We start from the raw sequence: 143,314 nt of genomic DNA, 5'->3' as shown, positions 1-143,314 counted from the left end.
CGACAGGCAAAAAAAAATTCAATGCAAATGCAACAGTTTAGAGATATAGTTTCTACTTTTTATCAACTGTCATCAGTCTCCAATTTGCATACATTGAAAGGATGGTTTTATTTCTAGGCATATGTTATAGATTAACAGCAGTTTGACTCTTTTAACATTAATATTTCCAGAGAAGGAAGGTCCGGAGAAAAAGAAAGTGAAGAAGGATGCTGGAAATAAGAAATCAACACCTGTTAGCATTCTTTTTGGTTATCCTCTGTCAGAGCGCAAACAGATGGCACTTCTTATGCAGATGACAGCAAGAGACAACAGTCCAGGTGATCCTACAAAGCTAACACTTCTTCTTTCTCTTTGTTTAATTCTGACCCCATTAGAATACTATGAACCCAGCAGTTTTTCTACAATGCTTGATTTTTTATTGGAAGACTTTTGAATTATTATTAATTCTGGTAAAACTTTGTCTTCTGTAGAAGAGTAATCTGGTAAAAAAAAAAAAAAATTCCTGACCTTCTGTATTTGTTGTGTGTAATTGTTCGCATTATGATATCTGTAGAAGATGAAAATCAGTTTTCCTTCTTTGATTATTTACCTGGATACTGTACCATACATTTATTTAAACTGAAATGATATCTACTTCTGTTTTCATTTGGGAGGAAGCTGAATAATCCCCTTAGGATTTAATGGTGGAGGAAGATGCTTTGTTTTTTGACTTGGAATTTCAGACTATCCGTGGTTCAGTTGTATATATTAAATAATAATAATAATAATAATAATAATAATAATAATAATAATAATAATAATAATAATAATAATAATAATAATAAATCTTTATGTATGATGATATTGTACAGGTGTTTTTACAAAATCTGCATTTAAAAGTGAGATTTTTTTTTTTTAAAAAGAGCCAAGTAGCTGTGTTCCACTGCATTTAAAACTGTTTATATGTAGAGAAGAGCAAGATGGTTTCATGGCAAGAGGAGGTATCTTTATAAGGCTCTTCTGGAATACTGCAGGGGACAAAGGCATATTCTTTTTTCTCTCATGCTGGGAAATTCTGTTTGTATATAAAATACTGGTGATGTTTTGTCTTGCTTTAGAAAAATAAATTAAGCCAGAGTATGTGAACTTTCCTAGTTTGGATAGGATTCATCTGTTCTTGAAACCTATATTTAAAACAGAAAAACTTTGCAAGGCATCCTTTTTCACATTGCAAGTATCCATTGTGTTGATACATATGAAGTGTCAATCACATCCCAAATTATTCGCTAGTAATTATCATCTTCAAATACAAGCATTAAAATGAAGCAAAAATACTGTTAAGTGAGTATAAATGACGGTTTAAAAACTTATTTTGTAGATTCCAACCTAAATCATCCTCTGCAAACAACACCAGCACAAAAGAAAACTGCAAGCTCCTCTTCAAGACAAAAAGACAAAGTTAACAAGAGAAATGAACGAGGGGAAACTCCTTTACATATGGCAGCAATTAGAGGGGATGTTAAACAAGTTAAGGAGCTTATCAGTTTAGGTGCAAATGTGAATGTGAAAGATTTTGCAGGTAAGTTGATATATGTTTGCCTACCTGTACAAATTCAAAATTACTGCTGAAGTTATTAACAGAGGTTTAAGTTGACATGCTGTATGCAAATGAAAAAAAGTTTCAGTTTATTTTTTTCTGTTCGCAGTGGTGATACTTGGATGCTACTATATAGTATCTTACTGGTGTGGTGTATTAATATGTGGAAATTTCAGTTGTGGGTTGGACCTTTCCGTATAAGAATGTGTGCGTGCTTGCTGAATTTTGAAGAAGGGAATTCTGTAACTAGTAATGGGATTATAGAACGTGTGAAGACAAGCAAAGGCTAACAGTAGCATTATAATATATGTTGTCTTACTGGAACAGCTATTATGCACCAAAGCAGAACCAATGTGGGGTAGATTACGGTTGTCATCTGTAGTTAGAGTTCACTAATTGCCAGCTGTTGATTGGTCAGATACAAAGACAAGTACTGAGATAAGTACTTGCTGTTTTACCTTGAACAGTATGAATGGATGTAAGAAGCAGCTGAGATATTGGATAGAGATTTATAGCTTTGAAGCGGGTTGAGGTTAGGAGGGGTGAAACAGTAAAGGAGAAGGATAAATCAGGGGATGTAGGTTTGGGTGAGATATGAGGGTTATTGTGGAGGTGGGATCTAGGAGGCGTCTATAAAAGGTAAGATTCAGTAGATGCTGTTCTCTTAAATGCAAGGACAACTCCTAAAATAAATAGAAATGGTAAGTGCACATTATGAACTGCCTGCTTCTCATCATTAGCCATTAAGCATTGGGTTTGGGTTTTTTTACATTCACAGTAGGGGTAAGTGAATTGTGGGAAGATAGGGAAACAAGAAAAAGAGCAATGTCTTTGGTCGTTTTGTTGCATTTTTTTTCAAAAAGGCTGTGCTCACAATATGAAGCTTGAAGAGAATTTGACAAAGTTCATGGCATCCCAAGGGAATAAAGAAAGTACTGAGAGTACTTGTTGGTATTGTTAACTGGCAGAGCTAGCAGAATAACCAGTTCAGAGTTTTTATAGTCATTGCATAATGGAAGCAAAAATGTAATGAAAGTTTGGATGAGAATTTTGACTGAATCTATGAAGCAGCCTGCTATGGATGCTCAGATTGCAAGTCTGAATGGTTCTTACGAGAGCTATATTCTGTGGGAATGATGAGATGAGTTGAAGTCGCAGGTCTCAGTGAATTTAAGAATGATGTGGTATGATTAGCTAACATCAAGAGAAGATGTTATTGAGATGGACTGAAGTTCTGATTGTAGTTAAGAAATAGATCAGTGATTTCTTGGGGTAACTGAATTGGTATTTCAAGATGAGGCTGCCCAGGACTGCTTTGTAGAGAAAGAGAAAGGAAGCAGAAGCAGAATCCAGTGAGGTCTTTGGAGAAGCTGAGGGGGGAGATGAGGATATTCAGAAGGCAGACCCATAGAATCACAAGGAGAATAGAAACAGTTCCAAAGGAGATGTCATGTGTTAACCTTGACCAACTGCCTGATGCCCACCCTGCCACTTTCTCACTGCCCTTTTCTCACTGAACAATGGAGAAAGATGTGGAAAAAGCATCTTGAATCAAGAAGAAGATCAGTAGGAAAAACAGTTTAATAGGAAGAGCAAAAGCTGCAAGTGCAAGCGAAGGAAAAAGGAATTCCTTCACTACTTTGTGCAGTCCTACAACATCCTGAGAATCTGGTCCTCATCATATACAATGGTTGCTTTGGATGACAACTGCTATAACCTCAAATATCCCCAATTTCTTACTCCTTTTGTTGAGGTTTTTATTGCTGTCCATTACTTCATAAATACAGAATATTTCTTTTGTCCAGTTGGGTCAGCTGTCTTGGCTGTGTCCCCTCCCAGTTTCTTACCCACTTCCAGTTTATTTATCTGGGGGAGAAGGGCAAAAGAAAGAGAAAGCCTTAATACTGCAAGTACTGGTCAGCAGTAGTCAAACAACTGGTGTATAACCAACATTGTTTACCCACAAATGCAAAGCACAGCACCGTATGGGCTGCTATCAGTTAACTTTATAACTTCATTCCAGACAGACCCTGTACAGACATAAAACTAATTTTAGAAGTCGGTGAAAAGATGAGAACACTAGAGAGCTTGTTCTGGAAATCAGTTGGGAGCAAGTCATTGAGGAGTTTGATTCAGAGCACTGGAATAGATACAGATGGGTAATAGAATAGATCGAGGAATCATAGGAATAGATCAAGTGATATCATATCCATTCGTAATCCAATGTGAGTAGAAAAGGTGGCTGAGCTTCAAATTCCTGTGTAAAGGAAGAAGTCAAGAAGAAGGAGAATATTTGAGGAGTGAGTCATTAGTGGAGAAAAATAAGAATTTAGGGTGCAGTGAAGTTTAGAGAATTAAGAGTTTTTTACCTAAGAAGTTGGTGGAACTAAAGGAGGAGAAAATGAATTAGTAATGGAGGAAGTACCCTGCTCATGGAGTATTTGCCAGAACAGTACTGCTGTGTGAGAACAGGAGTAAAGGAAACAGATGTTAAGAGAGAGCCTCAGAGACCACCAGTGTTGACTAGTGAGATATTTTGATAGGATTGAAAGGCAAAGCAGTAAAACATTGAGAAGTATGAACTGTGGAGAGAATTAAGTATGTCATTGTTAGGAGGAAGAAGACAGACATCAAAAGATGGGGAGCAGGATAGTGTTTTTGTTGTGGATGAGTGGAAAAAAGGCAAATGTCAAGAAAATGGAAAGAAAAAGGTTGCAGCCAGGCAGTGCTAGAAGTGAACGAGCCAAGTGGTGATGGAAAAAAAATAGTTTTTGAAGTTCAAGAATATGTGTTTTACTACAGAATAAGTTAGAAGCATTATTTGTTGGTGGTGGTTGATTTTCTTTTGTTGTTTGGTTGGTGGTTGGTTTTATTTTTATTTTTTATTAAGTATAATGTCAGAAGTTGAGTGAGAGATGTAGATGAGGAATTTCCTTAATGAAGGAGTAGATAAATCACGAGTTTCTGAACAGAGGTATGAGACCATTGCTTGCAAAATGCAGAGCTGAAGTGAATAAACTCTTCCAGGCTTGCACTGGCTATGTTATAAAGTGGAACTGGAATCCCCTTCCAGAATCAGACTTTGAAAAGATACTGAAGAACAGCCTGGAAGCTCAGAGTATCAATGAAATGGGAGAAATCAAGTAGGGGAGAGGAGATTGAGGTATGGAGTGTAGAAAATACAGATTTGTCATCTTCGGCTGAGGTCTGCTGCAGAAAATGAGAAGCACCTAAATTTAAGATTATTGATATGGAAATAAAATTGTATAGTTAATTGTGAGGGCTGGAGTTGCTAAAGCATGTGCTCACTAGATGGATGGTGTTACCCTTTCCTGAACTATTCTGAGTATAATTTGAAGTGTTTCAAGCATGTAGAGTTTTGTAGTGCACGAGAAAGCAAAACCAAACTAACCCCTAAATTTCCAACTTATGTTTACCACTCTTTATTATAGGTTGGACACCACTGCATGAAGCTTGTAATGTTGGTTACTATGATGTTGCTAAAGTCCTGATTGCAGCAGGAGCTGACGTGAACACACAGGGTTTGGATGATGATACGCCACTTCATGATTCTGCTAGTAGTGGGCATAGAAATGTGAGTGTGCTGTGAGAGTAAGGGAAGCAATTAAGTGGTTTGAAATGCTCAATCATTAGAACAAGTCCTAACTATACTGACTGGTCCTGTGGGGTTTTGTGATACTGTTTCTGCTGTTTTGGGGACATCTTAAAGCTTTTTTTTGGTTTTCTTTTCCATCCTGCTTTCATCATAACTGTATAGTGAGCTATTCTCTACCAGTATCTGCTTTTTAAAATGCTTTAAATTTAACTTTTACTTTTAAAATAGGTATCTTAATGATTTTTGAGAGATTTATATCATGTTGAGTTCTCAGTAGTAAAACATCTCCAAACCATATACGGAGGGTTTAAAGAAATATATTTTATTTCAATTCATACAGGAATGTAGGACATGTGTTTCTGATGTTTCTGTATCCATATAATTATGGACAACTTTCTTTAATCTTCTCCATTAGCTCTTCTAACGAGCAGATTATGGATATTTGGTCTTTGCATTTTAGTTGTTATTTTGTGTTACCAACTTTACAGATAGAAGTTTGGAATTGAGTTACATGTTATTCACCTTTCATGTCCAATGGAGGGTTTTTATGTTGGTGAATTAATACTTTTGGAAAACCTAAAGGTTCCTTTCTTTAATGCTGCAGATTGTGAAGTTGTTGCTTCGACATGGTGGAAATCCATTTCAGGCCAATAAGCACGGAGAGAGGCCTGTTGATGTAGCTGAAACTGAAGAGCTGGAAATGCTGCTGAAAAGGGAGGTACCTATCTCTGATGATGAGGACAGTTGCTCAGGTAACAGTAGCCATTTCACTGCATACTTCCTGAAGTGATTCAATTAATCTGAAATTTGATGGTTTTAAGCTTTTGTATAGTGTTAGTTAGGAAGACTTGCTGCAGTTAGCAAGTGCAATTTTTAAGATTGTTTTCTACTTTTAGAACTAATTTTCAAATCTTTATATTGAATTGAATTGAATTATCCGAAATGTATTTGCTTTTTTTTCTCTCCATTAATCTCTTTCCACCCTCCTAATCAACTCTACCTTAGTATGATTTTATTGGAGAAAAATATGAGATAACACTGTATTTATTAGTTTTACTTATTAAGTTACTTATTTGGAGTACAAAGATGTTTTCAAGAGGTCTTCTTGGGAAGAATATCTCCAAGGCCACTTTGGGGATATTCCTCAGTAGAGGAACTGGGAGCAAGAGTTTCACATGTGCAGAACTTGGTAATGCTTGCTCAGTAAACAAGTTACTGTCCATGGAGGAGCAGAACTTTCTCTGCAGCTTCCTGAGGAGTCAGGATTAAGAGTAGAGGTGATCTATCTCCTGTACTCCCACTGCTTTACCTTTTGTCATTCATGAGGAACAAGTAAGCTGTCTGATGTGTTTGAAATGGGAAAATACTGTTTAGAACAAAGTAAAGAAGGACAGGGAAAGGAGAAGCAGCAGCCACCTTATAGGAAAAGGTGAAGGGAAGGGCACAGTCAAGCTGCAAGGATTGATTATAGTTGAGCAGATGATGCCATGTACATAACAGAGATAAATAAAAAACAGAGGGAATAAAAAACTGATAGCACAAACAAGTGACATGTTCTGAATGCTGCAGATAATGCAGAAGATAATGGGAGCTCCTGAGTTCTGTTTTATTGATGTTGTGATTCTCTTCCTTTAAGAAAATGATGAACAAAATGATAGATTCAGCTGGAAAGACTTAAGTTAGAAGAATCTTATTTGGAGGGAACAGTACATCCAGAAATATTTCTGAAAGATTTTTTAGTACTAGTTTTGTCATGATCAAGTGGTGATAATGCTACATATGTTGTGTAAAATCCAACTTCACCAACAGCTGAGAGATTTCCATTGTTCAGTTGAACAATTCAACTGAATTCAAGTTCAGCTTGAACTGCAAGTTCAGCTTGCAGTTTTGAACTTGCAAATCAGGACTCTCATTACAGCATACTTGCTTCACACGGTGCACTTACATCCTAGAGACCAGTTGCAGTGAATTAAAGCAGCAGTAGCAGACTTCAGACTGTCTACATCAGGTGCTTAAAATTCATAGGAGAATTTCTGTACAGTAGCAGCTCTTTGTCTTTTAAGAATTAAAGCTCACCTACTGTTGAAACGAGGTACTTTGACTAAACAGTTCATGTGGAGGAGAACATGATTTAGATGTTGGAAAGCATAAAAGTTGATGAATTCCTACAGAAATTCACCATCAGCAGAAAGACACCCTTGAGAAATAGGCTATGCAGGTACCACACATTATAGACAAGGTTTACTAAGCTTGAAGAGTGTTACTTCTATTAGATTGGGATATAAATGGTAATCCATATGCTTATGCACCTGAGTGACACCTGTAAATTGTGAGGAGATAGTTGGTTTCACTTTTGATTTTTCTTAAAAAGCTTAATTCTAGAGAGAACATGTGTGAAATGTGTTTCGAGGATTTTTCTTTATAGCTGTATAGCAGCATAACTGATGTCTTGTTTAATGGCCCTTATGTGGTAAACATGTTATGGATGCAATTGAAGATTAAAGGAAGGGTAATGTTTTTATAAAGTGTACAGGAGCTCATGAATTCAAAGCCTGACATGACTTCTGTTGCCTAAATTTTCATATCATCTGTGTCAATCTTAATTGTTTGCAGTTATTTTGAAAAATTCATAATCCCAATTTATAAAAACTAAGAATCTTGCTGCATGCAACGAGTGTTAATGGATTTAAGAATGTATGTTTAAAGATATTTGAGTATATTGGTAGGAATTGTACGTTATGAAATCCTTGTATTTGTTTGGTTTAGCTTCTGTCAGGGCAACCTGTTATGCGGTGGAGACTAAAGTAGTGCTGCTCGCTTTTGTGAATAGCCCACATTCCTAATTATATTCTGTTATTTGGTATTTTCTGTGAGTTTGCCAGTTTTGTCCTGAACTTAACAAGAGAGAATGTTCCTTTGACGTTCGCCTGATTTCTGTTTTTTTCCATGTAGATTCTGAAGAAGCTCCATCTGTAAATCCTTCCAGTGTAGAGGGGAATGCGGATTCAGAAGTGGAAAAAGACTCTGTAGCCAACGGCAGCAAGCAGATTGTTCACAGTAAGGCACCACATCCACCTGCACTTGATGAATATGAGTTCAAAGATGATGATGAAGATGAAATGAAGAAAATGATTGATGACAGACATATTCTTAGAAAAGATGTAAAGAAAGAGGATGAAACAGAAGTTGAAAAGAGCAGCTTATTTGTGAAACAAGAAAAAGTTACCTTTTCAAAATCACTGAAAAGCAAGAAACAGAAGCCATCTAGAGTTTTGTATTCAAGTTCCGAAAGCTCAGATGAAGAAATACTCCAGGACAAGAAGGTAGTCTCTCCTTGCTCTGTTTCAGAGACCTCAAGTTCTGATGTAAGAGCGAAGAAAGAATGTGTTGTTACAAATGAACACAAACAAAAAGGCAAAGTTAAAAAGAAAGTGAAAAATCAAAGTAAAAACAAAGAGAATCAAGAATTAAAACAAGAAAAAGAAAATGCTAGAGTAACAAATATAGCTGCTTCTGGGTTAGATTCTTTAGATAAAACTAGAGATGAAGAAACATTTAAGAAGTCTTTCAGCCAAAAAGATGATTCTTCTTTACAACTGTTTCATATTGCTGCTGGCAAATCTCCTAAGCATCCCTGTGGATTAAGTGAAAAGCAAGCAACAGCATTAAAGCAAGAAAACACCAAGACTTGCTTATCACCAGGAGGCTCTGAAATAACGTTACAGCCTGAATTAGTTCGGTGCGATCACAGTGTGGATTCTGAGTATCTCGTAGAAAGCTCTAGTGGCAAATCTTGTAAGCATAAAGAAAAAAGCAAGCATCATCAGAAAGATTTTCAGTTAGAATTTGGTGAAAAATCGAGCCCTAAAACTAAAGATGAAGACAGTAGCCCAGCGTTTGAGAATTCAGAGTATACTCTGAGAAAGATTGACAAGGAAGGTAAAGCACTTAAAAAGCATAAATTAAAGCACAAAGAAAGGGAAAAAGATAAGGACAGGAAGGAACAGGATGGGGAAAAGGAAAAACATAAACATAATATTAAAGAGTCCCAAAGAAGTATTGAGTTTGACAGAGAATTTTGGAAAGAAAATTTTTTCAAAAGTGATGAAAGTGAGGATACGCTGGTAAATGTAGACCATGAAGCTCTTCCTTCAGACAGAAAATCAAAGTTGGAAAAAGCTGTGGCAAAAGAGGACAGGTTGGCTAAGGAGAGACAGTTCCACAAGGAGAGAAATGCGAGAGAGGAGAGAGAGAAGAACAAAAAAGAAAACGAGAAGTTCCTTAAGGATGAAAAACTGAAAGATTCGAAGGAAGAAAAAGAAACTATACTCGCGGATAAAGAAATGGAATTGTTCTGCTTAAGTGTTAAAGATGAGGTAATCAGCATGCACTTAATAGAAAAAGAAACAGATTCTGAAAAGCATGAAAAGAACTTAAAGGAAAATAAAGAAAAACGATCCTCAGGCAAAGAAAAAGATGCTGAAAAGATGGAGAGAAAAAGTGGCGAAAAGGAGAAAAAAATAAAACACGAATGTAAGACAGAGAAAGCAGAAGTAAATGAAAATATAGAGAAAGTAAAGGAAAAGACCAATTTCCAGCAATCTGAAAGATGCCATAAGGAAAATGATAAAATAAAAAACGCAGGTACTCTTAAGAAACTTGATGAAAAAGAAAAAAATAAAGAAAAGATGGAAAAGAAGCATGACAGAGAAAAGGTTGATAAAGACAGACATTTGTCTGACAGCAAAGAAAAACACTGCATTGAAAGGAAAGTCAAACAGTCTGAAAAAGAATCTGAAAATACTAAGTCAGAAAAGAGTAGAACAAAAGACAAGGAAAAGGAACCTGAAAGAAGAGACAAATCCAAAGACAAAGAGACTTCAACAGCGGTGAACTCAAAACACGTGCAAGAAGAAAGAAGATGCAACATTACGGACAGTAACAAATCAATGCATGACAAACTGACATCTATGAAAGAAAAGCAAAAAGATGATTTCTTGAAAACTCCAGATGGTAGAGAGAAGGATAAAAAGGATAAAGATATAGACAGATACAAAGAGAGAGACAAACATAAACAGCATCAAAGTAGTTTACTTAAACTAAAACTCGAACATGAGAAACTTAAGCCTAAAACATCTCCCGCACCAAAGGATGCTCGACCTAAAGAAAAAAGATTAGTCAATGATGATTTGATGCAAACTAGTTTTGAAAGAATGCTTAGCCTCAAAGATCTGGAAATTGAGCAGTGGCATAGAAAACACAAAGAAAAAATAAAACAGAAAGAGAAGGAGCGTTTACGAAATCGCACTTGCTTAGAACTGAGCAAGGGAAAAGAGAAACAGAGACAGTCAATACCTGAAGTGAAAAACAAAGAACTTACTCGTTCAAAAAGCTCAGAGTTGCCAGATTTTTGCATGAAGGAGAAACAGCAGAAAGAAGCTACGAGTAGTAGATCTCAATCGGTAGATACGAGGAATGTAAATGTTATAAAGTCTTTATTGGTTTTGGATAATGCAAATAAATCCCCCAAATCAGAAGGTGAAAAGATGGGTCTGAGCTCCAGATCTGTGTCCATCATTTCAGTTGCAAGTTCTGAGGATTCCTGCCATACCACAGTAACTACTCCAAGACCTGCAATGGAATATGACTCAGATTTTGTGCTAGAAGGTGCTGATTCCCAGATGTCTTTCTCACAGTCACCATTTTTGCCAACTGCCAAATCACCAGCCCTTCATGAAAGAGAGCCTGAGGGTGTTGTCGAACTGCCTGATCGGATGAAGCCACCTTTTTCAAACAGGCTTCCACCAGCATACATCAGATCAGCATCTTTTGAAGACTTCAAACTGGTTTTAAGTGAGTGTAGACCTGTTGTAGAGGTTCGAAGATGCAGTATGCCTGCTTCTGTTTCTGAACATAGCAAACCGCCTCGAATATCAGAGGAAAACAGCCAGAATGCTCAGATGTCTGTTCAGACTTATCCCAGCACTTCTCCTAAACCAGAACTGCCGTGTAGCATGGTTGAAAGAGATATCCAAAGCAGTTTTTCTGGTTTGCAGACATCTCCAGCTGGAGCTGTTAGCAACAAGCAGGTAACAATGGGTACAAGTACCATTAAAAACAGCGCTCAGATGAGTCCATCAGGAGAATGCAATATTCATTTAGAAGCATGTAGTCAAAGTGGAGTGACTCAGCAAACCAAACATTGGGATGTGCCTTTTGACAGACTTAATTCAATAAACAGCGAGTGTAGCAGCTCAGGTTATGATGTATCAGAGCAAGATACTAATAATTTTGTAGCAGTGCATAATTCTGAAAACAGGGCATTAAAAGAGCAAAAAGTAGCTGAATATTTGCCTCAGCCTATTGAGATCAAGGGAAATTCCAGTTCTCAAGAATCTGCATCGTTTTTGCCTTTGCAGTCACCTTGTTCCTTACCCATCCAGCCACTTCCAGATGGATCTAAACACATTTCTTTACCAGGCATTAGCAATCAAGATTCATCACCTGTACAACAAAATCTGGTTCAGACTGTAAGTTCTGCCTTCAGTACAGATGTTAGTAGCACCAGAGAGACAGAAAATGTTTTCATCCCTGCCAACATTAAGAAGGCTGATGCACCCCATGCTGTATATTCTGAGAGCTCTGTGAAGGATATTTCACAGGCCTGTGAAAGGATGAATGATTTACCTGTGGTGTTGCTAGAAAAAGATATTCCTGAATCTGATAGCAGTTCACAATTAAATGTAAATTCATATGTGTTCAATAAACTTGTTTGCAAGAATACTCAGATTGAAGTGGATGGTAGCACAGTGGATACTTCAAACATCAGAAATGAAAAAGACCAGCAAGAAAATATGATTTCAGTGCATGTTGTTAACAGTAAAACTGACACTGATCTTTGCGATCTACGTTCAGCAATGTCAAAGGGAATTATGAACGATTCATCTAATAAAAAGCCCTGCGCTGCCGACAGAGAGGATGTGTTGACAGATGAAGCACCGCAGTACTCTTTATCTAATTCAGAAAGTAGTTCACAAGAGATTATACAAGAAGAGGTGCATAAATACAGTCAACTAGTTAAACTAGAAGAAGAAATTGCTGAGGATCAGAAGATGGAACAGCAAGAAGTACCTCAAAGAATCACAAGAAATAGAGCAAATGTGCTGGCAAACCAAGGAAAGCAGAATCCTGTTGGCTGCATGCAGACATTAGAAAAGGAGTCAGAATTGTTAGCATCTATGAAAGGAAGGATTAGATTAACTGAAGATGATGATGGTCAGGTACATCATCCACGTAAAAGAAAGGTGTCTCGTGTACCTCAGCCTGTGCAAGTGAACCCTTCTTTACTGCAAGCTAAAGAGAAAACCCAGCAGTCACTGGCAGCTGTCGTTGATTCTTTGAAACTGGAAGAGATCCAGCCATACTGTTCTGAGAGAGCAAATCCGTATTTTGAATACTTGCACATTCGGAAAAAAATAGAAGAGAAGCGTAAATTACTGTGCAGCGTTATTCCTCAGGCACCTCAGTATTATGACGAATATGTGACCTTCAACGGGTCGTATCTGCTGGATGGCAATCCCTTGAGCAAGATATGCATTCCAACTGTAAGTAACATGTTCTTTAAATGAGCCGTTCGAGAAAAGATGCAGATTTTTTGTTTGTTTTTGTGACTTTCATATTCTTCCAAACTTGCTTCTGAATACCAGAACTTAAGTTGAAATATGTCAAATTAACGCTCACTAGTAACGCCGTGTTTAAAAGCACCATTTGATGGACATAGAAGCAATGGTGTCAAAATCATTACAAGACAAACCATGTATAAAACCTGTAGAAGACACACAAATATTTCAAAGTGTTTGCTACTATAATGCCCACCCTTTTAAAACTGAAGGAGCTGTTAGAGCTTCTCCAAATTTCTACCAGCAATAGTGTGGTTAAAGCTAATTATTCAAAGCCGTTTTATTTGGAGAGTGGTGGAAGCACAGTGCTTTGAGATATTAAGTCTATTACTAATGTTTTAAGCAGGAGCAGTGCCTGCTAGCTGTTGCAGTCTCTCCTTAATACTCACCAAAGTGGTGAATATAATATGCTGTGTCCCAGCTGTTGTCGTCCATCAATTTAGAATGTTCTGAGTTTTACTTAATGTGAAGTCCTTTCTGCTGAAGACCATCTGTAGTTTGGGGACACTTGTTTAGTTCTAAGCTCTCTATAGTACTGCTGGGCATATTCCTGTTATTTGGGAGCCCTCTGTGCACTATAGCACAGAATTGGATGAAGTGCAGTTAATATCACTCTTTACTGTGGCAGTACACCTCAAAGTGTGTAATTTGTTTACTGCTGGCCTCTGTTTTGAAGTCTGAGCAATCAGGGTAGCACTTGAATAGCTCCTTCATTTGTTCCTCTGCACATCTGTGCTTGTTGTTCTAGGTGGGGGAGAAGGAGAAGACCCAAGACATTGTGCATTGGGTTGTTGTTTGTTTTTTTGCTAGACACCTTGAAGTATTGTTGCTCCTGGGAATAGAAGGTGGTTTTCTGGTTTTTATCTCATGTACTTTAATTGGTTGGGCACCACAAGAGTTAGCCTTGTCTAGTTCTGAGGTAAAAAGAGCTTGAACCTGTTTGAATGGTTTCAGTCAATACACTTAATAGCTGAAGTAGTGTGAGATCATGTACTTGATTACCTAAAGCAGTTGTTTGGCTGACATACAGTAGCTTGATAATGTCAGAATTCAATAGTATTTGATTGTATGTACATTACTTACGATATGTCACGTTAAGGAGAAGTCCATATTTAGGAGGAGTAGGGAGAATATCGTAATCCCTTGATAGCAGAAATGCCTGTTAAGCTGAACTCTTTGTGCATGTGAAATCACTCTCTAAGCGCCCTGTCTTTGATCTCTGTACTTCTGAATGGACTCGCTACTCCATTGATTGACTGAAGATACCTTCCTCCTACTTGAGAAGCAGTACAGCTTTTTTCCAGTAGAGCTGAAGATTCTGTTTGATTAAGCAATGAGCACAAATTTAACGTATAAAAGTGTATTTTAAAATCTGTGCTTGCTTCATTCCAGAGGTAGTTGTTGTTACTGTGGAAGCTCTTTCCTCTCATTTTTTCCCACTACATACACCCCCATGCACTGGCGCTGGGCAGCACTGGTAAGAGCGTAGCTCTGTCCTCTCTGCACCCTCCCTGCAAGTATTGCTGAGATTCCCCTTAGCTGTTTCTTCTCCAGGCTGAATAGCTCCATCTTTCTCAGCCTTTCCTCATAGCGGAGATGCTCCAGTCTCTTCATCATCATCATGACCATTGTACAACTGACTCTAGAATGTCCACATCCCTCCTGAACTGGGTAACCCAGAACTGTACCCCGTACTCCAAATGTGGCCCTATTAGTAAATTAGTAAAGCTGGCAGCACTTGCCCTCATGTAGCCCAGGACACCATTAGGTGTAGGACTCTGCACTTTTCCTTGCTGAATTTCATGAGGTTTCTGCCGGTCTGTTTCTCCAGCCTCTCCCTTTGGATAGCAGCAATGAACCTTCTGGCACATCAGCCACCCCTCACAGTTTTAAGTCATTTGAGTGCAAGTGACTCGATGCATAATGTAATGTGCAATGATAAAATGACCTTTCTATTGGGATTGCTTTTATGTTTTTCCTTAAGCAGTTCTTTAATGATTCTCTGTTAAGCTGATTTTTGCTTCACCCATGGGTAGGAAGGTAGATATTTGTTCTTAAGTTATTACTGTATCACAGTGTGAATGTCTACAAGAAGGAAATGTGTATCTCTGAGACTCAGAGTAGTTCATGTAACGTGCTGTTCTTTGCATTGAGATTTTAATGATAAGCTGCTGTTTGTCAGATGAACCTCAAACATCCTGTAGGTGGGAAACAGGAGATGGTGCTTTCAGGTTTGATTTTATTTCACTACTCTGTTTATATACTTTAACATATGACCCATATCACCTGAGGTTGCAGTAGTGATAGTTGCATATGGATTGTGGCTTCCCTTTGCCAGTGTGAATATAAGGCAGTTGATTTGGACAGCAAGAGGGACTCATGGAAATGTTGTGTCTGTGTGAATCTGAGTGAGTGCTCTTGTAACAGTCACAAATGAGAATTACAGGTTTACAGCTTGAAGGGTTGGTATTCTAGTTGATCCAAAGGATGGCAAACATGCAGGGAACTTGTAATTGATTTTCACATGCTGGAGATGTTGCAGATATGTCTTGATCCATAGCTATTACCAAACAAAGGTGTTCAGGAGGCTGCCTCCTCATGCGGTGGAGCAGAGAGTTGAAAGGCTGGACACCACTGAATTTTTCTTGGTAATTTGCTCAGGATTAGAGTACACATGAGAAGGCAGAGGTCACCTGTCCACTCATGTCCTGTATGGAGCCTCAACCCCTTAAGAAACTTGTTTGATAACTTGCTCTGGTTGTACAGGAAACTGAGGCCATTTTTTCCTTGTGGCGTCCAGTTCCGTGCTCTGTTCTTGTGTTTCCAGCATACAGGTTCATCTTTTCCCTACACGTTCTTTGTTGACTCATTCCTAACAGTCTCTGTGACTCAGTGATGAGTGAGACTCATCCCTCTGTTTCCCTCAAAGCCTTTTACTTCAGTTTCTCTTCAGGCTACGAAGGTTATTTCTTTTGTCCAAATCCAGCATTGGTCCCCACTCTGGGATTTCCAGTAGGTGGTGTCACACAGAATCACAGAATCACACACAGAATCACAGAATCACACACAGAATCACAGAATGACCCGGGTTGGAGGGGACCTCAAGGATCATGTAGTTCCAACCCCCCTGCCTGGCAGGGCCACCAGACATACACATTTACTAGATCAGGTTGCCCAGGGCCCCGTCCAACCTGGCCTTGAACACCTCCAAGGACGGGGCATCCACAACCTCCCTGGGCAGCCTGTTCCAGGGCCTAACCACTCTCCTAGTGAAGAATTTCCCCCTAACATCCAACCTAAATCTTCCCCCTTTTAACTTAAAACCATTTCCCCGTGTCCTCCTATTGTCAGCGACTGGGTGTCAGACTGCTGGGATTCACTTTGCAGAGCTGGGTAGCTGAGGCTCTTCCAGTCTTTCCAAGAAGAGAGAAAAACTGCAGTAAACAAATTCAGTCCTGTTTTTAGTTTAATGTTTTTGAAGACAGCAATAGGACTTAGTAAAGTCAAGTTTATAGATTTATACAGAGGCTGTAATAATGTCTGAGGTCAGAAGAACTTTCTGTTGCTTTTCATACTGCTAATAGTGTTTGCAGAGAGTAGCTCTGAAGTATTTTGGGGTTCAGCCCTTGCTGGAAGGCCTCAACTAGTCTCAGTGCAGGGTTGTTTCTTCTAGCATGGCTGGATCTCTAGAACATACACTGAATTCCTGAAGGCAAGAAACTAAATTCTGTTTTGAAACAGAATTAAGGCATGGTTAATCAGTACTGGGAGTTCTTCAAAAGAAATCTCAGTCAGCAAGAGCTCAACTAAAATACATTTTGATTTACAGTTTTAGGCTGCCACCTGCTGCTTGAAACAAATCTCTATTTCTGGATAACTCTATAGGCAGAGAGCTTATGTTGCTTAAGCCGCGTGTTTCTCTGTTAGCCAAAGCACTGAGTTTTCTGAACGATCAATTCACTTTTAGTAATATTAGCTACATAAAAGCTTGGTGTAATTACAACCGTCTTATTTTACTGAAGAAGTGAGATAACAGCAAGGTAGTTTGTCGTGAAAACAAAGTTTCATGGCAAATCTAGGCTGCAAAATACCTCAGACTGAACTTAAACATACTGAAATCGACTACAGCTGAGGCAGGTTATTGCAGTCAGCGTGGGGTTTGCCGTGCTTTATGAAACTGGGAGCAAGTTGTATCTTCTAACGCATAAACCTTTTATAGAATAGCTGCGCTATGTTGGCAGTGACTGGTTAAAAGCATTAACAGTTTGAAATGCCATTGTGAGCAGGCAAGTTTATAAACTTTGTGGTAAAGAAACGTTAAAATTTAACATTGCAAGTGGTTTAAAGTCATATAATTAAAATGGTGTGCAAAACTCCTATTTTTCCCTAGGATCCCGCCCTTCTTTTTCTTAAATAAATGCTCAGATCATTCAGGCAATGTTAAACATACGTTAAAGTCATATTCATTATACTATTTATAACGCTTCTTCCATAGATCACACCTCCTCCCTCGCTGTCAGACCCACTTAAGGAACTATTTAAACAACAGGAGGTTGTAAGGATGAAACTACGTTTGCAGCACAGTATTGAAAGGGTAAGAGTGAAGTTGTTTGTTTTTTTTTTATTATTTCTCAATCTCAGATTTTTATTTCTCATTGAACAGGCAGTTCTTTGCTCAGTTGAACGGTGTTTTAGAACTAAACTGCCTTTGAACTAAACTTCTGAATTGGAAAGGCTTGTAAATGTGAAAAAAATAGAGAGAAAGGAAAAAAAAGGCAACAATAAATTCAGTATTATGTAATATGACTTTAAACTGAATACTTGTGCCAGTAAGACAGCAGCTTTTTCTTCTTAATTGCTCTAAGATGTGGCTTAGATTTTTTTTTGTAGGGGCAGCAGCATGGGGAGAAAGCTGTAGACTCTAGTTCTGAAGGTTAGGCAAAGTGTCAGCAACCTCAGAACCAAAGCATCTGAATTGAAAGAACTTAAGCAACTATAAATACTGTATCAGTAGGAGACAGGTAGTTAAAATCATAGAATGGTTTGGGTTGGAAAGGACCTTAAAGATCATCTAGCTCCAGTCATCGTGCCATGGGAAGGAACACCTCATACTAGACCAGGTCACATAGAGCCCTGTCCAGCCTTGAACACTTCTGTGGATGGGGTGTCTACACCTTCTCTGGGTGACCTGTTTCAGCATCTTGCCACCCTAACAGTGACAAGTTTACTCCAAATATTTAACCTAAATCTACCCTTTTTTAGCTTAAAGCCATTACTTCTTGTCCTATTATCACACTCCCTGCTCACTGTAGGTCCCCATTAACTACAGGAAGCCCTCAGTGAGTTTATATGCACAGGTGTTTTTATGAATCAAACTGAAATGCTTATACATTGATATATTTGATAAATTATCTGTTTTAAATTAGGAAAAGCTTATTGTTTCCAATGAGCAAGAAGTCCTCCGCGTTCATTACCGAGCAGCAAGAACTCTAGCTAATCAAACACTACCATTCAGTGCCTGCACTGTTCTGCTGGATGCCGAGGTTTACAACGTGCCCCTGGATGCTCAGGTAAAGAGGTGCATTTCAGAGCTTCAGACCAACATACCTTTCTAGTCTGACTTAAAATGAGTGTTTGGAGAGAATTCCATCCCCATACCAAAATCATCATTGATTTGCTTGAGATTAAGGTTCTGTGCATCGTAGATTGTTATTTTGCTTAGGCCTCATTTTGCTCAATGTTGCACACCACGTTAGGAGCGCAATAACAAAAGGACACAGGTACTTACACTGGTTTTATGTTTTGTACCCTGACTGCTTTTCCTTCATCTCCACAAATAATGTGAAAGATAAAACCAGGACTCTGTTGTTTTTCATGAAATCAAACAGAGTATATTTTTAATGTGTCATTTGTGGGCTGTCACTCTGAAGTTTCCTGTAGCCATGTCTCTAAAAGGAAGATTTCATGGCATCAGTATTTTGTGAACAGGTTTACTAAGAGGAGTAGAAACCACTCAGAACCTGTTTTGGTAATTGAGGAGCATTTCACACAAGGAAGAAATTTGTTATTACAGCTGTACTAAACATTTTGATACATAGCTGAGCATTTTACAAAGAAACACCTACGTGTCAGATGTATGTGGAATTCTGCTTTAGTGCTGTAACTCTTCATGTGTTAATTACAGCCCCCAGTGTTTCCTCTACCTGTGCCATTACTATTTCCCTACCTTTAAAGACCCACACAGAACAAAGCAACTCAGTAGGAAATACCAGTTTTATGAAGACTGTGTTTTTTGCCCATTTAAAGCTTTGTACTGCCAAATTTTTAAGTCAACATCTTCAAAAGAGATTTGCTCTTTTGTTAACTGGCAAAATATTATTGGTTCTGAAGTTTAGTGTGTCCTTGGGTTTATTTTGTCCCTTTTTGGAGGCTCTTAAGAACTTCAGGGTGGATCTGCATTTTTTTGTAGTTATCATTTTGCAGTTGATTTTGAAGAAGTTGATTTTCATGTTTGAATTCTGCAAAACAAAAGGGATCTTTATGGGAGGAGAGGTGATTTTTCTTTCACCAGTTTTGGCCATTTTTGTACACTGCAGTAGTAGTATTAAAATGCCTGTCCTTACCTCTCGCTACCTCTTAATCATGTTCTGTGGTGAAGAAACATTCCTGATTTCAGTTTTCTTTTACTTGAGCAAATAGCTGGCAAAGGTTTGTAAGCAGAAATGTGGTTTATTTTGAAAATGACCCTCTCAGAACTGCTTCTGAGGGATTTCTTGGTGTTTCAAGGCTCTCCTTTATAGCTGCTAATGTCACACAGACCTTAAGAACCATCCCCTGTGGTCATACACAGCAGAGCAGAGATGGGGAAGAAAAAGGCCCCTATTTCAGGCGAGCAGGCTGGTTACAGCCCAGCAAAACACCTGCAGTTCAGGGTCACAAAACATGTGTTGCTGAGGGCTCCTTCTATTCAGATTTCCTCTGGGGAATATCTGAAATCTCAGCCAGCTGTTTTCTAGAGACCTCAGCGTCTGCAGGTTATTCCCCCCCGTTCTTTCTCCCTGTTGCAGTAATGCGTTCCTGCAGCGTGCAAAAGGGGTGGCTTTAGTGCTGGTTATTGAAGTATGACATGGACGTGTTCTGGCTATGCAGAATCTATACAGAATTAGTTTCTCACAATGGGCAAATGTGATATTCTGGGCTCATTAAGTAGCTTTTCCAAAAATACTAATGGATTGAATTGGTCAGGACGAGTCAGATCTGCCTTCTTGCTTTTTAAAATCCCTTTTGCAGATTTTAGTGGTAATTTCTGTTGAAATTGCTTTTGAATACTTGTGTGGCCAGTTAACTCAGACTGCTCGAGGTTGCCTTGATGAGTGTTTTACTTTTTCTCTGCAGGGATGCTGGTTTGATTCGTTACTGAGTTTTAACAGAAACAAAAAGAGCACGTTGTGGAAGCTCTGCCTTGTGCTGATTAAGATTTTAAGGCATAAATCTTGAAGCCTCCTACTCCAGTTTTAAAAGTAGAGGACGGCAAATAGCTTTAGCCTGAGGGAATCTGGGAACAACCAATTCTAGAGAGCAGCTGGCTGAGAGAAAAGGAAGAGCAAGACATATGCTCACATGTACCTCGATACATTGACTTGGAGTTTAGTTTTCCATCTGAAGCACTGTTTATAGAAGTGCCACAAAGTATGTTTTTGTGTTTTAAGGCACATCTGATATGAATTATCAAATAACTTCCAGGTGTTATTTCTTTGTTTGGTTCATTGGTGGTTGTTCTTGCAGGCCGATGACAGCAAAACATCAGTGAGGGATCGGTTCAACGCGCGGCAGTTTATGTCATGGTTACAGGACGTCGATGATAAGTTTGACAAATTAAAGGTATTCTTCTTGGTCTCTGTCTTTAGGGGAAACAGCGCCTCTGGTGTCACTGCAAAGATGGCAGGAGTAAACATGAATTAATATGTGAATAAGCACATCTGTTTGCAGTACCACAAGTTATTGCAGATATCCCTGTGCGTTGCAGGGGGGTTGGACTAGACGACCTTTAAAGGTCCCTTCCAACTCAAATGATTCTGTGATTCCATGTTGTGAAGGCAACATGAAGAAAGATCTGCTCATATTAAAAACAAAAACAAAACAAAAAACAACTTTTGTAATTAAATAATCTAATTATTTCAATAGGGAGTTGGGGGGGCTATTGCTGTTACCACCAAAGAGGCTGATAGATGTCTTTTCTGTTGTGAAGCTGGTGATGTAGTGTTTTCTCAGGTATTGAAATAACTTCTTTCTACATTCCAAAACAGACATGCCTTTTGATGAGGCAACAGCACGAAGCAGCAGCTTTAAATGCAGTACAAAGACTGGAGTGGCAGCTTAAACTACAAGAACTTGATCCTGCTACATACAAATCCATCAGCATTTATGAAATTCAGGAGTTCTACGTTCCTCTTGTTGATGTTAACGACGACTTTGAATTGACACCGATATGACAAGCAGTACCTACTGGCTCTTGCCTTTGAGCAGCTAGAGGCTGAGGTGCGGTGATTCACAAAGGTATTTTGCTTTTAAGACAGAACACTTTATTAATGAACACTTAATGTAGAATACTGCCTTTCTCAGTTATTATTCAGAAGAACGTGGCGTGTTGTTCACAGCGCAGAGATGGATGCTTGTTTTGAAGTCAGTTTCCCAGCAAATAGCATTACCTGTATTTCAAAATTGGCTTCAGGGCTCATTGCTGACAGGGATGATAAAACGTGGCGAGTTAACAGCGCTGGCAGCTGTTAGTAACAAAAACAGCCACCAAAACAAAATGATACCTAAAATCTACTAGGAGGATTTGCGTTATGGAACTTGGGTAACAGCCAGACTCCCACAGCGGGAGGGGAAAATAGGGTGAAAAGTCTGTAGAAGAAAAATCAGACTTGGAGGAAAATAATTCTATTAACCTTATTGTATTTTGTAAATTGCTGTACAGTTTTTTTCTTTTTGGAAAAAGATGTAATATTGTCTTCATTTTTAAATAATTTATTTTATACATATTGTGCAAATGTAAATAGTCTTGTAATTAATGTTCAGACCTGTACAAAATAGATATTTTAACTGTAAAACTGTTTTTGTCTAATGTTTCATTGGACCAAAGTTGTCGTTTTTATTAAGTGTGGTGTGTTCCTGGTTGGCAATTCTTTTCCTATGGCACGTGTTTGATTTAGCTGCTTGTTTCATCGCCATCGCTGTGAAAGAGTTGAAACGGAACCGTTCTGTATTGCATGCTTCACAGAGCCCCCAGCTCCTCGACTTCAGTAACCGAAACCCCAACAACTGTAGCATTTACAGAGCCATGTTTCATGTTAGTCTGCTGTTGTAATGCCATACCTATGACTTACTATGCCCAGAATATTTTTGTGTAAGACAAAAACCAAGCAAACAAAGAAAAAAAAAAAAAACAAAAAAACAACACAAGCAACAACTTTTTTTCTCTTCTGTGGTGGTCTCGTAATAGAGCCTATATTTTCCAACAAAATGCCTTTGAATGAAAATTCTTAAATTGTATATTGTCTATTTTAATATTAATCTATGGAAGGATATGTAAATAGTTGTAAATACAATGTTTAATAAATTTTATTGGTCATGTTCCTGGCTGCAATTTGTTCATGTTGTAACATTTGGCGCTGTCAAGAAATCTCCCCACTCCAGTGATGGGAAATTAGTAGAGAGAATCAATTAAGAACTAAAAAAATGGAAAGCTTTTGTCCTAACATTTCTGTATCCCCCCCGGTGTTGTTAATGAGCTGTTAATTATTTATTGGCACAAGGTTATAGATATTCATGAAAAAGATTTGTTACAGCCTAGGCCATCCATTATTCAAGAGTGCTTGGGATCTGATGGCTGTGATATTACTTTGGAAAGAAATGGGGCTTATGCAAGAGGGGTGGCTGCCTGCAAAAGAGATTAAAGTACTTGCTTTGAACTGATTTTTAAACACCAGGTGAACTGCTGCTCCCTGTGCTTATGTGATCGCCCAGGACTCCTTCATTGTGATGCTGAGCTACTGTGTGAGCTACAGGCTGTGGACAACAGGCTCCTTCCAGCTGCACGTCACCGCGGGCTGCAATCGAGAATAAAGTGATAGTAACACGAGCACAGTAATACTGGAGTAAGCACAAATTCACAGGTAGCTCCTGTCCTGTAGCTGTTTTTTGCCCCCACTTTAAATTTGCTGGGTACTCGAGGAAGGGGGAAGCTCTTGCTTTTATGCAAGACCGCATTACTGGTGCTGCAGAACCAACCACAGAGTAAGGGAAATGCAGATAGAAGCATTGGGGTTGGCTGGAGTAAGACAGTTCACAGCACGACTAACAAAAGGATTACACAGCTTTTTGTTAATTAAAATTATTTTGACAGTATACCCTATGAGGAAGTCTGGATCTGGTTATTTGTCAGGCTTTACCCGTGTTTCCTCAACAAAGAGAGATAACTTCCCGTTAACAGTTTCACACAGGTTGTTTTCAGTTGATGCTGATTACTGAACGTCCCTCTGCTCCCACACTGTGTTCCCATACACTACACGCTCTCCTGCTCTCTGCAACCTGGATCCAAGCTGTGTCCCAGTTGTGCTTTTCCAGGTTTGTCCTGCAGTGTATTCCCATTACTTCCATCAAGCAATGCAGGTTGGGGTTGAGTGTGAGGGATGGGTGCCACATGGCATTGCTTCTCCCCCCTGGGAAGCCTGGTGCTGCTGAGTTCCTCCTGGGTTTTCTTTCAGAGATGAAACTCATCACTTTGGTCTTGTTGCACTTGGGTAGGTGCAGTCACAGCTATGTATACACACTGGGAGAAGAGCTCAGTGAAAGCAGCCCTGCAGGGAAGTATCTGGGGGTCCTGGGAGATGAAAAGCTGGATGTGAACCAGCACTGTTCCTGCAGTCCAGATGGCCAACAGTATCTTGGGCTGCATCAGAAGAGGGGTGGCCAGCAGGGACAGGGAGGGGATGTGGCCTTCCAGTACTTAAAGAGAGCTTATAAAAGGAAGAGGTCTGACTTTTCACACACTCCGATAGCAATAGCAGAAGGGAAGGTTTAGATTAGATTTCAGGAGGAAACTCTTCACTCAAAGGGCAGTGAGGTGCTGGCACAGCTGCCCACAGAAGCTGTGGTGCCCCATCCCCGGAGGTGCTCAAGGCCAGGTTGGATGGGGCCCTGGGCAGCTGAGCTGCTGGGGGGCAGCCCTGCCCATGGCACGGGGTGGCACTGGGTGGGCTGTGAGGTCCCTTCTAGGGTACCGCCAATCGAGGGCTCCTCCTGCATCTTCCTAGCACGAGGATACCGCTCAAGAGCCCTCACACCCCACCCTCCCGCCGTGGCCTCGCTCGTCCTCCCCTGAGCGGCGGTGGCGGATCGAGGGGCGGTCCCGGCGGCGGCCCGAGGCGGGGCCCTGCGCCGTGTGCGCGCTGCGAGCCCGCGCTACCGCCGCCTGCGCTGCCCGCGGCCGAGCTGAGGCGCGCGGTGGCCGGAGCCGTCCGCGGAGCAGCCGGAGCCGCCGGCGAAGCGGGGGCAGCCGCCGCCCGGCCGGTGAGGGGGGCGAGGGGCGGAGGCGCGATGCCGGAGGATGGAGCCCGGCGGGGAGGCGGCGGCTTTGTGAGGAGCGTCCCGCTGCCCGCCGGAGGAGGCCGGGAGGGGCGGCGCAGGGCCCCGCGGGTGCCCCGGAGCCGGGCGGCGCTGCCGGGGCGCTCCTGACAGCGGGGCCGGGGCCGGGCGGCCGCCGCGTGCTGCCCTGTGGGGCCAAGGGCTGCACCTGAGGCCGGGGGGCGCCGGCGGCGGCGGGGTGTGGGGCCGCGGCTCCGGGCGCTGCGCGGCGGCCGCCCCGTCCCGTCTGGCTTTCCCTCCTGTGAGAACAATGCGGGCTCGCCGCGAGCCGTGCAACAACGGGCGCTGCGTGCCGGGCTGATGGGGCACGAGAGAGCGGTGGACGGGGCTGCGCCGTGCCTTCCAGGTTAGGGCTTCGCTGCTGCGTTTTATTTGTCGCCGCTCATAAGCCGTCAGAGCTGATGTTACAAACCTGACCTCGTTCACCTGAAGCTCAGTGCAGTTCTAACGTAGTGCAGCAGCAGAAAGCTTCAGTCGGAGCGGTTTGCCGGTAGAGAAGCAGCGGGTGGGTTTGTTGTGGTGCCTCTTTAATGTTTGACTTCTTTTTGTTTCTCTTTTTGTTCTTTCTGGTGGTCAAAAATTGCCTCAGTGCTGGTCGAGCTCCGTCTGCAAACCGCTGGAACGATGAAGTCTCCGTGTGCGGCACTGCGCGCATCCCTGCTGCTGCTGCTGCTGCTGCTGTGGGCCCGCTCCTCACTGGGCTGCAACAAGGCACTGTGCGCCAGCGACGTCAGCAAGTGCCTCATCCAGGTATAGCGACAGCACTGCCTCTGCTTACCTTTAGTTTGGAAGCTGTTTGGAAGCCCACCCGGTCCTACCCCATGCTGTGGGGCAGGGCTGCCCCCCAGCAGCTCAGCTGCCCGGGGCCCCATCCAACCTGGCCTTGAGCAGCTCCTTGCATGGCACTCCCCGTGACAGAAGGTTGTAAAGCTGAAAATGGCTGGAAACCCTCTGAGAGGACAAACACTGGTGTAGCTCCAACATGCCTCACAACCCTGAAGTACCTCGGGCTACTAATGGGGGTGAGCAAGCTCCCAAAGTGTGTGAGTTCACTTAAAATGGGCTCTTGAGTTGCGCTTGTGGGCAGTGGATGTCCAGCTTGAGCCCAGCTGCTGCTTTTGGCTCACTGTGTGCTGTCCATAGGGCTGAAGGAATGGCTGAGCCCCAGCTGCTCTTCCAGCAGCGGTTGGGAGCAGAGTGAGAGGTTCTTTTAGAGGAGCTGTGAGCAGATCCACTGCCTACTGGCCAGGAATTGATGGGCAATGAACTGTGCACGCTTTCTGACACTGGAAGAAAAGGAGACTTCCTGTGGTCAGTTCCAGCTTCCTGCTGCCTCTATGCAGGTTGGAAATGGAAAAGCAGAGAGCGCAAATATCAAATGCCAGTAAATATCCTTCCGACTTCTGCACTGCCATTGCTTTAAATGGAAAAAATAATTGAAAACAGTGCTGCTTCTCAGCCATTGTCTACAGAGTTGTTAAATGAGGGAGACAGGCTTTTGACTTATGTACCCAGTGACTACGGCACTGTTTTTCAGTGATAGTGCTGTGTTTTGCTTAAGCATTGGTATCTCCTTAGCAGCACAGCCCTAGGGGTGTGCTCTCTTACTTTGTATCGGTGATGTGGGACCCATTCTTAAAGCATTTCTCCAAAATCAAGGACCGCACATTGCTCTTTGAGACACTACAGTGTTGGGGTTGTGTGTGGTCACAGGTCAATGAGCAACGGAGGCAGATAGGTCAGAAAGCAGGTGGGGAGACTCCTGGAGCTCTGACCAAGCTGTTGCTATCTCTCATCTCGGCTTTTTCATTCTTTATTCTTAAATCTTCAAGTGTTGTTGCAGCAGAAGCATTGCGCTGCTCTCTGAAGTATGTCATACTTCTTGGGTGGGTGTGTACTACGGTATATCTGAGTGTTCCTGTTTCCCTCTAAACCCTAAAAGTACTAAAAAGTACTTTGCTAACAGTGAGTTTGCTGGACTATCCCATCATGCAGTTCCCTATTCTGTTTCTATCATCTCTCTAGTTTGGCTCGCTACATGGCTTGAAGCCAAATCAGTGTGGCTCTGAGGTTACTGGGGTGCAGGCAAGACGTGGTGTTGGCCATCTGGATCTGTGGGAGCAGTGGGGCTCTCAAAAACCATATGGTTAACACAAATATTTGTGCCAGCCTCAGTACAGTCATTACTGCCACTCCTTAGGAGCTGCTCAGCTCAAGGGTGGTCCTTGCATAAATATTATTTCTTTAATCCAGGACAGAGCGTGAGACCAACAACTTGTACGCGTTCAGCTTTCCTCTTAGGTCTTGATGGCTGTAGCTTTTCTGGTGCCTTTGTGTTGGGATTTTATGTTGTTTTCCATGAGCAAATAGCTTGAGGAACCTCTCCCTTTTGGCTTCACCACTGCAGAAACTTGGTGTATTCTGCACTTTTGGAGGAGCTGTGGGTGAGACCCAGGAGCAGAGAGGGGCCACAAGCTCAGCTCCCTTCCTGGCTTTGGGCACAGCTCATCCTTGAGTCCCAGCGGCGCTGTTGTCCCACTCCTTGGGCAGGCTGCTGGCCTTAGTGGTGCCTGGCACCCCTCCTCCTCCAGCATTTCTTCTGCTTCGGGGTTCCCATGCACAGAGATGAGAACACTGAGTGGGCACACCGTGACTTACATCATTTATGCCACTGTCGGTGATGCCTGCTGCAGGTTTATCTTCCCCTCTTGTTAATGTTGGGCATGAGCTTCCCACCTTGCAAGTATTTCCAAGACATTCTTTTGCCCTGTGATATGAAATAGCTCTCACATTTTAACTTCGAGGCTTGCGTATCCAATTCTACCAAAGTGTGTTTTGTAGCTGTAGAACGTAACGCGGTCGGGTTAGCAAAATAATCCCGTCTGGTTTGCTTCCAGGAGATTTTCTGTTATTAAACTGTTCTAGGAAAAAAACACGAGCTATTTTCTTTCATTCCCTCCTCCAGTTTGCAGAGAGGTTGCCAATGCCTCCAGGTCCTGTTTCTCGCCACGCTGAGAAAACAGTCTCCGTCACTTCAAGAAAGTTTGGAAAAAAAAATGCAGATGTTAAATACCTTGTAAAAGGCTTTATTTGCTCTGTGGAGCAGAAATACCTTTATTGTACAAACATGCCTGCTTCCTGCTTTCATGCTGTATTTTTAGACGAGGGAGGCTCGCTTCTTGCCTAGCAGAATACTGGTGCACCTTCAGTAGTTCAGCCTGGGCAGCTGCCAGGCTCACTTATGAGTAATATTTTCTTCCACTGACGCCTCGCCACCCCCAGCCATCAACAGGGAGCGTTTCTCTTTCTGCTTCACTTCACCCACGTCCCATGGAAGCATTCTTTTAAGGAGATGTATCCTGTACAAGTGTCCGGTCCGGGTGAGTCAGTAGGAGGAACTTGAGTGTGGTTAAGGAAACAGTGGACATGCAAACGCATGGATGGAAAAACATACGATTACTGCCCTGCAGGGACAGCCCTGGGGAGGAGGGGTTGAAGAGCTGTGCATAAGACCAACCACTTGCTCTTTCTTCTCCTTTCTTCCTCCAAGTTTTTTCTTTTTTCTTTTTTTTTTAGGAAAATAGATGTTCCTAACCCTTATCTGTAAAAATAAACTTGTTAAAGTACCAGTAGGTATAGCGATGTGATCCCTAGGTAATCCTTGTGCATATAGACACTAAGAATACAGACATGCACTTGCTCAGAGGGCAGTGAGGCGCTGTCACAGCTGCCCATGGAAGCTGTGGTGCCCCATCCCTGGAGGTGCTCAAGGCCAGGCTGGATGGGGCCCTGGGCAACTGAGCTGCTGGGGGACAGCCCTGCCCCACGGCACAGGGTGGGACTGGGTGGGCTCTGAGGTCCCTTCCAACCTAACCCATTCTATGACAATATTTTTGTATTGCAAGTGTGGAAGTTAAGACTACTTTTAATTCCGTGAGAATACTCCTAAACAGCATAATACAAGCTATGAAATTGCAATAACTCGAATTCAGTGAATTTTCTGGCTTTGATTCACACGTTGCATTTAATATTTTATGGAGAGTCGCCTCCTCCCACATACTGGCTCGCTGGCGTTGCAATGTCTTTAATAGGTGTGAAGTTGTCTGCCCAGTTTTACTATTGAAGAGCAAACATGTAGGGTATGTTTCATGTGAACTCATCCCGATGGGGCTCATCCGCCAACACAGCAGTGCTGTACTCGTGGTTGTTTTGAAGAATTGTTTTATTCAGGCTTTTGCTCCTGGAGTCTGACACAATCTGTTTATTGAACAGAAAGATAAATATTTGAGAAATGCGTCATTCATTCACATAAGTCATCCTCCTAAGTTTGTGGTGTCTCCTCTTGTGGAAAACTTGGTATTTCTCGGTGACGGGCCTGTTTTTCATCCTTCCCTTGGAAACGGCATAGTAATAGGTGACACGAGTAAACTTTGAGAGTGAAAAAGTTGAAAATCTTGGTGGATTTCCAGCCTGTAAATAAAAATTGAAGCCTTACTAAGTCTGTGTATGGCAAAAATGCACGCGGAGAGTGGGAGTTGATGCTCAACCCCTCGTAAGTGCAAACAATTTACATTAAGTTGCACAGGCAATGGCGGTATCTCAGCGCTGTGCGGAACACAATAGTTTCTGGATTGTGTGGCTTTTTTTGCTGGCTTCGAGAAGACTTTTAATTCTTAATCTGGGACAAAGCAAATGGAAGGATAATGGATTGATGAACTGTGTTAGTACAGTGTGGCCCCTCTGAGGTGGATTTGGGGGTTGGTGCTGTGTCAGTCCCCTGAAAGGGGGATGTGGCTCTGGCCTCGCTCTCCCGGATGCATTGAGGACTAGGCACTAGGCTGCCATCTGGGAGCTGAGCTCCTTTGGAGCAGCTCGTAGGCGTCTGTGAGCTGCAGGGAGGCGGCCCACCTGGTTTTTACATTTCCTTTGTATGTGCAGCCTGTTCTCATGCTTCAGGATCCTCAACTGTACGGTTTCGGGAGGACTGCCAAACAAACCGGAGCCTTCATGTTTAGGAAGCAGGAAGCAAAAAGGGTTATCTTTGTGCTTCCATGTCTTTTCTGGTTTTCCGTCTTAATAACAGTTAGAGAAAAGAGTGTATGCTTGCCATTTTACTTTCAAGAGACCACTGAAATCTTTGAAGTATCTGGGGTGTCGTTTTGGGGATAGAGGAAGAGCAGAAATGAATCAGCTGGACCTCAGATAAATACATATATATTCACATACAGTTACCAATGCTGCAAATAGAGAGCAATGTGTAGCAGGCATTCAGAGATGTGCAAAAGAAGCATGTTCCAATGGCTAAACCAAATACATTCCTTTCAAGATCCACAAATAGGTGTGATCGTAGGCACTGCACATCTTCAGAGCTTCCTTTTTTTAGCTAAATTATATCTCGTCTGCACTATTTATACAAAAAGGAACATCCTTCTTTGAATTTGTTTTGTGACGGGGAAAAGCACTCAGGGAACATGGAGGTGAACAAAGCTTTCCCACAAATGGGACTTTTTTGAATGCTTGTTAGAAGGCTTCAGATTTGTGTTCAGAATTTCAGCTTAAAAAAAACCAGCCAGTCTGAAAAGATCCATTTGTGAAGTCAGCTTGTTTCTTTGGCTACAACTTTTAACCGTTTTCTCATTCAGTTCGTGTAGAAAGCTGTTCTAAAACCATAACTGCAGCTGTGTCCAGAGGAAGAATTGCTGTGCCCTGCTGGCATTTCATGTCTGTGGATTGCTGGGTGTAACACGTTCATGTTGTTTTCAGGAGCTGTGTCAGTGCCGCCCAGGGGAAGGAAACTGTTCCTGCTGCAAGGAGTGCATGCTCTGCCTTGGCACGCTTTGGGATGAGTGCTGTGACTGTGTTGGTAAGTTTGCAATTGTTGGGGATTTCTTTTTATTTATAGAAACTTCTTCCCCCTGCTGTGTGTTCAAGTCACAGCCCTACTGTAGAAGTTAAGCATCAGGACAAAATGTGTTCTTTAATTATCTTACAGCTTCTTGTGTGGGTATTGTGTGAGTTAGCATGGGGATCAACGTGCCAGAAAGCTGCGTCTGCTTTATGAGGTACACAGTAGTGGTCCAGGTTTTGCTTGGGTAGTGTCAGCATCACTAAATCACAGTTTTGCTATCTGTTTGTGGGCTTCTTTTTCAATTGTCTTCTCAGTGAAACTACACAGCACCTTCCTTATGAGGTTGGAGTCCACGTAGGGACAACTGGAGGAGTAAGTTCCCCTGTGAGTCCTTGGGACTAGTTGTAATTATGCATGGTCCCAAGTTTTTCATCACTCTTTTCATTTGCAAAAAGATCTGTTTCTGGAGCGTGAGAAGGAGGTATGCAAGTTCTTGCTGTAAGATGAGATGACAGCCCTAACAAGGACAGCATTATTACCAACAGATCATGTTCACAGTGCCAAGATTTCTGTTAGTGAATGCTGCCTCTGCAGAAGGAGGGATATGTTCTTGTTCCTTCTCGTGTTATGTTTTGAAAGCTTCATCATCCTAGGGTTGCTGGGCCCTCCACTGCCATTCAGATCCATCTGGTTCCCATAAATAGGAGGCATGTTGATCACTGTACCTTCTCACAGCTTCAGGCTGGTTGATTGTTTTCTGAGTTCATGAGGATGTGTGCTTCGAAGTGCTCCTTTTCACTGCATTTCATCGCTTCTCACATTCCATCATGAAGTGAATATGCTTTCTGACAACTTGCTTCTTGCTTGGTTCTCAGCAGCTTACCTTTGTTTAGCTGTCCTTCAGTAATTTAGGAGTGGAACGAAATACTCAAGTGCACGTGAGATTCTTCCCAATGGCATAAAGTATTTTCAGCCCCTCCACCTGTGCTAGCTATTAATTTTGAAAGAGGCATTATGGTTTGATTTTCCTATTTGAGCTGAAATACTTTAATGGACTCACTGAAGAGTGAAATAGGTTTGTGTATATTTCCCCCCCATCCCCTTTGCCTTCCCCACATGTTCTTGCTTTTTCTAACGCAGTACTGAAGTGTATTGTGGTCTCATTCAGCCAAAGGGGTAGGGAACAGGAGAGCAGGCTACTTGGCTTTTCCATATGCGCTGTCTGCTTCAGAAAGCAGCAGGGCTTTGTGCACATATATTCTGTAGGAAGAAGAACCTAACTATTGTGATTATAAAGAGAAGTCTCCACAGTTTATTTTCTAAATTTGAACGTTACTCCCTGTTCTGTTGGTGATTCCCCTAGTGCTATCCAGGAAAGCAGTTAGCAGGGTTTTAGTTTCAGTTTCCCAGTACCAGGGGTTCTGCCAGTGCCTCAGACCTTGGCTGTATGGCATCGTCCTGTTCTGAAATAATTACTCGTTAATGTAGATTTGGAGTGGGAGATTTCGCTGTCATTTTGATGGCTAAGCCTATAAACTGATCAAGTCTAACATAAAAGCAAATAGATTATGCCATCTTCCAGGTCATGTCTGCTCCGAGGTCAGGAGTTACTTCTACCGTCTAGCACTTAATTTGAAAAGATTCTCTTTTACTATAGTTAAAAATGATTTCTGAAACTGGACTCCTAATGCATTGATGGGGCAGGAGATGCTTTTCTGAGTGTGTAGGGCAGGTGGACTTCAAACAAATGTGCTTTGTATTGCTTTGGAAGAAGAGGATTGATTTGCTTTGCAGCTGTATCTGTCTAAAAGGGTAATTGTGAAACTACCCAAAATGATAACCAGATGTACATCAGGGAAATCAATTCATCTGTCTCTTGCCAGGTGACTTCTGATAGTGTTTTGTGGCATCTGGTTCTAAATACCTATGTATGTGCTTTCAGTCTTGGTGGTTTCAATCTTTTCATTAAAAGAAGGTAATTGCAGGTAATAAATGGTTGCGTTTAAATGGTTAATGAAAGACTGGCACCTGCATTGCCTGTTACAGAAACAAAGAGACAAAGAGGATTACAGTAGTGGACAACAGATTTCAGAAAAAGATTCCCCAGAAGATATTAAAAAAACATGTAGGGGGTAGGTGTGTAAATAAATGCTTTTGCCTGTAGTGACCTCTCCAACTAAGCAGAAAATCTCGGTTCATCTCAGCCGTGTCTAAGCAGGTAAGAGAACAGACTCATGCTCTCTCCTGGTGCTGATCTTTGCACCTCTGGCAGGTGCCTGGTAAGATCTAATGTGCTGCCGAGGCAGGTGAGATCAAATACTTGAATCGTGATCAAAGGTTTGACAGAGCTCAGGACTTGTTGAGATGCTATCTTTGTACAGTCGTGGGCTCCCCTTCCGGATTCATGCCAGTGTCGGTCATGCCGTGCTTTGTCACGTTTCCCAGGGGAAACAAACCTTTAGTTGAACTCTGTGTTCTGAAGTGTAATGCTATAGCATAGGAAGGGAAGTGAAAAAGAGGTTTTTCTTTTCACATGGATCTCAGAAGTTGCGGATGGGTCTTGTGGAATTCTGCAGAGATCTGAAACCTACTACTAGCGAAAGTTAGCGCTGCTGGCTTTGGCGGCACTTCTGGTATTGAGTTAAGAGCAGGAATTGTATCAATAGAAGGGTTCTGTATATATACATACATATATAGGCACATATATATATATATACACACCCACAGGTTCCAAGAAGAAAGGATTTTTGTGTAACTTATCTTCCCATTCCTGTGCAGGTATGTGCAACCCTCGCAATTACAGTGACACGCCTCCAACATCCAAGAGCACTGTAGAGGAGTTGCATGAACCAATTCCTTCACTTTTCCGAGCGCTCACAGAAGGGGATACTCAGCTGAACTGGAATATTGTTTCCTTCCCTGTTGCAGAAGAACTGTCGCATCACGAGAACTTAGTTTCCTTTTTAGAAACAGTGAACCAGCCGCAGCATCAGAACGTCTCCGTTCCAAGCAACAACATCCACGCACCTTACTCTAGTGACAAAGGTAATAAATACAGTGTCTGAATTCCTCGCGTCTCTTCTGGTCTCTTCCAGCAGCTTTCTCAGTGCATCTTCTATGCTTGTCTGCGCTACCTTCTTCTGTTTAAAAATGGGGAGCTAAAATGGGTTCAGTCTACTTCGGAGCATGACATAACAGTGTATGAACTTATTGCCCTTATTTTATTTATACATGGTTTTTTCCACCTTGAGTTTAGAGTTTTGTATTTTTTTTTATGCTGAGTGGTAGGGTAAAAGATAAGTTTGGTGTAGTGACAACAGTGGCTCAAGAAAAACTCTTTGCTTCCCAGTTTCCACGCTAAACCTGAAATGCTTTTCTCTGCAAATCATTTCAAAGCCTTAAAAGAATATCATAAATAGTTCTTAGTAAAGTAGCTGCTTAAAAGGGGAAAAGAGCATCTGATTAGTTTTACTGTAGTGTGATTAATGCTTTGCTTCCTTCCCAGCACTTGCTTTAAGTGTTAGTAACCACATATGTTGTTGTGATGGTTCTTTTATCTTATCAAGGCAAGATACCCAAACTGATGGGCATGCTGCTTTTCCATCCCATCGTGAACCTTTGACCTAGTAATGTTTCTGAGTAGGGCTGCTATTGATTACATGGAACTGTAATGGTAACTTTTCTGACTTCCTTTGGTTAAGGCACACTAGAAAAAGAAATTAACTCCAGAACTGGGAAACCAGATGGGCAGAAAACATTTCATTCATATGTCTTTGACATTAATAAAATGCTTGCTTACCATCACGAGAGAGATGCAGAAAGCCATGTTAAATGGCAAGCCACAAAAAGCCATGTGTGCAAACACTACAGTATTTAAAGACGTAAATTATACTTGGAAAGAAAACATATGCTCAGAACAACCTTGAATATATCCCACTGTACTTAGGTACTACAGCCGGACTGGCTGTTCCCTGACAGTCCTTTACTACCATGCCAACAGGATGGGCTAATGATAGCTTTGGATTAAACTTGGAATTGGAATTGCATCTCGAGGGTGTGGAGGAGTTCTGAGTATAACAACACAGATACATAGCTACAGTTTTTTCTTAGTCAAATGTCTCCTTCGTTTCATTCGCTAAGACCGAATTAGAGATTAGGCTGAGAGGGCTTTCACTGGAAGGATGACATTCCAAAAATAAGTTTTATTTGGAAATACTTACCAAATGCCACTGGATTTTGGATTTCAGTAGATGCTTAGAAATAAATGTCAGAGCTTTTCTTGTTATCATTGTCTATTCCTCCTCCATCTTATTGGCCAGCAAAGAGCTGGAAAAAGTAGAAAAAGGCTTTCAGTTTCCTATACTTTAAAATATTAAAATATGTAACACCAGTGAGGTGTCTTTTCTTGGCCAGAGTAGCTGGAGACCTGATTTAGCAGAACATCACGTTAAGATTCTCTTATAAAAACACCAGTGAATCCATCTGTGAGAACAGTAAATGGAAAGGAAACAACTGTGTGCTGGCCTTGGTCAGTCGGTGTTGATTATGGTGGAAGTTAGGGCACATGGGGAGCTGCAGCTCTTGTGTTGGATGCTTTGTGACCTGAGCTGTAGCAGTGTTTCTGTACAGACAGTAGTTTGCTTATTGTCGTATGGAATACTTGCCAAAATTTGGATAGGCTCTGCCTATGGATTTATCTCACCACGTCCTGTAACACAATTCTGATTGTAATTTCAACGTGTGTCCAGGCACAGATCAACGTGAAGCCATTTAGGGTGCCAGACTTGCTATGTGCAGTCCTGGGTGGGTGCCAGGAAAAGCAACGCTTGCCCCAGGAACCCAAGGGCCTTGTGCCTGACAGCAGGACAGAGCCAGAACGCCAGTTAGTGTGGAGGTGGAATGCAGAGAGACGCAAAGCCTTCCTGTCCTGCCCCTGCCGACTGCAGCCACCAGACCTTGAATTATTGTTGTCTTAGTGCATGCCTTCCTTTTTCTCCTGTGAGTGGTCTTCTCTTGTGGCCGAAGCACAACCAGCTGCTGGATCGAGCTCTTTGTAAAGCTTGGTGGTTTCTGGTGTTTAAGCCACTGCTTCAAATGACTTTTGCTACTTGCAGTGATTATTGACCTAGAGTTACATTTGTACTTTATTCTTATTTTTTGCTTTGTTTTTGGCTGATACCCTCAGAGCTCTGAACTGCAAGTTCAAATGTATAAATAAGCTTAAGTGCTACAGATGATGACAGGATGTTGGCAAGAGAGAGAGGGGGGAAGTGGATAATCTTTTGGCAGCTGATGAAACAAAATCTCTGCTATAGCTGAGGGATTCTGACTTAAACCTCTCAGTGACACAATAGATGGTGTCAGCTCTGCACTTATGCTTCCACTAAGTGCTGGCTGGGTAGAGAAGATGGAGCAGTGCAGCCAAGGGCACCTATTTCTGTAGGTATGCCAGGAACACGTGTTAAAATATGCCTTTTTTTCCCCCCAATAACTTCTGAGTGACTAACATCAGATGATATGGCTGCTGGGCAGACAGTTACCTCCTCTTCTACCATGAAACAGACCAACAGGCAACTTACCTTATAAAGGTGCTACCTTATAGCACCTTTAATTTTCAAGGTAGCACACGGGGATTTGTAATTAACTAGGAAGGTTCCTTCATCTTGCAGATAAGTGTTTTTTCTTAACTTACAACAACAGAGCTGTTTTCTCTTCTTGGATTTGCCAAATCCATCAAGTACCACTATGGATCTCACTTGAAGCACTAAGAGTACTGTTGCAAAGTCTGACAGAAATACGAGCCTGCTTCTTGTCATCTGAATTTAAATTTGATTCTACATTGTTGTTTCTCCCACACAACCTTCATGTGTTATGAATTGGGGGGAAAAGGAGAAAAATTAATGTTCTGAAAAGCTGTGTAGCTGTCAGTCCCCTGCTGCTCGCTTTCTCCTCCCTACCCCATCTGTATTTGATAGTCCTTTCTGTGTGAAAACAGGCAAAATGCTAATGAAAGAGCTGTTAATGCAGCAAGTAGCATCCTTTTATCTACACTGAGGGAGTCAGCAATGCCTGCACAATTAGGTTTGTGAAACAATTTAAATACTCTCCCAGATCCCTACTGAGCCTGTAGGATATTTTTTTCCTTTGTGACTCTTTTTGTAGCCCATAAAGAGGGATTTAGTGCTTGATGTGAGTGACTTTCCTGCTTTCAAAAATTCTTTATCTGTGTAGAAACACCAACCCTACTGAGCAAGGGACAAGGGGAGCCTGTGGTGAGCAAGATACATAGTGAAGAAAGAACCAGACTAGCTGGCTGGCATGGCTCTGAATGAGCAAGACTTCAAAATGTGTTTGGTAGCTTAGTCTTCTGCACATGAAATGTGTCCTCTAGTTTCTTACAAGTGCTACTGGGAACCAGCCAGATGGACCATTAGCTCTGGCCTGGTGTGTACAAGCTGCCTTCCTCACTTTGCAGCATTTTTGTATTGGCCATCTAGGTCCAAACCTTTTAGCTTCCATGTGCATGTGAAAATAAACTTTCTTCTCCAGTCAGCCAAGATTAGAGGTCTTGGTTGTTGCTGCTTCCTTAATATGGCTGAGATCTTGCTTCTGTCTCCACTTTGGTGCCGGGAGGTTAATTTCCTGCGCCGGTATCACAAGGCCTCACTGCTCTTACCTGCTTCTACCTGGATTATGGTGCCCATGGACCTCCTTCCCACTGACAGAAGTATTCACTCCTGTGGAAGGGCATTTCAGCATCACTGGTAGAGAAGAGTTGATGTACCTCCAGCCAAGGCCTCATTTACAGAAGACTTCCAGAGATGGAGCAACTCTGGGTGGTTCAGGCCTCTGGGGAGATGATACTTGAAGCAGCTGCTTTCAGGATGTATTTCAGTACCCTGAAGTGGTCAGATAGTTGAACTCGACGATCTTGTTTGGTCACTTCTAACTCTGCTGATCCAGAAAGATTTAGGATTGCTTGTTTTGGGACAGAGGCCCTCCTGTGCCTGCAGTCAACACCTGAATGCCTACTGTGAGAAGAAAGGGAGGCAAAAACCCTGGGACTATCTGGGCATTCTGGGACTAGAGGGTGTGTGTATGCTCCTTCTTGGCAGCTTTTTGTTGCTGGTGCCAAAATGTTGCGCAGTGCTTGCATGTTCTCTGAAGCAAGGCAGAGTTGCTGAATGCTGTGAGCCAGAAGTGTGCCCTTGTAGCCAAGAAGGCCAGTTGTATCCTGGGTTGCATCAGAAGAGTGTGGCCAGCAGGTCAAGGGAGATGATCCTACCCTCTGCTTTGCCCTAGTGAGTCCACATTTAGACTGCTGTGTCCAGTTCTGGGCTCCCCATGTCAAGAAAGACAGGGAACTTCTAGAGAGTCTAGCAGAGGGTGATGAAGATGATCATTCATGCCTGAGCATCTCCTTATGAGAAAAGGCTGAGAGACTTGGGTTGGAAAATAGAAGACTGGGGTGGGGCTGGTGTCTGATCAACGCTTATAAGTATTCGAAGGGTGAGACTCAGTGGATGGGACCAGGCTTATTTCAGTGGTTCCCAGCAAGGGGCAATGGGCACAAACTGGAATACAGGAAGTTCCGTATAAGCATGAGGAAGAACTTCTTTACTTTGAGGATGACAGAACACTTCAACAAGCTGCCCAGGGAGGTTGTGGAGTCAACTTCTCTGGAACTAATACAAAATCCACCTGGATTCTTTCCTCTGCAGCCAGTCTCCCTTACAACCCTCACAGTTCTGTATGGCCCCTGGGTGGATTCTCACCTGTGTGGTTTGGTGGATGCAGCAGTCGCTGCCAGTACCATCTCCCTACCACGTTTTTGCTTTAACTGAGCCCTTTAGGTGCATATTAGGAAGGTCACTCTTTCTGCATGCTGCCTTAGAATGTATGCATCCGTTTTGCTCTTCCTTTTCCCCTCCAACCTGTAAAGAAAGCATCCTCACTGATGCTGTGGATGTGTTGGTGGATTTCAGGTAGAGGTTTTGTTCCGTGAGAACTCTCTCTGGTTACTGGGCCTTAGGCTTTAATTTGAAGTGTTATAGAAACAGAAGTGCCAAGAATGGGACAGGACTTGCACAACCACTGCGTGTTTTGTTGACGTTGTCAGCAGTACTTCAGGTACTCCAAGATTTCTTAGATGACTGTGGCGTTACTCACAGCGTAGCTTTCCTGGAAGCAGAAAAATGCTTTGGCGTTGGACCTGCACTTCCTTTTCAAGATCCTTAATGCCTTTTGCATTGGATGTGGTGTCTACAAGAAGTGTATGTCAGCCCACAGCCTGAACGAAGAATATGGTCTTGTGTTCAGTGAGCTGGCAGCGTGTCTTGTGACTATCTTGCAATTGTTAAGGCAGAAGTAAAATAATTTGGAGTTATCAGGTTTCCTTCATCAGCATTTTGACAGATTTTAGTTCTTACACAGGGTAGGCAGAGTTTCCAGCTGCTGAGGAGGAGGAAGCATCCATGGAAAAGCTAGCAGCTGCATTGTGCTCTCTCATTTATATCCCTTGCCGTGTGCCCAGCAGCATGGGCAGCGCAAAGATCATCTACTGTTGGTACTGGGGAAACTGACTGCATAGATCCGATGCCTTGTAGGGTGATGGAGCCCCTTGCTGACCTCAGCTTACCTCTGAACGTCACCTTAGGGACTTGCCAAGAGACCTGTGTGCTGCTGAGATTGCTAATCTATGAGGTACCCATACTTTGAAGAGAGGGGTTATGCTGTATTTCAGCATAAGGCTTACATACAAGAGACTGGATAAGTGCTGTGGTTAACACTTGCATTGCTCCGTGTCCTTTGGTCACTCATCCTTCTCCGTATCTCCATAATCATTAAAAAAATGAAAAATAAACTCTGTCTGACTTACCATCTATGTTTGGATTACATTTTTCTAATCCTCCTTGGAATGTAGGTCAGTACGTTTCCTTTGGATCCACGCAGTTTAAGCAGAAATAGGGTAGAAAGTCTCTTGACATTTGCAGCTCACAAATCTGTCTGATGTGCGTTAGTGAGGTGTTCATGTTTGTAGACAGCTTTCAGTCGTGCTTTCCCCCCACAGCGTGCCAAGTTGTGCTGAGGGCAAGTGCGGTGCAGAGATCCTGTAAAGGACAAACTGTGGTGTAATCACTTGGTTGGCAGACAAAAAAGATGGTGGGATCTATCAGCTTGGGGAATTAGAAGTAGGCAGGGGAGGGATGTTTTAGTTTTATGGATATGGTGAATGCCTCAATTCCAGCTTGGGTTGGTTACAGTGCCAAACTTCGCGGCGTTTCAAGTAATTGCATGATGGTTACAACAGCAAAAAGGCAGAAAGAATTTCTTAATCTTAGCAGTACAACTGGTGTTGCTTAAAATAACAATTAAAAGCGTGCTGTGCTGTTCTCATGCTGAGGGAAATGGGATTCTCCGGCTCTAGCAACATGTGGTTTTAATGCGGTTTAAGAGTACTGTTGGGGATGAGGAGAAAACGTTTATACTTAAATATTTAAGTGTTTAAAATAACTGATCTAAAAATGTTGTTTTTCTTGATAGCATGTAATAACTGCTAGCAATTGTAGCAGTGGAATCTTAGTGCTAAGGCTTTGTACCTTCACAGGACGCCTGCTTGTTCTTTCGGCATAGCCCATCTTTATACTTCAAAAAGTATCCCTCGTAACTTTGCAGAGGATTAAATAAAATAGACAAAATATAGTTAAAAAGAAATAAATCATCCAGAGGGAGCGCAGATAGTAAGAACTGGAAGTTGATAGATCTCAGCTTGGCTCTCTGTCTCTTTTTTTCTGCTACTCTATCACCCTTTTTTTCCTTATGCCTCACGGTCTTAATGAACTCCTACTTCAAAAGCTGCATGTGTAATTAATTTCTAAGTAACCTTTTAAATACTTTGAGACCTTTTAAACCGTTTTCCCCCTCTTGGTTTAGAACACATGTGTACTGTGGTGTATTTTGATGACTGCATGTCAATACATCAGTGCAAGATCTCTTGCGAGTCCATGGGAGCATCCAAATACCGATGGTTTCACAACGCCTGCTGCGAGTGCATCGGGCCAGAGTGCATCGACTATGGCAGTAAAACTGTTAAATGTATGAACTGTATGTTTTGAAGCAGGAAAATTGTCATACGGTTAAACGGAGGCCAAAGCGATCGCTCTCAGTTAAAGAGAAGCGGATGATTGGAAGTACTGCATTTTGTGGAGTGCCTAATGGTTGCTATTAAACGGAGCTGGTAAAGATGTATACAATTTGAAACTTGTTTTTTTTTTACGTTCACGCAAGCAAGGCTAACTTGTAGAATTTTCAACGTTATGTTTTATTTTTCTTTACCTTCTGCTCAAATGGTACAGCCACGCTCATCCTTGCTGTTCTGATCATTTTCCTTTGATTTGATACTATTGACTATATTGGTTTTCAGAATATAATGCAATATCTTGTAGTTTAGAGTAGGGAAAACTTAAGAATATGGTAATGAGATTCTCACCGTCACAGTTCAACAACTAAATAAATGGATACTGAGTTGCAGGGAGAGAGTTCTTGAAGTGCCTGGTCTTGGTTGGTTGGTTGTTTTTTTGACTTTATTGCCCTCAAGTTTCTGAGCTTGGCCTTCTATTGTGAAAATGTCATTTGGGGAAAAAGAATCATTAAAGCTTTCTCTTCAGGTTCAGACTGTGGGCCGTCATGGATAAAATCCTGACTTCTTAGAAGGGCTGCCCTACAAAACACTGAGCGGGATGCTTCTCCTACCAGTTTTATTTGCCGCCTTCTCTTACGTACATTGAGAACTGAGAAACTCTTTTCATTCTTCTCTGAGAGAGCAAAGCAAGGCTGTTAGGTGCAGCTGCATCTCCTCCCTTTTGCACTGTTCTCTAGGGTCACTTAATCTTTGAACATTCAGTGCAGTCAAGGGAACATGACATTTTATTTTGAATATAGTGAATAAATGAAAAAACAAAACAGTACAAACTAGCGCTAAAGTGCTGCGGGGTTATCAGCTGAGCGGTTGGCAGCAGATGCGTTTGCATTTAGTAGTTTGCTGTGAATATTTATTCCAAAACAGGAGTCGTACTTTAATTTTCCCATGAGATGTCATCACTAAAGAAGGGAAGATGTGCCCCCAAAGGCAAAAATTGGATGTTCTGAGCATAGAACGCTGTCCATTTTTCTAAGAAAGAATTTTAGTATGTTGACAGTTGCATGGCAATTTTATGCCCCAGTAAAGACCCCATTGATAATGGTACTAAGTGCAAAAATGAAGTGTATGAGTAGTTAATGATCAGCTTTTGGTATTTATAATGATGTGTTTTTTTAACGCCTTGACTTTTTAATGCATATATGCATATATCTGTATGCACACACAAAGAATTTGCCTCTTCATGTTTCTGTCACTGCCCTCAGTCTAGAGGGATTAAACTGTTTTCTAGTCACATCTGAATATCTGTACCATGTACAAATGAAAGCAGTCATTTTAAATATATTTTCTTGAAAAGGTTGCCTGAATGCTTTTTGTTTTTTTTAATCTTCCCTCTTTTTACAGCTCTTTCAACAAGACAAAATAAACATACAGATTAAATGTACTGTCGTGAAATAATGCTACTTTCTTCAATCTCTTTTTACGGCTGTAGAGAAGTACTTGAAAGATGAATGTTTCTTGTTTTGAGCTAGTGGATAATGGAGTACCTGCATACTTTAAACTTGCAATTAAGCGATGAATCGTGGATGTGAACAGAAGAACTTAGCTTTAATGAAGGAGCTGATCTTTGAATATTTGATGATTCATATTATCTTTTTCTTGGTTTTCTTAAAATGAACGGAGGGGGAGAGTTTGTTAAAAGTAGCTGCGACTGATTCTGGTTGGAGGATGATGCGTTGTTCTTCACCAAGATAGGAAGTAGGCAGTAAGTATTGCTACAGGCCAATAGCACGGTTAGGATCTTGCAGTGTTAAATTATTTGAAACACTGTCTGAATCTTCTCAGAGTGGAAGATGGGCCTGATGTTCCTGGTTAGGTGCCCGCTGTTCCACATTTGTGACATAGAATTTCAATGGGAGGTCAAGCCAAAGGAGCAGCACAGGTGGAGAGGACTCGTCTGAAACGTGCCTGGGGAACAGCATAATAATGTGAATACACTTGTCTGTGTAATGGCCTGAGGGTAGGTAGCAAGGATGCACACTTTCTGGGGCTTGCCTTAACTTTGTAATCCTTGATGCTGTCTAGAGTTTGCTGTAAGCGTTGTATGTATGCAAATGTCATACAGCAACAGCAAATGTATTTTATTATGATGAGTGTTTTAAGAAGTATTTTAATAAAAAGACATTACTGTTTCATGTGTTTTTTGTTCTCGTGATTTTCCCAGGGCAAATGTTACCAGGAAACACAGTTATAAAAGTTACTCATTTAAACAGCTGGAATAATACAGAGAATTAACTCTTCAACACTGTTCTTCCAAATCTAAAATAGTAGTTTCCTTTTAAGCCTTCTCTTGATACAAACTAATAAAATGTAATTTTCTCAATAGCCAGAATGTACATTCTGATAGAAAACTAACTGTTTTGAGAGGTTGCATCCTTTGTCCTATTCCATTTTGCATGAAAAGACATTGCACGTTTATTTTTGGGGCTTTCGTTTAGCTCTAAATATCAGCAAAGCATCACCTATATATGCTTAGGAATATTTCAGAATATGTTTCAAGTCTTTTCTGTGTTAACTTTGGTCCTTCTACAGATCTCATAGTAAGTCTTCTGTGATCTCAAAGCGCATTTCCTATATGTTCCTTACGGAGTCTTGAACCCCTGCAGGCATCCAACCACAGTCTCAGTTTGGTATCATACAGCTCTTTTGGTTGCCTTTTCTCTGGCTGTGGGGCACTTGTGATATATAAGTGATGCCTTTTTACTGAAGACATTAACTAAAATATTTCTTCTGGGTGTTCTGTTGCATGTTCTGGAACAGTACAGCCCATGTAGATTCCCCTCCCTTCAAGGGTTTTGAGTGAGTATTTTTCACTACCCCCTTTGAACAGAGTGCTCTTCTTTCAAGTTCTGCCACAGCCTTTCTTCACCTTTAAAGGAACAGGTGTTTCATTATGATTTTTCAAATTCAGCTTTCAGTTCAAGTATGTGGTTAGTCAAGGAAAGAAGATTGATGGTTTCTGTGCTAACATGAGCGTGCTTGCTTCGGCCTTTGGTCATGAAAAGGAATTGACTGCTGGAAGATACCTGCTAGTTTCCGCTGTATGCACAGCTCTTTTAACTATATAAGCAAAAAGGACTTCACAGTGCTTCACTGCCTATGGAGTTCATCCATGGAACCAGCAGATCTGATCATACAGACCGAGTGCCAGTGAAATACTGAACTTGCTTTGCCTATTGACCTGCTAATATTTGGCATTTTTAATTGTTCAAAGGAGCAGTTTTTTTCTAACAATGGGCAAACGTAGAACATGAGATACTAAAATAGCTTCCGAGGCACTATTTTAGGCTGCCAGCCATAAGATGTAGTCATTAATAAAAAGACAGTCTCTGCCTCTCTTGAGAAAATGGCAGGGAATTATTCATTGACACAGCTCTGCTTTTTTCCCCACCTATTTTCTAATAAAAAGTATTTCTAAACATCTAGTGTTCTCCTTAGTACATTTAAGAGGGTCAGGCAGAGCATAGAGCTTATCATCTTTTCTCGACTTTGTCCTTAAAACAGTAAGAATGAAGTAAACGCAGGGTGTGTAAGTAAGAATGTGCCCTCATCTGTGTAAGTAAGCTTCAGACCACAATGAGCTTTGTGAAGTCAGAAGTCATCCAAATGTGTTTCACATGGCAGTAAACTGGTATACTAAGCTCTATGCACAATCACTCGTTTGTCTTTATCCAAAAATGGGAGAAGATTCATTCTGTGCTCGTTAGCTGATGGGCCCATTGTGTGTGAACTTGTGTTGGCAGCAGCCTTGATAATGCTCATTCTTCAGAGCCGAGAGCCTCTGGCGACTGTTGTTTCAAGTGGAGATCCTTACAGGCAATCATCTCAAATTACTAAGGATGTTTCTGAAGTAACCTTCCTCTCTTCTTTTGCCAGAAGTAACACAGCCTTTGTACAGCAAAAAACCCCAAGACATTAGCTGTGATGTTAAGTTAAATACACCAGCAAGTACTTGCTGTTAAACTGCTTCGTCTGGAAGGGAGGAAGTAAATTGGAAGTCGTGTGGTTATGTAATACGCCGCGGAGACAATATCTCTGTGCTCCAACACTAATCAGAGTGTTTACAACCCTCCCCTTTGTATTTCCTACTGAATAGCGCAAATTCCTGTGGGGGACCTCTTACATTACCACAGAAGGTTGCACAAAGAGCCCATTTGACAGGGACTAAGAAGCATTGAATCTCAAGTGAATAAATGAAGCAGGTGGCACGCTGCCACTGTATTAATGTGTCCAAAAGCTCAGGGATTATATCCGAGGCTGTGGGAACGAATCGGGCTGCTTCTGACTGAAACAAATGCCCCCGTTGGTTAGGAATCCTGAAAAGGATTCAAGATACGCAGGTGCTTAACGTAACAGAAAAGACGAGGGATACAACATTCTTTTGACTATCTGTGTAAACAGGATGCTTGTGGAGATGGAGATGTGTCTCTTGGCACAGGTCTCCTCACGCTGCATCCAGCATTTCTCCGTTTTCTTACCCTTCACAGAACGGCAATCCGGAGCCGGTGACAATTCCAGTTCAAAGCGGTTATAGGAGGATGAAGCTGAGCAGATGGCTGCTGCCTTCCGAGCTGTCAATGTCAAACTCAGCAGCTATAGGGAACTATAACTATAGGGAAGGCAGGCTGGATGTAAACATCCATACAGCTGCACCAGCTGTTGTATTCATATGCCGTGTTCCTCGCTGGTTGTGTCACACATTCTAAGGCCTGTAGCTCACCGAGCCTTCAGTCAGACACCGCTAATACTTACGTTTCCATGTCAACCTGCTCAATTGGGGTTGCGGCCCTCGCCTGCCCCGGGGGGTTTCAGTGAACATGACCCAACTTTATGAGTTTACCCCAGCCGAGAAGCCGCTGGAACACCATGGGTACACTACCTCACACAGCACCAGCCGCCGCCCCCAGCACAGCCGTTAGGGGCGTTACAAACCAGACGAGGCACAGAATAACACAGAATCACAGAATGACCCGGGTTGGAAGGGACCTCAGGGATCATGTAGTTCCAACCCCCTGCCTGGCAGGGCCACCAAACATACACATTTACTAGATCAGGTTGCCCAGGGCCCCGTCCAACTTGGTCTTGAACACCTCCAAGGACGGGGCATCCACAACCTCCCTGGGCAGCCTGTTCCAGGGCCTAACCACTCTCCTAGTGAAGAACTTCCCCCTAACATCCAACCTAAATCTTCTCTGTTTTAACTTAAAACCATTTCCCCGTGTCCTGCTATTGTCAGCCCTTTTGAAGAGTTTACTCCCCTCCTGGGAATAAGTTCCCTTCAGGTATTGAAAGGCTGCAATGAGGTCACCCCGCAGCCTTCTCTAGGCTGAACAAGCCCAACTCCCTCAGCCTGTCCTCATAGGGGAGGTGCTCCAGCCCCCTGATCATCTTCGTGGCCCTCCTCTGGACCCTTTCCAAAATCTCCATGTCTTTCTTGTACTGAGGGCTCCACACCTGGACACAGTACTCCAGATGGGGCCTCACAAAAGCAGAGTAGAGAGGGACAATCACCTCCCTATCCCTGCTGACCACCCCTCTCCTGATGGAGCCCAGGATCCTATTTGCTTTCCGGAGCCAACAACTACCGCACCAGCCACCTCCCCCTGAGGTACTGCCGCTCCCCTTTCCCCGCCGCTGGGAGTTGTAGTCCGTCGGCAGGAAGCCGGCCCATCCCACTTCCGGTAGGAGTCCCCTAGAAAACTACACTACCCATCGTGCTTTGCGCGCGGGAGGCTTCTTCCCCTTCCCGCCTCTCTCTCGCGTCACCGCGCATGCGCAGAGTGCCTCCCTCCCTCACCCCGAGCGGAGGTGCGAGCGAGGGCGGCAGCGCGTGCGCGGTGCGTAGTGCGCGGCTGTTCCTCAGCCGTCCTTGCGGGCCGGGCGGCGGAGGCGGCGGGATGGGGAGCGAGGCGGAGCCGCGTGTGTGAGCCCGAGGCGGAGCCGCTGCGCCGGCGAGCGGGACCACGACGGTTAGTGCGAGCGGCTCCGCTCACCATCCCTTCATCGCCTGTGTGTGTGAAGGGCGAGGGAGCCGCTTCCGGGGCTGGCACGGGGGAGGGGGGAGGGATGAGGGATGAGGGGCGGGGGAGGGGCTGACCCGGGGCCTAACCCCTCGCTTAGCCCGGCGGCCGGCTGCTTGTTTCAGGGCCCTCCCGCTCACCTTGCCCGGCCCGTTGGCTGAGGGCACAGTGTGGGGTGGCCGGCCGTCTGCCTGCCTTCACCTGGAGGTACCGTCTGAGCAGCCCTTACCGCTGTCGGTGTTTGTCCGTGTGTTTGGCGAGTTGTCTGCCTGCAGTTTATGAGGACAGGCTGAGGGAGTTGGGTTTGTTCAGCCTGGAGAAGAGAAGGCTGCGGAGTGACCTCATTGCAGCCTTTCAATACCTGAAGGGAACTTACTCCCAGGAGGGGAGTAAACTCTTCAAAAGGGCTGACAGTAGCAGGACAAGGGGAAATGGATTTAAGTTGAAAGAGGGAAGATTTAGGTTGGATGTTAGGGGGAAGTTCTTCACTAGGAGAGTGGTTAGGCCCTGGAACAGGCTGCCCAAGGGGAGGTTGTGGATGCCCCGTCCTTTGGAGGTGTTCAAAGACCAGGTTGGAGGGGCCCTGGCACCTGATCTTAGTAAATGTGTATGTTTGGTGGCCCTGCCAGGCAGGGGGGTTTGGAACTACATGATCCTTGAGGTCCCTTCCAACCCGGGTCATTCTGTGATTCTGTGATTCAGTTTGTTGTGTGTTAGCTGCTCAGCATGTTGTGGGCTGCTTCGGGGTGTGTGTTGAAAACGTGTCTCTGCAGGCAGAGAGTATCAGCGTGAGGTGCGGGAGGAATAGAGCTGAGCTGACTGAAGGTGCTTGTGTTTGTTAGAGTACGAGCACAGCTATCTAATGAAAGCATCCCTTCGGGACAGTACCGTGCTCATCCCCCATCCTCAATTCACGGAATATCGTGGCCATCCTTAATGAAAAATAATAAAAAATAATAAGGTAGGGCCATTTTCTTGGTTGCGTAAAGCGAGTTTGTGTAAATGTCCTGCTTCCATTGCAGCAAGGTAGCAGCAATTGTGTTCTTATACCCACTAATCGTCTGGAAAGCCAGGTTGGAACTGGATGAGCATTAAGGTCCCTTCCAACCCAAACTGCTCTGCGGTGATCTGAACTGCAAACTTAAGCTATAATACAACCCTTTGGGCATAATAGCATTGAGGTTCTGTTGGATATGACCCAGGATTGTAATGGATGTGACTTCATTAGCAAGCTTAAACAACAGAAATAGAAAGATGTCCCTTTTAGTTTGTTTTTTATGTCATTTGAAATGTCATTGACAGGGTGTGCTGTTTGTTCGGTTCATATCAGTCCTGTACAGTCAGTGTGACATGTACTCTATAGGGGCTTTTCTCTACTGAGAAGAAAAAGAGAAGAATAGGCTGCTTATAAGGGATAAGCAGGGAACTTTGGGTTATCTGTTCCAGGGCTCTTATTTCTAACTGAGAAAATCAAGTTGATTTTTCAGTCTTCCCATGCATGCAATAGAAATAGCTGCCTCGAAGTTGGAATACAGTGCAATTCTGGCATTGTTCTGTCTTAGTGAAGGTCTGCTGGGGGAGTGGAGGTGTTATCTTCCTTAGAAAGTAACTTTTAGGCCCTTCCCTGATATGTTCTGGCCATGTTTTCTACCTGCAAGACTTTGAATGCTTTTGGACAGTCAGAGTTAGATGAAGAAATGCTGTTGGTTAGTAATAAATACCTGCAAATGCAGATGTTGTTTCCTTCTGCAAAGCTTGGTGTCAGGTAGCTGGCCTCAAAATGTCAAAATAAAGTATAGTATGACACTTATCTTCATTAATTGTATGCCTGGAGTAACGTACTAAGCCTTAATCTGAACTAACATGTCTGATTATTTTGAATCAGTGAGTGACTCACCACCCTTAAAAATAGGCACAGTTTGCCATATCACAGAATCACAGAATGAACCCGAGTTGGAAGGGACCTCAAGATCATGTAGTTCCAAACCCCCTGCCTGGCAGAGGCCACCAACATAACAATTTACTAGATCAGGTTGCCCAGGGCCCCATCCAACCTGGTCTTGAACACCTCCAGGACGGGGATCCACAACCTCCCTGGGCAGCCTGTTCCAGGGCCTACCACTCTCCGGATTTAAGAACTTCCCCTAACATCCAACCTAAATCTTCCCTCTTTCAACTTGGATCCATTTCCATATGCCAGCCTTATATTTTCACCTAAGAATCTATCAGCTTGCTCTTCTGTTCACCAGGGCCTTGTGGACGCACCTCAACAAAGAGACAACAAAGTGAGGAGGCAGGTCGATCTGTAGCAAAGGGAAGGCTGTTTGCCCATCCCAACCTATCACGGAATCATTAAGATGGAAAAGACCTCTGAGATCATCTAGTCAACCAACCGACCCATCCCTCCGTGCCACCAAACCAACGTCCTCAGTTGCCACTTCCACACAGTTCTTGAGAATCTTGGGGGATGTGATTTCCACCCAGCTCCCTGGGCAGCCTGTGCCACTGCCCAAAGAACTTAAAGGGCTTGAAATCCTGCCAAGCCCGCAAACTGCTCACAGTTTAGAGCCATAGACGGTGGTTCTATCTCACCTTTATGTACTTAGAATGACGCAATATACAAAGTTGGGTGAAGCTGTGAGGTGCTTCTGCAGAAAAAGAAATCACAGAATCACAGAATTGTAGGGGTTGGAGGGACCTCTTAGAGATCATCGCGTCCAACCCCCTGCCAAACAGCTCCCTACACCACGTCACACAGGTAGGCGTCCAGGCGTGAACCCGTGATATTGGCAGCAGCAAGGAGTCTCCCTTCTGAGGCTCAGTAGCATCAGGGATCCTGGGCTCCCCCCTTGCCAGTGCTTTTCAGGCTGTGTTGTAAGGGCAGCGGCTGCTCATGGGGTGTCACCTGAGTAAGGGTGGTGACCCACTGATTCCATTCATTTGGAACAGGTCAAAAAGAAAACAGGGCTTGTTCCATTTTGTTATGAGAAGGTAACATACCAGGAGCAATCACGTACTGTTTGACCAAACTGAGGGATCTGAATGCAGCTTATTACTTGTGAATTAAAAAAAAAAGAAAGAAAAAAACAAAAAGGCTGCTTGTTTCTCCTTATCTAATCTGTGAATTCCAAGCATGTATGAGAGACTGAGATCTGCCAGTTCAAAAACATGAGATCACAATGTTCAGTGAATGGCAGAGCAGCCAGCATTTCCTGTGCTGAGTAAATAAATGTATTTAAGCAGAGCATACAGTTTGATATTAGAAGTGATGCTGTTCTTCTAAGGCAACATAGAGCACTTCTCATATTCAGTGGAGGCTTGCTTTTTTTCTTTTCATTGATGGGACGGACTGAAAGCGTAAGACTCTGGGGAACAAACAGCTGATGAAGAGAGTTAGCCATGAACTTCCTGGATTATTTCAGCCTAATGGTTTAACCTTTTCTTATTCTTCACACACTTTAATCCCAGTGCTCTGCGTGTTAAGCACTTGTAAGCTCACCTTAAATGATCTTTCCCAGGTCACGCTTCTGAAGTTTTGAACCTGAAACTTAGGATTGTAGTTCTCCAGAATCTATACAGCTTGTGTGATCGAGTTTTGGATATATATAACGTGCAACCATATGTCAGTGAAGTCAGTGATTGGTATGTGTCATTAAAGCAGTTACACAGACCTATTTCACATGTACTTTCCATGAGGCGGTTATTAGCACTTAATAGCAAGGATTTCACCACTTTAATCACAGAATCACAGAATGACCTGGGTTGGCCCAGGGCCCTGTCCAACCTGTCCTTGAACACCTCCAAGGACGGGGCATCCACAACCTCCCTGGGCAGCCTGTTCCAGGACCTAACCACTCTCCTAGTGAAGAACTTCCCCCTTAATGCTTTAAAATGCTTTATATTAACTGAGTCTCTATGCTTTTTGGGGAGAGTACGATGACATTATTCTGGCCTGTGTATACCAGGCTTCCATTAAATTACATGCACTGTTTTAATTTGAAGTAGCATGACTCTTACTGTATATGCAACAGACTTGGGAATGGCAGCCAGAGCTTGTGTGGTCCTGTTCTGTGTGATAATCAGCTTCTTAGTTGGAGGTGGAGACTCACTAGATTTGAGCCTGAGGCAGCGTAGCCCAGCAGAAGTACATCTATAGTGATGTACACAACACGGGCATCAAACAGGGAGTTAGAGGCCATTGTGTGGCAGGAAAACTATGACTTAGTCACCATCACTGAAGCATGGTAGGATCACTCTTAAGACTGTAGTTCTGCAGTGGATGGCTCTAAGCTCTTCAGAAGGGGTAGTGAAGGAAGGAGAGGTGGTGGAAGCCCCCCACTAGACCTGCTGTTTCTGAACAGAGACTGGTGGGAGATGTGGTTGAGAGAGTGCCGCTCTGCTACACAGGAGCCTCGAATCCCGGGGGTTGGACTCGATGATCTCTAAGGTCCCTTCCAACCCACATGAGACTGTGATACTGTGATACTGTGAGAGCTATCTTGGGCACAGCAACCATGACATGATAGAGTTTTCTGTTACTAGTGAAGTCAGGAGGGGATCAGCAAAGCCCCCATCTTGGCCTTCAGGAGGGCAGACTTGGGGCTGCTGGGGACATTGACTGGGGGAGCCCCTTGGGTGGCAGCTGGCTGTGGGGGGCAGTTCCTGCCTTCCAGCCTCCTTGCCCTGTATGTGCGTGTGGGTGTTTCAGTACTCACGTGTGTGGCATTTTGCAACATCTCAGCCCTGGAGGTGCTGATGTTGATCATAATAGTCCGCTTAGTTTATACATGTTTACACCGACTTTCCCCTTGGGTGTTGAGAGAATCTAGGGCAGAGATGGCAAACTCCCAGCTCCATATATCACAGAATCACAGAATTATCAAGGTTGGAAAAGACCTAGAAGTTCATCTAGTCCAACTGTTACCAATACTTCCCAGCTAAATCATATTCATCAACACAACATCCAAACGTTTCTTGAACACTCCCATGGTCGGTGACTCCACCACCTCCCTGGGCAGTGCATTCCAATGCCTGACTACCCTTTCTGAGAAGTAATACTTCCTAATGTTCAGCCTGAATCTCCCCTGGTGCAGCTTAAAACCATTCCCTCTAGTTCTGTCACTGATTACATGAGAGAAGAGGCCAACCCCCAGCTCACTACAACCTCCCTTCAGGAAGTTATAGAGAGCTAGAAGGTCTCCCATGAGCTATAAGGTCTCTTAGGTTTTGGCTGAGGCAGAATTAGTAAATAATCATTAAAAATGGTCAGAGAAGCTGTTACATAAGCAGTTTCTCTAGATCAAAGTCTTCCTTTGCTTTCCCTTCTGCTGTCTGTGCAGAATGAGCTCTGTCTCAGCCACAGCACTTCCATTCTGGTGTTCACCATTGGTGTGATTTACCTGCATTTCATTGCATTGTGCAGGGTTTGAAACTTGAAAGAAATCACCCATAGAAACTGATCGTCTGTGTCATGTGTCACACTCTAAAGACGTCCGAGTAAAGCTGTTCTTAGTTTCTCCTTTACGTTATAGGGTTGTCAGTTCAAGCAACAGCTTGTAATTTGTAGAACTTCTTGTCTGTTTAGTACGTGGTGGCAAAAAAGGAACACAAAACTCATGAATCTTAATTTTCACGATCTTAACCATAGCAGTTTGTATGGCATTATTTTTACTTCCATGTATTATTTCTTGCTTCCATGCTTATTTCTGGGAACTGTAGGCCTTAGAGTTGAATAGCCCATATAGAATCATGGAATCCTTAGAGTTAGGGACCTCCGAAGGCCATCTAGTCCAACTGCACTGCAGTGAAAAGGGACACCACAGCTACATCAGGTTGCCCAGAGCCTGATCCAGCCTCACCTTAAGAGTCTCCAGGGGCAGAACATCAACTTATGTCTGTGGGCAACCTGCTCCAAGTGAGTAGGGGAGCGTAGCTGTTCTGGTTTCCTTGTAGTTGGCCAGGATAAAGAGGATGCAGGTGATGGGGTGGCTGTATGGTCTGCCTGTACATTAGGTTGAGTACATTCCCAGGCTTCTCTGGAGGTGCTATTGCATCTCTATTGCTGGCAAGTTACTATCGTCACAGCTATGCCAGCCAGATTGCTGGTGTACAGGCATGTTTAAAATGTGTTATCAGGGTTAAAGCCAAAGCTGTAATGCTTCCTGGTTAGATGTGTCACATGGAGCATTTTAGTATGTGCTTGTTAATGCACACTTTAAAATGAAAACAAGGAAAAAAAAACTCAGACTCTTGGCACTTACAGTAGAATCAGTTCAACCACTCGGTGGTTTTGCCTTTGTTTTTTCTTTAAACTGATTCCACTGAGTGTGCTGCTGGCTGAGTTGGGGAAGCAGAGTGTGAGTGAGTGAGTGGGTTCACTAGCTGAAATCTCTCTAATAAAAGGGATTTGTCATCTTGGTCCAGCACCTAATGGAAGTAAAAAAAATTAGCTCGTATTCTCTAGATCATACTGTATGATGGGCTGAGGTCCTTTGGTAACCAGAGATTAGACAGCTCTTCAAAAGAGGTGAGATGAGAAATGCATAAAAATTGTATATAGTCCTGAAGTCAAACAAAACCTGAAGTAATCCCATATTTGTTGAAACTGTTTAAATTCCAGCGTGGTGACACACTGGAACATGTTACCCAAGGAGGCTGTGGATGCCTCATCCCTGGAGGCATTCAGTGCCAGGCTGGATGTGGCACTGGGCAGCCTGGTCTGCTGGTTGGTGACCCTGCACATAGCAGGGGGTCGAAACTGGATGATCAATTCTTTGCATATGGGTAGACTGTACTTCTCAGAAGCTGTAGTTGGAATTGAATGTGGGAGAAATAGAAGGTTGCAAGGGAAGACCTGGGAAACAGTGAGCAGCCAGGAGCTGAGATTAGGTGAGGCACTGGGTGTGGAGAAGTGGAATGGGGAAACTGAAGTTGCATGGCTCTCACTGCTGAACACCTGGGTGGTGAGAAGGAGGTTGTGAGAGACACAAGGTGCAGCTCAGCCTGGGAAGCGGAGGCACAAAAGCATGGAATGGGCAATTAGTGTGCTGGGTTTGAGCAAGACGAGGGGAGGTGCTGGGACTGGGTTACTTTGTGGCAGCAACACATGGGAACTGAGAGTGGGATGTGCAGAAGGATTGGAAAATCACAGAATGACAGAATCACAGAATGACCCGGGTTGGAAGGGACCTCAAGGATCATGTAGTTCCAACCCCCCTGCCTGGCAGGGCCACCAAACATAACACATTTACTAAGATCAGGTTGCAAGGGCCCCGTCCAACCTGGTCTTGAACACCTCCAAGGACGGGGCATCCACAACCTCCCTGGGCAGCCTGTTTCCAGGGCCTAACCACTCTCCTAGTAAAGAAACTTCCCCCTAACATCCAACCTAAATCTTCCCTCTTTTAACTTAAAACCATTTCCCCGAGTCCTGCTATTATCAGCCCTTTTGAAGAGTTTACTCCCCTTCTGGGTGTAGGTTCCCTTCAGGTATTGAAAGGCTGCAATGAGGTCACCCCACAGCCTTCTCTAGGCTGAACAAACCCAACTCCCTCAGCCTGTCCTCATAGGGGAGGTGCTCCAGCTCCCAAACATCCCAAACATTGAAGCAGCTGTCTTCCAAGAAGTTTGAAAAGTGAGGAATTATTCTCTTTGTGGGCAGCAGCAGTTGTGATGCAGGTATCCAGCTAATCAACAACAGTGCCTGTCTGCCTCATGAGGCTGAGTCCTGACCTTCTGCTTGTAACTTCAAGGAAACACGCTGTGCAGGAAAATGAAACAGCAGCAATTCCTCGTGTTAGCTGCCCAGTTATTTCCAAGGGTGCCTCTGACATGTGGCTTTGATTATAACATTCCACTTTGAAACCGTTTTCATGACGATAGATTCAGCTGGGGGAGAACGTGGGGAAGGACCTGCCAAAAGTGGACTGGGGGGTAGTGGTGGATGGGAAGGGGAACATGAACCAGCAGTGTCCCCTCACAGCACAGAAAGCCAGTCATACCCTGGGCTGCATCCAAGGACATGGGTCCAGCAGGTCTAGGGAGCTGATCCTGCCCCTCCACTTGCTGCTGGTGAGGCCTCGCTCACCTGGAGTACGGCATCCAGATGTGGAGCCCTCAGTACAAGAGAGATATGGACCTGTTGGAGGGCATCCATAGGAGGGCCTCAAAAATGATCCAAGGGATGGAACACCTCTCCTACAAGAACAAGCTGAGAGAGCTACCGCTGTTCAGCCTGGAGAGGAGAAGGCTCTGAGGAGGCCTGATTGTGGCCTTCCATTGTCTAAAGGAAGGCTGCAAGAGAAAGGAACAGACTGTTCATCAGTCTGTTGTGATAGGACAAAGACAAATGGTTTCGAGCTAAAAGTGAGGAGGTTTAGATTGGATGTAAGGAAGAAATTGTTTACAGTAAGGATGATGAAGAACTGGAACAGGTTGTCCAGAGACGTGGTGGATGCTCCAACCCTGGAGACTTGCAAGGTCAGGCTGGATGGGGCTCTGAGCAGCCTATCTGCTGTAGTTACCACTGTTCATTGCAGGGGAGCTGGACTGCATGTGACCTTTAGAGGTCCCTTCGCACTCATACAATTCTGTTTCTATAAGGGACCCATGAAGTGTGGAAATGATCAAGTGAGTTTCTTGTGGTTCATGTCGTTTCATGTCAAGATAGATATTAAAAATAACCTGTAAATTGCATCCTGATGAGGGCTACAGAATTAGTAGGCTACAGGCTATCATGCTGCCTTTCCTGAAGTGAACTAAACCAAAGGGTTTATGTTACCACATATCTGGAGATTTAATCATCATGTGATGAGAAACCACGTTTCTGATGTTTCTGAAATGTGTAGGATATTGCTTTATTTACTTTAGTATTTATTTTAGGGTTGGCTCTTTAATGAATGGAGTAAAGAAGGACTGGAACGCTCTCAGTTAAAGGGAGTAACTAAGATACTGCTATATATATATTTGGAATGTGAGCTGGTCCTGCAGCAGTCCATTCAAATCATAGAATCACCCAGGTTGGAAAAGACCTTGAAGATCATCAAGTCCAACCGCAGCGTAACCAGAACCCTAACTCTAAAAACCCTCCACTAAGTCATATCCCTGAGCACCACATCCAAACGGCTCTTCAACACAACCAGGGATGGCGATTCAACCACCTCCCTGGGAGCCTATTCCAGTACTTAACTACCCTTTCTGTAAAGAAGTGTTTCCTAACATCCAACCTAAACTTGCCCTGGTGCAACTTGAGGCCATTTCCCCTCGTCCTGTCACTTGTCACTAGTGAGAAGAGACCTGCCCCACTCTCACTGTAAGCACCTTTCAGGTACAAGTAGATGTGTTGTAGCTCTCTGGGACAGCTTGTGTGTTTCTGTATCACTGCCTTTGAGCTGGTGTGGACTCTCAGAGCAGAATTTGGAATGCCTTGCATGGTGCAGTGATGGCAGCAGAATTCATCCACCTACAGCTGAATGAGAAAATGCATACATCTATTTATATTGCTTTCAGAGCTGTTCTGATGCTGGTGTTGGCTTTGGTAAAAAATAGTTTGCTGTTGTGTAACTTGAATTATGTGATTACAGACTCTTAAATTACATTTTTAATCGTTCTTACAGTACCACATATCCTGTAAAGTACTTGTAGGTTTAGGAGCTGGATGCTGTTCTCAGAAACAACAACCCAATGAACTAAAGGTCCTTCTTGAAGCTCTAATTAATCCCAATCATGGAAAGTGAATGACTCATGAGGGAGTTGCTTAATGCTGTTTGTGTGCTTACTCCAACTTGTGAAGTGTTCAACTTTCTTTGCCATTCTACATGAAGCATTTCCTTCTCTCTACGTGTGGCCACGTTGCCCTGTTTAGCAAAGAAGAGATAAAATAGATGTCCCTGCTGTCAGCTTGCTATACAACAGCATGAACTTACAGTAACTTACTTTGTACTCTGTCATCTCGTCTCTAAGTCATCTTTGTTTCTGAAGTGCTTTGACCACAACTGGTCGTTTTTTCTCTCCTTTTCTGGCTCACTGCTTTCCAAAATGGAACAGTGCTTATTTCTAGCGTAATTTTGGCTCTGGCTCAGCATAGCATCACCTTGTCACATATGGCCGGGTCTTTTGGGCTGAAGACGGATAATGATGAGGCACTGCCGTGTTGTGGATCTTGCTTTTGTGTGTCTGTGATGGTGTGTTTTGACAGCCAAGTGAGTGTTCACTTCACTCTTGACCTCCCTCCTCTGATCACTGACTTCTCTGGACTATTTTCAGTGCATCATCCAGATCTCTCCGCGTAGCTGTGTGTGGTGACATGGGATGACCTGAGGAACACACACCATGCTTCAGATGCTGTCTTACGTAATTCTTATTGCAGCAGGATTCCCAGCAGCCTTTATTATACTCGGTAATCTTACAGAACAGCCTCTGTGCATGAAATCACCTGCTTTCATTTACTTCAGCTATTGGAATTGGCACGAAGTCTCAATGTAGACTTGGTGAAAAATTGGGGAAATGGCCTCAAGTTGCACCAGGGCAAGTTTAGGTTGGATATTAGGAAGAACTTCTTTACAGAAAGGGTAGTTGGGTACTGGAATAGGCTCCCCAGGGATGTGGTTGAATCGCCATCCCTGGTTGTGTTTAAGAGCTGTTTGGATGTGGTGCTCAGGGATATGATTTAGTGTAGGGTTGTAGAGTTAGGGTTCTGGTTAGGCTGCAGTTGGACTTGATGATCTTCAAGGTCTTTTCCAACCTGGGTAATTCTATGATTCTATAATGGCACCTTTTATACAGTGTAAAAGAGCTGAGAGTTTTGTCTTCCAACTGTGTTTATCTTAATGCCTTAATGCCATTTTTTAATGACACAATGTAACAAGTGAGATTGTATTAAAGTTGACTGATGTGTCTCTATTTGGTTTTTTTCCTATTGATTTCCCAAACATCACCAGTATAACATTATGTTTTTCTTCCTAGGTACATAGCTCAGGCTGATTATTATTATTATTATCATTATTATTTTGAAGAGAATTGAACTATTTTCAAGGGCATGGCTGACTTAACTCTATGGGCATCTCTCCTTTTCTCCCTAACCCACATTCTTGTCTTTGTGGTCTGGAAAGATGGTGGAGTCCTTATGTTAAGGATGTACCTTTCGCCTCCTAGGTTCGAAAGCCTTTTTAATTTGGATTTGATACTTCTTTGGAGAACAGAAAAAAGGCCACGGTTCTGTGTGTGTTCATTAACAGCTTTTGTTTTCACATGCAGCGATGAATATTCAGGCTTGTGCTAAGCAGGAAGATGCTTCCTGAAACTTCATTTTAGGAGTGTTGAGAAGAGAAGCTGTGTCTGAGCTGGCACTGGGACTGGAAGTTCTCTGCTGTTGTTGTATAACAATTTTCTTGGCTTCCTCAGGAAGAAGAATCAAATACTGAGTGAGCAGGAACTGGTGGGAGTCTGCTGTGGGTAGGGAGGTAGGGAAAATGGTAATTTCTTGCATTACCTGGGAGAGAGACTGAAGGCTGGTGGGAGGAATGAGGACGAGGTGAGAAGAGAAGAGCAGTAGTTAGGAGGAAACAAATGACTGCAGCAGAGAAGGAGATAGGAGGAAATGGGAACCAGTAGCTAATGAGCAAAGGAGGAAGAATAGGAAGAGCTGTATCTGCAAGCAAGCAGCCTGAACTGCCAGTGAAGATCAAGGGAGAGGAGCGGGTGAGACTGTGCAAGAAGTGTGGGTCACAGAGGCCAAAGCACGCTGTGTTATGACGTGCTGAGGATGAAAAGGAAATCAGACTAGAACTGTGGGAGTACTAGCGCTGAGTGGTAAAGAAATCGAAGCTTGTAGTTATGAGGAAAAAAGTAAGAATGAGGTGAAATTGGGTCATGAAGCTGTACCCACAGCATCACAAACATGAGCTGTGCAGAGAGGGGAGGTTGCCTTTCTGACACTGGTTCTGCTGCTCCTCTGCTTCCTGTCTATAGTGCTTGTTTTGAGCTCTTCCACCAGCCAGCTCAGCAGAAGGAACCTGCTGGAGCAGGCAGCGGAGCTGAACTATGCTACAGAGGGGTCTTGTGACACTGACCTACTGCAGTTGGGGTGGGGGAAGGAGAAGGGGTGTTAAAATCCCGGGGGCTGGACTCGATGATCTCTAAGGTCCCTTCCAACCCGCATGAAACTATGAAACTATGAAATGTGTCAGCAGTGAGCTGTTAAACTTTGTGACTGGCTGAGGAAAGAAGCAACTGGAAGCAAAGAGCAGCAGGGCTGGACTGGAACAGTCACGGACTGGGAAGAAGGGGTCAGGTGTGAGAGGGAGCTTGGCAGGATACTCAGCCCATTAGGAGCATTCCTATTCAAAGTGCGGAGAGGACCCGTGGTTTTTCAAGCACACCAGGTCTTGCTGTCAGCAAATATTTGTAAAAGCCAGAGGAGAGGCACAGATTTGTGTGGTAATAGTACATGAACATCCATTAGTAAGGGAGGAAGAGACGTTTGTGGTAGGCCTAAGGCTCTGCTTCTGATAAACTGATCTGCCAATCTGTAAGTAAGCCCCCATGAGCAGAGTAACTGAGGAAAACACAAGTGCTGAGTGCTGTGTATCAGATGCACTAATTCTGATGTGTTTTGCAGGTTGCTGTTGTTCCTTTACAGGGGTGTTGTCCTCGCCCTCAGTCACAGAATCATGTAAGTTGGAAAGGGCCTTTACAGATGGCCTCATCCAACTCTCCTGCACGGATCAGGGACTCTTTGTACCCCTCTTGCCCAGGTTGAGCACAGGGCTTTTTGTTTTGTATTGTTCTGCTTAAAACAGGTGATGGAAACAGATTTAACAGATCTGATACTCAGATGAGATGCAGCAGTATTGCCCGTCTGTGATGCTGGTAGTACTGAATGTGTAGTGTAGTGTGTTTGTCCAGTGTGTTTGATGGTAATGTGTCAGGAGTTCCTGCTTAGCCAGTAGGTGTCCTGTTTCCCTAAATAGGGGTTTTAAAAAATACTGGGTATCTGTGATCAAAGGGCTGACAATAGCAGGACAAGGGGAAATGGTTTTAAGTTGAAAGAGGGAAGATTTAGGTTGGATGTCAGGGGGAAGTTCTTCACTAGGAGAGTGGTCAGGTCCTGGAACAGGCTGCCCAGGGAGGTTGTGGATGCCCCGTCCTTGGAGGTGTTCAAGGCCAGTTTGGACGGGGCCCTGGGCAACCTGATCTAGTAAATGTGTATGTTTGGTGGCCCTGCCAGGCAGGGGGGTTGGAACTACATGATCCTTGAGGTCCCTTCCAACCCGGGTCATTCTGTGATTCTGTGTGTGTGTGATTGTTTGTCTTTCTTAGCTAAGTGTTCACTGTTGTTTGCTCAGCATGTCTGCAGGAATAGGAGGGATGACTGCGGAGTCTAATGGCTACTGTAGAAGCCTGAGCCCTTTGTGTCTGTATACATTGTTACAGTGATCCGGTTCTCATGGAGATAGGTCTGATGTGGCGTTTCTGTGCAATCTTAACATGTTTTAATTCTGTTTTTTGAGGCAATGGCTACACAGTCACCTTGATCCCTTTGTCTGCAGAGCAGCTCCTTCTGAATTTGTCTTCTTTGTGGTTGCCGTGATACTTTGTATGGCTGCACAGACAAGGAGGTTATGGAGCTGGCAGCTTTAAAAATGGTTGCTTTCCCTTCTATTTGTCTTACAGTAGATTTGGCAGGCTTTTAAGCTGCAGCAAGGCAGCAGACTTAAGTTGGATTAAAGTTCAAATTAGCATGGAACTATGATGTGATCCTGTCATCCAAGTATTAGCAGGTATTTCTTTACAGTGAGGGTGACAGAGCACTGGAACAGGCTGCCCAGGGAGGTGGTGGAGTCTCCTTCTCTGGAGATATTCAAGACCCGCCTGGACACCTACCTGTGTGACGTGGTGTAGGGAGCCTGCTTTGGCAGGGGGGTTGGACTCGATGATCTCTAGAGGTCCCTTCCAACCCCTACAATTCTGTGATTCTGTGATTCTGTGGTATAGGAAATGGCTGTTTTCTGTCCTTGGGATTTACTCTCTTTTTCACAGAACTGTAAGACACTCTGGCACCCACAATGATCATGGGACTGCAGCTCCTTGCTCCAAATAGAGTTCTATGGGTGTTCACATACAAAAGACCAAATTCAGAAAGCTGACATTCCATATGGCATAGCTTGTCCCATGGAATTCCTGAAATTCACCTACATTAGGAGTTGCTCTTTACTTATGAGTTCCATTACTGGGAATTTACATATTGGCTTCTGTCAGTAATTTTCATCTTAGTTTTAATTTTACCAGGGCTCCCTATGAAACAGCACGGAAGGATCTGGGTGCAGAGGATCTGGTGTAGCCTCTTCAAAAGTGAACTCGTGATTGCTGCACACCAGGAAAAAAACAATTATACTTGTTCTATCTTCTTTACTTTACATTAACATAATTAGAAGATAGATTTGACTTCAGAACTCTATTTTTTTCCTCCCTTTCTTACTGCAGCAGGTTAGGCAGGTTCTTATTTGCATCTATAAAATATGCTTGAGAAAGATGAAAGTGGTCTTGGTGCAAATGCAGTCCTCACAGACACTCTGAGCTTCCAAACAATCCTATTTTATTTCAGTGATGTAAAGTTAGCTGGTTCACAGTGAGCAGCAGTATGAATAACATGTAAACTGCCTCTGAATTTTGTAAGAATTGCTTTGAACGTAAAACATATATTCTGATACTTAATGTGTAGTGTTTGGTGTGGTGTAAAGCAAAGCTGGCTGAAATAACAGCTCTCCTATTGTGTTAGCATGGCTCGGCAGCTAACTGCATGCCCAGATTCTACAAGCACTAAGCTTAGGGCCTGCTCTGTTTTATTATCACCTCATGACATCAGGTGGAGCATTCCTTGTAAAAGGCATCGATGTTTGTTTCATTTTCAAGGTAGAGCTCTAAACAAAATGCTTTGAAAATGACTTCACATTCTTTTTTATCATTTTTTCCCCCCTGCTCCAGGTGTGATGGACAGGTAGCAGAAGATTTCACTTTGATAGCAGGGAATCAGAATGACCGAGTGCTTCCTGCCTCCCACCAGCAGCCCCAGTGAACACCGTCGGGTAGAGCACAGTGGGGGTCTCGCTCGTACTCCCAGCTCTGAAGAGATCAGCCCTACAAAATTCCCTGGGTTGTACCGTACTGGTGAGCCTTCGCCGCCTCATGACAGCTTGCATGAGCCTCCAGATATAATATCAGATGATGAAAAGGAGCATGGGAAGAAGAAAGGAAAATTTAAAAAGAAAGAAAAAAGAAGTGAGTGGGCAACTTCTTATTTCATGTTCAAATCCTTTTTCTGTTTTGCTTTCTCAAAATTGCCTGGTATTCCCAGTGTTGGTTTTTCTGTTTTTGTTGTGTTTTCTTTCTCTTTAAACCTGTTTAGGTGTGAAGGAAGTGAACTTACACAAACACACTTTGTGCAATACCTGTTTATCTTCATGGAAAAGACCTTTTTGTTTTGTTGCACAGGCACCGAGCTCATGCCCAGAATTGCTGATAAACATATTAATGTAAAGCCTTTAGCAGAGTGTTGGTAATCACTTGGCATGATAGTCTTATATCATTATCAGTTCAGATCCTGAGTGGAGATTTCCATGTGTATTTCCAAATAGACGCTATTTGAAATCTTAGCTGAAACACTAGCTAAAGTGAAGCTCGAAGTTTGACCTGAATTGTACATTCTGAAATATGAAAGAGTTGGTTTAAACAACATTTAACTTTTCTTTTCCGTGCCCTGTGTATTCAATGTTTGATAGTACTTACCATTTCAAGCTTTCGTATGCACACTCTACCACTCATTGAGGACTAATAAGCTGCATCCTTTTTTCATTAGCTGCTTAGTTTATTCTAATCCTGCAGTTTTCTCCAATCCAATTCCAACCCTCTAAAACCTGAGTATCACAGCCCACCCAATTGAGTTGTTTGGTTTTTTGACAAAGCTTCGCGATACTTTTCCATGTTTTACATCACCTTTTTTACATGGCCCAAATGCTGGATGTTGTGGATGCCCTTGTTCCTCACTAATTGCTAGAAGTGGAGCTTGGAATACCAGAGCCGATGAGACAGCCCACAATTAGTACTATTATTGCTATGGCATTTTGAAAGAATATGGTGACCATTTGTAATAAGCATGCACACATTCAAATAATTTCTTGTTAAGAATTTGCAGCTGCTGCATGACTTTTAATCAAGCCAATTTCCTGGATTGAAGGAATTGTTGCTTCTACCGCAGTTTAGAAGGCCTGTGCCTTCTAAAAGGTACAGAAACTCAAAACCATGTTGTCCTTCAGTTAAAACTAACAACCAAAGTTTCTACGTGTTTTAAGAAAGCTGGTACCTTGTTTTTTCTCTTGTAAATACTATTAGCCTAATACTAATACTGAATTACTCTGGGCAGCCTGGTTGGTGACCCTGCCCATGGTAGGGGGGTTGAAACTACATGATTTTTAAGGTCCTTTTCAACCCAGGCCATTCCATGATTCTATGGTAAATTCTGTATTAGTTGGGTCTAAAATAAAGCCATTGTCTTTTGGGCTTTTTTCCTCTTCGCATATCAGCCTTTGCAGTGCAGTGCTGCAGTTCTGCCCTCTGAACTTATGCCTCTGAATTAAGAACTGTGAGAGATCAGCGTTATATACAGTGTGGCTTTCTTTGTGGTGTAGTCTGTGTGTCTCATGGCAGTAGTCAGACTGAAGGCTGAAGAGGGAAAATGCTACTCCAGCAAGTACATGCAGATCTGTACACTGCTAGCAATGTAACTGCTCTCTTCCACAAGAGATTATAACACATTGTACAGCTGATGCAAAGCAGTTTTTGTTAGAGAAGTTTAAAGATGAAGCATCATGGAAGCAACAAAAATGCACAATGTAGGAAGAGTCACATCTTATCTTGCAGCTGTAACATAAAAAGCATTCAGCACATCCTAACCCTATTGTACGTGTGCCATATAATTACTAGTCAGATGTAGGACTGAGTTGAATACAAAGCTTCTGGTATCTCTCGTACAATCCAAACATGGTAATTACTGCAAATACACCCAGAACATTCTACTTACATAACTGAACAGGACTATCTGGTAGCTTTTCTGACGACCCGTTTTGGTTTTTTTGGACAGTACACGACCTGCTACAGTTATGGAATTTGGCATTTAAATAAATACAATTGATCGCTTCAGTGAGAAACATTTAACACCTTCACTTGTCTTAAACACTAATGACAAGACTCTGTGGGACCCCCAGAGCCCTGAGCTGGAGGACATTTAAAATTATCTGATTTATCAAGTGCTTTCAATTGTTCTGTATGAATTTGGGTTGCTTGTATTTTAATATATTTTGTCCCTGGTGAAAGAGATACTGTAATATTATTATCAGAAGTACAGTTACTTCTAAGTAAAATTAGCCTGCTCTGGAAGACATAGGAACTCCCTTGTGGTATGGGTAAGAGATTCTCTGTGAATCTCTAATTAGTACACAGTTATAAACTTGTGTTGCTGAGACAAAGTAGGCTGGTTTTGTCTGTGACTTGCTGCTTCATGTCTTCTCATGAAGTCAAGAAATACCAGTTTCAATAACATGCTGCTGCTGGTGTTACTGAAGGCCTTGAAGAGCATTAAGAATTTGTTTTGCAACATCGAGTGTTGAAATGTGACATAGGTACTTTGCTTATTGCTGGAATCAGCCTCCAAGTGCAGGCTCCTTGTACTGACTGGCACTGTGTGTGTTGACACTGGGCATGGTACGTGTGTTGGGAGGAGCCCTGCTCTGTTAGTGGGGAACTGTGACAGCCACCCAGTTGGAAGTGTTGAGGACAGATTGTTCTGGGCTCTGTTTAGTGAAGATTTAGCTTTCTGCTCAGGAATGACATCTAAGAACCCCATCTTAAATCTGTGCCAACCCCATCTCATTCTGACAGATAGTGGTGCTGAGGTGTCTTGCTTTGTCCTGCAGCTAATACATCAGTGCTGTCTTTATCTCAGAACTGAATCCTTAGCTTATACATTGCAGATTTCCCTACCCATTCTCATTTCTAGTTTGCAAGAAGAGTGAGCAATGATACAGGCAATAAACAGGGAGGATAAGAGCTGGTTGCTGGTCACTCTCGAGTTGGTCTTTCTCCATTCTTCCATGGAATATGCGTTTGGTAGCCCTGAGGAAGAGTCCACAATGGGAAAAGCTGGTCAAATGATTGTAGTTATTTGGTTGTAGTCTTGCATTTTAATAAATTTCATATTTTTAACTATTATATGCTACGTACAGAGCAGACAAGAAAGCTTCAAAATATAGACGGCTCTTTGGATGTACTGAAATTCAGTTGAGAAACTGCAGCTTTTAGAACAGGAGAATAAAGACCATTTTGAATATCTTCAGGTTCTTTTGCACAAAAGGTGTCTCACCTGCAGACATACAACCTCTCATTTTTCCATTAGGCTTTCTCCTGTCACTTAAGGAAGACAGTCATTTTCCACCAACTATAGGTCTGTTCACTCAGAAACAGCACTTGGCTTTGTTCAGACAGAGGCATGGTCTACAGGTGGTGCAAGAGTGTCAAGGCATCTGTATGACAAGGGTATCACACTGAAGCAAGAGCTTGTCTTCCACTGTGTTGGGGGACCTAAGTGGTGCAAATGACAGGAGAAATGCCTTCTTTGTTGAGCAAGTTTCAGGCTTGCTTTCTTTGGGCCACAGTGCATGTAAAATCTCAATGAATTGACTTGGAAGTTGCATTGGTTTTTGTGTTGTTGGTTTTGGTTGTGGGTTTTTGGTTTAGTTAGTGGAGTTTTTTGTTGTTTGGTTGTTCTTTTGTAATCTACCTTGTTGTTGCCTGAAGGATAGGCAGGGCTGCTGTGGAGGCGTAGCTAAATGAAAGTGCTGGTGCAGATGCTTTAAAGGACACTTGGTGTGTTGGTGCTGAAACGGCGCACTGTGCCATGGACTCGTTTGAAGGTCTCCCATACATGTTTTAAGGCAAAAATAGAATTTCACTGACAGGTATAGTGGTAGTGTTACTAGAGTTGTTTGATTCTTCCAATGGAAAAGTAAGTTTGCTTGGACCTTTTTTTGACACTTCGTTTGGGACTGTAATTTTACTAACTTCATACTCATCTTAAAATTGGCAACATTTTGGATTGGGGTCGGAGAGTTCAGTGGCTGAAGTTTTGTTTGTTTTTCATTAGGGTTTTTTAAGGTTTATGTGTATGTAGCAGATGATCCTTAACGACTCTTATACTGTTGATTGCAGGAACATAGAGAAGTTGCGAGATGGTTCTTTTTATTTTGCATTTCCTTGACTATTAAATGGGAAACTAGCACATAAGATGGACATTGCAATTATGAGTAAGTATGTAAAGTATTAATTGTTTAGATCACGCAGGAGCAGAGTGGCTTATCTTTGATGTGACTATTACTACCTCGATTTAGTCTTTGTCCACTTCTTTGTGTAACAACTATAATAAGCCTTCAGGAGAGTGAGGCAGGCAATATGTTTTACCCATGTAACTTTTCTCTCCTCCTTAGATATTATCCTTTCTCTCCTAATTGATTGTCTACCAAGCAAACCATCTTACAGTTATCCTCTTGCTTTTCCCTCCTTTGCCTCCTAGCGGAAGGTTATGCTGCCTTCCAAGAGGACAGTTCCGGCGATGAAGCTGAAAGCCCTTCCAAGTTGAAGCGGTCCAAGGGAATACATGTCTTCAAGAAACCCAGCTTTTCCAAAAAAAAGGAAAAGGATTTTAAAATAAAAGAGAAACCCAAAGATGAAAAACACAAGGAAGACAAGCATAAGGAGGACAAACACAAAGAGAAGAAGTCAAAAGACTTAACTGCGGCAGATGTTGTAAAACAGTGGAAAGAGAAGAAGAAAAAGAAAAAGCCAATTCAAGAGCCAGAGATACCTCAAGTGGATGTTCCAAGTCACAGACCCGTGTTTGGCATTCCGTTGTCTGACGCCGTGGACAGGACCATGATGTACGATGGCATCCGCCTGCCTGCAGTTTTCCGTGAATGTATAGATTACGTAGAGAAGTATGGCATGAAGTGTGAAGGCATCTACAGAGTTTCAGGTATTCTGAGTGTACTGACGGACAGGTTCTTTATTTTGCACTTGTCGTATTGACTTACCTCTTTAAACACCTAGAGATGCTATTTAGAGCTACTTTGATTTTAATTATTGGAAAGATAATCAGGTGGCTAAAGCTAAGCAAACCCTGAAATACCAGAAAAGTAGCTCATGTCATGGTACTGCTTAAAGGAGGTAAAAATATATCTAATTAGACCTGTTGTGATGGGGTGATGGTAAGTATGAATAAAATGTGCTGCATTGGCAAGCTTGTATTCTTTTTATTTGTATTACTTCTGCATGAGAAATGCTATTCTAGTTGATGGGAAAAGCAAGGATGAGAAATAACCATTTTACGACTTAAGCTTCTCACTGTTGCTTTTTACTGTGTATAATTTTCTTCTTTAAAAGCTTCTTTTGTTTGGGCAAAGTCACTAATAAGCAGAAAATGCAAGTTTCGCATTTAAGCTTAGCCACAGCAGGATAATTAACCACAGGAGTTGTGTAACACCTGCTTACATAAAGCAGCGTGGTTTGTAGCTGTGTTAAACAAAACAATCCCTTTGTGAACTCTTTGCAGTGAAACCCAAGCAAGTGTTTCAGTGTGCACGTTCAAGGGAGCAGAAACAAGTGAGAAAAGGAACTTGGGGGAAAGCACTCGGAACAAGTTATTAGCAGTGCTGCAGAGCAGTGATCAAACAATTGCTAACGTCTTCATTCAGCTGTCCTTATGCTGATGGTCTGCATGGTACTTGGTAGGGATGCTCAGCAGTTTCTTAGTCTCACCCGTGAGACCATTCTGGCAGTACATTATTTTCAGGGCAGGCTGAGTTGGGATGTTCACGGGAGGTTTGTTTTCCATAAGGTGTTTTTGATGTTTGTACCATCCAGGTGTTCTCCAGTGCAATAGCACCCTCTGGTGTGTGCGAGAGTACTTAAATTGAGGGCTCTGAATGACAACGGCCTAGCACTGTACCAGCACTTGTGATGAGTAACTTATTGGGACATGAAATAGAGCACATTTTAGCTGGCATTTACCGTGGGCTGGGTGCACCCAGCTTTGTTTATTGTACCAGAGCCAACATATGGCAGTGCAGTAAGTCACTGAAAGCCAAATGGGTGTTTGAGCTTTAAGAAAGAAACTTTTCTGACTTGAGGAAGATTTGAATGTCACTGAGTTGTAAAAACACTGTGCAAAAATACTGGCAAGTCTGAATAATTACATGAACACCTGTTTCACACACAGAATCACAGAATGACCCGGGTTGGAAGAGACCTCAAGGATCATGTAGTTCCAACCCCCCTGCCTGGCAGGGCCACCAAACATACACATTTACTAGATCAGGTTGCCCAGAGCCCTGTCCAACCTGGTCTTGAACACCTCCAAGGACGGGGCATCCACAACCTCCCTGGGCAGCCTGTTCCAGGGCCTAACCACTCTCCTAGTGAAGAACTTCCCCGTGTTTATTCATACATTGCCTCAAACCAAAATGCTGTGTGAGATTTCTCCAGCTGAAAACCTGAAAACTAAACTGTGTGGGCTTGGTTTCACAGAGGAAGGCTCACGTTTAGAATTTCTTGCACAGTATTGGAGTTGATAAGGACATACTTGCTGTTTGGTTGAGAGCTGTTATGGAACAACTTGGGAGAAATTAAATGGAGAGAAACAACAAGGGGAATCATCTTTTTACAAGGGTGAACAGTGATAGGACAAGGAGGAGTGGTTTTAAACTCAAAGAGTGAAGGCTTAGATTGGATGTCAGGCAGAAGCTCTGAGGTCAGTGCTTTTAAATACAGTGACCATGTTAATCCTGAGTTGCAGTTTTGTCACATGTGAATGATCTTTAAAAGCTATTCTTCAATTAGTTTAATTTGTAAGGAGAAGAGCTTCTCAAAGAAATAAATAAATAAGAGTATTACAACTATTATATATGTAGAGCTGAAAAATCATCTTAATTCTTTATTTAAATATTTTCAGGAATAAAGTCAAAAGTCGATGAGCTCAAAGCAGCCTATGACCGAGAAGAATCTCCCAACCTGGAAGAATATGAGCCCAATACAGTAGCCAGCTTGCTGAAGCAGTACCTACGTGAACTGCCTGAAAACTTGCTTACCAAAGAGCTAATGCCCCGCTTTGAAGATGCTTGTGGAAAGAGCACAGAAGCTGAGAAAGTCCAGGAGTGCCAGAGGCTGCTGAAAGAGCTGCCGGAGTGTAACCATCTCCTCATTTCTTGGCTCATTGTGCATATGGACCACGTTATCGCAAAGGAACTGGAAACAAAAATGAACATCCAGAATATTTCTATAGTGCTCAGCCCTACTGTCCAGGTATGTGCCTCACACAGGTGCTAGAGCAGAGTGTCAGCACAAGAAAGGTTTCTTCATAGGAGTTCTCTTGCATGTGTGAATCAGGCACTGTCTGATACAATTAAGCTGAATTAAATCTCTTCTTTATACTTTGAGAACATAAAATGCACAGAAAGTAGGGAGGGGGAAGACTTTCTGAAGGTGAGCTTGCATAGTATTAGTCTTGTATCTGCTGTTATGAAAACAGTGCAAAGATTGCTTACTGGGCTTTTTTATTCCGTGAGCACAAGTAATTCAACATTGAATTAATCTGCTAATTCAAGCGGATGTAGGATTTCTGTGTTTCTGATGCAGTGATGACTCAGTGAAGACTATTCTGTTGCTTAATTTTACTATCAAGCCACTGAACCCTGTACTGCAAACAGATCTTGCTGATGCAGTGATGACTTATGGCCTCAAGTTGTGCCAGGGCAAGTTTAGGTTGGATATTAGGAAGAACTTCTTTACAGAAGGGGTAGTTATGTACTGGAATAGGCTCCCCAGGAAGGTGGTTGAATCGCCATCCCTGGATGTGTTTAAGAGCCATTTGGATGTGGTGCTCAGGGATATGATTTAGCAGAGGGTTGTTAGAGTTAGGGTACTATGGTTAGGGTGCAGTTGGACTTGATAATCTTCAAGGTCTTTTCCAACCTGGGTAATTCTATGATTCTATGACTTGGGTATACAGAATTCCAATCCTTCTTTCAGGATGCGTTTTTAAATGTTAATGGAAGACATAGCATCTGAATAAATATTTGCTTCTGTCTCATTTTAAAGCAAGGAATACGATAACAGCTCCTTTCAAGCCATTTTTTTTTAAACTGTTTTGAATCTGAGAGAGAAGTTGGTGAAAATACTGAAGTTTTGGGAGAAGAGAGAAGGCAGCCCATCCATAGCACAGAATGTTTGGTGCTCCTGCTTACCTATTGCTACCACTTCCACCTTTGCATGAGCAAAAAGAAAGAGGTGGTCAGAGAGCTGGAGCACTTCCCCTATGAGGACAGGCTGAGAGAGTTGGGGCTCTTCAGCCTGGAGAAAAGAAGGCTCTGGGGGGACCTTACAGTGGCCTTCCAGTACCTGAAGGGGACCTACAGGAAAGTTGTGGAGGGGACATTTTATAAGGGCAGGTAGTAACAGGATGAGGGGAAATGGCTTTAAACTGGAAGAGAGTAGATTCAGACTAGATATTAGGAAGAAATTCTTTGCTGTGAGGATAGTGAGACACTGGAACAGGCTGTCCCATGAGGTTGTGGATGCCCCTCCTTGGAAGCATTGAAGGCCAGGCTGGATGTGGCCTTGAGCCACCTGGTTTAGAGGGAGGTGTCCCTGCCCATAGCAGGGGGTTGTAACAACATGATCTTAAAGATCCGTTCCAACCCAAACCATTCAATGTATTTGTGAGTGATGGAAGGTCGTTGCACTTCTGGAGAAAGATACTGTGCTTCACAGGTGCAGATTATGTGAAGAAATCATCTGAACTACTCCCATGCCCTTTCTTTCAGATCAGCAACCGTGTCCTGTATGTACTTTTTACACACGTTCAAGAGTTCTTTGGGAATGTGACCCTGAAACAGGTAACAAAACCTCTTCGTTGGTCAAATATGGCGACTATGCCAGCACTTCCAGAGACACAGGAAAGCATCAAAGAAGAAATCAGGCGACAGGTTGGTGAATACTTCAGTTGTTTTGTTTGGTTTTGTCCTGGATTTGATAAATTCAGCAGTAAACGTTCCTAAGAGTGTAATTATACCACAGTTGTCCTGTTGTGGGACACCACGTGCTTTGAAAAGCAGAACTCCAGACCTTTTGTCATGAAGAAGCCAATGCCATATTTTTTCCTTTGCTCTGATATACTAAGGACACTAATTGCCTTGGTAATGTTTCTAGGAGTTCCTACTGAACTGTTTACACCGAGACTTGCAGGCGGGGATAAAAGATTTATCCAAAGAAGAGAGACTCTGGGAGGTGCAAAGAATTTTAACAGCTCTTAAGAGGAAGCTAAGAGAAGCCAAGCGACAAGTGAGTAGCTTACTATTTATTGCCCAAATGTAGATCACGGATGAAAATGACCGAGGAGCATTTCCTAACTTCAGCAAATCTTGCCCAAGTTTCATGGCTATCAGTTATTTGCTGCTCGTCCCCATTTCTTGGGGTGCATCATTCAGCCTTAACTGCCTAACCCAGCAGTTGAAAGCACCACAAGTGTCAGATGATTCTATAAGTGTGGACTGGGGGCTTCTAATGCTCATAGATTGTGACAGGTATGGAATTTTGGTGCTCTGGGGGTTGTAAGTTGGATTTAGAAAGCGTGGTTGCCACCGAAGCCTTTCATTCTGCTTTCCTTCATGCATGCAGATTCTAAAGAGAAACATTAAGTTACCTTCTAGAATTAAATTTGCAGATTTCCAGTATTAGTTGCAGTACTCTTGAGTTGAGAAAGTCTTTTTAGTGCAATATTTTATTTTCCATCTCAGTTCTTAAACAGCTGAGGAGCGGCACCTTCATCCTCCAGCTGTTTGTAAAACAGTGCGTGACTAAAACAGTGTTTGACAGAGCTCCTGTCCACTCTGTGCTTAACACCGTGTGTTCTGACCCAACTCTTTCTCTGGCAGGAGTGTGAAACAAAGATTGCACAAGAAATTGCCAGCCTTTCCAAGGAGGATGTCTCCAAAGAAGAAATGAATGAGAATGAAGAAGTTATAAATATTCTGCTTGCACAGGTAGATGGCAAGCGCATATCGGTTTGTATGCTGTAGTTTCATGTTCCACATCTGTCAGAGTTACTGAGCGTGTATTTATTCCTTCTAATACAATGGAAAACAGAAGGGGCGTCAATGGGCCTTACTCTCTCTGTTAAAATCCGAAGCTTTGTTTGAGCACTAAATAAGGCAGGGAAAGCACACGGACTGCAGGAGTGTGCCTGAAGGTGAACAGGCTGCTGTTCAGGCACAGTTGTGTGCAGCAACAAGTGGGCCTTGTTGTTCACATACTTAGAAGGCACTTCTGCATCTGACCAGAGTTAGGACTGTTAACTCTTTTCCTGCTGATCAAAGGAAATAAGGCAGCTCTTTTGGTATTCATGCCTGCCTTGGCTTGCCTCAATAGCTTTGATCTTCCCTCCGCTGCACTTTTCTCTCACTATTAATCTTCAAAGGCCTGTTTTTGAGCGTAGTTTCTCTGGGTTATCCCAGAGCTTTCACCCGAGATTTACAGCATCACCTTGAGGATTCAGAACAGACATTGTTGGGTTTGAACCTAGAGTTGGGCTGAAGTCTTGCTGACTTGGTGCCGAGCAAGCACACTAAGTACTTCTGAAAACAGCTCAGGGAACAGCATCACTGCTTCCCAGGGCTCAGCATTAGGGCAGTCCTCAGCGCGTGTTCCCATAGAACATAAAGCCAAGGCTGTAAGTGAACTAATTGCTTGTTGCAGGAGAACGAGATTTTAACGGAGCAAGAAGAACTGCTGGCCATGGAGCAGTTTCTGCGGAGACAAATAGCCTCAGAGAAGGAAGAAATCGATCGCCTTCGTGCAGAGATAGCTGAAATACAAAGGTAAAAGGGAGACTGCTTGCCTCAGCTCCCTGGCCAGGCATGTGCTCAGGGGAGAAGCAGCAGAACTAAACCACACTTAAAAGATCACTCTGAGCACATCGGCACATTAGCAAGCTGGTACCTTTTATTGAAATCTTAGCATCTTTTCAACTTTTGGGATATTCTCTGTTAGTACAGCAATGAAGTTGTGATCTAATGGGAACTGGACCTTCGCTCCATAAAAAAAACATCCCCATAGGGAATAATGGATTTATTAAAGTAAACTAAACCCTGATTTTGTTTTCAAAGCCACTTTAGATTATTTAGTGAACGTGAGCAATTTTTATGTGCTCCAGTCCTGGTAAACTTGAGCAAGTGTTTTTGATCTCAGGGTGTTGTTTCTCTTCCAGTCGCCAGCAGCACGGCCGGAGTGAAACAGAGGAGTATTCTTCAGAGAGTGAAAGTGAGAGCGAGGATGAGGAGGAGCTGCAGGTCATCCTGGAGGATTTACAGAGGCAGAACGAGGAGCTGGAGGTAAGACAACTTGAGCCTTAGGATTAATGGGCATTCTTCCCCATAAGGGACAGATCACACTGTGTTGGTCTTGCCCTGGCATGAAACTTTTCTTCATTTTTCAATTGTTGTTGCATGCAAGCCCCTGTTGCTGTATTAGCAGCAAAGCTGTGCTGTGTGTAGCAGCCTTCCCAAGGTACAGCCAGGCTGAGGAGCACTCACGTGTGTTTTCCTTACCTAAAAGATAAAGAACAATCACCTGAACCAAGCAATCCATGAGGAACGAGAGGCCATCATTGAGCTGCGCGTGCAGCTCCGACTGTTGCAGCGAGCCAAGTCTGAGCAGCAGGAGGAGGAGGAGGCGGAAAAGCGTGGGGGTGCTTCACAGCAGCAAAGGGACGGGGTCCTGGAGACAAAAGCAGCCAAAGAGCAGCCAAAAGCCAGCAAGGAGCAGCAAGTGAAGCCATCGCCAAGCAAAGATAGGAAAGAAACTCCGATCTGATCAGGCTCCTTGGGTATTTGTAATGTAACATCAACTGCCGTGTGCAAATTACTGACGTTTGGGTCCAACTGCACTAGTGGCTGCTGGCTGTGTACATCCTGTAAAGAACTTTGTCTGCTAAGCCTGGAGGTTGTTGTCTCTGCTTCTTGTGGCTTCTGCTCATCAGGCTTAGGTGAGCACAGAGAGGCCAGAAGAGTTCTCCAGCTTCTATCAGATTATTTCACGACAGATTTCCTTCAGGTGATTTACAAGAATTGGTAACAGTTTTATTTTAAACCAAACCCATTATTTCCATTCATCAGAGCAGAACTGAAGGTCTCATTTTCAGCAAACGCACCGACACGTACTAATTATTTGCCCTGCGATTCTACTCATTCACCATTATTTCTGCTTATTAACCTCGTCACTTCTTGCTTGTGCCTTTGATACCTTTCTGATGCAGATTATATATGTGGGAGCTTTAAATTGATCCTGGGTTGGCTGAAGCGGTGGGAGACCGCGGGGTATCACGTTTACCTGACATGCCCTTAAACAACTTTCGTTTTTTGTTCTAAGGTGTACTGAATAAATGTAAAACTTGACAGATGTTATTTATGTCTCTGTATGATGGAAACGTTCACCAAGAGCTGTTCATGTGTAGCAGTGCAGCTCATGCATCCGCTCACTCGCTAACCATCGTCACACCCACTGTGAGACAGGTCTGTGCTGCTGCCCCGAAGGAACGGCACCAGCTGGAGGCACCAGGCCCAGCAGCCTTGGGTTGGCGTTGTATGTCAGCCTGGTGGCTGCTTTATTTACCACCTCCACCACACTGAAGCCTTCAGCCCTGCGGGCAGTTGAGGGCCGTTCCTGTTTCACCTCTCTGTCAGCACCACTCCCCCATTACGGGCCAGGCGCAGAGAGCTGCTCTTCTTTCTTAATCGGGCTATTTATTTTCAGCACCTGTTGGACGCGGTTATAATCCTGTATCTAATTGCACTGTTGCGAAGCATTGGCCATGATTTGATTTTGTACAAATAATGCTTTGATATGTTATAGAAAACTGCATAGTATTTTTTTAAACTTGGGAAAGAAGTTTATAAACAGCAGAAGCGGTCAGCTATGACAGATGTCAAATAGAGCATTCTCCCTTGCCTTCCTTACCTACATTTTATATTTAAACTTTGTTGTCGTTGTCGTTTCTTTCACACTAATTAATTAATTCCTATTCAAATTGTCACGGATTTTTCTAATGTTCCTCAGAAAAATCTCTCGATCCGGTTAACTTTTATTTTGTTAGGATTGTATTTATCGAGCAAATAAATTCAACAGCCATTTGAAAGGAGTTCTGAGATTATCTGCTTCATAATGCACAATATACATAACATATTGTGTTTTTCTAATGCAGCCAATTCTCCCCATGTAGCACCAGGATCCTCTACTGCCCAGACAGGCACACAGGATGGTGGTGTTATACAGCCAAGGAGAACAAGGAGAGCTGTGAGATGGTTAAAAACCTGTTTGCTTACTTACCCTTTACTCACTTCACAGTGCAGTTCCATCAGCTGGAAGTAGTCCAGCCTCTACTAAGATCAAACCCTACAGCCTTTCCATCATCTCAGGCTCTCATTCCTTCTGATCCGAATCTTGTTGAGTAGAATTGAAAGGCAAAATCCAAAAGCACTGATGGGATGAGCTGACATGACATCCAGATCTACATGGGCTGCCAGACCCATGCAAACAAACACCTCTTTGATTTGGGCTGAAAGTTGCCTACTGACCAGCAAAGAACAAATGTAGATATGTAGCCTCAATCTTCTTTGAGAAGCACCTCCAGCATACTGAACAAATACAGAACAAAGAGAACCAGCTTCTGAAGACCAATATCACTTTTTCTAACTTAAAGTTATCTTACCTCTAAATGTTGGACAACACCTGAAGGCAGCAGAGGTGATGCTGGGCTGTGCTGGGTTAATGCAGCACCACGTTAGTATGGCAGCAGAAACCACCCCAAGCAAACCTGGGCTTCCGAAGAGAGAGCCCAGCAAAACTTCAACTGAGTGTCCAAAATGCATCCATGCTGCACTGCACACCATCTCAAAGTACAAAATCCTTCCTAACCATCATGGAATTCCCTCTCCTCATACAGTCAGCAGAGCAAGGGAACTGGGAAAAAAACAGACACAAGTTTTAAACTTATTCTTTTAATGTCTTAAAAAGGTCACAAGATTGCTTCCAATCTTCTTATTAAATTTTATTTGGACAAGTAGAGAACAACTTGTATCACAACAGCTTTAAACAACATGATTAAAGACTGCGGCACTCCAAGGAGGCTCACAGATATGTACAGTAAATGAAGAAAAACGTCGCACCTCAGAGCTGATCACGATCAAGTTAAAAATACCTGACTTAAAGTATATGTGCTAATAAATTTCCTTTAGGTCATGACCAGCATGAAAATAATTAGGACGCAGGTACTCAGCAAAGTTTTCTGCTAATGGGCACAGCAATATGCTGCATTTAAGGATTAAAATCAAATTCTAGGTTAGTGTTAGCACTGAGCCCTTAAGAGAAATCCTAATTTTTACCTTCCCCATTGACACACATGAAAGCTATTCCCGCTTAAGGGTGTGCCAAGCTGCACACAGATCGAGTCCTTGAACGATAAAAACTCTGAGCGCTAATACTGCGGGTCTTACGTCCTGGTACAGATTTGCCTTTCCAGCCATTTCACCTATCAGTTGCTACAGAAAATACCTCAGTTAACTCCTCAGGAGAAACAACGCAGGTCTCTGGAAATCACATCCTTTCTACAATGAAAATGATCTGCCAATTCAAGTTTTATTTGTTCAGGAAGACAGAAGATTTAAGGCTTCGGTGGCAAAAATAATCCTCTGAGCAGTGTTTTTTTTTTTCTCAAGTCAAGCTGACATAAGTAGGTTTACATTTCCTCGACCTAAAATCCCTGGAATCAGGTTTAGATCACATCCACCTGTTGATTCTGGCAAGAAATGTCTCCTTCCAAAGAGGTTTGTGTCCTCTACCAACCATTTCAGAAGCACGAGGATAGTTTTGTTTCAAGATTTAGTTTTTAATTATAGCAACGTTGGGGAGATGTTTAATACGTGGATGAAGCAGTGCTCATGGCGTCATCCGCTATTTTGGTGCTGGCGGGGTGTATGCTTGCAAAATACTTGACGTCGCTGTCGTCGTCCATTTGAAGCGCCATAATCGTCTGCTCCACAGCTTCCTGATGAGAGTTGGCAGAATTCAGGAAATACTCTGTAAGAGAAAATGCCAAAGTCTTACAGGAACAGAAGGCAGCAGACACCTCCAGGCCAACCTCAGCATGCCGCCCGCGGGGCTCAAAGTCCCAGGAGACAAACAGAGCATGCGTGTGGTCAAACATCTTTTACATCTGCCTTTCATAATCTCTCCCCCACCCCTGTCACACACACACACACACACACACACACACACGTTTTTGAGGCAGGGACTGCCTGCATGATGGCTTTGCACAGTGGCAATACGGAATGGAGTTGTATGATCCAAGAGGGGAACACAAAGATATTGAGGACAACAACAACAGCCTCAATGGGATATAGAGACAGCAAGAAGAGCGGCAGCCTTGGCACAGTTAGCGCAGGATAACAACTCACTGCACATCAGCTGATCCACAGTAGCTGCATAATATGCCTACTCAGAGCCTCCAGCAAACACACGACAGCTGGCGGTAACCTACATCTCACTGAGTGGGCATCCTTTGTGCCCTGATAAACACACTGCATTTCAGTCGTACCACTTCATGTTCCCAAAGTCTTCTATGATAGAATGGCAGTCCTCGAGCCAGGGTATGGATTTTGAGGAAGAAAGTGACCAGAAATGAAGTAGTTTAAGTGCAGACTCTCTGCTGGTTTACAAAATGCTGTAATCTGCAAATGCTACTTTGCATTACAGTACTTTGGAATGTGAGCACTGCTGCCTCTTCTGGCACCTGCCATGCTCTGGGGATCCCTTCCTAAGCACAGTCTGCAATTTGAACACAGCATGTCCTGGTTCCACCCTGAACAGACACCAGAAAAACTTCCTTCTCACCGCTACCATAAAACATAAAGACAAACAGCAGCCATCTCTTCCACCCCAGTGAGAGAACAGCTGTTAGATTCGCGTTGAAGGACTTTTTTCCTTCAATCACACTTGCACATCGTTCACACGTACTTTCTGTACCCTAAATAATCCGTACAACCTCACTCATTCAGAAAAAAATGGGGCAGGAAAAACCATGAGCGTGAGCTCACACTTTCCAGCATTACAGAACTATGGCTTTGATGACACAATGAGGTTTAAAGTTTATCTCAGCCAAGGTAACACCCCACCCCCAAGGAGACAGGAAAAGCAACCATGACCCACATCTCAGGCTGTTTCATCTTTCCCAGCTGGCTCTAGGAAAGTGGTGGGATACAAAGACATGCAGTCAGCCCAGTGCAACTGTTTCTGACCACTAACCTTTCTCCAAAAGCGTTTGCTTTAATGTTTTTGCAAGCAGGACTCGAACGTTTGGAACCCTGTCAGATGCCAAGTGTAATAAGTGTGGCAACAGATGCACAGCAAACTGGTCCATGGGCAGGCAGTCATCCTCACTGATAGTCTGGCAGGAAGACAGATGCAATTTCATTAGATTTCAGCACGGTGAAGACAAAATCCCAACACATAATCAGAGCTGACAGATCTTATAACCTTCCTAGCATGAATACACTGCACAGTATCCACTACGTTTTATAACATGATATGATATTTTCCAGCACAGCCACACACGGTGAACTAAATTAGGGCTGAGAAAACTCAGGCTTAGCCAATTCCCAATTTGTGCTGAGCAAGGAAGAGTCCCAATTCAGGGACTCTTTATTCAGTTTGTTTGACATTCAGACTGACCTAAGCTAAGCTAAAGCTGCATGCAAGCTCCTATATGAAGCAACACTGAAGGATGCAGCTTTGGCAACAGGATCTCAAACAACCAATCAACAATGACAGACACTTAAGTACTTCCAACTGCTTATTCCCCCTTAATTCTTCCTATCAAAATAACAGTAGTAGTAATAATAATTTTAAACAAACAATACGAACAAGAACAAAGTTGTTTCACCTGACAGATGAAGACAAAAGTTTGCCTGCCAGACCATTTGCGGCATCTACAGAACTTTTCAACAAGTTCACTCATGAGGTCTACCACAAACGTTGACGTTGAGGCCATGTACAGCTTTTTTACCATTTCGCTAACCTAGAAGAAATGCAAAAGAGATAAAGAATATAATTATTATTTCTGACCACCGATCCTGAGGAGTCTGATACCCTGAATTGACTTAGATTGTTTTACCAGCTTGTAAGAAATCCAGCGGACAGAAGACACTTTGTCTGCACAGAGGCTGAAAGCGATAGGTCGCAAGTAGTCGTAGATGTCTCTGGCACTGTACAGATCTAGAAGTAAGATCAGCTGCCTGCAAGATGGAAGAAAAAACAAAGAGGGTATTAGAATAGTAAGGAAGTATTGATTGCTTATATTGATTACACTTGCCAGGGTGATGATGCACTGGAACAGGTTGCCCAAGAAGGCTGTGGATGCCTCATCCCTGGAGGCATTCAAGGCCAGGCTGGATGTGGCTCTGAGCAGCCTGGTCTGCTGGTTGGTGACCCTGCACATAGCAGGGGGGTCGAAACCAGATGATCATTGTGGTCCTTTTCAACCCAGGCTACTCTATGCCACATAATACAATATAGCCATAATAAAGTTACTTGGAAGTAAAACCTTCTATTCTTCAACACAGTCAGCTTTGCTAGGGGTAACCTGCAAATGTTAAATTGTCATTTGCTCACTACAATAGTAAAATGCTGAGTGAGCTCAACAAATGAAAGACTGGGGAAGAGGCAAAGGATCTGAAATTGCACTTCCAAGACAGGGATCCCAATAGCGGCCACAGTTTACATGCAGCACCACTGTGGATGACAGCATAGTGCGCACAGGCATTCTAGCACCCTGGACAGACAACCTGCAGAGCTACAGAGCAACTCTAGTGGCTTAAGTGATTGAGGATACCTATCAAAACAAGTAGAATTCTTAATCAGATCGATACACTCTGCTTCAGAGCATGCTGGGCACATAGAGAACTTGTTGGTTTTCTCCAGTGTGCATCAAGCTGAAGATCTGAGCAGGTTGCAGATATGAGTACGAATGGTAAAAAGCATGTTAAAAGTGTCATGTCACACTACAAGCAGCCAACCGAATGCTGCCATACCAGCAGCAACAGGTAAGTCATCTGTAGAAAACCTCAAGAGGATTGCCCAGTCACCTGCTCAAGCAGGGTCAGCTGTGATATCACACAGATCTGGCTGCTCAGCTCTTAAGAATCACCAGGAATGGAGCCTGCACAGCCTGCCCGGGATGCTTGTGCTCCTCCCTGGCTGTCGTCAGGGTGAGAATTTTCCCTCAATTCCAGTCTGAATCTCCCATTTCACTTTAAATCTTCTGTTTCTTATCCTCCTGGCACGCACCACTGTGAGTCCATCTTTGTGTACTCCCCATAGGGTTTGAGACTACTCTTAGTGTCCCCAAACTCATACCCAGGCTGAACAAGCCACAGTCCCACAGCCTCTTCTGACAGCCCTGACCATCCCAGGGTCCCCTCTGTTGAACTTGTTCCAGTTCATCAACATCTTTCCTGTACTGGTAGCCCCCTAAAAATGTACAGCACTTCAGATGAGATCTAGTGAGTGCTGACCATAAGAGGAGGTTAATCTGTTCCCTCAATACACTGACTGCTTTCGTCACTAAACCATCCACAATCTTCAGCAACAGCTCTGTATTTTCCTTATTTACTCTTTCTCTGCTCATGTAGTAGTAGAAACTCTTGTTGCCCTTGACAGCACACAAATTTCAGCCCTAGTTGAGTTTTGGCTTTCCTAATACAACCCTGCATGCCTGGGTAATGTTTCTGAACACCTTCTGCACACCCCGTCCCTGTCTTCACCTCTTCTATGACCATTTTGCACTCAGGCTCAGTCCCGAGTTTCCTTCTTCGCCGAGCAGAGCTCTTAATAACTCTTGTTCTTCTGAGCACCAAGACAGACCTTTCCTTCATTTGGAAGGTGTATTTCTTAACAACATCTGCTTTCCCAAGCAACTTGGCCTTTTGGAGCTGCCTCCCATGGCATCCCTCCTACCAGACCATGAAGATGCCAAAGTCATCCTACATGAAGTCTAATGCTCTGCTGCTTGCTTGCTCTAGATCTTGGTTTCATGGTCATGAGCTCAGCCTACTCAGACTCAGCAACTATAATTACTAGAACACTCTTACGACCAAATCTTTAAAATGAAACACCAACGTTTTTCAACACAGTGATGAAAAGACATTCAACTTCAAACTACTGTAAGTGATATACAACGACAGGGAATTTTTATGCAAGGGAGACAACAAGGACCCAGAAAACCACATACTCAGCCAGCTCTGCACGGAAACGCCAGTTCCTGCTGTTATCGGTCACTAAGAATTCCTGGAGCTGATAAAGATATTCTCTTCTTTTGTCCAGATGAAGAAGCTGTAACAATAAATACAAATTTATATGAAGAAATCCAGGTTACAAACATCCAGGGATGGAACAAGAGCTTTAAAATACAATTGATTAAACACTTGTTTTAATTTCTAAAAATTCACCTTTAGCAATAACACTGCCTCACTGGGCTAAACTCCGTCACACTTATATCAATAAAATCCCAGGGGGCACGATAAAATGCAAATATCCTTTGTGCACCCCATAGAGAATAACACTGCTGTTACGTTAAATAAGTGCACACGAAGAAGTAAAGCTAAATTGCATGATCTCACTGGGCCAAAAAAGAATACAGACATACCTTTAGAAAGTCATGCAAGTGTTTAAGCACACCTATCCTGACTTCATCCAGGTCCTTTAAGAAGCCATTGAAGACAGGAACCAAATCCCCAGCTGTAAGTTGGTCTCCAAGGATGACGGCAAGTTCGTGTATGGAAAACGCGAGCGTCCGACGAACCTTCCACTGAAATAAGGCGATAAACAAAAGAATAAATTTTATTGATGGATCAGATGATGTGTCTATTTTAACTTGGTGGTCAATATATCAGCTGGCTCTCCAGAGAACTACAACACTTACAAATCCCAGACCAATGATGAGGTGTCATTTCTTCTACCTGAATACCCAGGTGCTCAGTTTCAAATTCTTGAGCTTAAATCAGTCCCACACCATTGTTCTTTCACTCAGAACTTAGGGAAGAGAAGTGAAAGACACCCTGCAATACTTCAGCTGGGATCTTTTAGAATCACAGAATGGCTTGGGTTGGAAGGGACCACCAAGGATCATCAAGTTCCAACCCTAATAAGTAAAGATTCACCCAGAGAGTCCAAGGAACAGTGGAGCTTTCACTTAACCTAAACTGAGTAACTACTCAAACTGAGTGCTTTTAAGAGCTGAATATCATCTCTTCTTTAACACTTTGCAGTAAGCATGGATACTGGTGGTTTTTTTTTCACCCCAGTTTGGTGATTCAATCTCAATTGGGATTAGAATGGCGCTGAAACTCTGAACAGAGCTGAAGACAGGGTAATGTGTTTTGATGCATGTTTTACATTTATCGGCCGCTTGTTTTTAAGGGCTGCACAACAGCTTGGAAAACATGAGCAATGGCCTCGTATAAAATTACTAACTACATATCAGTAAGAATTGTGGCACTGACAGAGCAAGCAGCAAGTTCAAGAGAGGGGAAGTAGTCTGAGAATGCTCAAAAAAAAGTGAGCATCTCCAAAAAAGGAAGAAAGGGAAGACTGGGAAACAACTGCAAACCAACAGTGAAGTGCACAGAACCACCTCCCCAACACCCAGCAACAAGGAAAGTGCTGCTGCTTCCAGGGTTTGTTTTTAGAACAGCGATGCTGCACCGTGATAGTGATGTTATCCCCTTATGACTGAGCGCAGCATCAAAGGGCCACCAGGTCGCAGCGTGAGGCTGACTCACTGAGCTCCAGACGTGCCTGCGGGGATGTGAGTCTGCTCACACACAGCAGCACAACCCAAATTCTCTGACCGATGAGAATCCCAAGCACTGCCATGAGATCTGGAGAGATCAGGGACCTTTCCTCACGTTCCCACTGGAGATCGATCTCCGCAAACACACTCTGTCCAATGGCCCCATTTTCTTATTGCTTGAGAACCACACACCCCCAGCTTCACCTGACATGGCAGTTATACTTTAACTCGTTATTTGAATAGCATCAGTAACAGAGAGCTCCGCTTAAAGAGCAAAGCAACCCAACAACCAGCAAGAGAAGTGATCATTATTCACATTATTCTTTATTCGCAGCTCCCTGACCTTACCTGCATGTCAGATGCCAGCGTCTCGTAGGTATCCTTCAAGCAGTGCCAGTTCTGTCTGCCTAATGTAAGTGCCACACCTGGGAGGCTGTAGGCACAGTGTTTGGCGATCTCGGTGTCGACAGTTTGTGCGCGAGATGGATCAGTCATTGATAAATACTGATCCAACAAGGCTTGAGGTACAACATCCTGCAGCAAGAGAAGGGTATTTATTTTCAATTAACCTTCATAAAGTTTATATGAATTCCAAGGAACGCTGTGAGAACGCTTTTTGCCACAACTGTAGATAATCATTTAACAAAGTCTTGCAATAAGAATGCAGAGCTTTTATACTTGGTACAGAGTTTCACCAACATATTCCAAAGAAGAGACCACACACAAGGGCCATCAGTACTGCCTCCCTAAGTGGTCATCACGAAGGAGAAGGCTTTCCCAGAGACCAAAAGATCTCTGGTGAAGAACAATTTTTCCCCCTCCACTGAGAAATTAAACTTTGGCCAACACCTCTTTGTGCTGGCTTCCACACTTTGCTCCAGCTGCTACCGCTTCACCTCAGGCACCCATTTTGTCCACTGGGGCGTACAAGAATACCTCCCTAGCATACAGCTGTTGAATAGCTCAGCTCACAGATGCGGTAAGAGGGTTCCACTCAAACAACCATGGTTCTGCAGGGATGCAGGCGTTATACTGAACTAAGAAACAATACCAATTCCTTTCCTTTAAGAAAAAGACAGAGACAGCTGGAGTTTAATGAAACACGTTCACACTTTTTCTTCAGAAAGCTGCCATGGGGTGGGGGTGGTTCCACTCAAAACATTCTAAAGACCCCATTTCCTCAATAACCTTATTTCCATTACAGACTAGTTTCCATGGAAAATCCAACTTGAACCTGAAAATCTATGAGAATTGTTCTCACATCACAAAGCACTGCCACTTCTTATACGTAATTAAAACAGAAACAAATGCTGAGTTAACACATTATCTCTGGAAACACTGAGTATTTTAAAATCAGTTGTTTTAGAGGTTTGCCACATTTTACAGAAATTTTATTACATCATAAATACTGACTGAAACAGTCTGCATGAGACTGACAGCACAGAAGAGACCTCACTTACCTGACAGAATCACAGAATGGGTTTGGTTGGAAGGGACCTCAAGGATCATGAAGCTCCAACCACCCCCGCCACAGGCAGGGCCACCAACCTTCCCATTTAACACTAGACCAGGCTGCCCAGGGTCCATCCAACCTGGCCTTGAACACCTCCCCCAGACACGTGGCACTCACAGCCTCTCTGGGCAGCCTGTTCCAGCACCTCACCACTCCCACAGTAAAGAACTCCCCTCTAACATCCAACCTAAATTTTCCCTCCCTCAACTTAAAGCCATTTCCCCTTGTCCTGCTGTTATCTACCCTTTCAAAGAGTTGACTCCCCTCCTGTTTATAGGCCCCCTTTTGGTACTGAAAGGCTGCAATGAGGTCACCCCACAGCCTTCTTTTCTCCATGCTGAACAAGCTCTGCCCCCTCGGCCTATCTTCGTAGGAGAGGTGCTCCAGCCCTCTGATATCTTAGTGGCCCTCCTCCGAACCCTCTCCAACATCTCTCTGTCTTTCTGACATTGGTAAGAAGAGCATAAGTAACCCTCGTTTACCTGTACTTTGGATTTTCTTTCTTCTTCAGGGCTGAAACTACTATTGGTGCTCAAATCTGAATCATTATGAATATAGTGAAGCGTGGAATCCATGTCCTGTTAAAAAAAAACAAAACAGGAAAAGAAAGAAGTCGCACAAAACACGTGCATGGATTGAACAAAAAATATCACCAGGAAGCGCTGCCCTCACCTCAGGGCCTCTTTCTCAGATTAAAGGAATGCATGTCTTAATATCAGATACAATTTTGGTACAGCCTGAAATCAAAAGGGGTACTAATGAATATTTCTGCTTTAAATTTTAAACTAAAGCTTCTCTTAGTTTGCTCCGCTTTGGTTCTTATGGAATGAAAATCATAGGAGAGGGAGGCTTTTGAGACTGCATTAAGGAAAATGTAGGTAACACATGGGTCACACCACTGGAGTTCTCCTAATACAAAGGACTCTGCGTCATCAGCATGTGAATTTCAAGAAGCAAGTAATGAATATTTGGAAGAGACATTTGATCTTTTTGCCAGATACGTTCCAAAGTATCTACGCACAAACACTGCAGGGTGAGCTCTCAGGGTCAACATAAGTTCCAAGAGCATCTAACTATGTGAATTCTTCAGATCACTTTGACAGTGAGATTTTTCAAGCAAAGGACTGTAAACTTCTTCACAAAAGCCTCTTATATGAGATCTTCTTTCCCTACAGAGTAACAAGAGCTCTGCGGTTGTGCTCCAAAGAGCTCTATCACATACAGTGGGCTGCACACAAACCCTGTGGCACTGGGATGAGCATTGCTGGTGCCTCCTAACAGAGAAGAGGCCAGTCTAAGGAGTCAGATGCAAGTCCCCTCTCCTCCTGGCACTCCCCCACTTCTCTGCTGTGCCAGGCAGAGATGAGCAAATTTTATTCCTTCCCTTTTTCTTTTCCTCCTCTTCTCCCTCCAACCAAAAAGAGGGGATTCCCACACTCATCCACCACGAAAATGAGTTGAGGGATTTCTCAAAGCTTACATTTGTTTACTGAGCCATATAGAGAGCATATAACCTAAAAGAGAAGCAGAATGGTTGCTCCCGAGGATAAAACAGAACAGGGCATCTCACACTCAACAAACAGGCTGTACCTGTGTACCAAAGACTCATCTGTTCTCCCTTATCGCATCTTTTTGACTATTTAAATTAAAAAAAGGAACTCCCTTTAACACGCAGCATTAACCCCTTCAGAAACCCACCCAGCTGCAGAAGGACAAGCAAAGTTTGATTTTGCTCTGCGTGGAAAAACTGTGATGGCTGCTTTCAAATACAGATTACAGTAGCCTGATTTTTCTACAGCTTCTGTTCCCCATATTGACTTTAGCTACAAAAATCAAAATACTAAAAACCAACCACCTGCAAAAAATCGGAGCTCTCTTTGCTGCTAGAGGCAACAGACCCCTTGCTCAACACATCACAGCTTGATTCCCAAATTCTAGGTCACCTCTTTGATATTCTTGCACTGGCAAAATAAGTCCTTGATTTGGTGCCAGTAACAAACAAGGAACTGACAGATTAAGAGCATCCTTTTAGGAAGTAAAATCCAAACACGTACGTACAACATATATAAAAAAAAGTGACAAGCTTTCTGTCAGCACCACATTCCATGCAGAAATAAGACTTACCTCTGGGCAAACACAACTCTCGTTATCCCCCAATAATAGAAGGAGAGAGGATTCATTTGCTCTATCATTTTATAGGTTAGCATAAAAAAAATGACTACAACTGATGCTACAGTAAAGAAGCAAATAAAGCTCAACATCAGGTTGAATTTTGTTCTTTTAAGTAATTAAAACACATTTGCAATGTTCTGTTATATTTGCATGTAAGAATAAGCAGCAGTACCCAAATAAATGCCACATTCCTCCACTCCCTGAATGCTTTTGGGCTACACAGTCCAACAGCTTAGATAACACAACCAACAGAACTAAAAATATCCCAACAAACCCATTTTATTTTAGCAGCTTGGGTTTCAATACCAGCCAACAAAACGCCAGCCAAAGTAGGAAGCGTTTAACTGCAATTACTGCACGAAAACAAAATACAGCTCTATTCCTGGAGCCATGGAAATCTGTTAGGGGTGGGGAGAGAAAGAGCACAGAACTCACTTCTTACCTCAACAGGGTCACCAATTAAAGGCACAATATCACTCAGTATAGGCTTAAAATTTTGTTGGTCACTGCTGGTCAGTTCAGTCTGAGAGTCTGTTCCCTTGCCAATGCTGGCCACTGTCTCTTCCTGAGGATTCAAGCTGGATGCTCTGAGTGCGGCAGACAACACCTCCACTTGTGCTGCAGCATATGAAAGAGAAAGGGATGAGAGGCTGATCTGCAATAAACCTACAGTGAGGCCACAGTTAACTTTCAGATGTTGGCTTAATTGAAGAACAGCTGAAGAACCACACAGTAATGCCTCAGAGTTCATGGGAAGAGGGGAAGGGAATCTGCCAGTTAAAAAACCCAAACCTCTTGTGGAGCAATGTTCGCTGGGTACAGCTTGACTAAGCAGACCGGTAATCTTACCTGATAGCAGCCCAGCATTCAGTGCTGACCGATGTACTCTGCCTTCTCTCCTCCACCTCCTGACCCATTCAATGTACCCAGCTATCCAGAAGCCACGCTCATCACAGACAAATGGTTTTTCCCAGGTTACTTAAACACTATGCCCACTTTGAAATTAAACAACAAACCATGTGTTTGTATTCAATCTCAGCCTGCCATACCAAGTTACAGAACCTGAATGTTGAATAGCTACAAGAATTATACAAAGAAAACCAGACTTGTTTGTACAGACAGGAATTATCCCTTCTGCGCTATATATCCATTACAAGAAACAAAACTGTAGCTCCCACAGACTTCACTGATCACCATGTGCCTTTCCTGTTTCTTCCAGTGCTCCTCCACGGCTCCTGTTGCCAAGGGCCTTGTCTTGTCTGTTGTGACAGGACAAGAGGAAATGGTTTCAGCTAAAACAAGTGAGCTTGTGAGGTTTAGATCGGGTAGAAGGAACAAGCTTTTTTGCAATGAGGCTAATGAAGCACCACAACAGGTTGCCCTGAGAGCTGGTAGATCCATGGGGAAGCTCAAGGTCAAGCTGGATGGGGCTACCTATAAACATAGGTTTTTATATGGGAGAGGGGTCTACTGATGTAACACATGCGGGCTGTTTTTTTCCATATTAGGTCTCCATTTGGGAAAGCATGCCGTGACTGGCATAAGCCACAGCTAGCCCCGGTAACCTGCAAGTCAAGCTCTCCATGTCCCACTGAATAACCATTAGAAAACCTGACATTACATAATTGAACACTCCCTGTGCAGAACATGAGGGGAATTAGTAAAGCTCAAGACAACGTCCCTAGAAAAAGAAAGATATGAAGTACACGGGGAAAGAAAAACAGTTTTTGAAGTCACTGAAGACAGCAGCAGCCTCAAAGAACTAGAAAAAAGCAACCCAAAGAAAGACCCCACAATGATTTTAAAAGAGCTGGCATGCTCCACAGGAATGTGTAGGTTTACATCTCCCAGTATATATATATGTGTGTGTGTGTGTGTGTATGTGTGTGTGTATGTATATATATATATGTGGTCAGTGGTGACTGCTGGCCACTGTTGAAAATTATATTTNTGTGTGTGTGTATGTATATATATATATGTGGTCAGTGGTGACTGCTGGCCACTGTTGAAAATTATATTTTCTAGAGACCTCACCAGTTTCCAGGGCTTGGAGCAAGGATTTGAAATCTGAAATGGAGTCTGCTCTGTTCTGACCAAACTTCCACACCTGCTCAGCTGTAGGGGCTGGCGCTGACACCAAGCAGCAAACAGGAATCACTGACCTCTGCTGGCTGTCCCATAGCAGACACCACCTTATTAGCATCTCTAGTTACTCCACGAAGTCAAGTAATAAGAACATCAATAGGATTTCTTAAAGCTTTCAAAAACCCTGACAACAATACAGGTCAATACGGTTCCCCTCAACAAGAATTCTTACAAACTTGTAACAAGATAAGGTACAAGCAGATAGACTATACAAGTCTTCGTGCAAACTGTCTAAGATACGTTTCTTAATCACTACTTTTTTCCTTCCTGCTTTTCCTCTTTTGTATAGATGCATGCTCTCATCTAGGGATGCTTCAGAAGAACGTGGTTCTTCCATACTGGTAGCTCAGGACTTTCTGGCTGTAACCCTCAAGTCTGATGTGCCATAGGATGTATTCAGCACATGTGTTGCAAGGAAACCTATCTCTGGTAAGTATGTGTCAAACAGTCAAGTTATCTCAGCACAGGAGGTGCCTCTGAAGTGCTGCTCACCCAGATGGCCATACTTGTGAAACCCTCTTCCAACCTTCAAGAGCTTTTTAAAGCAGAGAACACAGGCTTCGCTTCAACAGTTCACTTCAGATTAGTTCTCAGCTCGACACAAGAGCTTTGCAAACCTAAGCAGACCATGTGAGACTGCAGCAATCAAGATTTCATAGGAAAATCAATAAGACGAACTATTTAAAAGTAGAATGGACAGCTCATAAAGTGAAAACCACATTTGCCTTTTTTTTTGGTAATTAAAGAAAGTATTTTATCTGTTTTGTTTCGCACGTCTGCTATTTAAAAAAATACCCTGATCAATAGCTTATACTGTGGATCCATCTATTTGATTACACTGTCAAGCCGAGCAGACAGAAGTTAACACTGCTATGTGAATTCAGCTTATGGAAGGAATCATACTGCCTTTAAACATATATGCAAGTTCCCTTTTGGTTTATATCGTCACTTTTCCCAATTAAATCACAATAGACACAACATATTTGAGGATGAGGAGAAAGTACTACTGCTGACTTTTAAGATAAGGTTAAAGCCCAAACTGCTAAAGCAACTTGAGCACCTCTCCAAATGCTAAAAATGCTTCAGTACTTTTACTATACCTTTAACGTCTGGATCATCTATGTGGGGTTCCAAATTTTCTATCATTTCTTCCAGCTCTTTCCTTGTTGCCATAGGAATGTTTGGAGATACCGGCATTGTGAGTTCCTGAATTTCTCTATTGAGGATTATCTCAGAAGTCTGCTGAAGCTCCAAATCAATATCTATTTCAGGAAGTGGAGTCCTCCAGAAATGGAAAGAGTTGTACAATTCCTGCTCTGAAAGAGAGGTTTCCTGTGAACTGTGCCCAGCCTCCCGTAGTCCTGCTGTACAGCAATGAGAACTTGGCTCGTTCTCATCAGCCATTCCCCCACAAGAATCTGAAGACAAAGTGCAATGAAAGGATGACTCAGTCTGGAAATCACTTTCCGTCTGGGAGTTATCTGACACTACATTTTGATCTCCCGTGGCATCTTCAAGTTTTGTTGCAAAATTGTCATTGTCAACGTGTGATGACAGGTCCTCTGTTCTGCTGTGCTCATCCTCTGTTGTGATGTCTTCTGTAGTTCTGATTTGTTCACTGTTGAGCGACAAAGCAAAAGAACCATTTGAAAAACAAAATAAACTTGTCACAAACATATGCTTTTGAACATTCATACAAATACTATCAGCTCCTTATTTATCAAAGTAGATTTACTTACACCATAGAAAAATAAATCACGGAATCAAAGACTGGTTGAAAAGAGAAGGGACCCCTAGAGGTCACATGGCCCCCACCTTGCATTTCCCCTTGCTGAACTTCATGAGGCTCCTGTAAGACTATTGCTTGCTCATGCAGCCTCATACATCAACAACAGTTTCTCTATGAGAATCTTATAGAAGATAGTATCAAAAATCTTACAGCCACCTATATAGTTTTGCCCAGGAAGACTGTAAATGCCCCCTCCTTGGAAGCATTCAAGGCCAGGCTGGGTGGGGCTTTGAGCAACCTGGTCTAGAGGGAGGTGCCCCTGCCTATAGCAGGGGGTTGGAAATAGATCATCTTAAAGGTCCTTTCCAACCCAAATCATTCTATGATACAATTCTATGATAGACAGTATCCACATTTACCAAGTTACTCTGTAATAGAAGGTATTATCCTAAGGTACCTGAAGATATTCTAAACTATTGAGTAGTTTGGTATTTTTAATAAATAACTATAAATTCTGGTAGTGTATTGGGTAATCCAAGAAGTTACAGATTTGTCCAAGATAACTACTCAGTTTACACAGGAAATCTATCTTTTTTAACTTGCAGCTCACACAGAAGAAAACCAAGGAGGAAATTCTTTACCTGTTTTCCTGTGCAGAAGCATGGTCCTCTGAGTTTTTGTCATCTTCTTCTTTAAAATACTGACCACTGCTGGATGGATTAGCAAAAGTTGATATGAAAGGCCCCAAGGACTGAAAAGCAGCTTGTCGGACCTAGTAGAAAAGGTCCAAGGAAAATTAAATATAAATATTACATTCTTATGAAACACAAAACTCCATTGTTAGAAATAGGAAGGGTCATAAGTCTGCTCGTGGAAGTAGCCTGCTCAATAACAAACTTAATGTTTAAAACGTAGACCCTGGAGACAAAAAAGGAAGCGTTGGTAGTGGTCTGGGAAATAGATATAAATTCTAACTAATTTTTTTAGATCTGATGATGATCTTTAGCATTGTTAAGTCATAGCTAGTTCTGCAGCTAAGAAAAGTGGTCCTGGTGGCCCAGTTTTTCTTACATGGTGAGGTGGAAATAGAAAGAAATGTTTACACCCACTGTAAAACCAAGCATTCCAACAAGAATCTTGCTCAAGATGCATAAAACAAGTTATCCACACCTATGGGGAGAAGTTCTATGTGGGATATCACAGTCAAACCATTAAACTGTATTGAAGAGCAGTTCAAGAAATAAGAAGCATTTCTTACCCATCGCGAAGGATCACTAATCAAATTAATAAAAAGGGTTGACAACTTTGTCCGCCGAACTTCCTGTGATGTTGCACAAGAAACTGCCATGAAGCATTCAGCGCAGGCTTTCCGAACTCCCCACACATTATCAGAGCAGAGCTGGAAAAACCTCGGCAACTGTTCAGAACACAGCAAGTTGCAAGTCTTAACAGGCAGTACTTGTTTCAAAGTGGGTTCCTTTCCATGCTCATTTCCTTCATCAAATTCTCTGCCCTCACACTCAACAGATAGCTCAGTTTAACGTGCACAAGACAAAACACACATTCAGTAGCACCACCCTTCTAATCACTGGCACTCACGTTACCTGCAGATACAGACAGGGAATATTCACATATCTGAAGAATAACATCAATTGATCCTATCAAACTCGCCCCTCCTAGCAGCCTACTCTCCTCTTACACTTCTGTATCTGTAATTTCTCATTGCATTATAGACATTAGAAGATACAATCCTGTCCTTTTCTCGCCCAGTATCTTTTAAAATTCACTGACATTCTCTACCTTCACAACCTGAAGGCCGTTTTAAACCCTCTCAGCTGTAGACTAAGGCAGCAAGGCAGCAAGGTGACCTGATAGTAGCCTTTCAGTACTTGAAGGGGAGCTACAGGAAAGAAGGGAACCTGTTGTTTAGCAGGGTCTGTGGTGACAGAACAAGGGGAAATGGTTTCAAGCTTGAAGAGGGTAGATTTAAATAAGGCATAAGGAAAAAGTCTTTTACAGTGAGAGTAGTGAGGCACTGGAACAGGTTGCCCACAGACATAGCTGATGCCCCGGTCCCTGAAGACTTTCAAGGTGAGGTTGGGACAGGTCCTGGGCAACCAGATCTAGCTGTGATGTCCCTGTTCACTGCAGGGAAGTTGGACTAGATGATTTTTAAAGGTGCCTTCCAACCCTAAGGATTCTAAGAAGTCTGTATTAACGGTCGTCAAAATTTTATTAATCTCAAAGAAAACCTTGTACCAGCCAAACTGAAAAGTCATGCTGTTATAGATTCTTCTTACTAAGAGAACATAGCAGTTAAATTGTTTTATCTGTCCTTCACTGTCCCCACATCTAACTCCACTACTGACTTGTACTAAAAAGAAAAATCCCTTAATAGGCAGCTTACCAGCATTTCTTCAGTGGCCTGCTGCCCAACCACACTGCAGATATCTCCGAAGTTGGCTGCACACACCTTACAAATGAAATGCAAGAAATAACCACTGTGACAATTTTTTAGTACAGCATAAAAAGTCAAAAGAAATAACCAAACAGCTTTTACAACTACAGAAACAATATTTGGCACTAACTCAGAATCTGCCACTTCTTCATTCTACCTATTTCTATGGTGTTAAATACATACATACATATATATAAATATATATATATAAACTTTAAAAGAATATACATATACATACATACATATATATATATATATATATATATTCTTTTTAAGTTCTTCTTCAGTTTTTGTTTAACTTTCTCTTTATAAGCTTGATTAATGATTTAATCCTGAAAGAACCACCCCAAAACATAAGTGAAAGGGAAGGAATACATTCAAAGTGCCGTCAAATGAAATAATACAAGCAATTACAAAGGAGAAGCAGCTATCCAATAGCAAGGTGAAACCAAAACGCAGCCTCAACACCTAAGTTTCACGATGGCATACTAGCTTGCCTCATCTTAATGAGCATCTTTATGTCTATGCACAGCGGTATGAGCTCAGGTAGCTGATGCTTTATCAGTTCCAGCTGGTTCACATTTTCACAGCTACCTGCACAATCGTAAGGACAGCTCTTTCTTTGTTTCTAATAATAAAGGTAGATACTCAGGGAAAAGTAGTCAGCATCAAATATAAAGTCTGTGGAAATATGAACCACAAAGAAACCCCATAAGCTTTCACTTATGTATTCAGATACATAAGTGAATACAGATGTAATCTAGCAGGAAGGTGTCATTTAGACAAAGGCAAGTTCCAAACCAATGACACTACTTTCACAGATAATCCAGATGAGGTGCTGATAATACGTACCTTACGAACATGAAACATTCTGCAGTCACAGCACATCTCACAAAACCTAGGAAGAACAAGTCTTTCCGTGATGTCCTTTCCCACCATGGAGGCCATTTTGCACATGATCTAACGGCAAGATAGACAGACACTAGTTAGGAATGCTTGCACAATACACAATTCTATGTCAGCTCAGCAGAGCTTTTTTTTACATTTAATTTTCTGATATAGAAAAGTAAAATCAGGAAGAACTACTGAAAAGAAAAAATTCAGTTCTTGAACTGAAAAGATCTGACTGTTCCAATACTTGAGAAATTTTCTGACAACAGAAATATCACTGTTTAACAACATGGTTAAGTGTTACCTGTTATCTTCTCTACAATTTGAAAAAAATAATTGAAAATACTTTATATTGGTCATAGAAACACAGAATATTCTGAGTTGGAAGGGTCCAACGTAAGTATCATCAAGTCCAACTACCAGCTCCACAAAGGGACACTGAAAAAGTCATACCATGTCTGAGAGCATGGTCCATCTGCATTTCCCTAATATAAAAGTACTGCACATGTGTATTATACCAAGGAAAGTGACAGTTTTAACTTCTTACATACAATTCTAAATTTTAAAAGGGAAAGGACAAAACAGCTTCTGCCATTTTTCCTTTAAAATATCAATTTGCTGACTGTTTTGACACAGAAGAATTTTTAATTATCAAATATGCTTATTATTTTATCCAAAGTAAACAAACAAAAGCCCCCACACACGCAACAAAAAGAAATCAATAAAGAGAACAGAACAGAAAGTAATGACAAAGAGAATTCAAGGATTCAAGATTTGCTGTGGATAAAAATTTTGCACAGATGAAATTTAAACCCCTCATAAAACAAGCCTGCAAAAAACAAGAAGTAGATGCTTCATAAACCAATGAAAATTAATCTCCTCCTGTGCTGGTTTGTCCAAATGTTTTTTTTTTTCATCGCCTATATAACGTATTGATTTTAAACCTAGCCTTGAGTGTAAGATGGCAGAAAAAGTTATGGATTAGTTATGGAGAGCAATATACATTTTTCTCCCTAATACCACATTGATGCACATCTTGGAAACACAATAGAATCACTGCAACACCAACAATTCAAGAGACCATTATACCCTCTAGTTTGAGACTGCCATTACTTACAGCCACGGCTTCGGTCTTCACGTCATCATTGCTGTCTGGTGCTGTCAGGTCTATCAGGACAGGGCATACTTTGGTCTCCACGTCGTATCTCTCTATGAGTTCTTGCTCCAGCAGAACTAACAATGCTGCCTGGCTTGTTTTTCTTACCTATTGTAACAAGACAAAAATCCAATCATCAAGGAGTATAAGGAGGTAAGGTGGGTCTTTGTTTTTCTTTCTTGAAGTAGGTCCAAGTATTTTGGGAGCTATAGCTACATACTGCTATGCATCTATATTCAAGGTGCTTGGAGAGAGAGGATAAGGTCTCCAAAAGTGCTCTGCAAACGCGTCATGATTTAAACACAGCATCAGGCCCCAGAACTCTGCTTACTGTAAACTAATGAATGCTATTATAGTAAGTGTCCACCTATGTATGTACCAAGTCAGGACTGCTATGTCAAAAGGAAACAGAACAAGAAGTCACGGAAGAGAAGCAACACAGCTAACTGGGAGTAACAAAGTTCTACAGCATACGAGTTTTGTTAAACAAACCCTCTTCTTACCAAGTTTGTCTGACAGTGGATAACTGCATTTATTCCATCTAGCAAAAGACTACATAAAAATCTGAGAACCTTTTTTAATTGACTTAATATGTATTTAACTACTGACACCCAAAAATAAATTTCATGGAGGTAATAATCACCAAATGGAATTACTTCTAGGGGAATTAGCTCTCAGTGCTCTTCAGTAGCTTTATATCTAGTACTGACAAATGTAACACCATACACTTGCTAGCATCTGGAAAAAATACAGTTACTGATAAAAGCCTGCAAATGATTCAGCAATCACCAGAATCAACCGGAATGATCCAGATCATTTGAAAACATGGGCTTATTTATCTTGCATGAACTTAACACTTGCGAATGCAAGGTCATGTATGTCAGAAGAGAAAACATTACATAAAGTGACAGGTTATCTACTGCAATGCAGCAATTACAAGACCTTTCGAGGTCTTTGTTTCAGAGCAAATCAGCCAAATGAGCTATGGAGTTATCACCAGAGGTTAGGAAGACGAACAGTTGTGGAATCTGTGAACAAGAGAATATCAAGCAGATACTACTTTCTTTAGTAAATTCAGAATGCAATGCATTTCAAGTCATTTTAAATATTTTTCACTCTAAAATATTATATTCTTAAATCAGCCTAAATTATTTAACTTGAAAAGCCTCACACAGTGGAAATATCCAACTAGTTAATAAACTGTTTCTGTAAGACACTCACCTGGTTATTCTGGTCTGCAAGGTACCGTACCACAATAGGTAGTAAGTACTTGGAAAAAGCATATGGGATGGAAGGTCTGTTTTCTTGACAAAACATAGCAATATGAGGCACCTGTTCCATTAGTTCTGCTCGCACTGTAGGCTCTGCCAGAGTCAAAATAAAACAAAACAAAAAAGACACTGTAAATGTTAGCAAACACGCTGTCAAAATACGCTTTTTTACGTTCTTGTACTTAGAAACTGTGTGCTCAAGTGGTCAAGTCAGTATGTCTACAGCAAGCTTCAATTTGATAAGCATCACCTTTATGCAAAACCAGGTGCAAGTACAATCTGTACTAATAAACTTCTACAAAAGACTTGGCCCACATTCCCAATTAGTAAAAGAAAAAACAAAAAGACCCACAACAACTGCAAGAGAGCAAGTCATCAAACACGCGTATCAGGATCCATCCAAATTCCCTACAAGTATCACCTACTTCCAAGAAAACTCCTAGGCAGAAAGTTAACCCAACTGCAACATGAAACAAACTGAGGGGAGCTCCTGTTCCTTTCAGGATTCGCTAAAGCTGCAGTTGCTATCAGAGAACTGATGACCTACAGAAAAAACATAATGAAAACCCAGCAGCTACTCTCAAGTGACAGTGATCAGATTTATAATATTTTAAATAATAAACTGTACACACGGCATGTGCCTTACTGAGCTTTACATAGGCAGGAACTGTTTAGGTAAAATTTAATGGCACAACAGAACCATCTTATGATATTTGGAATGAACACACGATGTCAGAACGATCACCTTTAACTAAATAGTAGCATGAGCTTTGTATTTAATGTGGATAATGCAAGCAGCCCTTAGCTTTCTTGAACACTAGTTAAAAGTGACAACTTCAGACTGAATAAAACAAAACACAGCAAGCACCACATCTCCTAGTTTGCTTTGTTTCTCTTCCTAAAGCAGTAATAGGAGCATATACAACAAAAGTCATCTTAGCTAAATCTTGGATGTTCTGAAATATGTGCAGGTTGAACTCCTTAAGCAAAATCTCTACACATATATGTGTAAGCTCATACTAAAGAAGTCAGATCATGAAGAAGACTACTCAAATACGTGCAAGTTTTAGTAAACTTCAATCAATGACTAAGAAATTTTAGCTTAATGAACATTCAATTCAACAGCTGGCCAAAATAAGCACCTGTAAATAGGACAGACTTTTAAGGAGATTGTTAATTTTGAAAGAAAAACTCGATATATCATATTAATACAAGGAAAAGAAAAAACTAGATTTGCTAAAAACATCTTTCCTTCCAAAAAAGCTTAGAGAAAAAACACATTACCACCATTGATTTATATTGATTTATTTTCTCTTTTTTAAGACTAGTTTGCTACTGAGAGCTTGCAGCACCAGCTAGTTTTGAAGTAGCCTAACACTTTGTATCCTAGTAACTCACCTTTCACTTACATAAAAATTGCCCAAATAGTCAACAGAACACAAGATATTGTAAGCTCCATCTCTTTGTTAGGATGAGCAGAGCAGCTGTTTTCAGGTCTGAAGTCAGCAAAATCATCCAATTTCATCCTATGACAAATTCTGGTCCTCTTAACTGATGAAACCTAGACTCTTCACTTCTGGCACAGAGAACTGTGCGAGAAGGGGAGTCCTTTTACATCAGAAAGTGTTTGCCCATTTATGAAACTGGCCCAGTGTGGCTGAGCTTAGGGCCTTCTATGCGCTCTCTGTATGCATCTTCCCAGTACCTGAGAGTACAGGAGATACCGACTGAAGAGTCCTTGCTGGCTGAGCACATTTTGAGATGAAGAAAGATACCACTACTGCAGATAGACCACATGCACCCCCTGACCCAAGAGCTCTTCTGAAATAGCTGATGAACCAACCTCAGAAGGATGTCGATGTCTGCAGATGAAGCCTGCCAGTCTTGCAAGCTCTATAACTCGCTGCCTAGCACCTTGACAAAGCAACAGAAGAAAACCTCCAGTTCTGAGGTAGACAAAGGCTGGAAAAAGCACTGAAGCACAACTACAGAGAGCACGGTGAAGAACTAACAGGCTGGGAAAGGAAAGCTGAGAGGTGAATAATGATGAGGTAAGGCTGGCAACTAATGGGATGAGAAACTGGAACTTGCTGGACAAGAAAACAGAATCAGAGCCCAGTGCCAGGGCTTGAGGAACTTCCTCCCATCTTTCCTGCAAGGCTACTTCAAAACATGTCCTTGATTTAAGGTACAAGAGGCTTGTGTCAAGACCTTGTCTCTAGGATCTCTTTCCCACCTCATGGGTCCCTCGCCTCATTCCCTGCAGCAAAGAGAAGACGACTGATGCTTGCTGGAGGGTGTGGGAGGTTGCAGGGGAAGTTGTGGAGGGTAGTTGGAAAGAGGAAAAGAAATTCAGCTGAGGCTTCGTGTTTAGCAGCAGTGCTTTTTGAGCTGTATCTGAATTTGCTTCAGGCAGTTCCCACCCTCCCAAGTCCAAAACTTGCAGCTGGCCTTTCCATTATGCCAATGCAATTGCTCCTGCAGCCAGGCAACAAGCCCTATCAAAAAACAGATCTGGCTGACGCAGCTCTTACCCCCAACTTGATTAAACAGTAAGAACTGGCAATTAGATTGGTTTCCCTGTGCAGTCACACAGTTCTGTAGAGCAGCAGAACTTTCTGACAATGGAAGCAAGCAAACAGTAAAAGAGAGTCCATGGGCTACTTACTGTGATACTACTAACAGAACAGAGTGAAAGAAACAAAATACTGCTGAGGAACTCGATTTGTCTTCTGTGAAGATGCATTAAATGCTTAAGTCAAACTCTTCACAGAGTAATTGTACACTACTCTTTTAACTGAAGTCATAATTCTGGCTTCACAGCTGAAGAAAGCACTGTAATCAAACCCAAGAGCTGTTTTAAGTGTATCAAGCTTACAGTGCTTTAGACACTAGGCACTCAAAGTGGGCAGACTGTATTGATTTTGATAACTCTATAGTTTGCTCAACCACTGGTAAAGTGATGGCAACACTTCCACTCCCCAGTTTGATTGGGTTTTCTGTGGAAATGAATTCTTAGATTTCTTTATGAAGCAGTAAGACAGCAATAGTGCCTTTTTTTTTTCTTCTTCTCTTCAGAGCAGGATCCATCTACTATGCGTCACTTAAGAGAGTGGTCAAGCTGTGTGACAATACTAAAAAGCTCATGACAAGCAAGTCCTCTTCTTCCTGAGCTACTAAGCAAGCTCTGGGTTTGTAGGGAACACAGGCAGATGGGATGATGCAATTTAAGATTTGAAAAATTCATGAGTTAGAACCATAAAGGCACCTTAGTTCTTACATTTCCTAACTTCTATGCACATGGCTCTACAAACTTACTAAGATCAATTAAAACTAATAAACAAACCAGTACTGTGTGCATCTCTGTAATGCGACACCGCAATTCATTATCAAAAAAGCCTTTTGTGCTGTTCCAGGGAATTAGTGCTGCAAAATCTGATCTCTAGCCTTCCCAATTTAGAGCTTAGATCTTACCAAATGTTGAAGCATATGTTCCAATTTGTACTGATCAGAGTCTAATCTTGCAGTCTGATGTGGTTACAGTAGTGCAATTTTTGTCGTTTTGCCTTCAGGAAACATAATGCAATGCCAAAGATTCCCACTAAACATCCAGCACTTTCTCATTCCCTTAATTCATTTCTCAGCTTCACCTTTAGCTCCAATAAAGACTGAGTGGCAGCTCCTACAAAGATTCCAGCAGGATTCAACATGTGACAGTGTCTAACACCTTAAACTTTCTGTAGTTTAAAGGCAAATTTATGGCTTGATCATCAGCACAGCAAATAGACCGTAAAAGTATCAGTTAAAATTATTACAAAGCAGTTTCACAAAGCATAAGCTCGACACAGCATGGACCAGTGTGTTCACAAAATGCAAACAAAATCTGGATGGAGAATTTCACTTTGTGTCCAGATTAAAAGTTTGTATCTTAAGCACTCTGGAAAGTCACACCATTTGCTTGGAACAGGAGTTTTTCTACTTGGCAAAGTAATGCTACCTCCTGAAGGCACAAGTCTATGCTTTGAAGTAGCAGGCCACTAGAAAAGGTGCAACTTGTAAAAATAAGAAGATTTGGAAAGAAACATCAATATTAGATTTCAGAAGCAAACTCGTAATTGGTTTTCTCATTCATTAGCACTTTATTTCATTCTTTAGAAAATAAAACTACACCAAGAGAGTCACAGAAGTACTCACAGTTCTTCTGTATGTCAAATAATTTCAAAAAAAGTTACAATAATGAGTTTTACCTCCTTCGATTTCCAAACCACGTGAAATCAGCAACATATTCCTTCCAACATCTCTACAACTTGAGTAGATTTTAATCTGCAAGCACTGACCTGCAGTTTCAGTTATTTCACCAATCATTACTACACACTCCAGAATCACGGAGGTATATAACTGTTCCTTTCCCACCCATAAAAGATGCTTCAGTTTCCCCTGAAATTTCACACCATCTCTCATGTGAGCAAAGTGTCAATATATTTATCTAACTACTTCTGCACATACACTCACCTTTCCTATACAAATGTATAATATTTCCTTCAATTTCTATCAAGGCTTCAGTTCACTCCACATTCTTTAGCTATGAGGAAGTGAAGCACCACGGTTATCAATACACTGGAAATTTAAAGAGGATTACTATAGACCTTCATAGTATAATACCAGCTAATAGAAGGACTGATGTGTCTGATTTGCATGCTGCTTTACTAGCCAAGCTCTTTCTTTTTATTAACCAGAAATAGACTTTGTTACCGATAGGCAGGTCAGGAGTGAAATACAGAACAACTAATGAGAGAAGGGAAAGTCACCATTAGCCATTAATAGAAGTGTGGAGAGACAAAAGAGGATTGTACAAAGGTAAAAACTGTGTAGGAGGAGGTGGGGGGGAAACAGTATGAAAGACTGCAGAAATACAGAAAATTGGGAAATAGAGGAGAAGAGAGTTGGAGCTACTGACAGCAGGGAAAAGGAAATACGAGCCCTCTCAGAAGCATCTTTTAAATATGAAGACTTTGTTAAATGGAAAACTGAAATGCATGCTGTCAGACAGGCCTTGTTGGCACCTCTCAGTCTAATAACTGCAATTTGATTGCGATGGTGCTATAACGCAGGTTAAACGTGCTATTATGTAATTAAGGTTGCAAGGCCATGTCACTGAGGGTGATTAAACAGCTTTGGAACTTAATGACCAATTAGTTTAATAATTGTTTCTAAAAACGAGTTTGCTTCGCAAACTGCACTCACAACTGACTCTGCGTAAAAAGTTTGAATACATATTTATACAAGTGATAAAGACATCAGAGCCTTGTTCAAGTTCATGCAAGCCTGTGACCAGTCCATATTTGAGAATGAAGGTCTACCTAGCTGTTTTAACAGAGACACAAGCATTTTAACTCTAACAAGGGTTACTGAGGGATAAATAAACATCTGTCATGCACCAAACCTCTATGGGTTCAAAGCCACCAGAAAAATGTATAAGCTGAATACTTAGCATCCCTTAAAAAGGACAGAAATTGCAAAGTGGTTAAACAGTAGACTCGAAAGCAATGCAAGGTATCACCTTGTTACCACAGATGTAACTATCCTATGGACCTCACTACCACAGATCACAGAGAATTCCAGAGTTCATATGGATTTAAAAGAAAAATTAAAATTAAAAAACACAGTGAAAAATCACAGGCTGAGCAGGAATACCTGTCTACAGCTATGGAGACAAACACCAAAGTGAATAAGACATTCAAACAACTGAGATTTGAAGAGAAAGCTTGTGTGGCAAATAAGTGGGTTGGAAGTGAAATATTGTTCCCCAGCTACCACCGAAACAACTATTCTCTGGTGCCATTTACAGCAGGACATGGAGCACTGCAATTCCCACTCAAAGTTGGCAGCACTGTCTTAAGAGCACCTCATTTTCAGTAACGCCTGAACTGAGTGTTTTTTCACTAGAAATATATTAGCAATCTGAAAGCTGCAAAGCCAAATACAACCTGGAACCACTGCATTAGAAAGCATTCAAAATGCCCTGCCAGGAAGAGATCTGTGTTATACAATTTGTACATGTAATTACATCAATCTCTTCTTCACAAACTGCATTTTGTGTGGCTCACTGTTCACCTGCAACCCACAAAATGACTGCTGACAGAAAGATGTTGAAACATTGCTCAGTATTCCAGAAGCAATACTGATTTATTTATTTTTACCCTGGCACAAAGAAAGCTGCTTTTCTAAAGCAGGACCATTGGAAGAGTCCAAGTGATTTCTCACCAAAAGCTCTTTGTGAATTATACCAGCAGTTCTTCTAGAAATTGTAGAGCTGATTTGTGCCCTCATCGTGATGCCTCAAACATTTGAGTCATGGCAAACCTACTGGTATGTCAAGAGCTGTAGCTCACTGGTGTGTTAAGATCTATGTCAATCATACCAATACATACAGTCTCTTTCTGTGCCCTCCCTCCTGAAATCATTTATTTGGATGCTATTCTATTCCCAGTAAAGATTATTTTTTATTTAACACCAACGCAGCATTTAGCACAATAAAGGTGCCATTTAGATTCCTTGAGTGTTGTCACAGTGCAAGAATAAAAGTAATTATTGTTTTGAAATTCTCTTGCTTGCAAATACAAAGCAAAATGGCTGCCTCATCGTATCCCCAACTCATTTAAAAGAAAAAATAAACCCAAAAAATTTAACACGTTGACTTCAGGTTGAAACTGTGTCTGTAAAACATCATCCCAGCTACAGGACTTCATAAGTTACGCTGATTATATATGTTAAGTATTAGTAGGGCAAAAGACTGCTTAGACGTCTTTCAGATGGTTGCTGTTTCAAATTCACCATGGTAACCCTATTTTAGATAACACCAGCAGCACAAGGACAACACAGATATTGTACGTCCCAGGTGCATTCCTCAATTCAAACCTCAATATATTAAATATTATCAAAAAAAAACCTAAGTGTCTCGCTTTCTGTGACTTGATTGAACAAGAAAACACTCCCCAAAGAGTTAGAAAATAATTTAACTATTTTATACCTTACAGTGTAAGTTGGAAAAAAAATATATGAAAAAAGCATCAGACACAAGTGAAAACCAATTCCAGGGACAGCAACCTTAATGAAACAAAAAAATCTATACTACCATTTAAATATTCATGAAAGAACACGTATTATAAAAATACAAACCAGATTGAGCTCCCTAAACAAATTCTGGTATGGGTTAAGACATAAGGATATTCTAATTACCTGTCTTACAGAAACAGACTGATGCCAATACAGCAACTGCTTGAGGCATGAAACTCACAGTTAAGTCTGCAGAAATTTAATTTGTGGAGCAGCTGCAGAATCCAGCGCTACTAGTTTGGCAGATCTAAGACAATCTCTACAGTGCAGGAAAAGCCTGAAATGCTGCTTTTACTGATGCTTAGAAAATATCAACCCTGACTAAAAATGTACTCCACCCCTATTAGAGGAAACTAACTGATTTGAGCTCAGCTCTTGGCTTTCATTCCATCTCTAACTAACCAAACTTCAGTTTGACACACTTAGATGGTCGCCAATGGAAAGCCTATGGCTACAAAATCAGTACACAAGGTCATTTTCCCCTACACAGATCCATCCTATTTTCCAAAGTCAAAATGAAACTTGAGCAAGTTCCTGGCACTCAGAGGAACCACCACACAAACAAGCACTGCATGTATAAGGATTTCAGAAGCAGAGCTTAGCTAGGCAAGCGCTGCAGAAACAGTTGCATGCCATTATTCGGTATTAAAGACATTTAATTCCAAATGAACAGTAACTTCTTTTTCCTCTTTAAGAATCCTTGGAGAAGTACTCAATACAATTATGTAATGCTTACATCCCTGGCTGAACAAGGACATTAGCTCACAAAAACAAAGAACAAATATGTGCATTTTAAATGAAGCAGGTAGGACCTTACAGGATACTTTTTTTCTTTTTACCTTAGGAGCATTATGTTCCACAGCTCTTGAAGGCAGAACTAGCAGATCTTAAACAGAAGAAACAAATTTTCTCCTCATACAAGATTTAATATAAGGGTGCTTTTTTTTAAAACCTTCCATATCATTCAAACAGCAATAAATGAACAAACTTCAGATCTTCTCTGATGATTTGCTGTTAAAGCTGTTTTTCTTTCTTCTGGTGCTTTAGCTGTATCAGCACTGTGTTAAGTTAAATTCAAGTATCTTAACTTTTTCTAGAGAAATTTCAGCCTGGAATTTTGTAGCAGGACTGTCCACAGAATCATAGAATCACAAGGTTGGAAAGGTCCTACAAGATCATTTAGTCCAACCGTCCTCCCTTTACCATACCTAGAGCAAACCACTAAACCATATCTCCTAGCTCCTTATCCAGATGCCTCTTGAACACTGCCAGGGATGGCGACTCCACCACCTCCCTGGGCAACCATTACAGGGCCTGACCACTCTCTGAGAGAAAAAGTTCCTTCTTATGTCCAGTCTAAACTTCATCTGATACAACTTGTGGCCATTTCCTCTGGTCCTGTTTGTTGCCTGGGAGAAGAGGCCAAGCCCCTCCTCATCACAACCTCCCTTCAGGAAGTTGTAGAGTGCAATGAAGTCTCCCCTGAGCCTCCTCTTCTCCAGGCTATAAGGAAAACCACACCATTTTTCCCACCAGTTTCCCTTTTCAAAGCATTCTTCCTTTCTCTCAAATTTCTTTTTCATTATTCTCCTACTTTTGCCTCTTATTCCAAACACCCAGACCAAACATATCAGCAAAAACACATCTCTAACCATAGAGTTTTCCTATTCATTATTTATACCTACATTTTTCTACCAATGCATGCAATCATAGAATCCGCTGAGATCATCCAGTCCAACCAGCCACCTACCACCAATGTTGTCCACTAATCCACGTCCCTTAATACAACATCTACATGTTTCTTTAACACCTCCAGGAACTGTGACTCCATCACCTCCCTGGGCAGCCCCTTCCAATGCCTTGCTACCCTTTCAGAAAAGAAATTTTTCCTAATACCTAACCTGAACATCCCCCGGCACAACTTGGGGCCATTCTCTCTCTTCCTATGGCTAGTTACATGGCAGAAGAGGCTGACTCCCACCTCACTAGGTAGTTACAGAGAGCCATCAGGTTTTCCCTGAGCCTCCTCTTCTCCTGACTAAACAATCCCAGTTCTCTCAGCTGCTCTCATGAGACTTGTGCTCCAGACCCTTCATAGCTTCTTTGTCTTTCTTTGGATGTGCTCCAGGGCCTCAGTGTCTTTCTTGCAGTAAGGGGCCCAGAACCAAACAGAGAATTCAAGGTACAGTCTCACCAGAGCTGAGTACATAGGGCAAGGATCACCTCCCTGCTCCTGCTGCCTCTCATCTTTACTACTAATTTCCCAAAAGGGACCAATGGAAAAACTTCAGCATTCAAATATTGTCAGAACTAATAGGAGCTTTGCATGGATGCTTTGCAAGATCCTTTTCGAAACAATAAATTCATCTTTATCTACAAATCTAAAATTAACACGTAGATTTGTTGAGTAGACAAAGTACACAAAAATGATTTTTAAATATACCAATGGGAAGTGGTAGTTCCAAACATTGAAGCAGTTCAGTTCTGCTGAAGAACAAGGAAAAACGTTGCCTTTGGGAGGATGATTCAGAGAAATGGAACTTTACAGCATTTTATTACATTCTGCAGAAATCTAGTCTGAATATTAAAGAGAGAGAAGACATTGATCCAACTTCAGCAACTCTTGATATTCCTTCATTAACCCAGTAAAATGTTTAATGCTACCTACCTGAATCATCAGCTAATCTGCTGATTCTCTCCAACACAGCAATACAATCTCTCTCATCATCACTGACTTCCTTCAAAGTGTCCAGTAAACTTCGCGCCACCATTTGCCTAGTTTACAGGAAAGATTTTAAAAACATAGCATTATTTGTATCCAGAAACATAGCCAAATCATACAGGTTTCTTAAGCCAAACAGTAAGATTTTACAAACATTCACTTTCAATTCAGTACATTCAGTTAGCACAGCTTTGGGAATTCTTTATTCCAATATTCAGCATAATCTTTAAGAACTATTAATTTCAACTGTAGCATTTATGTACATATAAATACATCCCTGGAGCTTACAAAGATAAAAGAAACCAGTCACAAATTCAAGAAATGGTAAACATCTGACAAATGAGCAAACAAGATCTTAAGTCAGCATCAACCTTCCATCCTCACCTCTGAATTACCTCCCTTGCTTCATAAAAAGTAAGACAACACCGATATTCTTAGAAGTTTAAAACACAGTTATGAATTTATCTTCATAAGCAAAGTGTGAACACTTAAGCTGAAGCTTTCCAAACCAGTGATGACTTTTAAAGGGTAAATTTGATTTAAATTCAATGTAGAGCAGTGGGTATATTCTGTGATGATAAAAAGAACACAAGCAAATCCCTGGGACACATGCGCTTAGGATAAACATTAGGAAAAGTCACAAAGGAAACACAAAACCAATCTGAATAATCATTTCAGTTACCACTTCTAATTCACAAGAAATATTTCTAATGGTTATCTTCTAAGTGACAAGATGCAGCCAAATTTGAGTGTTCATTCTGAAAGGGGTCTGCTGTAGCCTACGTTACGAAGTCATACCCATCACTTACCTAGAGAGCCCTAAGCCCTGAGTTTTTAAACAATACAGCTGACAGCACAGCAAGAAACCCTTTTTCTCAACAACAGCTTGCAATGACGTATGGCTGTCTCTAGCTGGATTTCACCCTTTGGGGCTCTGTGGGTTGAACATCAGAGAGCTAGCACGATTATCCCAACAACGAAATGGGCCAACGTTGTCCAACATGCTGCTTGCTCTTGCATTGCCCCTGAGCTGATTACTAAAATGCTAAAGCAGCTAGGGTCAAGAGTCGGATAGTTCCAGAATGGACCGACAGAAAGAATGTTAGGACATAGACTAGATATAAGCACTGTGGAAAAACAGCAGTGCTGTAAACAAGAGCAGAAGCATAGATTCTATCACAACAAATGGTGAATGTGAGCAGTTGCCATAAACAAATGGGTTTCATTCCTAGAGTATGGGGGAAGCCTGAGAGCTTTAGTTCTATGCAATCGAAGAAAAGCAGGAGGCACCCATGAATTCCTAAAGTTAAGTAAACATTTACATTTTCTCAAATTTAAATGCTTCACATCGGTCACTTGCAAAACTATTTTAAATTAAAACTGTTTTATCAGCAGATGAACAAAATTCTCTAAAGAAAAGAAGACACCAAATGCAAAAATACTCTTTTAAGTAATTTCTTTTTCCTCACTCTTTTCAACTTTCAACTTGGTAGAAGTGTCTCGTCTCTATGCAGAGATCTTAACTTTCAGTTGGAAGTTGAGCTATTGAAATCCTAACAAAGGGAAACAGACTATGTGACACACTAACCTAGAAGCAGAGGTGACTTGGTCTTTTAAAGGGCTGGACAGCTCTGAAAAGAGAAGAGGAACATATGAAGTAGATTTCATACATCAGCCTGCTTGGATGCATCTCTCTCCCACAGATTAAATGTTATCTTGGAAAGCAAGAGACATGACAAGTGATCTGATGTGCTGGAATTTGGTGCCTACTGATACAGATGCAACAACAATCCAGTCAAGTGCACTGTTAATAACCTTTTATACCCTAGTGATCCAGAAGAGCTATAAATCACACTGAACTAACCACCTAAATCACCACTTCTATTCCAGATACAGTTTTCTTGCATATTTTTAATCTGTTTAAGACAACATCCCATTTATCTGGTGCAACAACAGACCCTGGATCTTTAACCTGGCATTTACACTTAGAGAACATTCTACTTGTCCCAGCAAGGAGGGATGGGACTCAGAAATACAAAAACAGTCTCAGCAAGTAATGAACCACAATAAACAGTGCTGTATCACACCTGGCTCCTGGGGACTATGAAACAGTCTCCAGCATACTGGGAGATCTGTGAAGACTCATCACCTCACAGAGCTTTGTTAGCAGCATTTTGAACTGTGGTGGCTGTAAGCCAGCGCTAGTTCCTGTGAGTTGGACAGATGGTTATGCAGAAGTAGCCACCCTGTAAAATGAGAGTTGTGAACCTTCGGAAGAGAGGAAAACACAAATCCTAGCATGAAACAGATAAGACTTACTTATTAAACCCTCACAAAATGATAATCTTTCCATTGACTGAAGGTAGAAGATAACTCCCCACACCTGCACCCAGGTGGTATGTCTCACTTGGGTTTATAAAGGAATCGATGCATTCATTTTTTGTTTCAGTAGATTCTGGAGAAAACCATCAGGACAAAAGGCAAAGGGGCAAGCTAGGCTCACTTCTACAAAACACAATTTGGTTGGCAGCCAGTAATAACAGAGTAATCTTCAACTCCATCTGTCCAGTGTTCCGGGATATGTTATCCACGCATGTCCCCTTAAATATCATAGGTTTTGATTTAGTTCTGACACTACCCTGACAATCTGTCAAAATTATTCATGTGCTTCCAAAGCAAAAACAACAGGACATAGAGCTAAACCTACTTCACATTTGTCACAGGCCATGAGCCAGCACGTAGGCAACTAATAAGGAACGACTGGGGCCCTGCAAGCACTCCAGCATGCTCTGTTTGCTGGAGAGTACAGAGTAAGAAAGGGTCCCTGGTACTCTAGCAGTCTGATTTCCTCCTCCTACAAACACTGGTAGTTTAGCTACAAAAAGCACACAACAGACAACTGCAAAGAACTATCAATGCATATTAACACATCAGTCTAGTGGTAGCCTGCCCAACAACTGCCAGGTGAGTACCAGGTGAGCATTAGTGAAACTGGAACAGATAACTGAAGGATAACCCATCTGGTATAGATACAAATGCAAAGGCAAAAAAATAAGTGAACACATTTCTTCTTAAAGAAAGGCAGGGAGATGCCTTTTGAGACAAGGAAAGGAAGAAAAGGTTTTCTCTAGGGATAATGACAACTCCCCGTGGACTGAAATCTAAGAGGCAATCAGACTCCTGCAAATATATGACACAGATGACTCCACCAACATCATGACGGCAACATAAGGGGTCTCAATGGCATTCTGTTACTACCTGTTAAAGCCCTGGTTATCAGGTTAACATGACCTAGGACTAGCAATAATAATTCTGTGCCATTTCCCTCCTGCTAGGGTTTGGGCAGTGATTACCTCTAATAAGATACCAAAGTCCACCACGAACCTTTTCAAGTTCTCAGTGCCAGCCAAATTTTCTTCACTGCAAAAATTAATACAACTGCATCTTTCCACTTCTAGTACCTGATTACTCCAGGTGCAGAGACTTGCTAGCTGTCTTGATTAAGTGAAGCTTCAGATCAGTAACACTATATCTGTAATCTATCATAATTTTTTGTTCACCATGCATTTATTCACCATATGACTGTCACCCAGACAGCAATGTGTGTCTGCTTACTCTTTAAATGGGTTACCCACCAAACAGAGGGCAAAGACCAAAGGCATGAAGTACAAGTGCTTTAGCTTTTATGTGCAAAAGTGGAAGACAATCAGTAGAGTTCAACTTCATTTGTTTAAGATTTTTTATCATCGTTTTTTTTATCATAAGAGAGGGAGAGCTCTCACAACACTAGAAAAACTAATGGACTTGCAATCAGAATATTTGTAGACATCACCATGATTAGCAAAAGAAGAAAATGGGGATAGATTACACTCTGCCTTTATTATCCATGTGCAGGACACAGATATTTTCAGGACTGTGCACAAGGACATAATTGGAATACACAATGATATATTCCAAGAGCAGCTATAAATACTTTTGCACAGCTCATTCAATTCTCTTTCATACACTGACCTTATTTGGAATCCATACTGGGAGTTGTAAGAGGTGTAATTACTGTGTATCAACCACAGTTATTAGCCCTTCCATACATTTCTAGTACAGAACTTAAATGACAGGAGTTCATCCCCATAATAGGTGCATTTAGCTAGAAAGCATACCTTCAAAAAATATACTTTATTTGCCCATTTTCAGACAAGTTCTAAATCAAGATCTGAAGACTTGTCATACACACACGAGTATCAGTAGTAGTAACTTAGCTTGGTGCTTTTCCCCCCAGGCAATCTCAATAGCTATTCTGAATCAACTCCCAGTGCAATTATCATCATCTTTACACTTTTCTTAAAAAGCAAGGACAGTTGAACATTTGTCCTTATAAATATCAGGAGTACTGCTAAAGTAATCAAAACTTTTCTTGGTGCTTTGAGAAAACTCTGACACTTGATTGTCAGGTATACAGGATTTTAATGCACACTTCTAAGCTAAGTTAACTTGAGTAATTTTTCTTTACTATGTATACAACTGCAACTCTGTGTTTTGGGGTTTGTTTCTTCTTTACTAAAATTCATTCAGTGACACACGGTAAGATCAGGAAGACCAAGGAAAGATGAAACCAGAAATGAGATGAAATAATCTAATGCATCCTACAATGACAAGTTCTTTCAGAAACATCCGTGCCAAGATGAATGGCTTTAAAGTTTCGCCTGTGCATCTTTGGCATCAGTTTGGCAGAGTACTCACGGTTGTGGTCAGTACTCACAAAAAAAGCAGAAAAGAGAAAGTTTACACCGGGCTAGTCTGCACAAAAAAGAGAGGAAGTGGGGAAGAAAAAAAAAAGATAGGGTAGATGTAGATAACCAAGTTCTGAATCAGCTTCTTGACTATAATCTGAATGAGAATAAGGCAAAGTAACTGAATCACAGAATGGTTTGTATGAGAAGTCCCACCCTCTCCCATGGGCAGGGCTGCCCTCCAGCAGCTCAGCTGCCCAGGGCCCCATCCACCCTGGACTTGAGCACCTCCACGGATGGGGCACCACAGCTCCTATGGGCAGCTGTGCCAGCGCCTCACTGCCCTGTGAGTAAAGAACATCTGCCTAACATCTAAGCTAAATCTCCCCTCTTTTAGTTTGAAACCACCCCACCTTGTCTGATGATTATTAGACCATGTTTATAAGGGAGATCTATCTTAAGCTTTTAGAAGGCCTTTATATATTTCTCATCATCCCACCAAGCTTACTATCTTTCAAAGACTTATGATATGTAGAACAGCACCAAGAGATGAGAACAGCTTCTTGTCTCAGCGGAGATTCTTCCTGCATGCCAATTCTAATTTTTAAAATACATGGTGAAATGATGTTCCTGGCTCTTCAAAAGGGAATTGGAAGGCTTACAACATGGCTCTGAAATACTGATCTGTAACATTTAACAACTACGCTTAATTCCTTGGAAATAATTTGACTCCTCGGTTCCCAAAAAGCCTCATTCCATAACAGAGCATGTATTCTAAAACGTCTAAATTTATTGTAGAATCACAGAAGTATAAAACTAAAATGGATATTGTGGCTGTTGGGAGTCAGGAATAAAATAATCGCATTGAAATAATTCATTGCCATATACAATGCAAAAACCAAAATCTTTCTGACGCCAATCTCTCTACCACCTGGAGTCTAGAAAGCAAGAAGGCTGCCTTTAACAGACCGTATTAGATAACCTGGAAACATCCTGAAACACCTTAAAGACACTATCACTTCTGGTATTTAGATGAGTCACAGAAGATGTCTGCAGAGATGAGACGGAACATTTCCAGACTTCCACATTCTGTCACAAGCAGTACTGTTCCCCTAGAATTTCCATTTCAGTTTGCTTTCATTTAGTTTTTATCTGAGCTGCAAAGAATCTTTTATTCAAATCTACCACAAATCCTGCTCCTCCGCTCCTTTGTGCTTTCTCACAGCTGAAAGCCCAGCCAGTAGATAGGCTCTGCTAGGACTCCAGCACCAGTGCACATCAGAACTCTTTTGCAACTTCTTATGTAACATCCTCCAAGGGAAAAACAAATAAGTACTTCAGAACAGAAAACAGCAAGCTAAGAAGATGACTTAACAATATCTACACCAATAGCCAGGATTGATAATACTGATGAAAGTCTGCTGCCAAAATCTGCTTCGGTTTGAAGAGAAAGAGCAACAAAATCTGAACCTATGCATAGGTAATTAGATGTGATTACATCATTTCAATTAGACATAAATTAGGTGACATTTAAGCTGTTATTCCAATCTTTTGCCTATGAAGCACTTTGTTTCACCTCTGCCTAGCAAAAATGTCTCCAGTATTTTCTCAGACTGATGCTAAATCATCACAAACTGTAATCATTCACGCTTAACTGCTACTTGGCCTTACTGCTATCACGTGTTATTTTCCATATGCTCTTACACTGCATAAGGCATCTAGGCCTTATGAAGCATCAATCAACATGTTTACATCAGCAAAAAACAAAAAATAAGAGAAAACTTATATATTCCACCCATTCTCTCCTGCAGAAAAACTTAAGCAAGCAGAGGACGGATAAAGCTAGACAACATCATCAAAAAGATCTTAAAACCTTCAGTTTAAGCCTTACATCCCAGTAAAGCATTAGGACTGCTATGCTTGTTTAAACTTCAGGACACAACTTGAGTTTCTGAGTTTGTTCTCCACCCTACTGGCTTTTATTAAGGGTATTTAATTGTGACAATTTATAGGTCTAAAAGGTATCTCCTCTTCCCTTCCTCCCCAAGAAACTGGAACAACAAAAAATCCCACATGACTGGCAATGGAAAATGCCACAAATTTGCTATTTCTAGAAAACAGAAAACTTTAAAATCAAGCATTTCAGAACGAATTAATACAGATTTATGCAGGCTATAAGAGAAATCACAACACATTTGTTAAATTCAGTTAAATTGGAAGGAAAACAAACCAAGATTCCAAACTGTGATGTTTTTACATATGAGGTATGGGATTTTAAGTAAGCTTCACATGACTGAAGTTAAGAACACAGTTAAATCCTTATAGAACAAGGGTCATGAATAATAAAATAGAGAGGTTAATCTACAGGGTGATTGATAACACTCATGTTCCATACATTACTAAATTGGAGAATTCAACATGAAAGCAAGCATGCTTTAATAAAGATGTTCTTGGGAGTCCAAACTAAACTGTTAAATTAAAACACCAGAAAAAGTCAATCTTAGTATATTCTATACATTTCTACAATCTTTTAACTCTTTAAAGCTATAATTAAATGTCAGTAAACGTTGATTTTGAACTTCTAGATCCCATGGCAGAGTTTGTGCAAGCAGGCAAGTGAAATATTCTACAACATCCATGCTACTACAGTGAAGCAATTAAGTTAGTGGCACAACAGAAATAAAAAGGGGAAAACACAACTACACTATTAACTGCAAACAACAACCATTTTTTGTCACCAAGATTATTTTGCTCTCTGTAAGTAGGAGAATCAGCAAAGCAAAGGAGGAGTGGAAAGAGAAGAATTCTTAGTTATGTTTTTAAAAAATAGTTATTACTTATATTTCATGCAAATTAACTTCAATCAGATTTGAATGAGATGAATAGTTTTGCATATTGTTAGCCAGACAGAACATTAACAAAGCATACCTGTTAAATATGTTCTCACTTGCAGCGTACTTGTCCAGTCTTCCCAAAGGCGTCAACATTTCATCTTGTGAGACAAAGTCCAGGGCTGAAGGTATAATAATCACATCAGACTCTGAGCTGTAGTCATCCACACCAACTAGCAGAGACATCAGAAATACTCCTTATAATCACAGTAGTTTAATACTAAAATGATGTCTGTTGTTGGTCTGAAATACAGAATTCTAGGCAAGGCTCCCATGACAATACATTTACTAACCACACTCTATCCCAAGCTTTACCCAAACCCCAGAAGGCTTTTCCTATACAAAAGTGATTACCTACAAATAGGATTAAATGATTTTTGAGTGATTTTCTCTAAATACCCAAACATGACGTATCACTAAACATCCACAGCTCAGGCTACTTTAATTTGACCACAACTACTTTATATACCTTCCATTATTTTTTTTATCAGGCAAGTGACTTTTAGCTTTTTGAACATACATCCTAAAATCATAGGTGCAATTAGTCCAGAGATAAAAAGTTAATACAACATCATCTAACAGAACAAAAGTGTTTTAAAAATGAATAAATGAAGCGCATTCAAATGTTTAGATGTGCATTGCTGTATCTGACTACCAAATAAAACAGGTAAAGTTCACCTGCTGCAGAATTACTAACCAGCTCATCAAAAGGCAACTTCATATAAACAGAAACCACAATGAAATGTAAAAGAGGTCCATGCCTGTTCTGCAGAGCTACTTCAAATTGGGACTTTGAAACACTACCATTTTTAGCTTCCAAATGCCCTTTAAACTGCTCAAACATGCAGTCCTGCAATGAACACACCCTGCAAATACAACACACATCTGCAAAATCTGCAGCTCCAATTGCTTAGTTGCAACAACTATCACAAGTCCCTTTATCCCTGAAATTACAACGCTGAAGCACATCACAACTATTCTTCAGTCTGGCCAAATCTATCTGAAAAGCTTATTGAAAATCAGCAAACAAACAGATGCAATCAATCTAGAAGTCCAACAAACAGAGAAAAGGAGTTTCATACAGTTATATTGCACTGTGTAAACTAGTTATCAGATACCACACCATTAATTTCTGTGTTTGACATTCTGAATATATAAGTGGGTACCATTTGCCGAATGTCTTCCTTATTGTATTTCAAATGTCAAAAGATCTCACAGTGTCACAGTCTTGTGCGGGTTGGAAGGGACCTTAGAGATCATCGAGTCCAACCCCCAGGATTCGAGCCTCCTGTGTAGCAGAGCGGCACTTCTACCACTTGCGCCACAGGGGATTCAAACCCGGGCCTCCGGTGTTGCAACGCGGCATTCCTACCACTGCACCACCGGGGCACACATCTAACGACCAAAGTTCTCTACAGCAGTAATGTCTTCAGAGATAAACTGGGTTAATAGCATCACTTTACCAGCAAAACAGTTCTCCCACCTTCTACACCGAGAATCAATGGACTCAGTTTAATTGCTCATAAATAAATCCTTGGATAAAGGCCCTAATTGTTCTGATTGCATATAACATCTTAGATCAAAATCAAATAAAGAAATTATAGGAAAAAGAGAAGTGTACATCAATGGTATGTCTTAAACAATCTTATAAAAATCAAACTTAAAAAATAGGAGCAAGGAAGAAAGCAAGCTGGGAGCTGTGAAAGACAAAGTTGACAGCAGAGCAGTCTGGGGACAGAAAGTAGTGCTCCTGGATATGCCCAAGGCAAAGGATAACAAACTGCTGAGGCGGGGTGGGGGAGAAGGCCCAAAAAAAAGGTCAGTTGCATAAAGCTGTTGCAGCAAAAAAGGAAAGCACTTGGCAACCCAAGGTTTACACAACTGTTTGAATTTCTGTTTGCCCAGTCCTTAGGAAACCCAGGCACAGGGTTCAGGTTTGGGGGGTTTGTTTTGTTTCCCATGCGTCAGGGCTTTTTGTTTGGATCAGTTATCACAGGAAAAGGTGAGGGAAGGTAAAAACGCACTCGTACAGCAGGTCAGGTTTTTACACCAGGTGAGTTCACAGGGAACAGGTTGCATCATTCCACAGACGTAAATTCAACTCATCAATTCAAATGAAAGCAGAAATGTGTTCTGTGGCATCCATACATGAATTAAGTCAGCCTTATATTCCCCACTGCAGAAAATGAACTGCATTCTTTTTTTATGATAATAATTGTATCCTTCACTAAACAGCCAAACCACTGCACTCAGATTGATTTCTTAACAGACCTAAATGAATACAGTTCAGCTGTGACATAACCAACTGGAGGGAAAAGTATCACTTTAATAGTCAAGTCAGGTGAAATTAATTTTGTAACAGTATCTTTCAGTAGTGTGTGGGGACAGGACTAGGGGTAATGGGATGAAAGTACAGCATAGGAAGTTCCGCACGAATGTGCAGAAGAACTTCTTTACAGTGAGGGTGACGGAGCACTGGAACAGGCTGCCCAGGGAGGTTGTGGAGTCTCCTTCTCTGGAGATATTCAAGACCCGCCTGGACGCCTACCTGTGTGACGTGGTGTAGGGAGCCTGCTTTGACAGGGGGGTTGGACTCGATGATCTCTAGAGGTCCCTTCCAACCCCTACAATTCTGTGATTCTGTAATCTTAACATTCCTAATTTAAAGTCTGTAGATCAGACCATACATTTCAAAGCATAAACCAAGGAAACTATTGCAAATATAGCCACCTAAGGAATTATTTTGTTAGCTATCAAATGCACCAATGAAAAAAATACACCAAACCTTATACCAGCCTCCATTAGTTTTAGTTCTTGTTTCTCTCCTCTCGACTTCAACTTTGCATTCAGTGTTTCCTTGTCCCTTCTCACTAATTCTCCTCTAATACTCCTACTATACTCCATGGTTCAACATGGATATAAACTCCTGCAGAACATGAAGATGGCTCACTCTGTATATGTCTTAACACATAAACATGCACCACAGCTGGCTGCCTATCTGGTGCCTTTTATTTATTTGTTCTCATACATTTCGCCTGGTGAAGTCAAACAAACTGCTAAAACCACCTCATTTCAGAAATATCAATGCCAAACAAACGAGTAATTGTTTCCAGTTTATTTGTTTGAGGTCTCACGCTAGTTCAAACAGAAAATAAGATGCATGGATTTTCCACTGTGGTGTAAAACAAAGTTCAGTGCTACAATAGGTTTGACGTGTCTGCTACGGATACTGAGCAACATTACTCAATGCCAGAAGCTCAGCTTTTCTTCACAGAGAAAATTGTACAAACAGCAGCAGCCTAATAAAAGCAACACTAATATCAACGGGGAAGAAGAGCGATTAAAATCACTCACTTCTTCACTAGGAGAGTGGTTAGGCCCTGGAACAGGCTGCCCAGGGAGGTTGTGGATGCCCCGTCCTTGGAGGTGTTCAAGACCAGGTTGGACGGGGCCCTGGGCAACCTGATCTAGTAAATGTGTATGTTTGGTGGCCCTGCCAGGCAGGGGGGTTGGAACTACATGATCCTTGAGGTCCCTTCCAACCCGGGTCATCCTGTGACTCTGTGATTCTGTAAAATCAATCCCTGCATGAGCAGACTATAGTTACAAACAGTACTGCTACCTTTGTCCTACGTATTCTTTTCCAATCTAACCAGCAAGACACTGATTCAAGCAAGCTAAAGGGAACTTCAGTCCACTACACTTGAAGGTTAATCCAGAAAGGTGTCAAGAAGGCTTAACCAAATATTAATACTGCCTCTTCAGCACTCCTTTACTTTCCACGCAACTCTGAGCACTCACCCAAGCACCATAGTACCTTTTATGCTATAAATTTCACAGACACACAAATCACAGAATCACAGAATGACCCGGGTTGGAAGGGACCTCAAGGATCATGTAGTTCCAACCCCCCTGCCTGGCAGGGCCACCAAACATGCACATTTACTAGATCAGGTTGCTCAGGGCCCCGTCCAACCTGGCCTTGAACACCTCCAAGGACGGGGCATCCACAACCTCCCTGGGCAGCCTGTTCCAGGGCCTAACCACTCTCCTAGTGAAGAACTTCCCCCTAACGTCCAACCTAAGTCTTCCTGACTCAAGCCAAATAACTTCTCTCTAATTTTGTTTTCCCAACCGATCATTTCTTTAGAAGTCCTTTGCATACATTTTTTTCAGGCTTGTCTCGGTCTTGCAGCTGGTGCATCCTACATCAAGAAAGCGGTAAGACACACAACAGCCTTAAGTTCCCTGGTTTACAGCAAGGATACAACAACTATCTGTCACAGTTATTACCATGGACCATGAAGCCACTTTGCTGAGACAGTTCAGAGGTGCTTAGTAAACCAGTGACAAGCTTGTCTGAGAAGTCAGACATGAAGGGAAGGCCGTTTACAATTCAGTCCTCTTCAGACTGTGGCCTATGGGCCTATTTTCAAATGAGGTAATATCTATTTTGCATCTCATCTACACAGCATCTTTCACAAAGAACTTGTATATGCTGCATCTTTACAGACAGACACAAAAGATCACGTCTGAAAAAATAACTACTTTTTTCTATTTAATAATAAATGAATGACTTTCTACCAAAGACTGCTCAGCAGCAAGGTCTCTTATTCTTCTGTATCTGCTAAGAGCTCCACAGCAGAAACATAACCTCCTTCATTTTGGCACAGAAATGCAGGAATGAGAAGATGGATGTTCTGAAGACGAGCGGTTCTTTACTTCTCAAAGGTGAACAACAAGCAATTTTAAAGATTCAAGACTTCCACCTAGATCCCTCCTTCCCAAAGCATTCTCCAGATCTATTAAGGAGTCTGTAGCAATTGCTACAGATGAAGCTAAATTGACCAGTTTTTATTCAAGTGTAGCATAGGTAATTTGCTAGGCCATAAAGATATTCAGGTCAATATCACATTAAATGCAGAAAAGACTTTGTTCTTGTTCTGCTGTTCAAGCAAGTAATTTTTCTGCTTAACTGTAAAGCAAAAATATTAGTCCTACAAGCCGAAACACAGATATCGTACCACAAAACAACCGTAGCTAATTCTGTTCTAAATCACTGTCCTCTATGAAAGAATAAATACACCTTGCAGTCAGATTTCTGCAGAATACAAGTAGCATTCGCAGCCCTTCAACATTGTAAATACATTATTTTCCGTCTCATTTCTGTAAGAGAATCATTTTGCATCTTGATGTTCTGAAAAGATAAATCCACCACAGCAAGTGAGATTCTTAGTAGAGCATAGAAGCTAAATATCAGTATTTATTCACAGTTAGAAAATTATTACTCTTTCATTATGCACTGTATTCCACCTCCAGTTCTGCAGACCAAAGCATCGATCGTGCTGTTTCAGCCTCAATTACAAATCTACTGGACCGCTTCAGTAACATCAATCAAATGCTATAGCAAACATTACCAGATTTGTTTGTTTTGCTGAGTTCCACCACCTCACCTGACTGGTATCAATTAGAGGCAACCACAAATTCCACTGCCAGAAAGTAAGATCTGACGTGTCCATGAGATACCACAGCAGAAAAAACATAGCAGATTTCAAATCTGAGACTGAAAATGCAAACGAGGCACTTTTAAGTTTACCCTGAAATGTTTTCAGTAGAAAAATGCCAGTTTGGACAGTGTATGATTTTACTCAGCGATATACAAGACTGGTGAATGGATAAAAAGGATTTGCAGGTGATAATTCCAGTCCGGCCACCGTATTAGCAGAAATAAGAACCACACTTTGCCTTTTTTGTCTCACTCCCAGTCTCCCCCTTCAAAAATGAAGCATTACCCCCAATTGAGCTCTTGCTCTGTGCACAGTAAATCACACCCATATGCACAAACTTCACTGTCTACACTCCAGGCAGGATGGGTTTGGGTTTGACCTCATTGCAGCCTTTCAATACCTGAAGGGAACCTACATCCAGGAGGGGAGTAAACTCTTTGAAAGGGTTGACAATAGCAGGACACGGGCAAATGGATCCAAATTGAAGGAGGGAAGATTTAGGTTGGATGTTAGGGGGAAGTTCTTCACTAGGAGAGTGGTTAGGCCCTGGAACAGGCTGCCCAGGGAGGTTGTGGATGCCCCGTCCTTGGAGGTGTTCAAGACCAGGTTGGACGGGGCCCTGGGCAACCTGATCTAGTAAAGGTGTATGTTTGGTGGCCCTGCCAGGCAGGGGGGTTGGAACTACATGATCCTTGAGGTCCCTTCCAACCCAGGTCATTCTATGATTCTGTGATTGAGGGTGGGAAGGAAAGAGGAGAAAGTGAGAACAAACATGAAAGAAGGTAAGAAGGAGGAAATGCAAAGCAGCTCTGACCCAAAGTCACTGTGCTAACTGCAAGGCTCACATTAGCCCTTGTGCAGCACGTTCATAGTAGTTCGCTAACAGCTTGAAGCACAGACTGAGCAAACCCATCAATACAGAGCCTGGCTACAGGCTTCAGGAGGGAAACATTTAGCAGATGAAAGCAAGACACGGGAATCAAAATCAGCAGCTAAGCTGTTTACACACAAAACTTATGCAAGTATGGCACAGCAAATTTAAGAACCACTAGACTAAACATAACAGATTAAGGGAATATTTTTATCTAGTAAGAGCCTTTAGAAAAAAAAGACAGTTATCAAGGATGCCAAAGGAGTTGAATTTCTCATCAAACGTAAGCGAAAACAAAGGGCAGCACTAAATCCTTTAAGCAACAAGGACAGGTGCAGCTACAAACAGGTTCGCCCCTTTGAGGCAACCACAAGCAGCACTGCAAATACTGGTTTGCTCTGAAACAAAGGAAAATAAATCTCCATCTCTTATTACTCACTGGTCATTAATTTGCACAATGGTGGAATATAGCTTCTACCGGTTGCTAGTCAGACCCGCCACAAAAGCTAAGCCAGAGGAAACGGATGCAAAAAGAAGGACATCCGAGCTACCAGTTAAAACAATCAACAGTTTATATTTTGTCCACCAGTTTCCTGTTGGGAGCATGTCACGCCCATCACCACTGTATCCAAGTCTCCTGCTATTTAAGCCCCCACCTCTTACCCTTTCCAAACATCTGCATGCAATTAAGACTCCTGGAATGGTGCTGGAGTGAAGTAAAATTCTGGCAATGCAAGCAAGGAAGTTAATCAAAGGTACTTTCTTCTTCTCTACAAGTTCCTTGCAGTCAAAGCCACCCATCCCCTAAATATGTAGCACAGTGATTCTGTGGTTATTTGAGAGCTTTTGCAGCATCACGAAGGAAATCCATTTTCATCTTCAGCCAAGATGCTCCACTTCATCCTATACCATGACAGGATGCACACATTTACTCTGCTTGGAGACATACTCAAGTCCTGCCCCTAATGGAATATCTGTTACACAGAAAAACATCATATTCATACTGGGTATACTCCAATCTTGGACTAACAGAAGAGCTCAAATGCTCCAAAGGTTTGCTCTAGTTCTGCAATGCTCTGAAATCATGAATTGTAACACATTGGCTACAAAACCGGACTGCTTCACTTGATACAGTAATTCACTGTGGCTGGTTCAAGCACAGTCACTCAAACACGCTCACTGGGGTTAAAAGCACTGAGAAGGCAAGCTTTGGGATTTCCATCATAGACAGGCTGTGAAAATACAGCTTTGCAACAGCTATCACTTTGCACTTCTTAATTGTACTTCTGCTCTCTCCATTTAAAGCCTGAACGTCATTCTTTAGACTTGTTCTGACAGAATTCAAGACGCTCAGTGGGATAAACCTTTGTGCTTCCCAGGCATTGCAAGGCTGAAATTCTTTCTGCAGCTCCTCAGCCTGTTCTTCTTTCTGCAACTCTTTGTAATGAAGTGTGGTCTACAGGAAAAGTCACTCTTAGAAAAAGAAAGAAAAACTAAAATGGTTAATGTCAATGGTTTTTGTTTGTTTCATTGTTTTTTCCAATTAGTTTCCTCTACTAAAACATACATATAGGCAAACTTGCACTCCAAGTATCCCTAAAGATTAATCAAGCTGCTTCTCTTGCAGGCTAGAGAGGAAGGAAAAGGTGGTCTCTTTTACATTCAACTATCTGGGAACTATTTAGATGCTATGGCAACAAGACAAAAAAAAAACCTAAACAGGCCCGTTTAACAGAGAAAAACATTCCTATAGCATGACACTTCTATTAACTAATATTTTTAGATTTCATGAAAATTGCATCCCGGACTAACACATATTTATTGTGCTGTTTGCCTCTTGTTATTCTTGCTCTTCTTCACTAGGAGAGTGGTTAGGCCCTGGAACAGGCTCTGCCGCAGTGGAGTTGTGGATGCCCCGTCCTTGGAGGTGTTCAAGGCCCAGGTTGGACGGGCCTGGCAAAACCTGATCTAGTAAAGGTGTATGTTTGGTGCCGCCTGCCAGCATGGGGGGTTGTGAACTACATGATCCTGAGGCCCTCAGAATCACAGAATTGTTCATGGGTTGGAAGGACTCTAGAGAACATCAAGTCCAGCCCCCTACCAACCCGGGTCATTCTGTGATCTGTGTGATTGTGTGATTTCCTTACATCATCTCCTCCTCTCTAAGATCCTAAGACATTTCTCAAGAAGGAGAGACAAACCACTACCTATGCGAGACTGTTAAAACTGTAATTCCACAGGGATACAGCCATCCACCTGAGTCTCCCACTTTCTGTGAGGGTCAGAAGCCACATTAAAAGGCAGAGAAATGAACTGACGAGTCAGAAGAACTTAAAACACGACCTCCAGGGGAAAAACAGCTGAATTAACACGGCGTGCTTCATTTGCACTGAAAACTGATTATTAGATTCCCAATTGAACAGAGCGTCAGTCACAGCAGAGAACTGATTCCAAGCACTGACAACATCTGCCATTAATTCTTGTTTGTTATTTTTCACAACTGAGAGGTTAAAGATTGCATACTACTGAGACGCCAACACAGTAACTCAGAATAGCTTGGCACTCTTTCACCAGAGCTACGCCTCCAAGGAGACCAAGAGGCCAGCACTGCAACACAGCATTTGAAGGACATCACATTGGAGGCTGAACTACATGGAAAGCTGGAACTAAGTGCAAGAAGTGACCTGGTGTTCAGTCTACAAAGTGCCAGCATAATAAAAGCTGGATGTTTTTATTCTGTGGTAAAGGAACCACAATACAAAAGGTTCTGATATTACTGTAGGAAAGGTATGGTGAATTTTAATACATTGAATGGATGTTATTTCAGTATATGATGCTTAATCTGCAGCAAGAAAATAAAAGTTAAGACATACTTCAAATGGAAATAGATTTCTATTTGGGAAGATAGTTCTGGCACTTCCCAAAGAACTAATAGAATAATTCAATTAATGCATTCGACCAATACACAACACTCACTGGCTAATTGTCAGCTGATTTGCTGACTGCCTGCAACAAGAATATATGGTCAGTGATCAACTAGCTTTTGACATCTGCGCGATGCCTCACGAAAGCTCACTTACTTCAGCTCAGCTAAATAAGTGCTTCATTCATTTGCTGGATAAAAAAAGGCTGGAAAGACCCGCTATTCCTTTTCCAGTCAATATGCAAAAGAACAAAATACTCAAAGCAGACGGCTCATAAAGTTACTGGGTTGTCTTTTCTTCTTTTTCCTGTAATTCTTTAGGATTGTTTTATCCACTAGTAAAATCCAACCACTAACACTGTTTGCTACAGTTAACAAAGCTATCTTATTCTCTTTGAATCACTGAACACTAAGATTTCAGAAAACAATGACTACCACTCACTGTTTCCCAACAGGACAGCAAAGCTTCAGAATCTGAATGTCAAGCTTTTAAATCACCAAAGCGTGTCTATAGCATTTGCAATTGTCAACATTCCAAAAGCTGTATGTAAATGCAACTCAGTCATCAATGAGAAGAAACTTCAAAAAAAGGAAAGAAAATTCAATATTAAAACCAGCTATTAAGTCAGAATTTAATTTCCTCTACCTCATTTAAATCACAATTCCAACCCTGAATGAAATAAAGCAATCCCATTTCACAATCTGGGCTCTTAATTACAGATCATTCTATTCTCAGCATACACAATCGCGCACACGCACGATGAGCGCGTGGGAGAGGAAGCCCATTGCAGCCTGTTCAATACCGAAGGTAACTTACACACAGGAGGGGAGTAAACTCTGTTGAATGGGAGCTGACAATACAAAGGACACGTGAACGGCAATGGATCAAATTGAAGAGGAAGGAATTTAGGTTGGATGTAGGGAAAGTTCTTCACTAGGAGAGTGGTTAGGCCCCTGGAACAGCTGCCAGGGAGTTGTGGATCCTTCCGTCCTTGGAGGGTGTTCAAGACCAGGTTTGGACTGGGCCCTTGGGCAACCTGATCTAGGAAAGTGTATGTTTGTGCCTTCAAGGCAGGGGGTTGGAACTCATTGATCCTTGAGGTCCCCTTCCAACCCGGGTCATTCTGTGATTCTATCATTTCATAGATGACATCTATCTGAAATGATCGCTTCAATCTACAGAACCATCAACAGATCGCAGAGAAAGAACCTATGCAGGAAGAGTCATATAACTCCTTACATGGGCTGTCTGCAGTAAGAATAGAATGGATATCGCATCCCTGCCTCGTTTTTAGGTTGTCAAATTATTTGTGGTAAGCTATATCTAATGCTTTCGATACCTGCGCTTTAACTTCGACGCTGTTCTATTTTGATTCTGTATGCACTAAACAAGTGCTTGAACAAAAGCCAAATTTTCATGTCTTTCTCTGCACATACTATGTCAGCTTTCAGATGGAAAACAAAGGAAAGCAACAGTCTAAGTAACTGCCCAGTTGAAAATGAACCATGGCTTATTTGCTGTGGCCAGATGAGATGGGGAATCTACTTGCAAGATCCACTGGAATCTTCACCCCACTGCCAAGTTAATGGATAAATTTCCCTCTCGTCCCCTGCCCTCCTTTCATTTTTTCTGTCTTCAAAGATTTGTGTTACATTGAATTTCTGCATGGATGAAATGCAATGGAGGTGTTACAACTGGAGGGTGGAGGAGGGATGGATACTAGAAGAGGGAAGACCTAGACGCTAATAACAAAGCAACAAAGCTGCATTTCACAAGTAACTTCCATTTAGGGAACTGCATTTCTTTTACAACCCTCTGTCCATCCAGGCCAGCAAAAATCACTGAAGATCTCTCTTTGAAAAACTTTCAACTACAAACGATAAGGAAAAGCCACTGGCTGAACACACGGAAGAACAAAGAACATCTTAACTACTATCATAGGCTTCTGACATCAAAGAATCAATGCACAGAAGCAAAACATTCACTGGAATTGAGGCAATAAAATACCAAAATGCTGCTTGCTAAGCTATGCAAATACTTATAGGAATTATCAGAGTAATGTACCATCAGGTGTAAAGTATGCATTCACCTAAAGAAAAAAAAAAAAAGTCAAGAAAAATCAGAGCTTTCCAGTGGTTTCCAAGCAACCAAGAGCAGAAAATACCAAGCTTGCAAAATAGAAATGCCAAAGCAAAGCTGAAATTTAATTTATTTAGAAAGTCAATCAGCTGCTTTACACAGACGACAATCCCCTCTAAAAGAGTCTTACATTATACAAACAGCTCTGTTTTTAATACTCTGACCTCTTAAACCAATAAACAAAAGACAATTTTTAAATAGAAACCCTATATCCACGTCTGGTATCCATAAGACCTTCTATTCTAGATTACTACGTGCAAATGTTAACCTATTCTACTGATACAGAAATCACAGACATGTAGGGTTGGAAGCGGGACCTCTAGAGATACGAATATTGAGTCCAACCCCCCTGCAAAGCTCAGGCTCCCTACACACGTCACGAACAGTAGGGCGGTCCAGTTGGTCCTAGAAATATCCTCCAGAGAAGGAGACTCCACCACCTCCCTGGGCGCCATTCCAGTGCTCCGTCATCGCTCACTGTAAAGAAGTTCTTCCGCACATGTCATGGCCGGGAACTTCATATGGCTGTAGTTTCATCCGCATTAACGCTTCTAGTCTGTCCCCACACACATTGACGAGACTACTGAACGAGACCAGCGCCTCTACCACTTACGGCTCCCCACACCTCAGGTATTTATACAACCTCGGATCAATCTAGCCTCTTTTTTCTCAAAAGGATAAAGCAGGACCCAGTTCGCTTTCTCTGTCCTCATAGGGGGAGAATCACACACACACCAGCACACAGAAGTCACACAAGGAATGAACTCCAGGGTTGGAAGGGACTCAAAGGATCATGTAGTTTCAGACGAGCGCTCGCCTGCCTGTGCAGGGCCAGCCCAAAGCACTACACATTTACTAGAATCAAGGTTGCCAGGAGCCCGTCAAAAACTAGAGTATTGAACACCATCCAAGGACGGGGCATCCACAACCTCCCTGGGCAGCCTGTTCCAGGGCCCAACCACTCTCCTAGTGAAGAACTTCCCCCTAAGATGCTCCAGGCCCTTCACCATCTTAGTGGCCCTCCACTGGACTCTTTCCAAGAGATCCCTGTCACGCAGGAACTCTGCAGTTAACTTAAATATTCATCAAGTAAAACTAAGCACACCTTTTCTAACAAGCAACTATTAAAACAGCAACTCCAAAGATAACATAATGTTCTCTGTTTCAGGTAAATCAGCTCTCAGTGAGCAGGCACAATGACTGAGGGTTGGGACAGATTGTACAGTTGTACAACGTCAAGTTCTCAGTAAAAGAGAATCACAGTACAATTAAAGTTCACAAAGCACACTAAAGTCATCCAGTCCAACCATCAGCCCATCACACCATGCCCATTGACCACGTGCCCTCAGAGACACATCCACACAGTTCTTGAGCACCTCCAGGAATGGCGACTTCCCCACCTCCCTGCTGCTCACTCTGTTCCAATGTTTCAACACTCCTTCTGAGAAGTTTTTGCCTAATACCCAACCTGAATCTCCCCTGACACAACTTAAGGCCGTTACGTCTTGTACTATCTCTGTCACCTGGGAGAACCTCACCTTGCCATAACCTCCTTTCAGGCAGTTGTTGAGAGTGTTAAGGGCTCCCCTGAGCCTCCTCTTTCATTCCAGAGACCTTAAAGACAAGGACCACACAACAGCTGTTCATAGCTCTGAAAAACTCAGTTGATGCTTCCTTTATTACTTTAAGCAACAACTGTGTAACGTTGTTTGCTCAGCTCCAAGACTTCCCCCTCCCGCTTTACAACACAACCAATAAAAGATATCTAGGGTCACATTCTTGACATCACATCCTTATTTTCCGCTGTATTAGAAAACAGCGAATCACAATACTAATTACAGTCAAAATACACCTCTATCATCCAGAATCATACCTAGACTCATTGAGGAGCTACAACAGAGCACCCACTCTGCTACAACATCCTAAGGCACACACCTCACCAGAGCTTAAGGCACCTCACCTCCAGCTTAAGACATTCAATCCAGGTCCTTATACACAATCAAGCCTTAATCACGCCTCCCGTTTTTGGTTTGGTTTGTTTTTTGCCAGTGTACCTCACAGATGTTTTACGACCGTTTGATACCAGATGAGTTCAAAACCCAAGGAGAAAACACCATACTGTTCACTTTGATCAACAGCCTTTAAGAAGATCTCAGTCTTTTGTTAACAAATCACTTACTTTCTTTATGTTCAGTGCATTTAACAGCAGGGCCACAGCTGCCAGCATCACACATGCACAAAAGCTACAAGCAGATCCGTTTTACTTACAACTGCATTCTAGCACATCAGGAATGCATCTCTAAACTAATTTCTAGCCCCACTGCTCAGAAGAGCTGTGAACAGTTGAAATATTTACGTGTATTACAGGGTGGGGTAGGGTTCAACCTTGGTAAAGTCAGGCAAGAAATGTGCCTTTCCATCTTTCTTTCTTCTTTTTTTCTTCCACCACCCCTCCCCCAAAGCGTCTTTCATCTTTGCAGCCATGCAATGCCATCCCAAATAACACATGATTTGGGAAAACTCTCACAAAATACATAAGGCCTGCTGTTCATGGATACAAAACGCCGTTATTCCCGAGGTGCAAGCCCAGTTCTCTCACCCAGAGATGAACAGCCTGTGTAGTTTAACTCACACCCATCGCCTCAGCAGAACAAAACCACATAGAATCAAGACACGGTGTGGCTAAAGTAGGTCCAGACAGCACACATCGATTCATACAGATTCCTGTGGAGGTTTTTGTTTGTTTGTTTGTAATACACTTCAACATCAAGCTATTCCCTTTTATCTCCTTCCATCAAAACCTCAGTCATTTTTAATGAGGTTTCAGATTTTCAGATTTCTATCCAGCCTCCAGAAGGCTCTCATCTGGACTGAGTCATCTCTCCATGCACACACACACTGAATTTCTTCCTTTTTGAAGGCAAACCCATAAGATTCACGCTGCCACCAGGGAACACACAGACTCAGAATCATCTCTCCTGCGATACAGTCACATCTTCCTCCAGCTCCTGGCTGACAGGGGAGAAAAATCAGCTTCTTAGCAGACACAGAATGTACTTTGAAAGCGTGTCACTCCTAAGGAAGCCTCCGTGTAATCACCAAATAACAGCAGAGAAAACTAACTGCATTTCCAACGATCAAAAGTGAAAAGAAAGAAAAAAAGACCAACAAAAAAAAAGCAGGGCCTTGTTAAAAGGCTCTTTGTGTGAGGCAGCACGCAACAAAAAGCCTCAAAACACAGGATCCCCGCACTGAAAACGAAGACGGAACGTGCTTACAGGTAGACCCGGAAAGCTAAAACGTCACTCGCACAAAAACATAGGGCAAAAAGAAGAAGAATAAAGGAAGGGTTCGGTTTTCCTCCTGCCTGTGAGCACACAGCCGTGAGGCAGCCCAACACCTGCACACAGCCACAATCGCACCCGGGGCGGCTGCCAGGCGGGAGCCGCCTCACAGGGCCGGGCCGCTGCCTCCATCTTCACTTTTAGGTGCGATTTCCCCCCGCTGCCCGAGCTCCGGGCGCCGCTCACCTGGGCACCGCCTCCCAGCCCGCTCCGAGCCGCATTTTGAACCGCGTTCGGCCCCGTGTTCCCTGCCAGAGCTCCCTCCCGACCCTTTCGGGACACACAACCCCAACAAAAAGCCACCCACGTGCTCCCTGCTCGGCTCCCTCCTCCCCGCCCGCCGCAGCCATGGGAGCTCGGGGCGCTGATCCCCTCTCCCCGCCGCCCTCCCGCCGCCGCCGGCCCGGCCGCTGCCACACCTCCCGGCGGGGCGGCCCCCGGTGCCCGTTAACCGCCGCTCCGCTCCGCGCTCCTTCCTCCTCCTCCCGTCGCCCAACGCACCCCGCTGCGCGCCGACAACTTTTCCCCGGCGCCCCCGCGGCAGCGCCCGGCGGAGCCCGGCCGGCCCCGCACCGTCCCGGGTGTGCTTCATGTACAGCGGGCAGCGCGGAGCATGGCCTCCGCCTCCTCTCTCTCTCTCCCTCCCCCTCCCACAATGCACCGTGGGCATCCACGCTCTCAGCCACTTCCTCGCCCGCCCGCAGCCCCCCGCCGCCCCCCGGCCCCACTCACATCCGTCGATGTCCTCCTGCAGGTCCTCCTGGAGCAGCGACACATCTGCGGGACACAAGCAGCGTGGGACGACGCTCCCGCACTCCCCCTCCACCCGCGTCTCCGTCCCCCGGCTCCCCGCCCGCACCGCCGGGGCTCAGTCGTGCCCCGGCCCCGCTCCCAGGGCCGCCCCGCAGCCTCCCGCACACCGGGCAGGGGGAGGAGGGGGCGCCGCCGAGGGAAGCGCTTCCCGAGCCGGGGCGGGGGCGAGGAGGGGGGAGGCGGCGTGAGGCGGGGAGGGGGGTGCTACCTACCCGCCATCTTGCTGCGGCCCCCGAGGGGCGCCGGGCCGCATCCAGCCCCGCGGCGGGGCGGCGAGCGGGCGGCGGGACCGGAGGAACGAGGGGACGGAGCCCGGCGCGGTCCAGGCCCCGGGCCCGGCGACGGCGTCTCCCGCGTCCCCGGGAGAGGCGCGCAGGGAGCGGGCGGGCGGAGGAAGGAGGGAGGAGGGGTCTGGGCCGGACACGCTGCCCCCGCCTCCGCCCGGCAGAGCCGCGCTCGCTCCCTCGCTCGCTCTCACACGGCACAGCGCGGCCGCGCTCCCCGCCCCTCGCACTGACTCACGCCCGGCCTTTACCTCGCGGTCCCCGGTCTCGCCGCCGGCGGGCAGGGCTGGGTGTCTCGGCTCGCTCACCTTGCTGGCTGTCTTCGTACCTGACCTCCCGGCTGCGCAGCCCTGCCGCGTCCCGGCTGCTGGGGGAGCGAGGGACTGTGAATGGAGCCTTGTTTGAGGCTCTGGGGAGTCACTCGGGGAGAAGAGTCTGCGTGAGGTGGTCGCACCATAAAAAACCTCGTGTTGGGCTTCATAGTTACCTGGAAGGAGGAGCCGGGTTTCCATGAGGTAGCCAGGTCAATAAAGTCACACACAGATCACAGAATGACCCGGGTTGGAAGGGACCTCAAGGATCATGTAGTTCCAACCCCCCTGCCTGGCAGGGCCACCAAACATACACATTTACTAGATCAGGTTGCCCAGGGCCCCGTCCAACCTGGCCTTGAACACCTCCAAGGACGGGGCATCCACAACCTCCCCGGGCAGCCTGTTCCAGGGGAGTCCACGCTGAGAGCTCCTTGGGGTTACCCGTAAGGCAGCTGTGCCACAGAGACCCCTCGCTTTATGATCGCTTCCAGAGGAATAGAGGCAGCCAGGCCACCCTTTCAGTATCTAAAGAAGGGGATAGACATTAGCAAGGTCTGTTGTGAAAGTGAGGGGAAACGGTATCAAGCTGAAAGACAGAAGGTTTAGATTTGATATATATTTGATATAATGAAAAAAAAATTACAGTAAGGATGGTGAAGCTCTGGAACAGGTTGCCCAGAGAGGTGGTGGGTGCCCCATCCCTGGAGACACTCAGCGTCAGGCTGGATGGGGCTCTGAGCACCTGACTTAGCTGTAGGTGTCCCTGTTCATCACAGGGGGGTTGGACTAGATGGCCCTTAAGGGTCCTTTCCAATTCAAATGACTCTGTGTTCCTGCAAAAGACTCAAAGTTCCTGCTTTGGGCATGGACTACCTGGAGAGAAGGGTCCCCACCAAGCCACATGCTATTTCTTTTTCACTGTGGCTGAAAATGTGCCATCTTTTAGAATGTATACATCCTTTTCCTTATATTCCTCTAGAGCAAGCTGTGCCCTGATTCACACCTATTCAATCTTCAGTGAACTCAGTGGGTCTACTTGTCTGACGCTTGCTTTTATTCATATGGATAACCTCAATAACTGAGTAAATCAAACAAATTCACCATGACTGTGTTATACAAATCATGTTATTCCCTGCTGGAGTAGTTGGAGGGAAGTTTCAATGGAAACAGTCCAAACCCAGTTTTGCTTTCTTTGAAATCAACAGCAGGTTTTACTATAAGAATTGAGAGCTTTGATTTCTCTTCCCAACTCTTTACAGAGTCACTAATGCTGTAAGTCACAGTGGTCTGAGAGCAGCTATTGAATATTGCTATCAGAATGAGAAAGTAAACTGAGTGGGATACATAAATGCAACTGGGTTTATAACTTGGAATGCATCAAAACTACTTCTCTTAAGAGTATATTAATAGTGTTAGTTATTGCTAGCGTACCATTTATGCAGTACAGCAAGGCAAATGATGATTACTAAAGATCACACTTAACATAAATTCATACAAATTAATTTTGGATCATGCTATGCATATGTGTTCTGTTCAAGCAGTAATTAGTGATGCTCTATAGGCAGGAGAGGGTGAGATCTGAGATAACAAGGACCAGAGTGATTTAACCTTGGAAGACAAATTAGAACTGTACAAGAATTGCAATTTTTTTTTGCTATAAGTTAGTCCTAGAATAACAGTCTGTTTCTCAGATGCAGATGGTCCCGGTACCTTTGCTAGCAGTCATCAGGAGAGGTATTTTCCTCTGCAAACAGAAATACTGTGGCAAAACCTTTGGCTCATACAGTCATACACACATGGAGAAAAATTACTTTGATTTGGCTTCAAGCCACCATGCAATGCAAAAACCCACTTAATGAATAAGTAACCAGATATTTAGAAAGTTCTTGGCCTCAGGAGACCTGTAAATCCCCTGGCACTCTTTGAAGGCCAGATCCAAAGTTCATATCCATGGTAAGATCGCCCACCACAGGTAACAAACAAGGCAGACACCCCAGAGATGTGTGACATGCTGGTTCTTTCAGACAGAGTGGTGAACTGCCATTTGAAAACAAGGTACCTAATTACACCTGAACATTTTCACAACAGGCTTCTTTTATTAACTGGGACGTGCTAAAGAACAAGCAAAACAGCACCTGCCAAAATGTTCTAACAGATCTTGTGCTGGAGTTCTCGTAATCCGAGTGCCCATGGAAGCACTGGAAAATACAGAGTTTAAGAAATGAGTAAGCTGATGTTCGTTCACACACTGCATCTCATGGAAAAACACATTGTAAGTAATGGAAGTGAAAGCTCTGGGTGCAAAGGAATGGGTGAAAGACTCATAGGCAAGATGATTTGCATGGGACAGAACACACCTGTACTGCTACCTATATGAAGTATCTCATAAAGGCCCGTAGCAATCAAGGAGATATTATGGCATTTACAATAAGTACTGCGTAAATCCTTTATAACCAGCATGAATGACCATTATGTGTGCGATACATAACATCCATCCAGAAATATTTGGTTAGTAGTAGGATAACCATTAGTTATCCTACTAGTATAGTAGTTGGATAACCATTTCTTCAGTCAGAACTGCTCCAGGTGTGAGGAATTCAAGCCCAAGAACTCATATATGAAATACCCCATTTCCTACATTTGTTTTGATGAAGCAAGTCATCGTGTCACCAAGCAATAGTGCCAGCTGTCACTGGCCACATGTTAAGTAGCTCTGCATTTCTCCCAGCTCCCCTTCCCGTGTGGGATGAGCTTACCATAAATATCTGCAGAACCATCTCACCATCCTCCTCCAGACTCCTCTGCAGAGCTATTTTTTTGTAAAGCCTACAAAAATGCTTTGGGGTTACACTGCTGGTGCATGATACAAATGCTTTTCCTCTTGAGCAATACTGACTCATATCTTCTTGCCCACCCCCAGGATTCTGTCTGCACACATATGCGACACTTTCTGGTTAAGGCATACGCTCCTTACTTTAAAGCTATCTTTCTGTTCTTTCTGTAGTGCTTAACCAAAATAGGCCCACAGCTAAGGAGACAGGCTAAGATACATACATATAGGCGCATAAGCATTTGGATACCTGAAATATGGAAGGATGAGCATAGAAACCTGATGGCTGAAGCCTGGAAAACTGTTGATGTGCATTTTTAAAACGTATCTCATGGAAGCATTTTAATCTCACCTATTTCCTGGTTAAAGAGCTGCACCTGTTCAGAGCTCTGCTGAGCTGACAGCGCAAGCAGGCTTTTTATTTCGATAGCCAAGGATGGATTAACACCAAAATTCGCTGACAAAGAGCTCTGTTAACACAAAGTTAAGTTTGCAATGTGGGTATCTCACGTCATTCCAGTCATTCCAGAACAGTAACAAGTTCAAATGATCAAGCATCTCAACACTGGGAAATACTAAATCAGATAGATAATAATACCATGTTAAGGCTGCACCTGCAGCTTGCAATGGTTATGGTAATTTATCTGCAAGTAACACTGTTACACCAAAGGCACAAGGATGGCAGCAGTACTGTGTGTGGTCAAAGGAAAGGCATGCACGTAGGAGATATTCCAGCTTCTTTATTTTCCTGTTAAGACCACTACTAGTGTGAATGTCCCTAACTCCTTTGGCTATAGACATTGCATAAGGGTAGTCTTTGTGGTGAGCAAGTGAAAGTCTGTATCTGTATCTGATTTTACTGGTTCTCAAGTTCACTGTGAAGGAAGAACAAAGAAAAAACATCCGGGGCTGCATCAGGGAGTTGGGTCTCAGTGTCATAGTACCACATATGCACAGGGTTCCTCATTCAATATCACATACCTGCACGTGAGTTTCCTTCAGCAGAGAGCTGTGCTGCAGTTCTGAGGTGCTCTGTTTCAGAAATCTTGTGTCATGCTGACATTTGGTGTGGGAAGACTGAATCACTGCTCAAACAGGGCAGAGTTCAGGTGTACTGATGTGCCTCAGCTCCCTGCTTCCTGATTCTCAGAGGTCTGTGACTCACCAGCATACGGTAAGGAAACAAGACTGGGCAGTGAGAAACCCTGAATCCTTTCCTCCATTGCCTGTTGAGATTTTTCGCTTTTAAATTTATTGTTTAATTTTAAAAAGGCTGAATTTGAGCTTGCTATCTCTTGAAATTCCAACAACTACACATATGTGAAGCTGGAATGCTGTCATTATTCTTCTCTCTTAGGTAAAGAAACAGAGATCAAAAGAAGTAAAGTGGCCTGCCTAGTACTGCTTGTCAGGAAATAAGCAGTTTTCCTGAAGAAGGAAGTTTCCTGCGATGGAAAATAAATAAATAAGTAAACCACAGAAAGATCTTTGCTATTTTTCATTCTCTGATGCCATTATATATATTGCAGGTATCAATAAAATGCGTGTGTCTGCTGTGAGCTGTATGCCAGGACAGACCCTGCATCCCTGTTGGACTTGCCCTTGAGCCAGCTGGGCTTTCCAGCCTTCCCTCAGCCCACGCAGTCTCCCTTCCCCACCCAGTCAGTTCCTACCTGGCACTACCCAACCTGATTTTCGGATGAATATATTTGCATTTGCTAGTTCCTTCATTTCCTGGTCTACCAAGTTTAAATTTGCATCTCTCTAGGTCTGCCCAGATATTGGCACATATTACAGGCACACACTCTTCTGCTGAATCAGAGGTGGGTTATTCAGATCCCAGAGCACATCTCAGAGAGACAAATGGAGCTGAACTACAGCTGTCACCAAACCTGCTTTTCCAACATTAGTTTCACACCCTTCCAACCAGTCCCTCCCTTTCTCTTCCCATTGCAGCACTGGCTTTGCCTGCCCTCTTGCTTCTCCAACCTGAAATCCTCTCAGCCAGCTTCTTTTATACGGGACTTTTAATTCTGTTTTTGTAAACAGTTTTTGAACTGTCCGTCTGTTTTCTTGTCCTCAAACTGCATTTCTCCAAAGTAGAATGGGAACAAAACCCAAATCTTGGCAAAAGCAGAGTCTGGCAACCTGTCTGAAGGCCTTTTCTTTGGATTTCAGATAGGTTTAGGTCAGATTCAACAGTGACACCATTTCATAAGCTGTGTGAATACTACCTAACTGGAAGTCTTTTTGGCCACCCTGCTCAGCCAACAATGGTGTAATCCATTTAGTCAGGGAGAATTGAGTACATGCCTATGCAGGAAGCTACGCTCTTCTTATTTTGTTTTTGCTGATCGAAAGGGCGGTAGGTGCCAATAGGATGCATGTTAAGAGAGTGATTGCTCTGGAACATGGCTTGTCATCTCAGTTTCCGCAACTGCTAGGATCTGTCAATCCTAAAAAATGCCAGGGGTGGAGAAGTCAAAGGGTTATACCCAAAGAGCTCTTTGTTTAGGTAACCTCAGCACATAAAGAAAGCTTATTAAATTTCAGGGTCAGTTACACACATTTTTGTAGAGGAGGAGCTGGTCTTTGGATGTGTGTGTTTGCATTGTCTTTTAAGGGTAGGTACAAACTCATTCTACCCATCTTCCAACTCAGCCGTCAGCCACGTAATTGCCATTTCTGCAGCACTGAGCCAAGATACTCATGCAGACAGATAGAGGCATCATATTAGGAAAACAGTGAACAATATGCAAAGCGTAGAATGGATCGATTCAATTAAAAATAATTGAAATTGTTGTGCCTCTAAAAGCAGAGGCTGAGGACATTCTAAAAAGACTCATTTTGTGTCCTATTTGCAGCATTATAAAATTAGTAGAATTTACAGACTATGGGCAAGGTTGGCATAGCAGAAAATGATCTCCAAAAGTTACTCAAAACAATGAGGACAGCTGAACAGTGGCTCTTGACATTTGCCAGTTTCTAAGTAGAACTTCTTAGTTATTGAAGTGGGAGGGAACCCAATTCATGAGGTGATGTATCTGAAATAAATGCACACAAAACTAGAGAAGATACAAATACACAAAAAAATACATGTATAATCTCTGAGGGAGATGGTGATACAGTACGAGCTAGGAAAATCAGCAATATAGGGCAAGACTGTAATACCAAGTACCAAAAGTTTAAAGAACTGTTAATCCTAAAACAGTTCCTTTGTTTAATTAAATTGCTGGAGAATTGGATGGGCAATTACACTCCTAAAACAACTCCTGGCTCGTTATCTCAATCATTTCCAAATCAAATTTGTACATCACACAAGGTTTGAACCACCAGGTGTCTGGTTATGGTACAAGCATAAGCTGTAATATTTCTTAACTGTGAGAACAGTTCAGGGGCATCAGGAATATTTTTATCATCAGCACATTAAGAAGCTTTACATTATTGCATTTAGACTTTTTCTTGGATTTGAGTGCTGGTAACATTTCAGGTTCAAAGGGTTTTGTTTAAAATGAGATTTAATGTACATAGTCTGTAACGTTGCCAATAATATCTTGAGCTGGATGTGTTTTATTGGGTGATTCATAAAGAAAGTCAGACAAAGTATGCACAGTGGTATTGGAATGTGGGTGGGATCAAAGTAATGATTTAGTGGAATATGTTTGTCAAGCAGGGCATACAGGAAATCTTCTTTGTGAATAAAAATGGATTGGTCCCTTGAGAACATCGGTACATGTCCAAGCATCATTTATTCCAGTGAACCCCCATGAAAATATTGAAGTCACAAAGTGAAATAAGAAAGCGGCATCATTCACCCTCAGATATTCCACTGGCAATGAGACTTGCTGAGAGCAAAGGGCAGGAAAACGAGTAAAATGAGCAGAAATGACATTGATTTAAAAGGACACTCTGCAACTCCAACACAGAAAAAAATAATAAATCTATCTGCTCTATAACAGGGTGATTATAATTTTTTTATTTAGATAAAATGTTGTCATTAATTGAGCACACTTAAACCCTCTGAGCTGGATTTGTGACTGCACATTTGCATGCACATACCTTCCTTTCTCTGCACTCTTCCTGTTCACATCTCTTTCCAGGCAGCATTTTAAAAACCACAGAGCCTGAAAACCACTCAGGCTAAAGAGCTGCTTGTGCTGAGCACAAGGAGCCCTGACAGCGGGGAACTAAGTCCTGCTTGGACAATTTCATACTGGTGCAAGTGATAAAGGTTTTCTAAGCTCAATTATTCAGAAACAAGCTGTTATATTTATTTTTAAAAAATCTGCATAGATGTATTATGTTTAATTTCTCTTTGTCTCCTTATATTTTGACTCTTTTTTATAATGCTTGCTAAGCTGTAGAAGCAGCGCACACTTATCCCTGTCTTTTCCACTGTGATGCACTCCCATGCATACATTGGGAAGACAGGGAAGATGCACTTTCTCATAGCTAACTGTACTCATGTCACTTTTTGATGCTTCCTTAGGGCTCAGTCGCTAACTAATGTCTCATATGCTGGCAAAATAGAGGCAGAATGGGACAAAGTCAACTCTCTGCTATCAGGGATTTAAAGAAAGATAAATCCCAGCACTAATGCTGGAAAATATTCAATATAGGAAGCAGTGCAGCTATGGTGCTTCCAGGGGACTTCCTTTCACTTGGAAGAGCAGTCTGTCGTTCTTCATGACTTGTGCATAGGGAATTGATGTTTCACAGATGCTGTCTAGTTTTCAAAATTTCCTATCAACAATACTTTTATTTTTCTATGGACATGAATGCCATTAACCCATAGGCTAATGGACCAGCTGTAAACAATGCATTACATCCTTTCACTCAAATGTACTTTAGGATTTAAATCAGATTAAATATACCTGGACAATTTTAGTTTGTGACTTGACTCAATGAGAAATAGGTGTAATAGGAGGCTGTGTTTGCTTGGTGTATGCTACCTATCATTCTCAAAACTGTTAAGGAATAAAACCTCAGGGTATTTGGAACTTGATGAGAAATGAAAAGTCCTTTCACTTTGAAAATTTTAGTTTATACTTATTGCTTATCTGCTGATAACTTCTGGTAAGCAGACACAAAAGCATTGCAGTGTACAGCATGCCAATGCGAGTTAGAGGGGAAGCAATGAAAATATGGCTTATCTTGAAAAAACAAGCTGTTAGACTTATTTTGTTTCTTTGATTCAGAGATAGTTTTTGTAAAGACAGAGCGAGGAGCAGCACACCTTGCTTTAAGATACACTTTGTTTGTTCTTATCCTCAAAAATCTCTGCATCCTTTTCTCTTAGTTCCTTCCATGCCACAAACATGGCACGTGTACATTGAGTGTGATTACTTGCATATTTTACTTATTCTCTTGCACCAGGTAGGCACAGCCTTCCATTTGTGATTATTTTTCAGGGTCACCCAGCCAAGAACAGGTGTCCCTCAGAGGGATGCTTACATCCCCATGACCATATTGGAATAAATAGATCTTATCTGTTTGCTGATGCCATAGAGTAACACACAACCAGCTCTGCACTCTGGATCACGTTTTTTATTTGCACAGTGTAGCTCACCTCCCCTTCCTATGGGATGAAGCCATCTGAATCCACTTTTCCACTATCCACTGTACAAATGCTCTGGGACTCCCCTGTACAAATCCTTTGTGAGCTGCACAGACCTGTTTCCTTTCTTGCCAAACTGCTGTTCATCCTGAACCACAAGCCAGCACTGAGATCTGCTTCACCCAAGTGCCTATGGGGAAGATGCTAGGCACCAGCTGAAATGGGATTCACACAGGATGCTCTATTCCTGATGTGCTTAGAAGGGTCTGTAGCCAAAGGCACATGCCTAGAAGTGCACTGAACAGAATTAGCTTGAAAGAAGTCTGAATTGTTCATGGAAAGCCCCTGCACTGCAATGACTACATGACCTCTGGGCCAGGGGTTGGCTGCCACTCTTCTGTTCTAGGCGTGGGACTCACTGAAGAGAGTAGGCCATGGTAGAAACACCTCAAACTCATACCTCCAACAAGAACAGAACTTTTAAAATGTGTCCTAATACCAAAATGAAAGTTTTGACCCCTTTCTGGGTTTTAATGAAACAATATTTTGTTTTCTTTATAGTGTCAGTTTCAATTATGTTTTGATCCATTTTATCAACTTTCTGATATCTGTACAAAGATTCTGCGCTAGCTTCCCTCTAGGTACAGCCGATTACTCTGTTACTACAGATGAGTTGTGACAGTTCTCTTTCCAGTCATTACTCAATTATATTCATTCTCATTACTTAGCCATTTTCTGACTGTGGGGGTGAGACACATGATTTTCTGACCCACTGCCGCTTGTGTACCATAAAAGAGTGTATAAATCTTTGCTTGTTTTTTAACTGCTCTGAATAATATTTACAGCCTTTCAATGCACTGCAAAATCTTTGTACCTGATGTGTTTATCTTTAAAGAAATCTCAAAAAATGAAAGGGAAGGACCACAAATCTGGACTGAGAAAATATGCTTCATTGTGCACATTTTCAACTTCAGCTCTTCAAAACAGTCTCAGCTATTAGCTGTATCAGGGTAACCAGAACCTGTTGATGCACTCAGCGTCCTGAAAAGTTATTGCTTTTTTGAAGAGATTAATGTACTGTTGTTTCTCATTAGAAAAATAAAGCTGTTGATCAAATAGTGCATTCCTTCCCATCTGGTAGAGAGTATTTCATTACTAAATATTTGAGAAAAACAAAATTGCTCAGGATGTGTGGAGTCTCTCTCACTGCACTGATTCTGGTCATACAATTTGACTTAGAATCATAGAATCATTATGGTTGGAAAAGCCCTCCAAGACCACCTATTCCAACTGTCAGCCCCTCACTACCATGCCCACTAACCACGTCCCTCAGTACCAAATCTACATGTTTCTTGAACACCTCCAGGGATGGTGATTCCACCTCTTCTCTGGGCAGCTAAGACTACAAGACAGAAAACTACAAAATGAAACATACAGGCTTCTCATTTATTTTTAAGTTCGAACAAATGTAGATCATCTGCGTTGGAGGCAAATTCTGAAGTTCATAACCAGGCAGTTCTATCACTGACGTATATGGAAACCGAAACAAGGATTACATAAGTACTTGCCCTAAAAAAATAACCACCGACATTGTAACAGCAACAATTATAATTTGTGTTAGCATTCCCAAAACTTTGCAGAACTTCAAGTTTCTTTAGGGGTTAATTTGTCTTTGTAAAGGACATAGATTCCAAAGGGGATCTGGAGTTTAAATCAAATAATCCTCCCCATCTCAGGACTGTTTAAGTTGGTGGTGAAAGGAGAATTTACACTCCCAAACTCAAACTGAAACTCAAACAGATCAACGTTTTGTTAACAGCAGAAACAAAGAAAGAAAAACAGTAGGAACTCTACTGTTCATGCTGCAAGGTTGTTGTTGTTGTTGCTTTGGTTTTTTGAATGATGAGATCTCTTTTGGACCTTCTGCAAAAAGAGGAAGCACCTATCAATGTGCATTCTCTGCCTCAGGATTTCATGGGAAAAATCAGTGTGAAGTTCAGATCTCTGGCTGGCAATACCCACATACACACGCACTGGGTGTGCTTTAGACAAACCTGATGCCCATTTGGCAGGACAAATTTCTGACTGCATAAGGGCCCTGTTATCTCTACTTGGCAACATGCACAATAGGAGCCTGCTTACTGGACAGTAAAACATTGGCCTTAGTATAATACTCTTTTCATACTTTACAAGGCTCAGCTTAATTAAAAGGAGAATTGTGGATGGCCTCCTTTCATTTGGTAGTAAACACAGGCTCCTTCACCCCATACAAAGCTAATGGTGGTAAATTGGGTGAAGCTAGCCACTAGATACCATAGTGTTCTGTATGAGACTAGCGCACTGTGGAATAGACTGCTGGAAGGAAACAGCATTCTTATTCATTAAGTCCAGTTGTAATTCACCATGAGATCCTTGCTGGGCTGCTCTTACAATGAGATGGAAGGCAAGAAGTTGTTGCTGTCCTGCTGTGCAGCGTCCCTGCAGTCTGGGAGGTTGTGTGCCAGAAAAGCTCCCTCCTTAATTATCTCCCAGTCAGAGAGAATCTTACTGGGAGAAGCTGATCCTTACATCCTCCTTTTGGGGCAGCATCTAACAAGTATCAGCCACGCCAGGAGCATGAAAAGAATGATGCAAACCAAGGTCAGCAACACAGGAAGTACACCGAGACAGGTCTCATCACCTTGCTAGACTGATCCACAAGTCATCATGATGCCGCTTCCAAAGCACTCAAAACTGGCAGCTACAGGCATCACAAAGTGCAGTCCTGGGAGCCTGCAGCTTGTGGAATCCCTGTTTTGAGATGTGCATTCAGATGTGCAATCACAACAGTCTTTTTTGTTTACATAGAAAATGCATGCTGAGGCAGATTTTTGTACTAATTGCAACATGAGAAAGTACTCATCCAAAATTACTGGCTCCTATAAATGTTTTTTGTAGAGTTCATGCAGAAAAAGAGACTGAGATATGGAACTTCCACCAGTAATTGAGAGCATGAATTCAGGTCATAGCAGCTGGATGGCTTTTGCTGGACTAAATAAAATACTTCAGTGATTTCAGTCTCCGCAGAAAGACTTCTAACTTGCTTCATTTGTGATCCATCACGCCTGATATCCAGACCTCAATAATTGGTGCTGGCTGGCAAATATACTTAGCAATACAGACAAATAATCCATCATATCAGGGACTTGATTTTTGCTATTTCAGCTCGTCTCAGAAGTTTCTTCTCAGACAAATTGTAAATGAATTTGTTTTGCACTTCCATTTGTTGCTCTCACAGGTACTATCAGAAAAACTGTCTTGAAAAGCCCTACTTCTAACTTCCAGTCTGAATAGATCTAAAGCCAATTTGCATCTATATTTTAATTCAGCTACTGCTTACTGCTTCTTGGGACTTATTTGCCTGCAAGGCAGTTTATTGGAATTGCCTAATTTATTTATTTATTTATTTTTTTTGCATGTGGAATAAAATGAAACAACACTACAGAGTTAAAAAAATATAATGAAAAGTTGCAGTGGTTTAAGACCTGTGTGATTGAAGTCAGAATCAGATTCTGTCAGGCCATTCCCCTTTCTTAGTTTTCATATCTTGGGTGTCTCATGGAGCCTGGCCAGAACAGACTTTTTTCTGACTTTCTAAAGTAAACAAACAAGGCAGTTAAGCAAACAAACTGAAACTGAAGTAAACTAACAAAGAGAAAGCAGCAACTTCCAGAATTTTAGCCATTTTATAACATATAGTTTGACACAAGATGTGGGCTCTGGGCTGGAAACCAGTCCTCCGGCTCCAAGAATTCAGTCTAAGAAGATGTGACTATGGAAGAAGTGCTCTTAACACCTTATCCCAGGTTTCCCAGCTGGGCAATGCTGCAGACAGCAGAATAACAAAGTTTTCCTGAATCCTGTGTCTCACCAGAGGGCTTTCTTCCTTCTGTTCCTCAACGGGTCTATTCACATTAAACCACTGATATTACACTGATATTACACTGAAAGAATGTAGCCTGAGTGACCACGAAGAGAAAGGTGATACACAGAATCATAGAATGGCTTTGGTTAGAAGGAACCTCAAAGCCCAGCATCCTACTGTGGGCAGGGCTGTCACCAACCAGCTCAGCTGCCCAGGGCCCCATCCAGCCTGGCCTCGAATGCCTTCAGGGATGGGGAATCAATCCTACCCTCCCACAGCATCCAATACTACCTTGTATTTCCAGCCAGAGACAGGCCTGTACATACCTTGTTGTTATCACACTCGGAAACACCTTGAGCTAGACTGTGTCTCCCTGGCTTAAGCCTAGCCCTGAGGAGCTCCCCCTTACATTAACAGTAGATCAACAGTGACTGATCTGATATCAGTCAGGATGAAAACAAAGAATGGCCTGGTTCCACCATTTTTGGGAAACAGAAGCAAGTGATTGCCCAGAGAGGTGGTGGATGACCCATCTCTGGAGACACTCAGTGTCAGGCTGGATGGAGCTCCGAGCAACCTGATCTGCTGTAGGTGTCCCTGTTCATTGCAGGGTGGTTGGACTATATGACCTTTAAAGGTCCCTTCCAGCTCAAATGATTCTATAGTTCTATGATTATATTATTTCTGATGCTACTGGAAAACAATGTTACTTCCCAAAAGTTAAACACAGTTGGGTTGAAAGAAGTGAAGCAAACAATTGTTTCTAAACTTATAATTATTACTTGAAAAAGATGCTATAAAAAAAAAAAAGAAATAAAGAAAGAAAGAATGAAAGAAAGAAAAGAAAACCTTTGGGATGCAGAGGCTTGTTTTCATTTGCTTTTAACCAGCCATTTGAAAACATTGAAACATGACCAATACCTCAAAAATGTTTTCCTGACCACAACTCCTTGCATGCAGACAAACACAAGGATGATGCCAGTTCCTGGAAGAAGGAACGTCATTAGCTTTTTTTAAAACTTGAGCACATGTCTGTCTGTATTGTTTTTCTCTCTTCTGACCTCCCTGATTTTGAAGGATCCTCCTTCCTCCCTCTCTTCCTCTCTCCCTCCCCTTTTCTTTCTTTTTTTATTCAACCTCTTTCTCGCTTTCTTTCTCTCTCTTTCTCTCTCTCTCTTTCTTTCCCTGTTTCTTTCTGAAATTAGCCCAGCTAAAACAACATCTAACACATACACACACACACAAAGCCCTAAACTCCCGAATTCCAAGAATTACAAAATCTGTGTCAAAGGAAAGAGACAGATAACCATTAGGATACGTGGGACACAGAAATGGGTCTAAAAAATGATTTTTTTTGCAAAAGATAGCCCTGAATCATTACACTGTATGTAAATTTCAGTCCCTCGGCAGTAGACAAATCTGATTGAAAGTCATAGGGGCAGCATTTAACCCAGG

General features: G+C 42.4%; 4 protein-coding genes across 18 annotated transcripts in view; 3 read left to right on the top strand and 1 right to left on the bottom strand.

The window, feature by feature from the left end:
• ANKRD12 (ankyrin repeat domain 12) overlaps positions 1 to 23,288 on the top strand; it is a 56,312-nt gene extending 33,024 nt beyond the window's left edge. Inside the window, exons 4-13 of one of the 3 annotated variants that reach the window (XR_001553436.2) lie at positions 171 to 317; positions 1,358 to 1,558; positions 5,029 to 5,171; positions 5,797 to 5,944; positions 8,145 to 12,796; positions 17,367 to 17,465; positions 18,298 to 18,441; positions 20,657 to 20,752; positions 21,178 to 21,427; positions 22,864 to 23,288. Coding sequence is in view for 2 of the 3 variants with exons in the window: in XM_015855254.2 (XP_015710740.1) it covers positions 171 to 317; positions 1,358 to 1,558; positions 5,029 to 5,171; positions 5,797 to 5,944; positions 8,145 to 12,796; positions 17,367 to 17,465; positions 18,298 to 18,441; positions 20,657 to 20,752; positions 21,178 to 21,363 (5,816 nt within the window). In the remaining variant the exon portion in view is untranslated. Of the gene's footprint in view, positions 1 to 170; positions 318 to 1,357; positions 1,559 to 5,028; positions 5,172 to 5,796; positions 5,945 to 8,144; positions 12,797 to 17,366; positions 17,466 to 18,297; positions 18,442 to 20,656; positions 20,753 to 21,177; positions 22,516 to 22,863 lie in introns of those variants that run through there. The other 2 variants (XM_015855254.2, XM_015855253.2) reach the window with 2 other exon arrangements.
• A 1,029-nt stretch (positions 23,289 to 24,317) lies between these two features.
• On the top strand, positions 24,318 to 42,701 carry TWSG1 (twisted gastrulation BMP signaling modulator 1). 2 transcript variants are annotated; one of them, XM_015855257.2, is made up of 5 exons: positions 24,318 to 24,445; positions 25,110 to 25,270; positions 30,284 to 30,383; positions 33,147 to 33,413; positions 40,302 to 42,701. In XM_015855257.2, the coding sequence occupies exons 2-5, from the start codon at positions 25,145 to 25,147 to the stop codon at positions 40,481 to 40,483; spliced, it is 675 nt and encodes a 224-aa protein (XP_015710743.1). In that variant the 5' UTR covers positions 24,318 to 24,445; positions 25,110 to 25,144; the 3' UTR covers positions 40,484 to 42,701. The 2 variants fall into 2 exon arrangements, with proteins under 2 accessions (XP_015710743.1, XP_015710742.1); XM_015855256.1 differs by lacking the exon at positions 24,318 to 24,445 and adding an exon at positions 24,806 to 24,866.
• A 3,642-nt stretch (positions 42,702 to 46,343) lies between these two features.
• On the top strand, positions 46,344 to 74,877 carry RALBP1 (ralA binding protein 1). 3 transcript variants are annotated; one of them, XM_015855269.2, is made up of 11 exons: positions 46,344 to 46,535; positions 50,105 to 50,228; positions 61,569 to 61,862; positions 66,205 to 66,663; positions 68,638 to 68,987; positions 70,508 to 70,669; positions 70,893 to 71,024; positions 71,618 to 71,725; positions 72,438 to 72,559; positions 72,949 to 73,072; positions 73,296 to 74,877. In XM_015855269.2, exons 3-11 carry the CDS (start codon positions 61,619 to 61,621, stop codon positions 73,551 to 73,553), a joined length of 1,959 nt encoding a protein of 652 aa, XP_015710755.1. In that variant the 5' UTR covers positions 46,344 to 46,535; positions 50,105 to 50,228; positions 61,569 to 61,618; the 3' UTR covers positions 73,554 to 74,877. The 3 variants fall into 3 exon arrangements, with proteins under 3 accessions (XP_015710755.1, XP_015710754.1, XP_015710758.1); XM_015855268.2 differs by lacking the exon at positions 50,105 to 50,228 and having other exon boundaries at positions 46,345 to 46,535; XM_015855272.1 differs by lacking the exons at positions 46,344 to 46,535; positions 50,105 to 50,228 and adding an exon at positions 65,844 to 65,938 and having other exon boundaries at positions 61,749 to 61,862.
• Positions 74,878 to 75,720: 843 nt separating this feature from the next.
• On the bottom strand, positions 75,721 to 129,394 carry PPP4R1 (protein phosphatase 4 regulatory subunit 1). Of its 10 annotated transcripts, none has more exons than XM_015855260.2 (20): positions 129,183 to 129,394; positions 128,890 to 128,934; positions 113,410 to 113,545; positions 105,701 to 105,807; positions 95,867 to 96,009; positions 94,607 to 94,753; positions 93,451 to 93,558; positions 92,548 to 92,613; positions 91,399 to 91,557; positions 90,782 to 90,912; positions 89,512 to 90,029; positions 86,709 to 86,884; positions 84,577 to 84,672; positions 82,930 to 83,115; positions 81,436 to 81,597; positions 81,022 to 81,122; positions 78,907 to 79,027; positions 78,676 to 78,810; positions 78,039 to 78,180; positions 75,772 to 76,814 (listed from the first exon to the last, which is right to left on the bottom strand). In XM_015855260.2, exons 1-20 carry the CDS (start codon positions 129,187 to 129,189, stop codon positions 76,651 to 76,653), a joined length of 2,850 nt encoding a protein of 949 aa, XP_015710746.1. In that variant the 5' UTR covers positions 129,190 to 129,394; the 3' UTR covers positions 75,772 to 76,650. The 10 variants fall into 10 exon arrangements, with proteins under 10 accessions (XP_015710744.1, XP_015710745.1, XP_015710746.1 ...); XM_015855263.2 differs by having other exon boundaries at positions 113,410 to 113,494; XM_015855258.2 differs by lacking the exons at positions 128,890 to 128,934; positions 129,183 to 129,394 and adding an exon at positions 128,659 to 128,842 and having other exon boundaries at positions 75,721 to 76,814.
• Between the last annotated feature and the right edge of the window lie 13,920 nt (positions 129,395 to 143,314).

This window comes from Coturnix japonica, chromosome 2 (assembly GCF_001577835.2).
Source record: "Coturnix japonica isolate 7356 chromosome 2, Coturnix japonica 2.1, whole genome shotgun sequence".
Lineage (NCBI taxonomy): Eukaryota > Metazoa > Chordata > Aves > Galliformes > Phasianidae > Coturnix > Coturnix japonica.
The sequence above is the reverse complement of the archived record's forward strand: the minus strand, read 5'-3'. Positions and strand labels throughout refer to the sequence as shown.

What these genes read in the sequence shown, in the direction of transcription:
- PPP4R1 (XM_015855258.2), bottom strand. Translation starts at nt 128,827, where the DNA reads ATGCCCACGGTGCATTGTGGGAGGGGGAGGGAGAGAGAGAGAGGAGGC. An exon ending in GCTTCTGCACAGGAAAACAG is followed by an intron (nt 90,030 to 90,781) that starts GTAAAGAATTTC and finishes GTCGCTCAACAG; the next exon opens with TGAACAAATCAGAACTACAG. An exon ending in TTCCGTGCAGAGCTGGCTGA is followed by an intron (nt 79,028 to 81,021) that starts GTATGTGGTTTT and finishes TCCATCTTGCAG; the next exon opens with GCAGCTGATCTTACTTCTAG.
- TWSG1 (XM_015855256.1), top strand. Translation starts at nt 24,821, where the DNA reads ATGGGGCACGAGAGAGCGGTGGACGGGGCTGCGCCGTGCCTTCCAG. An exon ending in GGCTGCGCCGTGCCTTCCAG is followed by an intron (nt 24,867 to 25,109) that starts GTTAGGGCTTCG and finishes AAATTGCCTCAG; the next exon opens with TGCTGGTCGAGCTCCGTCTG. An exon ending in TGAGTGCTGTGACTGTGTTG is followed by an intron (nt 30,384 to 33,146) that starts GTAAGTTTGCAA and finishes ATTCCTGTGCAG; the next exon opens with GTATGTGCAACCCTCGCAAT.
- RALBP1 (XM_015855269.2), top strand. Translation starts at nt 61,619, where the DNA reads ATGACCGAGTGCTTCCTGCCTCCCACCAGCAGCCCCAGTGAACACCGT. An exon ending in AGGCATCTACAGAGTTTCAG is followed by an intron (nt 66,664 to 68,637) that starts GTATTCTGAGTG and finishes AAATATTTTCAG; the next exon opens with GAATAAAGTCAAAAGTCGAT. An exon ending in TAAGAGAAGCCAAGCGACAA is followed by an intron (nt 71,025 to 71,617) that starts GTGAGTAGCTTA and finishes TTTCTCTGGCAG; the next exon opens with GAGTGTGAAACAAAGATTGC.